Raw genomic sequence first — 144,179 nt, forward strand, 5'->3', positions numbered from 1 at the left:
TTGTACAAATTTACACCCACAAAGCCCGCATGAGAATTCCAGTTGCTCCACATCCTTCTCAACATTTTAGCCATTGTAGTGAGTATGCAGGGATACTTCATTGTGCTTATAGTGATTTCTTAATGCCTAAGAGGTTGAGCACATTTTAGTATGTTTATTGGCCATTTGGATATGATTTTATGTCAAGTTCATGTTCTAGTCTATTATCGATTTAAATATCTCTCGCGTTGGAAAGCTGCTTTCCACACCCACAGCCAGCCTCTTTGATCGACTCTGACATCAGCGTTCTCACTGGTCTCTGTCACTGTGCCCTTTCTCCCTCCCAGAATCTCAACAGCCGGAGGGACTGCTGGGTCAGAGTATGTGACTGCAGGAGCTTGGCAGTAGTAGTGCCAGACTTTTCCCAAAACAGCAGCACCAGTTTATACCTTTACCAGAAATATATGCGAGATCCCATAGATGTGTAACCTCTCTGGCCCTTGGTGTGGTCAGACTTATTATTATTTGCTAGTGTGTAGAGTGATATCTGGTTGGTATCTTGCACTTCCTGAACACGAATGTTGCACGTGGCTTTATTCATAGGAGTTTCCTCTTCTGTGAAAAGCTCATTCTTAATTTTCTTCCATTCCTCTACAGTGTTTTTTGTGGTTTTTGTCTAAATTTGAAGTTTTTTATGCACTCATGTTACTAACCTTTGAGGTTGCACATATTGCGAATCTCTTCTCCCAATTTTTAGCTTGTGTTTTAAGGTGTTACTGGATGAACAAACATTTTACATTTTAATATATTCATATTCATCAGCCTTTTGTTAAATAGTCATTGCCTGGTCTGATTCAGGAAATCTTTTCCTACTTATATTTACCATTAAGAATTTAAAATTTGGGACTTCCCTGGTGGCACAGTTCTTAACAATCCGCCTGCCAATGCAGGGGACACGGGTTCAAACCCTGGTCCAGGAAGATCCCACATGCCACGGAGTAACTAAGCCCGTGCGCCACAACTACTGAACCTGTGCTCTACAGCCCGCAAGCCACAACTACTGAGCCCACGTGATGCAACTACTGAAGCCCGCGCACCCTAGAGCCCATGCTCAGCAACAAGAGAAGCCACCGCAATGAGAAGCCCGTGCACTGCAATGAAGAGTAGCTCCCACTCGCCGCAACCAGAGAAAGCCCATGCACAGCAATGAAGACCCAAAGCAGCCAAAAAATAAATTAATTAATCAAAAAAAATTTTTAAGTTTGTTGTTTGTTTTTCATATGTAAGTCCTTACTGCATCTGGATGTTTATACAGTATGAGTTAGGTTCCAACTGTATCTTTAACATATGAGAACCATTCTGTGCAGTCCCATTTGTTCACCCCCCCTGCTCCCTTCCCCAATGAGGTAATGTGCCACCTCTGTCATACAATAGATTTCTACACATTTGTGGCCTGTGTCAGGCTTTTATTCTCTTTTATTGTCTGTTTATCTATCTCTGCCAGTGCCACACCATCTTAATTATTTACTTAGCTCTAATATCTAGGAGGGCAAGCCTCCTTGCTCTTCTGTCTTACAATTGTCCAGGCTATGATTCACACTTACTCTTCCATATACATTTTAGAATCATCTCAACAATTCCCAAAATTCTCTCTTGGAATGTTGGAATTCATAAAATGTTGAATCACAGTTCATCTTGAAGAAACACACATGTGAATAAAAATGAAAGAAAGAATAAATGAATTAAATTCCTACATCATAATATCTATCAAAAGAGCAACAGGGCTTCCCTGGTGGCGCAGTGGTTGAGAATCTGCCTGCCAATGCAGGGGACACGGGTTCGAGCCCTGGTCTGGGACGATCCCACATGCCGCGGAGCAACTAGGCCCGTGAGCCACAATTACTGAGCCTGCGCGTCTGGAGCCTGTGCTCCGCAACAAGAGAGGCCGCGATAGTGAGAGGCCCGCGCACCGCGATGAAGAGTGGCCCCCGCTTGCCGCAACTGGAGAAAGCCCTCGCACAGAAACAAAGACCCAACACAGCCATAAGTAAATAAATAAATTAATTAAATTAAAAAAAAAAAGCAACAAAGAAACCACAGGAAGAAAATAATAATGATAAAAGCAGAAATTAATGAGAGGTTAGAAAAAGAATAGCTCTAATGAATAAATTTTTAGTTTTCTAAAAAGAACTAATGAAAAAAACATACTACTAGCTAATGTAATCAAGAATAAAAGGGACAAACCACACATACACAAAGGAAGAAAGGATAGTGGAGATATAATTGATATAGAAGAAATTTAAAAAATCAAACGAGGGAGTTCCCTGGGGCCTAGTGATTAGGATTCGGCGCTGTCACTGCCATGGCCGGGGTTCGATCCCTGGAACTGAGATCCCAGAAGCTGTGTGGAGTGGACAAAATAAAATAATAAAATAAAATAAATAAATAAAAATCAAAATAAACTACTCTGTAAACTTTAATGCAAAAACATTTGCATGTTTAGACACAACTGACTGTTTCCAAGGGAAATACGATTTACCAAACTGAGCCAATTAATGATAGAAAACCTAAGCAGATGAATTTCCATAGAAGAAACAGAGAATATTACCAAGGAATTTCCCCACAAAAAAGCACCAGTCCCAGACAGTTCCATAGGAGAATTTTGCCGAATCTGTAAAGACTAAAGAGCCCCAATGCTCCATAAATTGTTTCAAATCTTTTAAAATGAAGAAAAACTTGCAATTTCTTTCTTAGGTAGCAAGTATTACATTGATATTTAAACTCAATTTTTCAGAAAGCAGCACAAAAAAGAGAACTATAGACTGATTATTACTTATGAATATTAAAGCAAAACATCTAAATAAAATATTAGAAATATTATAGTAGAAAATTTCAGGAAACAGTCCAACATCACATCATATACCATGAACAGGTAGGATTAGGGAAACCATTACTATAGTACATCAGATTAATAGATTTAAGAAGAGAATCACATGGTTATTTCAATAGATGCTGAAAAAGCTCTTGACCAAACTCACCACAGAGTGAAATTGATGAGTGGTTTCCTTATATTGTAAAATATATATACTTTGTTCCTAAAGCTAGAATCCAAATTAATGGGGAAATACTAAAGGCATTTCCATAAGATCAGCAATAAACCAAAGAGGCCCTCTACTATTCAACATTGTACTGGACACATTAGGCAAACCAGTGAGAGAAGAGAAATCAATAAGAGGCATAAGCATTGGGGAGAAAAGGAGTAAATCTATCCCTTGCAGGTGATATGATTGTGTACCTGGAAAGCCCTAAAAGTATTTTGGATTTGTCTCCATTATTACCATTTCTGGAGTTGTTCATTTCTTGGTGTAAACCCAGGTTTGTATCTTGTATTGTATACCTTCTGCCTGAAAAACTTCCCTTAATGTTTCTTATAGCACAAGCCTACTGGGAATTAATTCTGTTGGCTTTTGTTTGTCTAAAAACATCTGTATTTTTGCCTTAATGTTTGAAAGATATTTTCACTGAGTAAAGACTTTTGAGTTGACAATATTTTTTCTTTCAGCTCTTTAAAGATGCAATTTTTTGTTCCTCTGAATATATTGTATCTTTTTCTCTGGCTGCCTTCAAGATTTTCACTTTACATCTGGTTTTCAGCAGTTTTAATATAATGTGTCTAGATTTAAAAAACAAAACAAAAAAATCAACTATCCTGTTGAGAGTCTCTGTGTTCTTGGATCTATGGTTTCATCTCTTTCATTATTTTTGGAACATGTTCAGCCTATCTCTTTAAATATTTCTTCTGCTCTGTTATCTCTTCTCCTTCTAGGATTTCAGTTACATGGATGTTAGACTGTTCAATATTGTACCACAACACTTTAGGGCTCTATTCTGTTTATTTGTTTTCCTTCCTTTTTCTCTTTGTGTTTCAATGTAGGTAATTTTTATTGACCTATCTTCAAGTTCAGTGATCCTTTCTTTGGATGTGTTGAGCCTACTGGTGAGCCCTGAGAAGTTCTTCATTGGTTTTTTAAAATTTTAGTATTTCCATTGGACTCTTTCTTATTATTTCCAGCTCTCTGCTAATTTTAACACTAGGTTCTCAGCACAGCAGGCTGCCTATCTTTGAGACATGCACTTCCTTGGTCCTGTGTTCTCCTATGCTCCTCATCAACCACTACCTCCCTTCTGGGTCTCAAGGGTTGGCTGCATAGATCCTGTCAGGTGACCTTCTCCGTCTCGCCATTCCTCCCAGGCTCCAGTGATAGCTTCTCCCCTTGTCCTTTCAAGCCTATAACGGGCAAGACCTCCCTGATCTGGCACATAATAGACACTCAAATATTTATTGGATGAATGAATGAAAGTATCTGGAGCATAAAGTGTTGGGAGAATGGAGGGAGACAAGCATGGAATTAAGAACTCAATTATAACTAATTGGTAAAAGGCCTTGACTTCTTTGAGCTCCCAGCAAGCAGGCTGAACTGTCCAACTAGAAATAACCAAATGGACCTGAGTCCAAAGCCAAGTGCAGCAGGTGGGTGCTGTGCAGAGGACTCCATCAGCTGCTGGGTGCTGAGCCCCCAGGCATGTGGGCAAGGTCCTGTCTGCTCTGCCATCCAGGTGGCCTCCTGCATTTAGCAAAAGAAGGAGGGAACCCTCTTTGACAGTTTGACCCTAAGAGCCCAGGATTTCTGTCTTTGCTGCTGGCTTTATGCTGGGCACAAAAGAAAGGTATTGACTGGTCCCTGCTCTGCTTCTCATTCTCTAGGTGACCTTGAGGTCACTAATTTACACACATGAAAACTGTCATCTCACATAATCCTCACAACAACTCTCCAACGTAGCTGTTGGTCCCATCACAGCTCTGAGAGGCACAGTGACCTACCTGAGAGCTCTCAGTTCACAGGAGGCAGAAGTGAGGTTCCGTTTGGGTCTTTCTGGCTCCAGAGCCTTCTTTCCGCTACATCACACTCTCCATTCCATGATTATGACTGGTTTCCTTTCTTGAACAGTCCATGAAATCTTCAAGCTCAGGAATCCTATGTCCCCAGTATGAGAGACAGAGTCTAGCCCAGAGAAGATGAGAGAAAAGTTTTGATTAAAAAAATACAGAAAAGAGGGAGGCCGGCGCGTCCGGCAGAGCGGCCAAAGCGGCGGGCGCTGCTCCTGGCCGGGCGGCTGGCTGGCGGGTCCCCGCCGCACGAACCCGCGGGTGGGGCCTCGCGCCGGCTCTGCGCTGCCGGGTTAGCGCGGGCGTCGGCGCCGCGTGCAGCCCTCCCGCCCTTCCACTGGTGGGCGCTCGGCGGAGACGTGAGCTTCTGCGGCTTCACGCAGAGCGTGGAGGTGGACTTCCTCCTGAAAGATGCGAACAGCAGGAAGCGGGCAGAGCACAAGACGGAAGATGGGAAGAAGGACAAGTACTTCCTCTTCTGCGACTGGAAGACGGTGTCCCGAAGGTGAGCCTGGCGCTCAAGAACCCCAAGAAGCGGCTGGAACACCAGGGCATCAGGGTCGAGTTCCTCGGGCAAATTGGTGAGTGTGGGGCCCGCGCCCGCCCCGCCGGACCCCTGCCTCCGACCCCCCTGCCCTCCACCCTGACCCGGACCTCGAGCCCCTGGCCCTTGACCCGATGCCCATTTCTGCCGCCCCTCTACCTTTGCCCCCAACCCCTGCCCCCGCCCCTGTCCCTAGGCCAGCAGCCTGGTTGCCGGCCAGGGTCTGGGCGCCGTGCTCCTGTCCAGCCTTCGGTGCTGCTGGGCCCGCCCGCAGGTTGCATACGCCACGCCGAGTCTCGTGGCGCGTCCACCCCTTTCTAGAACCTGTGGCTCACCCGCCTCTCACATCCCACCTTCGCTCAGAGCGGTTTGCGAAAGCAGCCCTGCGGGCTCCAGCCTCAGCCCCTCTGTCTGTCCACTTAGCCTGTATTCCTAAAATTTCTGGATTAGAACGGAGTCTTCAGTGGAGCCATCTTCTCCTTAAAGACAAAGAAATGATGCTCCAAGACCCAGACTAAATGGTCAAAATTTCTCAAGGCTCTAACAAGTCTTCAAACAGGATTATTAGTAATTACAACTAGACTATAAAAGGCAGTAACAATACAGAAGATTTGGGAGCTGTCCAAATTCTATTTGGACTCTTGTGTTTATTAAAACTCGCAGATACTTCTGAAATTAAAACAAAAAACAAAACAACAACAACAACAACAAAGCCGAAAGGGGGAAAGCGAGTAAAGGGAAAGGGAGGGCAAGGAGGTGGGAGAGTTTTAGGGTGGAGGGAAAGAGGAGAGAGCCAGCCTGTGCCAGCTGTGAGGAGGCGCTCCCTCTGGTGGCCATTCTGAGAATCTGCAAGCAGGATGGACTGCCTTTGTAGGGCAGGGCTGGCAAGCGGGGAGGAGCCTGGATAACAGGCAAAGCTGTGAGGGGAACTTGCTCACAGAGATGGCTAAGGGGACTATTTCTGCTGCGTTTGGCTGCAGAAGAGCTAAGTCTGTCCCTTTTCCAGCTTTGTCAGGATGGGGAATTCTAAGCCCTCTTAGGGCTGTCTCCCCTCTTGAGCCCCTACTTGTGTGTCTGGTGCTTCGAAGTATGGTCCTAGGAGGAGGAATTCTTCTCATTTTACAGAGGAAGAAGCAAACCCACAGGGGTTAAACAGATTTCTCCAGATCATCACACTAATATGACCTTTTTGTTTACTTGTTTTTTGTTTTGTTTGTTTTTAAGACTACCTTTGTGTTTGTTTTTATTGAAATAGAGTTGATTTACAATGTGTTAATTTCAGGTGTACAGCAAAGTGATTCAGTTATATATATATATTGTTTTTCAGATTCCTTTCCATTATAAGTTATTACAAGACATTGAATATAGTTCCCTGTGCTATACAGTAAGACCTTGTTGTTTATTTTATATATAGTAGTGTGTATCTGTTAATCCCAAACTCCTAATTTATCCCTCCCCCCCTTCCCCTTTGGTAACCATAAGTTTGTTTTCTATGTCTGTGAGTCTGTTTCTGTTTTGCAAATAAGTTCATTTGTATCTTTTATTTAGATCCCACAAGTAAGTGATATCATATGATATTTGTCTTTCTCTGTCTGACTTACTACACTTAGGATGATAATCTCTAGGTCCATTCATGTTGCTGCAAATGGCATTATTTCATTCTTTTTATGGCTGAGTAATATTCCATTGTATATATGTACCACATCTTCTTTATCCATTCATTTGTTGATGGACACTTAGTTTTCCTCCATGTCTTGGCTATTGTAAAAAATGCTGCTATGAACATTGGGGTGCATGTATCTTTTTGAATTAGAGCTTTCATCTTTTTTGTATATATGCCCAGGAGTGGGATTGCTGGATCATGTGGAAACTCTATTTTTAGTTTTTTAAGGAACCTCCATACTGTTCTCCATAGTGGCTGTATCAATTTACATTCCCACCAACAGTGCAAGAGGGTTCCCTTTTCTCCACACCCTCTCCAGCATTTATTGTTGGTAGATTTTTTGATGATGGCCATTCTGACTGGTGTGAGGTGATACCTCATTGTTGTTTTGATTTGCATTTCTCTAATAATTAGAGATGTTGAGCATCTTTTCATGTGCCTCTTGGCCATCTGTATGTCTTCCTTGGAGAAATGTCTGTTTAGGTCTTCTGCCCGTTTTTTGATTGGGTTGTTGCTGTTGGGTTTTTTTTTTGAGATAGAACTGCATGAGCTGTTTGTATATTTTGGAAATTAAGCCGTTGTTGGTCACCTCATTTGCAAATATTTTCCCCCATTCAGTAGGTTGTCTTTTCATTTTGATTATGGTTTCCTTTGCTGTGCAAAAGCTTATAAGTTTGATTAGGTCCCATTTGTTTATTTTTGCTTTTGTTTCTATTGCCTTGGGAGACCGACCTAAGGAAACATTGCTACGATTTATGTTGGAGAATGTTTTGCCTATGTTCTCCTTTAGGAGTTTTATGGTGTCATATCTTATATTTAAGTCTTTAAGCCATTTTGAGTTTCTTTCTGTGTATGGTGTAAGGGAGCGTTCTAACTTCATTGATTTACACGCAGCTGTCTGTCTTTCCCAACACCACTTGCTGAAAAGACTGTCTTCTCTCCATTGTATATTCTTGGCTCCTTTGTTGAAGATTGATTGACCGTAGGTGTGTGGGTTCATTTCTGGGCTCTCTAATCTGTTCCATTGATCCATATATCTGTTTTTGTGCCAATACCATGCTGTTTTGATTACTGTAGCTTTATAGTGTTGTCTGAACTTAAGACCACCATTTTGAATCCACCTAAGTCCTGGCCATCTTCTCCCTTCAGTCCCACTCTCAACCTGGGCAATCTTTTTTTTTTTTTTTTTTTTAATTATTTATTTATTTATTTATGGCTGTGCTGGGTCTTCGTTTCTGTGCGAGGGCTTTCTCTAGTTGCGGCAAGTGGGGGCCACTCTTCATCGCGGTGCGCGGGCCTCTCACTATCGCGGCCTCTCCTGTTGCGGAGCACAGGCTCCAGACGCGCAGGCTCAGTAATTGTGGCTCACGGGCCTAGTTGCTCCGCGGCATGTGGGATCTTCCCAGACCAGGGCTTGAACCCGTGTCCCCTGCATTGGCAGGCAGATTCTCAACCACTGCGCCACCAGGGAAGCCCCTCAACCTGGGCAATCTTGATCATGACATGGTTTTTTTTTTTTTTTAACATCTTTATTAGAGTATAATTGCTTTACAATGGTGTGTCAGTTTCTGCTTTATAACAAAGTGAATCAGTTATACATATACATATGTCCCCATATCTCTTCCCTCTTGCATCTCCCTCCCTCCCACCCTCCCTATCCCACCACTCTAGGTGGTCACAAAGCATCGAGCTGATCTCCCTGTGCTATGCGGCTGCTTCCCACTAGCTATCTATTTTACGTTTGGCAGTGTATATATGTCCATGCCACTCTCTCACTTTGTCCCAGCTTCCCCTTCCCCCTCCCCGTGTCCTCAAGTCCATTCTCTACGTCTGCGTCTTTATTCCTGTCCTGCCCCAGCAATCCCACTACTGGGCATATACCCTGAGAAAACCATAATTCAAAAAGAGTCATGTACCAAAATGTTCATTGCAGCTCTATTTACAATAGCCAGGACATGGAAGCAACCTAAGTGTCCATTGACAGATGAATGGATAAAGAAGATGTGGCACATATATACAATGGAATATTACTCAGCCATAAAAAGAAACGAAGTTGAGTTATTTGTATTGAGGTAGATGGACCTAGAGACTGTCATACAGAGTGAAGTAAGTCAGAAAGAGAAAAACAAATACCATATGCTAACACATATATATGGAATCTAAAAAAAAGACATGGTTTTAATACCCATCTGTGTATGATGACTTCCACGTTTATAAATCCACACTTTACCTCTCCTCCAGACTGCCATCTTGATATCTGCACTTGTATATCTCAAAGGCATCTCAGGGCTAACATGTGCAAGAGTGGACTCTTGGTTTTCTTTTTCACTCCCACTCCCAATATCCCTTAACCTCTCCCAATCTTCCCCTTCACAGAAAATGGCACCATCATCTACCCAGGAGTTTGAGACAGAAACCCAGGAGACAGTCTAGATTCCTCCCTTACCACTCCCTTTACCCTCAACCCATCAGCAACACCTGTCACTTCTAGTTCCAAAATACATCTTGAATGCCCCCACATCTTCCCATATCCATTGTCCTTCACCTGCAGGGACTACCACAACAGCCTCTGTTTTAAGGGTCCTACTTCTCTTACTGACTTATTCACTCAACCAATAGTTGTTAAATGAGCACGTCCTATTTGCCAGGCACCGCTCTGGACACTGGGAACACAGTAGGAGCAAGACTTACCCTCTGGCTTCTTACAGTCTATTCTCCAAACAATGTTGCCATTGTGTTGTTATTGTTTTGTTTTTTTTTTAATTATGCAACTTCCCTGCTTAACAATTACACGACGATTTCCAAACTCTTCACCTTGGCCCACAAGTGCCCATGTGATCTGGCCTCTCTGGTAGTTTCTCCTGCCAACCTTCTCCTCTTCTCCACCCATGTTCATGTGCTGTAGCCACACTGCCCTCCTTTCATCCTTTCAGTTCCGTAAATATGTACACACCCTCCCACCTCAGGGCCTTTACTCATGCTGTCCTCTCTGCCTGGAGTGTTCTTGCTCCAGCCTTTGGATTGCTGTCTCCTTCTCCTTCAGGTTCTAGTTTAAATGACACCTTTGAACACCCTGTTATTCCCTCTCCTTCCATCCTGGACATTTCCTCCACAGCCCTTATCTCAAGGGGTAGTGTTGAAATCAATCATTTTTACTTTTATCCATTACATAGTTTGTAAGCTCCTTTAGGGCAAGAAACACGATTATACAACTCACCAATATATACCCAGCACCTAGAAGGTGCATTTATTGAGTAAAGAAATGTGGGACTAAGGCTTTCCCCTTCCCACTCTCCTCTTTCTCAGAGCTGAAGGAAACACCTCCTCCCCTGAGGTTTTTTCCCCTTCAGGCTAAAGAGTCAACGCAGTAGCCTGGTCTATGCAGCACTGCCTAGACTGTGTTCAGTGGAGCGCTGCTATCTCAAAAAGGTTTCATGATGAGTTAAGTTTTGAGAGTCAAAGTACACAGTATGCTGAAGTCCTGTTGTAAAGAGCCTGTTTAGCCCTGTTCCATTTCTCTGTTCCCCACCTACCTCGTTTACCTAAATATTGCAGTACAACTTAATTAGAAACTAGGCACTCTCTGAGCTCAGGGGCAGTGGCCAGATTCCACACAGAATTTCTGCAGTCAGCCTGGAGTAGAAACTGAAAGGCAGGGCCTTGGACCAGACAGGCTCCTCAGGGCCTGAGTGTGCTCTCCATACCCTGGGGATGATGAATGTGCTGGGCACCTATGGTAGGCTGAGTAATGGCCCCCAAAGATGACCACATCCTAACCCCCAGAAACTGTGAATGCTACCTTACATAGCAAAAGGGACGTTGCCAACGTGATTAAAGTAAGGAGTGTGCCATTATCCTGGATTAATCTGTATTATCCAGGTGGGCCTGATATAATCACAACAGTCCTTATAAAAGAGATGCAGGTGGGTGAGAGTCACAGGAGAAGGCGATGTGATGATGGAAGCAGAGGCTGGAGTGACGAACTTGGAACACGGAGGAAGGGGCCTCAAGCCAAGGAATACAGAAGCTGAAAAAGGCTAAGGAACAGATGCTCCCCTCAGAGCCTCCAGGAAGAATCGGCCTTGCTGATACCCTGACTTTAGCCCAGTGAGACCGATTTCAGACTTCCGACTTCTAGAAGTGTAAGAGAATAGCTTTGTGTTGTTTTAAATTTGCGGTAATTTGTTACAGTAGCGATAGGAAACTAATACAGCACCTTGTAGAGGTTCAGTAAGTCTTAATTCAGAACTTTTTCTTTTCTTTTCCAATCCCAAACAGCCATGGCAAAACCCTTAGCCAGTAATCTGTGCTCCGTGAGCTAGCCTGCTCTTCTCTCTGCCCAGAGTAACTTTCTCTCGTACGTACCCAACCCAACCTCCCAGAACCAGTTCAATACCTCCTCCTCCACGAGGCCTGCTATGACCCCGCCACACCCAACGGATAAAGCGGAGACCACAGCATTCACAGTGGGGGGGCCCTGTCCACCCCGCAGCACAGCTGCCCTCATTCACGTCTCGTTCCCCACCAGACTGTGAACATCGGAAGAGGTTTCGTGGATGGAGCGAATGAATGGTGTATGAGGTGAAAGCCCAGGGTGGAAGAGGGCTCTGCCCTATGGTCCTTCAGTGAAATCAACATGCTCTGCCTGACCCATGTGTGTGCCCTCATCTGTGTCCGCACCTTGGGCCCACCTTGTGAAGCCAGTACGTCAGTTTGCATCCTGGACAGTTTTCTTTGGACATCCCATAAGCCCCTCAAGCCTACTAGGTTTGCATGATGCCAACTGACATCGGCATGTACCAAACACTGCTCTCCTGCATCCCCTGCTGCTGTCAGCACCACCATGCATCCCCTCCTCCAATCCAGGCCTCTTCCTCCTCTCACTCTCCACATTCAGTTATTTAGAAAGTCCTGCTGTTTCTGTCTTATGCACATCTCTCAAACCCATCTTCTTTCCTCCGTCTCCACTGCCCCTCCTGCAGGCCACACCACCATCACCTCTTCACTGGACCCTGCTACAGTCTCCTCCCTGGATTTTCTGCTCCGACCAGCCCCTTCTCCACACAGCAGCAGCCAGAGGGAGCTGCTAAAACCCACATCTGAGCATGTTGCTCTCCTGGCCCAGGCAGAGCAGATGACAGTTGGGTGTTTTGGTCTCCTATGTGTAGCCAATCAGCTGCCTCGCTCCTTGTCCTCCTCCAGTGTTTCCTAGGAGACCACAACTGCTGATGGCAGATGGCCTCCAGCTATGTCCCTGTCTACTGAATTGTGATACCCAGTTCTACAAGGAAACCAGCTGCAGCTTCCTTCCTCTGTGGCCACTGCTGTGAACCAAAGGGACCCCACCCTGCAAGACCAGCAGAGGCCTTCTAAGGCCTTCATAGGCTGGCAAGCATAATAAACTTGCTGTGACAAGCATTATAAACGGATCCTGCATCAAATACCATTTACTTCAGTAAAAGTTTTGCAAAGGATTTTTATAATTTTGAGTTTTGTGAAGAGTGAATTATTCATTTTGCTTTGTAACTTGTACTTAACTTTATTCTAACTAAGAATTAGTTTGGGATGCCTGTGACTAGTCGGCATAATACTGCATTTGTAGTCATTTAGTTAAACATTTATTAATTTTGATGTTGCTGTTTATCTGCTCATGTTTTAGAGCCAGTATAGTTTTCTTCTCAGGGCTTAAATATTTGTGTAAGATCCTGGAAAGCTCATGGGCCCCAAGCCATGAGGCCACGAGACTGTTAAGAGGTCCCTGGGTCTCTGCAGAGGCCTGGCTCCCCAAAGAGCTTAGGGCTGAACTCACACCAGAGCAGGGTGGCTCCCGGCCTGCACTGTGCCCTGGAGGATCTGGGGATGAGAAATGGTGGAGAGAGGCTTTGGGTAGGAGGAGATCCTGGAAATTCTGAGCACCCCCTCCCACCTTCCCCTCGTACCTTCCTGCTTCCCATGCTCCCTCCCCCCATGTGCTGCCAGCTCAGACCTAGGTCTTTTGAAGTTTGGCTTCTCCAAGAACTTAACGCCCTGAGATAAGTGGGGAGAGATCAGAGCTGTTGGCTGTCCCACACCTCACACTCCTTTCCGATACTCCATTTTTCATACCCCATGTCCCCAGCATTCCAACCTCACAGGGGTATATAATGGAAAGAGTGGAGACTTTGGGGTCAGAAAGGCCTGGACTCACATGCTGGCTCAACCTTGAATTAGTTTGATGATTTGGAGCAAGTCACTTCCCTTCTCTGAGACCTGATTTCCTCATTTGCAAAATGAGTTGATAATACTAACTCCTGGCTATGGTAAGGATCAAACATGAAGCCCCTAGCACAATGCTGGGCAGTCTGAAGGCACTTGCTAAAGAGCAGTCTCCTTCCCTCCAGCCATTTCGGAACCCACAATCTCACCAGTCACTGAGTTTGCCTCTCATGTCCTGGCTTCCTGCCCTTTTTAGGTGGTCCTTGCCAATAGGGCACCAGGATGCCAAGCCTATGTGAGGGAGGGGATGAGAGGTCTATTTGGTTTTTGTGTTATTTTTGGCCACACTGCGTGGCATGTGGGATCTTAGTTCCCCGACCAGGGATTGAACCCACTCCTCCTGCAGTGGAAGCGTGGAGTCTTAACCGCTGGACCGCCAGGGAAGTCCCTGAGACGTCTATTTGCCACATAGCTGATGGGTGCTGGGCACAGTGGTGGGTGCTTTAAGCAGGTGACACTATCAATCACCCTTTAAGGCCTGCCTGACAGAAATAGTTATCTTTTTCCAACAGGCTCTGCTCCCCCTTCCCACTCTCAGTATCCCCGGTGCTTCTCCACTCTGCAGAGCTGCAGAAGGCAAAATGCGGATCCTCTTGGCAAAGTTAGAAGCCACAGTCCCCCATATTCATCAAGAGAAAATTAATTCTAACTAAAAACCAGTTCCCCTGACCATCGTACTTGACCCTACTATCTAAGCCCAGCAGGAAGGCATATCTTTTAAAATAGAAAAAAATATAATCACTTAATTTCAGCGCTCATCATAAAAAATTTTGAGTCAGCAAAGCAGCTTAATGGATTGTAGCTAATGCATTTTCCTTGCAGAAAGCGGATGGCCTGTGTCCAGCTTCCACCAAAAGTACAGTCATCCTGCAAAAGATGGCAGCACAAACTTGGCCCACCCTTCTACTGTCCACCAAAACTTCATGCAGCTTTCTCCTAACAAGGGGCAACGCCTCAAGAAATCCAAGTCAAATACTGAGCAACAAGCAAGAAGTAAGGTCTCTAAATCAGCGGTCCCCAACCTTTATGGCACCAGGGACCGGTTTTGTGGAAGACAATTTTTTCCACGGACGGGGTTGGGGGAAGGGGGGAGGATGGTTCAGGCGGTAATGCAAGTGATGGGAAGCGGCAGAGGAAGCTCCGCTCGCCTGCCCACCGCTCACCTCCTGTTATGCGGCCCAGTTCCTAACAGGCGGTGGAGCGCTATCAGTCTGAGGCTCCGGGGGTTGGGGACCCCTGATCTAAATTGTCTTCCAGTTACCATCATCACCATCTTCAACACTATCACCACCACCACCATCACTACCATCACCACCACCATCACTACCATCACCACCACCATCACTGTCATCATCACCACCATTACTGCTATCGTCACCATCACCACTATTATCATCATCATCCAACCACCATCATGAGCATCTACTATGTATCAGGCAGGATATACCCTACAACATTGCTATGAGGGTAGCACTATTACCTCTATTTTCCAGGGAGAAAACTGAGGCGCAGAGAGAATAAATCACTTCTCCAAATTTACCCAGCTGGTAAGAAGCAGGGCTAGGATTCAAAGTGTGGTCATTCTGACTCTAAAGCCCAAGTTTTTTCTACTGTGATATAATTTCTTTCCCATGTCTCCTTTTATCACCATGAACCACCTCTTCCTTTGATTGTCAGCTCTCATAAGCTCCTCCTCTCCACTGCTCGCTAATTTCTGGCATACCCTCAAGATTAAATTCTTTATTTTATCTGTATATTTTCAACTATTCTCTGTATTATGCACTTGTACCTACCTCATAGCAGTGCTTACTAGAGTCTGTTATTACTTATGTCCCCTATTCTCCCATCCCTTTCAGACTTATACTCCTTGAGGGCAGAGACTATCTATTGGTCAATGTAACCCTGGTGCCCAGGGCTTGGCTCATGGTTTACTCACAGTTTATTCAAAAGTTTGTGGCCTGAATCCATGAATGAATATATCAATGCATGGACAGATGAATGAAGAGACAGATGGATTAATGGATGAGTAGGCAGGTAATTAAGTGCATTAACAGATGGTTAAGGATAACTCTCAAATCGACATTTCAATTCACTACATTCTTACATCTCCAAATGCCTATCAGAACTTTCCACCTGGCTCTTTTGCTGTCACCTAAACCTGTACAAACCTGAGCTCCACCCTAGGTGATTCCTTCTTACCTGTTTTCTGACAACGGTGGTCCCTTCACTGGTCCTCTGATTAATTCATTCAGTCAACAATATTTTTTATTCATTTGTTTGTTTGGCTGTCTGCTATGTGCCAAACAGAGTTCTAGAGAATGGAAACAGAGTACCTAAGACAGGTAAGTTTCCAGGGAACTCAAAGGGGTTCATAGTCGACAGTGGGATAGACGGTGTTGTAGCAAACAATAAGCAAGTAAAAAGTTAGCAAGATAATAACAGAGCATGATGAGTGATACATTAAGGAAATAAACAGAATGATGAGAGAGAAGTAAAGGACCTCACAGCAGATAAGATGGTGAGGGAGGGCTTGTCTGAGATGTGACATTAAGTGAGACCTGAAGGATGAGAATAAGCCATGCAATATAAGTGCTAAAAGGAGAACATTCCAGGCAGAGGAACCAGCAAATGCAAAGCCTCCGGGGCTGGAAAGAGCCTGGTGTGTTTCAGGATCAGAAAAGGGACCAGTGGAGCTGGAGTGCAGTGAACAGCAAGCAGGAGACTGTATGAAAGGAGGTTGTTAACAGATCTGGGCCAGTCCTGCAAGGCTGGAAGGCCGTGGCTAGGAGTCAGATTTTATTCTAAGGGCACTGGGAAGCCATTGAAGAGTCTCAAATAAGGGAATGACATGATCCCTCTGGCAGGTGGCAAGGAGCTGCCCCCCAAAAGCCCCAGATGCAGATGCTTCACAGGTAAGTTATCTCAAGTCCTTAGGAAAGGGATAACTCCAGTTCCGTTTAAACTGTTAGCACAGAAAAGGAAAGTATCCAAATGCTTTTTGTAAAGTTATCGTAACACTGTTGGCCACTGTGACAAAAAAAGTGCAGCAAAAAGAAAACAGTCCAGGGACTTCCCTGGCGGTCCAGTGGTTAGAACTCTGCACTTCCATAGCAGGGGGCTTGGGTTCAATCCCTGGTCAGGGAACTAAGATCCTGCGTGCCACGTGGTGCAGCCAAAAAAAAAAAAAAGAACTTATAAACAAGCTTGGACTGCTTCCTTTTTCTTTTCTCTCTCTCTCTCTCTTTTTTCTTTTTTTTTTTTTTTGCCTCACCATACAGCAATATTAGTAATCTAAATTATAATTAAATATGTTGAAAGATAAAGGTGGAAAAGATGTGACCCTCTCTGAAGAGACTGTGAAGACATTTGATAAATTCACCATATATTCTTGATGTTTTAAAAAAATTCTTAGTAAAATTGGAGTAGATGAATGGATTCTAAATATCTCGTGCCAAAAATCAACATCATGCTTAATGGTGAGGTAGTGGAAACATTTGCATTAAAGATGAGAATAATAATTCTAGGGGTACATTAGGGACAATTGGATAAGAGAAAGAAGAGAAGTATAAGTAAGAAGAAAGGAGGCAAAATAGTCATTTTTGTGAACAATAAGTTCAATATCATCTAGAAACTATTAAAACTGATTAAAGAGTTTAGTATGGCTGCTGAGTAGAGATCAGTATATGCCAAAATTCAATAATCTTTTTTATAAGTACAGTGAAAGATGTAATTTTAAATATGTCATCTCAAAGAAGCACATGAAAATATGTTCAACATCACTAGCCTCTAGGGAAATGCAAATTAAAATGATGAGATACCACTACACACCCATGGCTAAAATGAAAAATACTGATAGCACCAAACAGTAACAAAACTGAATCTCTCATCCACCACTGATGCGAATGAAAAATGGTGCAGCCACTCTGGAAACAGATGGTAGTTTCTTAAAAAATTAAACATACACTTACCATACAACCTGTAAATGCACTCTTGAGCACTTATCCTAAAGAAATGAAAACATGTTCACAGAAAAACTTGTACAAGCATGTTCATAGCAGCTTTGTTTGTAATCTCCTCAAACTGGAAACAACCCAAGTGTCCTTCCATGAGTGAATGGTTAAACAAAAGGAGTAATACTCAGCAATAAAAAGGAACAAACTAATGACATATACAACTTGGGTGGATCTTAATGGAACTCTGCTGAGTGAAAAAAGCAGTCTCAAAATATTATATGCTACATATTACATCTAGATAACATTCTCAAGCACCAAAAATTTAGAGATGGAGAACAGACCAGTGGTTGCCACCCCTCCTCTCTGGGCATTTTCCACCAGGAAAATCAGGGAAAGGTGTGACTATGAAGAGGTAGCAGGAGAGAGAGATGCTTTGTGGTGATAGAACAGTCCTGTATCTTGACTGTGGTTCTATTTATACAAATCTATACATGTGATAAAATGTCATAGACTATACACAAGAGATATTTTTAAAAAATGAGTGCATGCAGGGGCTTCCCTGGTGGCACAGTGGTTAAGAATCCACATGCCACTGCAGGGGACATGGGTTTGAGCCCTGGTCCAGGAATATCCCACATGCCGCGGAGCAACTAAGCTCATGCACCACAACTACTGAGCCTGCGCTCTACAGCCTGCGAGCCACAACTACATGTGCCACAACTACTGAAGCTCGCGTGTCTAGAGCCTGTGCTCCGCAACAAGAGAAGCCACTACAATGAGAAGCCCGTGCACCACAATGAAGAGAAACCCCCGCTTGCCACAACTAGAGAAAGCCCGCGAGCAGCAATGAAGACCCAATGTGCCAAAAATAAATAAATAATTTTAAAAAACTGAGTATATGCAAAAACTGCTAAAATCCAAGTGAGGTCTATATGTAGACTATTTAATTGTATGGTGTTACACCTGACATGGTCCTGCCCACCAGAAAGACAGGATCCAGCCTCATCCACCAGAACACAGGCACGAGTCTGCTCCACCAGGAAGCCTACACAACCCACTGAACCAACCTTAGCCGCTGGGGGAGGACACCAAAAACAATGGGAACTACAAACCTGCAGCCTGCAAAAAGGAGACCCCAAACACAGTAAGTTAAGCAAAATGAGAAGACAGAGAAACACACAGCAGATGAAGGAGCAAGGTAAAAACCCACCACACCAAACAAATGAAGAGGAAATAGACAGTCTACCTGAAAAAGAACTCAGGGTAATGATAGTAAAAAAGATCCAAAATCTTGGAAATAGAATAGAGAAAATACAAGAAACGTTTAACAAGGACCTAGAAGAACTAAAGAGCAAACAAACAATGATGAACACACAATAAATGAAATTAAAAATTCTCTAGAAGGAATCAATAGAATAACTGAGGCAGAAGAATGGATAAGTGACCTGGAAGATAAAATAGTGGAAATAACTACTGCAGAGCAGAATAAAGAAAAAAGAATGAAAAGAATTGAGGAGAGTCTCAGAGACCTCTGGGACAACATTAAGTGCACCAACATTCGAATTATAGGGGTTCCAGAAGAAGAAGAGAAAAAGAAAAGGACTGAGAAAATATTTGAAGAGATTATAGTTGAAAACTTCCATAATATGGGAAAGGAAATAGTTAATCAAGTCCAGGAAGTGCAGAGAGTCCCATACAGGATAAATCCAAGGAGAAACACACCAAGACACATATTAATCACAACAACTAAATACAAAGAAAAAATATTAAAAGCAAGGGAAAAACAAGAAATAACATACAAGGGAATCCCCATAAGGTTAACAGCTGATCTTTCAGCAGAAACTCTGCAAGCCAGAAGGGACTGGCAGGACATATTTAAAGTGATGAAAGGGAAAAACCTATAACCAATATTACTCTACCCAGCAAGGATCTCATTCAGATTCAACAGAAAAATTAAAACCTTTACAGATAAGCAAAAGCTAAGAGAATTCAGCACTACCAAACCAGCTTTACAACAAATGCTAAAGGAACTTCTCTAAGCAGGAAACACAAGAGAAGGAAAAGACCTACAATAACAAACCCAAAACAAGAAAATGGTAATAGGAACATACATATCAATAATTACCTTAAATGTAAATGGATTAAATGCTCCCACCAAAAGACATAGAATGGCTGAATGGATACAAAAACAAGACCTATATATATGCTGTCTACAAGAGACCCACTTCAGACCTAGGGACACATACAGACTGAAAGTGGGGGGATGGAAAAAGATATTCCATGCAAATGGAAATCAAAAGAAAGCTGGAGTAGCAATTCTCATATCAGACAAAATAGACTTTAAAATAAAGACTATCACAAGAGACAAAGAAGGACGCTACATAATGATCAAGGGATCAATCCAAGAAGAAAATATAACAATTGTAAATATTTATGCACCCAACATAGCACCTCAATACATAAAGCAAATGCTAACAGCTGTCGACAGTAACACAATCATAGTAGGGGACTTTAACACCCCACTTTCACCAACGGACAGATCATCCAAAATGAAATAAATAAGGAAACACAAGCTTTAAATGACACATTAAACAAGATGGACTAAATTCATATTTATAGGACATTCCATCCAAAAGCAACAGAATACACTTTCTTCTCACATGCTCATGGAACATTCTCCAGGATAGATCGTATCTTGGGTCACAAATCAAGCCTTGGTAAATTTAAGAAAATTAAAATTGTATCAAGTATCTTTTCTGACCACAACGCTATGAGACTAGATATCAATTACAGGAAAAAAACTGTAAAAAATACAAATACATGGAGGCTAAACAATACACTACTTAATAACCAAGAGATCACTGAAGAAATCAAAGTGGAAATAAAAAAATACCTAGAAACAAATGACAATGAAAACACGACAACCCAAAACCTATGGGATGCAGCAAAAGCAGTTCTAAGAGGGAACTTTATAGCAATGCAATCCTACCTTAAGAAACAAGAAACATCTCAAATAAACAACCTAACCTTACACCTAAAGCAATTAGAGAAGAAGAATTAAAAAACCCTAAAGTTAGCAGAAGGAAAGAAATCATAAAGATCAGATCAGAAATGAGTGAAAAAGAAATGAAGGAAACAATAGCAAAGATCAATAAAACTAAAAGCTGGTTCTTTGAGAAGATAAACAAAATTGATACACCATTAGCCAGACTCATCAAGTAAAAAAGGGAGAAGACTCAAATCAATAGAATTAGAAATGGAAAAGGAGAAGTAACAACTGGCACTGCAGAAATACAAAGGATCATGAGTGATTACTACAAGCAACTCTATGCCAATAAAATGGACAACCTGGAAGAAATGGACAGATTCTTAGAAAAGCACAACCTTCCAAGACTGAACCAGGAAGAAATAGGAAATATAAACAGACCAATCACAAGCACTGAAATTGAGACTGTGATTAAAAATCTTCCAACAAACAAAAGCCCAGGACCAGATGGCTTCACAGGCGAATTCTATCAAACATTTAGAGAAGAGCTAACACCTATCCTTCTCAAACTCTTCCAAAATATAGCAGAGGGAGGAACACTCCCAAACTCATTCCACGAGGCCACCATCACTCTGATACCAAAACCAGACAAAGATGTCACAAAGAAAGAAAACTACAGGCCAATATCACTGATGAACATAGCTGCAAAAATCCTCAACAAAATACTAGCAAACAGAATCCAAGAGCACATTAAAAGGATCATACACCACAATCAAGTGGGGTTTATCCCAGGAATGCAAGGATTCTTCAATATACGCAAATCAATCCATGTGATACACCATATTAACAAATTGAAGAATAAAAACCATATGATCATCTCAGTAGATGCAGAAAAAGCTTTCAACAAAATTCAACACCCATTTATGACAAAACCCTCCAGAAAATAAGCATAGAGGGAACTTACCTCAACATAATAAAGGCCATATATGACAAACCCACAGCCAACGTCGTCCTCAATGGTGAAAAACTGAAACCATTTCCACTAAGATCAGGAGCAAGACAAGGTTGCCCACTCTCACCACTATTATTCAACATTGTTTTGGAAGTTTTAGCCACAGCAATCAGAGAAAAAAAAAGAAATAAAAGGAATCCAAATCAGAAGAGAAGAAGTAAATCTGTCACTGTTTGTTGATGACACGATACTATACATAGAGAATCCTAAAGATGCTACCAGAAAACTACTAGAGCTAATCAATGAATTTGGTAAAGTAGCAGGATACAAAATTAATGCACAGAAATCTCTTGCATTCCTATACACTAATGATGAAAAATCTGAAAGAGAAATTAAGGAAACGCTCCCATTTACCATTGCAACAAAAAGAATAAAATACCTAGGACTAAACCTACCTAGGGAGACAAAAGACCTCTATGCAGAAACCTATAAGACACTGATGAAAGAAATTAAAGATGATACAAACAGATGGAGAGATATACCATGTTCTTGGATTGGAAGAATCAACATTGTGAAAATGACTCTACTACCCAAAGCAATCTACAGATTCAGTGCAATCCCTATCAAACTACTACTGACATTTTTCACAGAACTAGAACAAAAAATTTCACAATTTGTGTGAAAACACAGAAGACCCCAAATAGCCAAAGCAATCTTGAGAAAGAAAAACGGAGCTGGAGGAATCAGGCTCCCTGACTGCAGACTATACTACAAAGCTACAGTAATCAAGACAGTATGGTACTGGCACAAAAACAGATATATGATCAATGGAACAGGATAGAAAGCCCAGAGATAAACCCATGCACATATGGTCACCTTATTTTTGATAAAGGAGGCAAGAATATACAATGGAGAAATGACAGCCTCTTCAATAAGTGGTGCTGGGAAAACTGGACAGCTACATGTAAAAGAATGAAATTAGAACATTCCATAACACCATACACAAAAATAAACTCAAAATGGATAAAGAGCTAAATGTAAGGCCAGACACTATAAAACTCTAGGAGGAAAACATAGGCATAACACTATATGACATGAACCACAGCAAGATGCTTTTTGACCCACCTCCTAGAGAAACGGAAATAAAAACAAAAATAAACAAATGGGACCTAATGAAACTTAAAAGCTTTTGCACAGCAAAGGAAACCATAAACAAGACGTAAAGACAACCCTCAGAATGGGAGAAAATATTTGCAAATGAAGCAACTGACAAAGGATTAATCTCCAAAATTTACAAGCAGCTCATGCAGCTCAATATCAAAAAAACAAACAACCCAATCCAAACATGGGCACAAGACCTAAATAGACATTTCTCCAAAGAAGATATACAGATTGCTAACAAACACATGAAAGATTGCTCAACATCACTAATCATTAGAGAAATGCAAATCAAAACTACAATGAGGTATCACCTCACACCAGTCAGAATGGCCGTCATCAAAAAATCTACCAACAATAAATGCTGGAGAGGGTGTGGAGAAAAGGGAACCCTCTTGCACTGTTGGTGGGAATGTAAATTGATGCAGCCACTATGGAGAACAGTATGGAGGTTCCTTAAAAAACTAAAAATAGAGCTACCATACGACCCAGCAATCCCACTACTGGGCATATACCCCGAGAAAACCATAATTCAAAAAGAGTCATGTACCACACTGTTCATTGCAGCTCTATTTACAATAGCCAGGACATGGAAGCAACCTAAGTGTCCATCAACAGATGAATGGATAAAGAAGATGTGGCACACATATACAATGGAATATTACTCAGCCATAAAAAGAAACGAAATTGAGTTATTTGTAGTGAGGTGGATGGACCTAGAGTCTGTCATACTAAGTGAAGTAAGTCAGAAAGAGAAAACAAATACCATATGCTAACACATATATATGGAATATAAAAAAAGTGGTTATGAAGAACCTAGGGGCAGGACGGGAATAAAGACGCAGACCTACTAGAGAATGGACTTGAGGACACAGAGAGGGGGAAGGGTAAGCTGTGACAAAGTGAGAGAGTGGCATGGACATATATACACTACCAAATGTAAAATAGATAGCTAGTGGGAAGCAGCCGCATAGCACAGGGAGATCAGCCCGGTGCTTTGTGACCACCTAGAGGGGTAGGATAGGGAGGGTGGGAGGGAGAGAGACACAAGAGGGAAGAGATATGGGGATATATGTATATGTATAGCTGATTCACTTTGTTATAAAGCAGAAACTAACACACCATTGTAAAGCAATTATTCTCCAATAAAGATGTTAAAAAAATAATAATTGTATGGTGTTAATGTCAATTTCCTTCTGGTAATGTACTATAGTTATTTGAGATGTTACCATCAGGAGATGATAGGTGATGGGTACAGGGTCCTCTGTGCAGTATTTTTGCAACTTCTTGTAAGCAGTCTTCTGCTTATACCTCATTGGGCAGAATCAGGTCGCATGACCACTTCTGGCTGTAAGGAAGTCAGAAAGGGAAGGAAGTACACTGTTAATGGGAACTGAAATAAGTTGGGGTATGGTAAACAAGGAAGAATGGGTGTCTGCCACACACCCTCACATCACACACAGAGGATAGATTAAAAATATAAAGACAAAACCTTTTAAAGACAATATAAGAGATTATCTTTAACATCAGAGTAGCTGAGAGTTCTTAAAGATGCAAAAATTACAACCCACAAAGTTGGATAAACTTTGATTTCACTGATACATTTGACTATGTTAAAAATTTAAACCTCTGTATGCCAAAATACACTATAAACAAGGTTAAAAGATAAGCTACACACTGGGAGAAGATATTTGCAATACATACAAGCCATAGTAATTAATATGCAGGATGTATAAAGAACTCATAAAATAATTCTTTAAAGTTAACCTAATAGACAAACAGGTAATGCACAGAAACTCCAACAGGAAATAAGCACATGAAAATATGATTAACCTCCCTAGTATTCAAATTTAAACACCCCTAATATAACATTTCACAGCCTTCACACTGGCAAAAGTTTAAAAGTCTTGTAATACCAAATATTGGTGAGGATACTGAGAAACAGGAACTCTCACATGTCACAGGTGGGAGTGTAAATTGGTAAAACCACTTTGGAGAGCAAGTTGTTCCTTCTATATTAAAAGAAGCATATAGTATGACCAAGAAATTTTACTTCTGGATTGTCAGCCCTGGAGAAATGCTCTCATACCGTCAATGGAGACAGACATAAGGAAAAATACCCTGTACCAATTGTAACAACTAAAAAATGGAAACATCCTAACTGTTCATCAATGGAGATGTAGATTTTTTTAAGTTGTTTATCATGCAACAGACTACTAGAGAGCAGTTGAAATGGCCTAACTAAATCTAGCTGTATCAGCATGGATGACTCTCAAATTCCTATTGATTAGGGAAAAGGCACATTGAAAAGGCTTCATTAAGTATGATACCACTCAGGAAAAAATACCACATTTATTGTAGGTACATGTGTATGTAATCCATGTACAAAAACATGCATCTATACCATCTTCTTCTGGAGGTAACTTTGGAGAAAGGAAGGCAGGGAGTGTGTTCACTATGGAACTTAAGATGTGTCTGTATCATTTATTCAAATGGAGCTGCAGAGTCATACCAAGGGGCTCCTGCTGTGAAAATCTGGAGTAGTTTGAGGATCAGAATAAAAAGTGATAGTAATAAACTAAACCCACTGGAAAAAAAAAAAGAGTTCACGAATCCATACATGTATAAACAATGATGTCAACTAATAAACGTATAAGGAATAATGGAGTTAGAAAATCGCTATTTGGCAAACAACATAATAATAGTTATTTCAGGCAAGAGCCATCAATAGTTGTTAAAACAGTGGGTGAAAGTTTGATGAGTAACAGGAGATCTATAGAGTATCAAAGTATCCGGCTTTTAGTATAATATTTGGATATGATAATAAGTGAAAGAATTAGGAATATTTACCCTGAGAAGAGAAGATTAGGGGATATAACTGTTGTTTTTGAATATGACTTTAAAATGCTGCCATGGGTGGTCTCAAGGAAAGAAAGAAATTGCAAGAATTCCTATTTTGGCTCAATAAAGGAAGAATTTCTTAGCCTGCAACAAGTAAATAAATAAATAAATAGTTTAGAAGAATATTCAGTTATTCCCAGATTCTAGGAATTTAACATTCGTTTTTCTAGGATTCTAGGACTGTATCATTCTATTATTATGAGATTTAGGACTCTAAATAAATATTTTATGATTCTAAGATTCTATCCTTCTTTTATTCTGATTCCAGGATTCAAAGATTTCACAATTTTGGTGTAATTCCTGTTTCTGAGGTCATACCAGCTATAGCAAAAGCACTGAGGTATTTGACTCCAGTCCTTACCTAGCGTCAGAACTGGAAATCCAAAACCACCAGACTCTCTCAGCCAACCCTAACGACTGGGATCAGCTCTCCCTGGTTGTGTTCCTGAAGACGGAGGGAAGGCTTCCAATATTTCACTGTAACGTGTACTATTTCTGGTAGGTTATTGGTAGATATCCTTTGACATATTAGAACGTTCTAGCTTGCTAAGTGTTTTAAAAAATTAATTAGTGGGTGTCAACTTTTATCATGTTTTTCAAAATACTACATCTATTTGAGATGGTTGTGTGATGTTTCTCTTTAATCTAGAAGCGTTTAGCATTATATCTACAGATTTTCTGTTATTAAAACAGTGTTCATTCTTGGGATTAAACACTAATATTGAAATTTTAGTAATTTTATGTAGAATTTTGAATTGTTTGCTGTCATTTCAGTTAGGATTTTTACAGCTATGATTGGCCTAGGCCTATAATTTTTTCTTCCTCATATTATCCTTGTCTAGTTTGGTACAACGATTATATTGGCTTTCTAAACTGGGATGGGAAGTTCTCCCTTGTTTTTCTGTTTTATGGAATAATTTACATAGCATAAGGATTGTTTTATGAAAGTTTTGTGAGAATCACCTGTAAGGTCAGTGTATCAGGTATTTTATCTTGTCTTGTTTTGTTTTCCTTTGTGGGTAGATTTTTAACTACTGATTCAACTTATTGAATTATTCAAGTTTTCTATTCCTTCTAAAATCAGTTTTAGTAAGATATATTTTTTTCCTAAGAAAACTTTCTATTTCTCCTGGGTGGGTTAGTTGTATTGCTGCATAAAAAATTACCCTAAAACTTCAACACAGTCCCAGTCAAAATCCCAGCAAACTATTTTGTGGATATCAATAAACTGATTCTAAAGTTTGTATGGCAAGACAAAGACCCAGAACAGCTGCCACAATATTGAAAAAGGAAGAACAAAGATGGAGGATTGACACTACCTGACTACAAGACTTATTGTAAAGCTACAGTAATCAAGACAGCGTAGTATTGGCAAAATAAGAGACAAATAGATCAATGGAACACAATAGAGATCCCCAATATAGCCCATGTAGGTATAGTTAACTGATCTTTGACAAAGGAACAAAGGCAATACAATGGAGAAAAGATCGTCTTTTCAACAAATGGTGCTGGAACAACTGGACATCTACACACAAAAAAATGAATATAGACACAAACTTTACACCCTTCGCAAAAATTAACTCAAAATGGATCATAGACCTACATGTAAAATGCAAAACCATAAAACTCCTTGAAAATAGCATAGGAGGACATGAAATAAAGAATTGATACGATGGACTTCATTAAATTAAATACTTCTGCTTTTCAAATGACACTGTCAAGAGAATGAGAAGATAAGGCATAGACCTGGAGAAAATATTTACAAAAGGCATATCTGAAAAAGGACTGTTATCCAAAATGTACAAAGAACTCTTAACACTCAACAATAAGAAAATGAACGACCTGATTAAAAAATAGGCAGAATATCTGAGCAAACACCTCCCCAGAGCAGATGTATAGATGGCAAATAAGCACATAGAAAGATGTTCCACATCATATCTCATTAGGGGAATGCAAATTAGGACAATGAAATACCACTGCACACCTATTAGAAAGGCCATAATCCAGAACATTGACATCACCAGCCTTAGGCAGGCAGCCTCCCCCAGTGATGGCAAAGATGGTCACTAACAACAGTAGCCTCATGGTCTCCCATGTAGCAATTCAGTAAAAAAGAGAGTGGCTCTTTACAGATAGTTTCAGCTAAAGTCTAGGATTTCCTCCAATTGGTCCAATGTGGATCACATGTCAATCAGTAAACTATCACTTTGGCCAGCATGATGCAGTGACTGGCAAACAGGTGTGGGTCACATAGTCACATCTGGAAGTGGACTGAGTAGGGTTAACCCCACCCAAATCATATGGACTGAAATTAGAAAAGGAGCAGTCTCCAAAATCAAATAAGGAGGTGTTATTATCTTCAGAATTGATGCTAAGCAAGCCACGTAACAGACAACCATTAGACTTGACTATCCCACTGAGCCATTGTATGGTTCAGGAAAGTTGTATGATTGAACGTGTTTAGAAAATCCAAATGAATGAATGTGGGAGGTGATATTGATGATGAAGTTGCCTGGAGCACTCTTACTTACACTTCTGCTAGGAGAGTTCCTACTCATCTGTCGTTAGTCATTCATTCAGCACCTTGTGAATGAACCTCTCTTATGCTGACCATACTATTTGCTAATTATTTATTTATGTATCTATCTCCCAGTCCTTTCATAATGCACCCCTGTAATTGAGGGCTCCCCCAGAGCTAGAATTCATCTGTGTTCCACAGTGCCCAAGGCACAGAGTGGGCATCTAAATTAAGGAAGGGTAAAGTCTCAATGACACTTAATGACCTCCAACTCCAATTGCTAGTCCATCTTTTTACCTTTGGAAATAGTTATTGGAAAGACAGAAGCCAAATCCCAGGGAGTTCTGCAGAACTGGGGAGAGGAAGGGTGAGACCAGATTATTTAGTTTATAGAAATATATCTCCTTATGACTGAAAACAGTGCCAGGCATCATTTTATTTGTGGAACTCAAATCAAATCACCAAGAGGCCAAGACCCAAGTAGGAGGAAGTTCAGCAGACAATTGACTAATTAGAGCTGTCTTCTCATCCTGTTTGATTCTAAGGTTTAAAAAAAAAGCTGTATTTTGCAATCAATTCCCAATCTAAACACATAAATGACTTTTTCCCTCATAGATACCAATGCCCCCAGCTTAACTGAGGCTGAAAACTCTGTCTGTATTGGAGAGAAACAGAGCTGTAGGCCAGTGAATGTAGCTAGGGGTAGGGAATGGGAAACAGTGCAAGGAGATACCAAAAGGAGATACTCAGAAGAACAAGAGGTCTTCCTGGAGAAGGTGTCCAAGTGCCTGGCCTGCTTGGGAAGCTCCACCTATGGGTTTCCCAGGGTGGGTCCTGTGAATACTAATAGCTACCATTTATTGAGCCATTGGTATATTCCAGATATTGTGGTAAGCACTTTTAGTGATTATCTCATTTTAATTCTCGGAACAACCTTGTGAGTTGAGAGCTGGCACCCCCATTCAAAGATGAAACTAAATGTCAGAAAGTTGCAGTGATGTGCCCATGGCCATGAGCTAAGTCATGCAAAAGCCAGGATTTGAATCCTCTGGGATCTGATTTGACTCACAGCTTCTGCTCTGAGTCCTTAGCTATCTTCACAAAACCACTTTGAGGTAGCTATTATTTCCTCCATTCTATAGGTGAGGAGACTGAAGTTCAGGGATGACCCAACTTGTCCAAGTGACACAGGTAGGAAGTATCAGAGCCAAAGCAGGAACATCTGACTCCAAAATTTTTCTGCCTCCCAGGTAGAAGAAAAGCAAAGGCTAGGGGTCAGGAATATGGCAGAAAGCCACTGCATGTCAGGCCTACCCTTTCCCAGGACACGATCTCGCTGTTTCCCACCCTCCCCGACCTCCCCACTTAGGCCCCTTTCAAGAATTTACTTCTCACTGTCTCCCCTCCACTGTGGCCCCTGGGCTGAACAGGGATTGGATGGTTCTTGGGAAGCTCTAAGAAAATTCCTTCCCCCAAGGGTCCCCTAGGAAGGGAACAGCTAAGGTACCATCAGTCTGCAGGTTCCTGTTTCCACATCTGAGCAAGGTCTGTGGATAAGACTGACAAGTGCTTGGATCAGAAGCCAGCCAAAGGGGTTCAAATCCAGGCCAGAGACTTTGGCCAATAACAGGAGCTTCCTTTTTAAAAAATCTATATTCTGGGACAGACATTTCACTAGGGGTTTCCTCCGTATTTTTAAATTGAATCCCCCCCACCCTTCCCACATGTTTGACCCTATTTCACAGAAGAGGAGCCTGAGGCGCCCAGTTGGGAAGCAACCAGTGTAAGGACAGTAAGTCATAAGGAGCCTGGTACTTGAACCTACCTAGGCCCCAGATCCTGTTGTTGCCTAGGAACTGAAGAGGGAGGAGCTGCCAGATCAGAGGGAGGAGAAAAAAGAGAGAGGGCGAGTTCCCAGCAGCGCGCGCTGACGACAGCAGGTGATTTTTTTTCTGCATCGCGCTTTCTCTCAGCATCTTTCCTGGATTCCCCCCACCACCACCACCACCCCTCTGCTGACCGGCAGAAAAGGGTGGGGCCGCTTCCCCGCAGCAGAGACAGCAGCGGCGGCAGCGGCGGCGGCGGCTGCAGCATCATTGGGAGCAGCGGTGGCGGCAGCAATGCTCGGTCTCCTCGAGACGTGATATCCTCTGAGCCCTGCTAGGTGGCCGGCTGCGACTGGACGCCGGCGGGAAGGAGAAGATAGAGCTTTGTCCGCGGCCCCTGCGGCCACACTGCCCGGCCGTCCCTCTGCGCCATGGCTTAAGCCTGCAACCACCTTGCCTCGCGTTGCCTTGTTGGCAGGGGTCTGAGCGCCGCAGCAGCCGCAGGGAGGGGCGCGTCCCAGACGCCCTCGCCCGGGGACCCGGGACGCGGTGTCTCACGCTGCGGTGCCCACAGCAGACCGCGCTCTGGAGACCTGGGCGGCGGCTCCCGGAGGCGTTTACAGCCGGGCATCGAGGGACTTTACGGACTTTCTCAGTGATAGCTCTGCCCACCCAACCTTCCCGGGTGCTCTCTGAGGTAGGAGGGCGCGGTAGCTCAGGCCACCAAGGAAAACACGGTGAGAACCAGATTGGCCGGACGAGGGCCAGGGGACTGAGGAAGATTAGGGACTTGCTTTAGAATAGAGCAAGAAGAGGGAGGACTAGCTCTGCGGCGAGCACCATGGCGTGGCCGTGCATCACGCGCGCCTGCTGCATCGCCCGCTTCTGGAACCAGCTGGACAAGGCAGACATCGCCGTGCCGCTGGTTTTCACCAAGTACTCGGAGGCTACCGAGCACCCGGGCGCCCAGCCGCCGCCCCAGCAGCCGGCGCAGCCTGCGCAGCCGGCGCCCGCGCCCCCCTCGGCGCGCGCGGTCGCCATAGAAACGCAGCCGGCCCAAGGCGAAGGGGATGCGGTTGCCCGGGCAACAGGGCCGGCGCCGGGGCCTAGCGGCGAACGCGAGGCTGGGGCCACCTCTGGCCGGAGCGGCCCGGGCCCGGGCTCGGGCTCTGGCTCCGGCTCCACCTCCAGCGCGGGCCCCGCGGACTCGGTGATGCGGCAGGACTACCGCGCGTGGAAGGTGCAGCGGCCGGAGCCGAGCTGCCGGCCGCGCAGCGAGTACCAGCCTTCGGACGCGCCCTTTGAGCGCGAGACCCAGTACCAGAAGGACTTCCGCGCCTGGCCGCTGCCGCGACGCGGGGACCACCCGTGGATTCCCAAGCCAGTGCATATCCCCACGTCCTCCCAGGCGGCGGCGCCTGTGCTCGGGGCGCCCCAGCGCCGGCCGCAGAGCCAGGAGCGCTGGCCGGTGCAGGCCGCCGCCGAGGCCCAGGAGCAGGAGGCGGCCCCTGGAGGAGCAGGTGGCCTTGCGGCTGGAAGGGCGACCAGTGAGGAAGACCGCGACACACGCAAGAAGCCTGGGCCCGCCTGGATGTTGCGTCGCGCCGAGGGCCAGGGGCACGAGCAGACGCTGCTGCCCGCAGCCCAGGCCACGGCTCCCGAAGGGGGCAAGGGGCGTGCGGCGGCCGACGCCCTCAACAGGCAAATCCGCGAGGAGGTGGCGAGCGCGGTGAGCAGCTCTTACAGGTGAGACGCGGCCCGCAGCTCAGGCCACGGGGCTGGTCATCCTTACCCTCTCCCACAGATTCTCTGCATCGCAGGCCTCCCTGTCAGCCTCCCCCTCCAGCCCAGAACACACCCCCTCCCCCTCCCCAGCCCTGGCCGACTGCTCTTTGGCTCTTTCTTTGGTGAAAGCTGTTAGTATTATCCATCCCATCTTGCCAAAGTCTTTCACTTAACCACTTCAGCCATCTTTTCCCCATCTCTGCCCCACCCCGAGTCCTTGCCTGCCCAACAGAGACCTTTGCAGTTTCTTCACTGGCTGTGCTTCCATTCTGCCCCACCCAACTCACCCGCTGCATTAGCCCGGATGCTGCCCCTTGCTGGCTCAGCTGCCGCCCAGGGGCCTCGGTGCCTTGCTGCAGGGCCAATCCTCCCCAAAGAAGAGTGACCTCTCCCCCTTCCTTTCCTCCCTAGCCCGGTTCACTGGGCCCTTCATTCTTACCCCCTCTATCTCAATCCCTGGGAGACGACCAAGCACCACACCCTTTTCTAGATTCCCTGCCGGTCCCTTATAGAGCACCTTCCTCCTTCAGCCACTTAGGCTGAAGGCAGATTCCTTACACCTCTAGCTGTGACTCGCTGGGCAAGTTTCTTAACATTGCTTGGCCTAGGGTTCTTATCTGCAAGACGTGATGATAATAGATTCTTCTCTTAGATTGTTTGCTCATGTATTGATTTAATATTAAATACTCAGCATATTTTTGAGCACCTACTATATGCTAAGCACTGTGCTAGACATTTTGAAGATTAAATGAGATGATTCAGGAGGAGAATTATGCCTGGCACATGGTAGGTAATTAGTACATCTTGGTTCCATTCCAGCCTTCTGCATGATGCCTCATTATTTTGATTTCCACTTCCCAGACACTTCCAGCCTTCTCCCCTATTGATGCACCTCCTTTCCTTTCATGTTTGCCAAATGTGGTTCTCATTCTGTTACCACCAAGAACCCCCTCTTCAGCACATTTAAATTCCCTTTAAATGAATGCCTTCAAACAAGAGCATATTTATTCATTCATTCATTCTCTCTCTCCTTCTCTCTCTCTTTTTCTAGAATTCTCCCTCTGCTGCAGCCTCAGTCCTTCCAGTCTGCTTTCTCACCCTTCATTCATTTAATATGTATTTCTGAATGCTTAGCTTTCAGTCCTGCCCTTATGTTTCAAATGGAAACAATTAGCTAACAGATCACTGTTGACTCTGAATATGTGGCATTGGGTTTGGGGTCTCTGGGGAAGCGGATGTACACGATGAGTAATTGAGCTAGAGGTGTTCAAACTGTGGCTTATGGGGTCCTTCATCAATGCCACAGCCAGTTGCCTCCTTCCTGCAGGAGGGTGTGGACAGGAGGACTGCAGAGTTAGTGTCTTTTGCCGTGACCTTATATGTAGCCTCATCAGACTGATGTCCTTCTCCATTAAATATGACAAACACTCCCTCTTATGCTGAGGAAGAATAGCATTGATAGACATCCTCTCTTGTTAAGACAGAATCTGCCCCCCACTCAGGTATTACCTCTGGAAAGCATTTCCCAATGAAAAGGGGCAGTTAATCAATTGGCCCCTATTCCTTCTTCCCGAATTCCACCTCCCACCTGGCATTTGTCTCTTGGTGTCTTGTTATCATGACCACACTGGTCCCCCAGGAATACACCACTTCCTTTTAAAGCTCTGGGTCAGGCAAGGACATGGATCCTTTCCTTGGTTCTAGCTATGAGAAGGTGGAATTTTCACAAAATCTTTATGCTGTTCCCAAGGAGGATCAAAAAGAAAAGAAAGGAAACAAATAAGCAAGGGGAATAAAAAAACAAAGCCAAGATACAATTTTATGACTCTGTCATGGCTTTGTTGTTTACAAGGCCCTACCTTTGTTCCCTAAGAACCCTAAGGTTGGCCTAACATCACAGATTTCTGGACTGGCCTCTTCATCATCCTACTCCCAGTCTACCACCCTACGGCAGGTGGAACCTTACCACCTACCAGACAGAATCTACCTCTCCTCACCTCAATATAGTCAATGCCAATCAAGAGAGATCCAGATTCTCAAATCTCATTTGATGATCCTACTCAGTTTATGTTTCCAGGCTGGTAGGACTTGCTTTGTTCATAAATGATGGTTCAGACAGTCAGGGCGTAAACCACCCTTCAGACACAACTCACTCCAAATATTTTGGGTTGTACCTTTGTTCTGTGTAGCCTCTTTCCTCCCAAACAACACCTTAACTGTGCAGTAAGCATGTCATGCTTTACAGTTAGAAATACACACATCCTGCAAGTGATTTGATTGAATAGGGGCAGGCTATGCTCTTGCAGCTGGTAAGAATGATTATTTTTCATAGCTATCAGAATTTCACCAACCTGTCAAGAAAAATCTCTGTGTACCTCAAAAAGCATTTTTTTCTAATTTGAGTCTTCTGTAAAATTTAATTATGCATATGACTTTGGGATCAGCAGTTCCATTTTGCTGTATCATCAGAAGGGTTTTGAAGCATTAAGAGAATAAGTATTGCTAAGAAACATCAATTTCTTTAATGGACAATTTAAGTACTTGACAAATTTGATGTGAAATTTAACATTATTTTTTCTTCCAGAAGAAAAATTAACTAATAATAGGGAAATGCACTTTGGATGAAAGTAGATATGAAGAAATAAGATAATCAATTAATTAAGTATACTATAAAGAAAAAAATGCCTGGAAATTATAGGCTTATCTGGAACATTGATTTTTCCCCCCCTATTCTCTCACATCCTTTTCCTTGCTAGGATTCTAAATATCTCCTGAATTTAAGTATGTTCCATGTCTTCTGTAGATGAGCCTTACATCACCTTAGAAGCCAAGCTGGGCTACATTTCACTGATAATTTGATTGGCAAATCCTTTTCTTCTGCCACTCTACATAAATCATGGTGGTTTACACCATGGTGACTGGTTCATCCCATGGGCTTTACAAATGACATCTGTCACGTAACATCAGTGTGTGCAGTTTGCTTAAATAGAGAAAGGATATACAATCCATCAGCTTGATATATTGGTACATAATGTAAAATATATATTCAGCATCCAGAGTCATATACATGCTATTTGGTTTTCTCCTGCAATGTACAATCAGTAGATAACATCAAATGTCCTTTGACACTATGGTTTTGAGAAACCTTCCCTGTTCAACAGTTCATTTAATTCATAACCTATCCACACTAGCCTGAGACTTTTTGCATTCAAGTGGTATCTGAGGTATCTTTAGAATTATTCTCAATCATGAAGTTGATTTTCAATACATTCATATTACATAAATGATATTATAAAATTGAGAAACATGTCTTCGTTATTTTTAATGTTAAGGATGGATTTTATTGCACAGCTATTTGTGACTTTAGACCTAGCATTCTCAGGAAATAGATGAGTCATAGGAGGGGATTAAAATTCCTCTCTCAGCCAACCCCATTGCCCCAGCCATCGGTTAAGAGTGATAGATGGGGTAGCAGGTGCTCCCCATAGAAATGCTAATGAGCAACTTTTCCTGGAAGAAATCAGCTGGGGCACCAGGAGGTAGAATTAATAAACCAGAGGCAAAATAGTACTTGAAAAATGAGAGCGGTAACAAGGAAATCAGAAAGAAAAAGAGCCTTTCCTATCTACCCTGCAGTCTTCCATAAAGGTTAGAGAAAGGCCCATCTGACTTGGCTTATGCTATACAGAACTGCCCTGTGCCTACAGGGCAACTGCCCGTTTCCCTAGGATCTTCCTGACTAAATCCCAGCAATACTTCAAGGCCAATCTCAGATACTAGTCTTCAACAACGCCTTCCAGGTCCTGCCACGCAGGACTAATTTTTCTCTTATTCCCTTTTCGTATTCTGTACACTTCTCATTGTCTGCTTGATTGTAAGATACTTTTGTCTCTATCTGCCTCCCCTACCAGATAGGAACACTTGAAGGGAAAGGCTGTATTTTGTTCATCTCTATCTCTCACAGTGTAACATTGTGCCTAACTATCATATAGGTTTGTTGAATCCAGTGAAATTTTTAAAGTTAGATGAAAAATTTATTCGCCTACATATTGATTCATTTCATTCAGTTTCATTTAGCTGAATTAATTTTGGAAAATGACCACCAAGCCCCTGCAATGTATCAGACAGGATACTGGAGATACCAAAAAGTGATAACCCTATGTAAAGAAATTGTGTTTTCCTTAATCAAAATAAAGGGGTATTCCTACTTGGTTAGCACTAGAAGTGAATGTTCAAATGGGGAAGGGCAGCAAACCTTACAGACCTGACTCTAGGTGCACCTTCACCCAGGGCAGTGGTCCCCAACCTTGGCTGTATAATGGAATCACTGGAGAACTTTAAAAATGCTGTTACATAGCTGCCTTGCCCAGAGATTCTGATTTAATTGGTCTGGGGTATAGCCTGCGCATGTGAATCTTTTCAAACTGCCCCAGATAATTCTCATGTGCAATTCAGGTTATGACCTCTTCCCTTAAGACAGAGGTTCTCAAAATTTAGTACACAAAAAAATCATCTGGAGAGCTTTCTAAAATGCAGATTCCCGGGCCTCATCCTCAGACATGCTGATTCAGTACTTTTAAAATGGAGCCTAAGAATCTATATTTTAAGAAGCACTCTAGGTAATTTTTATGCAGGTGAACTTCAGACTTACTGGCGAAAACACCACTTGGGAAGGTTTGCTATCTTTAAGGTATTGAGTTTTCCCATATACAAACGTGGTATTGCTTGCCATTTATTTGTCTTTTTGTCCTTCACTTACATTTTGTAATTTTCTCCACAAAAGTCACACACACACACACACACACACACACACACACACAATAGTTTTTAAGTTTTATTTTTCTATATTTAAGCCTCTAATAATATAATTGGATTTAGCTTTATGTATGGAATGAGACAGGGATCTGATTTTCCTTTTTCCCATATGGAAAGTCATTTATCCCAATAACCTTTTTAACAGTTCAACTTTTCCCCATTAATATCCCCACTGATATCTCTTCTATCACATAAGGGTTGCGTATGCTTGAATATATTTCTGAGATCTCTGTTGTATTCCATTAATCTGAGCTAATGCCATACTATCATCTTTTTTTTCTGAGCTATTTAAAATTAGTTTTCCTATTTTCAAGCATATATCTTATTACATTTTCTAATTTGTTATTGCTCATATGTATTAATTTTTATATGTTTTTATTGTATTCAACAACTTTACCACACTCTCTAATTTTGTTTGTAGATTCTCTTGGACTGTCTGTGGAGATAATGTATACTTTTAGCAAATACCAGTTTATTGTCTTCATTCTGATATTCATATATTTTTGTGTGTATGTATATTGCTACACTGGTGAGGATATCTATATAGTTTTTTTTTAATGCTTTTTCTTTCTTTCTTTCTTTCTTTCTTTTTGGCTGCATTGGGTCTTCGTTGCTGCATGGGCTTTCTCTAGTTGCTGAGAGCGGGGGCTACTCTTCATTGGGGTGCGTGGGTTTCTCATTGTGGTGGCTTCTCTTGTTACAGAGCACGGGCTCTAGTTCAGTAGTTGTGGCATGCGGGCTCAGCAGTTGTGGCTCGCGGGCTCTAGAGCACAGGCTCACTACCTGTTTGTAGTGTTGATTTGCATTTCCTGCACGGCTTTTGTTGCTCCGCGGCATGTGGGATCTTCCCGGACCAGGGCTCGAACCCGTGTCCCCTGCATTGGCAGGCAGATTCTTAACCACTGCACCACCAGGGAATTCCCTCCATATAGTTTTGATAATAGGCTTTTGTCTTGAGACATGGGAATGCTTCTTAAGTTTCATCATTAAGTATGAGGATTGCTCTGTGTCATTATAATATAGTGTCATATCAGGTTAAGAAACTTGTCTTTATACTAGTTTACTAGGGGTTTCTAAAAATGTGGATTGGTATTGAATTTTTTTTTGAATCTTTGAATTCCATTTTATTTTTTTTTTATACAGCAGGTTCTTATTAGTTGGTATTGAATTTTATTAAATGATTTTTTTGGCATCAACTGAGAAAGTCTTATGGTTTTTATTTTTAATCTGCTAATAGATTTTTCTGATACTGAACCATCTTTCCATTCCTGGGATAAATCTTACTTAAATAAAAATATAGTTTGTGATGCTGAATTCTTTTGCTACTTTTTATTTGAAATGTTTGCATATATATTCATAAGTGAAATTAGTCTAAAATCTTTTCCTTTTTTATATCAGTCTGGTACAGTATTGGAATCATGATTATGTCTATAAAGTTAGATAGTTAGATTTTTCTCCTTTTCAGTTATTTGGAACAATTCTTATAACAAGTACTCCTCCTCAAATATCTGATAAGAGTCTCCTGTAAAGCTCTCTGTACCTGGTGTCTTTTTCATGAATAGACTATTTTTTTACTACCAGTTTGATGTCTTTAATAGTTATTCATTTATTCAGCTTTTGTATTTCTTCTTGAGCCAATTTTAGTAATTTATATTTTTCTAGGAAATGTTATAATTTTTTTTATTTTTTAAATTTATTGACATAAGAGTCACCATAGCACTATCTTGTGGATTTTAAAATCATCTCTACTTATCTGCAGTTACATCCCCTTTCATACTTAATATTAATTGGTGCCTTCTCTCTTTTTTTTCATAATTGTCTTATTGAGGTTTGCTTAGTCTTTTCAAAGAATCAAATTTTGGTTTTGTTGATCATCTCCCTTTTCAGTAAGTTTTGCTCTTATTTTTACTATTCCTTTACCTTTTATGCTCTGAGAGGTAGGCATAGGTCATGTTAGGAACAGTTTTATATCCCTGGCTGAGGAGTTTGGATTTTTTTTTTTTTAAAGAAATGAGTCACTGAAGGAATCTAGGTAGAGGAACTACATGATAGTTTAATATGATTTAAATTTTATTAATGTCCCACTGACCGGTGACCAGGGGAGGTTAGAGAAAGGGTGACCTTTCAATAACGAGCCTATTGGAATAATCCAGGGACAATGATAAAGCCTGAACTGAGGCTGTGGGACTGGAGATTTATAACATAGTACATACAGTTACTGAAAAACAGATCTTAATGACCAATTGAGATGCAAGGAAGAGGGTAAATCCAGGATAACTTTTTTCTGGCTTGGGTAACTGGTAGTGGTCCTAGTCATTGGAACAGAGGGGTGGGATAGGGAGGGTGGGAGGGAGGCTCAAGAGGGAGGGGATATGGGGATATATGTATACATATAGCCGATTCACTTTGTTGTACAGCAGAAACTAACACAACGTTGTAAAGCAATTATACTCCAATAAAGATATTTTTTAAAAAAAGGAACAGACTTTTATTTAGAATTCTATGATGAATGTAGAGGAGAAAAAAGTCAGGAGTGGAAGTTGAGCTTATTTTTAGTATCTAGAATTTGAGTTGTCTATGAGATATCTGACAAGAAGTTTCAAGGGGCAGCTGAATAAATGGATCTGAAGTGTAGAGAGAGATCGGGCTGTGATTTGAAACATCCTGTGGATATTATTAAAGCCATGGGAGGAGGTGAAATCATCCCTAGAGAGGAAGTAGAGAAAATTAGCCATCAGAGAATGGAGCCCTGAGGGATACATGTATTTGGGGTACTGACAGCAGAAGGGATAACCATGAAAAAGACAAAAGAGTGATCAGAAGGGAGGGAAGAAAAGCAGGAGAGAGACTAATCATGGAAACCACATTGGGCACCTAACTCAGCAAAGCCTTATGCTGCCCTGGAAATTTTTACTGAGGAATTACTGTGTGCAAAGCATTTTTCTAGATCATTGGTTGACCTTGCGCAGTTAGATATAATGTTACTGAAACTAACCCACAAAGAGGAGAGGAGATAAGATACGCACAATTAATGCTTGGTTGTTGTCCTAGAAAAAAATGGCATCTAATGCATCTATGAACTTTCAAAAAAAGTCAAGCCAGTGATAGTTCTAAATCTATAATCACAAAGAATCACTGTGTCCAGGATATAAAACTAAAATAATCCAGCAATGTCCACTAGGATTAAAGAGCCATCTCTGTAATCAATGCAGCTTTGGCTTTTCAAATTAGGTCAGTTGTAGACATCTAAACAGGTGAGCTTCTAATTCTCCACCAAATGAAGAAAACTGCAAATGGATTGCGACCAGCAAACTAAAAATTCTCTCGATGTTCACTAAAGATGCTAGTTTTCACCATTAGAAACAATAGTAGTAGTTAATCAAGTGCCTCCTATGTGCCTGGCAGGCTGCTAGAAACTTTAGACGCATTTTAGCCTCTAATCTTTATAGTAGCTCTGCAGAAGTGGTACTGTTACTTCCCTGTTAGAGCTGAGGACCCACAAGGCCTCTTGTCTGTCTTTAGGTTTTAAAACTGTTGAAGGCACAGACTCTGTCTAACACTAATCTTTCTCTCCACAGGGCACTTCCTCCACGTCATATTAACATGTATTGTCTCAAACCATTTTCAATCCACTGAATATTGATTAGTGTCTGCTCTATATCTGGCTAATTCCTAGGAAGACAAAGTAGTCCTTGCTCTTGGAAGACTTATGTTTATTAGGCAGAGACAGGTGAGCTGAAAAGTTATAGGTGCCCTAACAAAAAGTCTATGCAGGGTTTGGTGGGGCACAGAGGAGAGAGAGGTTAAGTCTACTTGATTTGAGGGTTATCAGGGAAAGGGTTCAGTAGAGAAGGGACTACTAGGCTGAATCTTCAAAGATGAATGGGCATTAAATGGGGAAGGGATCAGTCTGAGTAAAAGTACAGAAGAGAAATTGTCAGCAGTTCTGAGCAGGTAGAACTTAGAGGTCTCATTGGATGAGGATAGAATGGTGAGAGGTGTACCAGGTAGGTAGGCTGGGCCAGCTCCTTTATCTTATGAGCAAATGAAGAAGGAGGATTAGGTTTTGGATTTTAGCAAAGGTGACTTTGGCAGCAGTGGGAAGGATGGATTGGAGGGGATTAGACTGCGGGCAGGGAATCCAGAAAGGAAGCTGTGGTCTAGGTGAGAGATGATGAAGACCTCCAGCCAGGAAAGGATGTAAACAAGCACTGATGGTACAGAATAACATAAGGCTAATTGAAAGTCTGCAGAAAGGGAGAGGGAAGAGGCTAGGATGTTTCCTTTGGATGCTTTGGATGTGTGGGGAAACAATCATTCACTGAGCTAGATAGCATAGTTTTGGATAAGTTGAATTTGAGGTGTCTTTAGAAAGACTACATGGAGGTGTTCAATAGAAAATGAAAATAGAAACCCACACTGCTGGTAAAGGGTGTAAATTGCTACAATCACCTTATAAAACTCTACAGCATTATCTATTCAAGTTAAACATATGTTTACTCTATGACCCAGCAATTGCACTCTTGAGTATATACCTAGCAAAAATGAGTGCAGAAGCCTTGTACAAGAATGTTTAGCAGCTTTATTAATAATAGCTAAAAAGTAAAATCAACCCAAATGTCCATCCACAATAGGAAAAATACACTGTGGTATATTCATACAGTGGACCAGCACCTGGTAGGGTGTGGTGGAAAGAATCATGGTCCCCTTCCCCCACCCCAGAATGTCCACATCCTAATTCCTGGAACCTGTGACTATGTTATGTTACAAAGCAAAAGGGACTTTGCAGATGTCATTAAGTTAAGGCTCTTGAGGTGGGATGAGTATCCTGGATTATCCAGATGGGCCCATTGTAATCACAGGGACCCTTATAAGTGAAAGAGGCAGTGTCACAGTGATGCAGTGTGATAAAGACTTGGCCAGCCATTGTTGGCTTTGAAGACAGAAGTGGGACATGCACCAAGGAATGCACCAGCTTCTCAGAAGCTGGAAAAGGCAAGGAAATGGATTCTTCCTAGAGCCTTCAGAAGGAACACTTTGCTTCTGCTGACACCATAATTCTAGCCAGTGAGACCCATTTCTGACTCTTAACTACAGAACTATAAGGGAATACATTCATGTGGGTTTTTTTTTTTTAATATATTTATTTATTTATTTATTTATTTTTATTTATGGCTGTGTTGGGTCTTCGTTTCTGTGCGAGGGCTTTCTCTATTTGCGGCAAGTGGGGGCCACTCTTCATCGCCATGCACGGGCCTCTCATTATCGCGGCCTCTCTTGTTGCGGAGCACAGGCTCCAGACGCGCAGGCTCAGTAATTGTGGCTCACGGGCCTAGTTGCTCCGCGGCATGTGGGATCTTCCCAGACCAGGGCTCGAACCCGTGTCCCCTGCATTGGCAGGCAGACTCTCAACCACTGCGCCACCAGGGAAGCCCCATTCATGTGGTTTTAAGCCAGCCAGTTTGTGGTAATTTGTTAGAGCAGCTATAGCAAACGAATGCACAGGGTTTCTCAATCTCGGCACTACTGACATTTTGGACCAGATAATTCTTTGTTGTGCGGAGCTGTCTTGTGTACTGTAGGATGTTTGGCATCATCCCTGGCCTCTTTCCACGCCTTGCCGGTAGCGTTCCCCACATTATCCCCCTCCAAGTTGTGACAATCAAAAATCTTTCCAGACATTGCCAAAAGCCCTCTGGGTGTGCCAAAATTGCCACTGGTTGAGATCCACGGTTACATAGCAGAAAAAGAAAGTTACTGCAATACTCACTAATATGGATAGATCTTACAGACATAATGATGAGTGAATGAAACCAGATATAAGTGTACTTACTGAATGATTCCATTTATATGAAATTTCAAAAACAGGCAAAGGTAAGTGATGGTGATGGATGTCAGAATAGTGATAATCTCTGGGGGTGGGGTGGGTAATTGACCAAGATGTTGGAAATGTTCTATATCTTGATCTGGATGGTGGTCATGTGGGTCTATACATATGAACCATTAAGATTTATGGGCTTTATTCTGTTTGTTATAACTCAACAAAAAGTAAGAAACAAATTACAAACTAAGTAAACGGAGATATAAGTTTGATGCTCAGGAGAAAAGGCAGAACGGAAAAGAAATATCTGGATATTGAGCTGTCAGTGAGGATCTAACCCGTAGCGGTCAGGGAGGGTGGGAAGAAAGAGAGTGAGAAGAAAAACATGCTGCGGCCAGAGCCCAGCCTCCCCGACATATCAGGGATGAGCAGAAGAAGAGTCAGGCAAGGAAGGAGCACGTGTGTCTGTGCTGTTCCCATCCGAGAGCGAGAGCATAGGCCCACCATCGTCCCACAAAAGCTACCCACACATGTATAACCTAATAGTAGTCTTCTCCGTCCTCCCTATCCCGGCATAGTCTATTGTCAGTGTGTGTTCCTTTTCAAATTGAACGAAGAGGCTTTGCAGGAACAAGCCTGATGGAACCTCTTTCGGTAGGAAAATAGGACCCAAGCCCCAAACCACAAAAGCCACCGTAAGTGCCTCCACTGTGCTGTTGCTTGTGGTCACTGTCTACTTTGTGCAATGACTTCAAAAAGCTGGCCCACATTGTGGCATATCCTAGAGTGCCTTTTTGCAATCTTCTTGGCCCCTAAGAATCGTTCTCTATTAAACCGTAATAATGGGTGAAAGATAGACAATGGCAGAAAGCAAAAGAGCAGAATGTTAGAACAGAGACGTAATTGAGTTTCAACCTCATTTACTGAGTGCACAATGCCAATTGCTTTAAAGTATTTTTTTATTTAGACTTTATCATGACCTTTTAAGGTAAACGTCTCTCTCTTTAAAGATGAAGAATAGAGTCAGGGAGGTCTGGGGACTGAGGTCACACAACCAGTCAGTGACTGGGCTGGCTCAGGAGCCTGGTTCTCCTCATTCCGGCCTCCAGCTGTGTCTTACTCGTGGGCTCAGGCAGACCCCTGCCATGTCCCCGCAGTTCAACATGCCATTCCTGGGAGGGCTGCTACCTGCCCCCCAACTCCCACTCTCCTAAGCCCACGCCATCCTCCTTCACCACCTGGTTCTGCAGGGGGAGAGGGATGGATGGTTTCACTATTCCTTGTCCTGAACTCTCCATGGATCCCCTTCCCTTCCAGGGCAAGGCCTTGGCAGCTCAGCCTGCGGTCAAGGCTTTCCAGGATCTGACCTATCTGGTGCATCCAGCATTTTTGCCCACTGCTCCCTTCACAACACCTGATGCTTTTTCCTGCAGATTCTCAGTTCTGGTTGTACCTTAAAATCTCAGGGTCCCCAGTGGGTGATCTAGCCAAATCACAGGCTGAGCTGAGCCTTGACAAGCTCCACACGTAACCATTGCTGGATTTTGCTCACAATTTCCCCTCCTGCCCGCCTTCCATCTTCCTTCTAAATCCTTCCTATCCTTCAGGGCTTTTAGTCCATTGTGAAAGAGGCTTATACTATAAAAGCAGGGAATTAGGTTGGATTTATTTGATCATAATATCATAATAATAATGTAGTGGGCTTAATATCATTTTTATTTCAAGTTCAATGCATCATCTTAAGAGCATGCAACGGCTGGGGCTATGGGCTATGAGGATCCAAGGTGCAGAGCACACGCTCCCCCATACAGTAGCTTGCCGTCTGGTGGGGGAGGTAACATGGATGCAAGTATCATAAGTACCAGGCAGGGCCTGGTGAGGTTTAATCAGGGCCAGAGTTCTCAAGGGCCACAGCAAGGGCTGGTTAATTCTGTTGCAAGATTCATGGAAGAGATGGTTGTATGAGTCCTGGGCGGTGTCCTGGTGTCCAGTAAAGGATTTGGTAACCACTAAAACTGGGTTTGAATCATCTCTCTCTAACTAAAAATCTGTGTGACCTTAGAAAGCCTTTATATTTCTCATCAATAAAAGGAGATAATTACAGTAGTGAATTCACAGAGTCATGATGGAGGTGGAGGGAGATAATGCTTTTATGAGTGCATGCCCATCAGTAAGTGCTGCCCACTTCTGTTATCACTGAGAGAACAGAACAGAGTGGGTTACCAATAAAAGTCTTTCACTGATTCATTCACTTAACATCTGCCACATCTTGTATCAGGCACTATGCTAGAACCTGGGGATTTAGAAATGAATTACATAGTACCTGTCCTAAAAGAGTTCTTGGTCTAGTGTGAGAAACATATTAAGAAAAGTATAGTAATGGTAGCAAGTACAATAATAGAAATATGCACAAGGTATTGAGGGGATATAGAGGAAAGGGGGGGTCTGATTCATTCTGAATCAAGGACCACTTCCTGAGGAGGTGTTGACCTGTGCAGTGTGTCAAAAGCGTGGAGTTAGTTCCACTGGGAAGACAAAGATTAGGAACTATATATTCCTTCCTAGAGGTCTTTACCAATGAGATAAGAATGAAGAAGGCCTTTTAAGAATACAATACTTAATAGTAATTCCAGCCCCTCCCAGATATCTAGCTTTATTTGGAGCTTTGCGTTCAAATCCTGCTTACCATTTATTAACTGTATGTCTTTGGTCAAGTTGCTTAACCTCTCTTCTCTGATTTTGTTTCCTGGTTGACAATGACACCTACCTTGCAAGGTTGTTGAAAGACTTAACATTTCATTAAGTCTGTGACTCTCTTACCTGTCATACTTACCACTGCACCCCGAGCACCAAGCTTAGTGCATGGTCTTTAGGAGATGCTTAATAGATTTTAATTGAACAAATGAATGAATGATGTATGTGCAGTACTTAGCATAATGCTTAGCCCATAGTGAGTGCTCAGTAAACAACAACTATCCTCATCATCCATCTCCCCAGTGGGTTCAAGTACCACTTGGCTAATATGAAGAGGTAATTTTGCCCTTCTGTGTGCACACATTCTGTATTTCTGGGAACAGAACCATGAACTGCTCAGATAAAAGATTTTCTGTGAGTGTTTTTAGTCTGACTTGAAGGATCAGGGAAGACCTCAGAGAGGAGGGTATCATCTGAGCTGAACTTTGAAGGATCAGCCGATTACAGTAGACAAAACGATCAGTGGGCAGGGAGGTGACACACTGCAGGCAGAAGGGATAGCTGAAGCATGTGGAGCTAGATGTGCATTTGGAGACCACAGCTATTCAGATATGACAAATGTTCCCAGTGTGAGGAATGATACAGCAGGAGGCAAGTCTGAAAAGGTCTAGACCAGTGATCGGAAAATTTTCTGTAAAGGGATAGATAGTAAATATCTTAGGCTTTGCTGGCCCTTATATAACCAGAAAGAACAAATTTCCAAAAAAGTTTTATTGATGAAATTCAAAATATAATAATAATAATAGAATATAATCTTTGGCAATATGGGTCTACTAATGAGAAGAATGGATTTTTTAGGGGAATAACATTTGCTGAAATCGGGTTCAAAATTAGTGATCTTTTTCATCATATTGATTGCAAACATTTATCTACAAAAACCATTCTTAGCTCCTGGCTGAACAAAAGCAGGTTGAGGGCCAAATTTGGTCCGTGGACCATAGTTTGCCAATCTCTGATCTATATCACTGAGGACGGAATACTGTGCTACCAAGGTTCAGACTCTGTATTTAAGTAGCAAATCACCTCCTGAACAGAGTGCCTGAGAATACTTGGTTTGACCATGCCTTATTAAGCACATCATTTATTCTTCCCAAGTGACATAGTCACTCTCTTGTTTCCTTACGACTGAAAAGCAACAGGGCACTGATGTACGAGTGAGAGTCTCTTTGTCTTTATATATAATGGGTAACCAACCCATCTCTCATAGCAACCAAGGATACAAGGTACAGGAGTCTCCATTGTGAAATATTATTAGTCTCTGGCTGCTATGACCATCCATTTAGGGTTTCCCCAGGTGCTGGAACAGACTTTAAAAGAAATAGACAAGGAAATAGTGGTATTAAAAGTTGTGGAGGGACATAATCCACTTGCCTAGGACTCAGCATCCAAGAAAAGTATGGAAGAGAGCTCTACCATGAGAGTTTTGTTCTGACTCCTCAAAGAAGCCCCTGATCCAGCATGCCCCCAGAGTCAGCCAAAGGCTGGCTATGAATTGGAGAGAGGTTTGGTGATTCTAGCTGCTAAGAATCTAATCTAACACCATTCTCTGGGGAGCCTTTTTAGCACATCCTGATAGTCCTAATTCAAACAACATTTGTGAGAAGGTGACACTTTATAAGTGCTACCTTAATCTCTACCTAGATGGAGGAATTTTGGTAGAGAGTATTACTTTGTGAATGAATGGATTCAATTCAATTCATATTCAATTCATTCGTTCAGTTTAATTCAATTTCTATTTGTTGAGTACTTCCTATGTATAAGACACTGAGCTCAGCTCTGGGGATATGACTGTGAGGTCCACAGTTTGAGACATCCTGATTTACTCTGTGTCTGTTCCTACTTCAGTAGCAGGGAGATACATGAGGAGGAGGAAGATGGTGATGATGATGATAGAAAAGGAGGAAAAGGCAGAAGATCTTGCACTGGCAGAAGCATGAGTGCTTTTAACCAAAAGGGTGTTTAGGGCTGGGGGCAATAGAAGAGGGAAGAGTTCTGAAGAAATTGTGAGGAATGTAAGGGAGATTAATAATCACTGATAGATGAATGGATAAAGAAGATGTGGCACATATGTACAATGGAATATTACTCAGCCATAAAGAGAAACGAAATTGAGTTATTTGTAGTGAGGTGGATGGACCTAGAGTCTGTCATACAGGGTGAAGTAAGTCAGAAAGAGAAAAACAAACACCGTATGCTAACACATATATATGGAATCTAAAAGAAAAAAAATGGTTCTGAAGAACCTAGGGGCAGGACAGGAATAAAGACACAGACATAGAGAATGGACTTGAGGACACAGGGAGTGGGGAGGGTAAGCTGGGACAAAGTGAGAGAGTGGCATGGACATATATACACTACCAAATGTAAAATAGATAGCTAGTGGGAAGCAGCCACATAGCACAGGGAGATCAGCCCGGTGCTTTGTGACTACCTAGAGGGGTGGGATAGGGAGGGTGGGAGGGAGGGAGATGCAAGAGGGAGGGGATATGGGGATATATGCATACATATAGCTGATTCACTTTGTTATACAGCAGAAACTAACACAACATTATAAAGCAATTATACTCCAATAAAGATGTTAAAAAAATAATAATAATCACTGATACTGATCTGGTAGCCATGGTGCAGTGGATCAACCAAATGTCTTGGCATCAGATAAACCTCAGTTCAAATCCCAGCCTTTCCATTTACTATTTATGTAAACTTGGTGAAGTTATTTCAAGTCTCTGAGCTTCAATTTCCTCCTGCAGAAAATGGGCAGTATTATATGTCATAGGCTGTGTGGATGTGAACATGTTTTGTAAACCATTAGGTCCTGCAGTTTTAAATATTTATACTCAGAAATGAGCATGGAATCTAAATGCTCAGCACTTTAGAGGCCAGGAGAGCAGTCACTTCAGGGATCAGACTCTGCATTTAAGTTCCTGGATTACCGCTATGAGCAAGACAGATGCAGTTCATCGTGGGTGAGCAGTACAACAATAGATACGGTGTTAAGCATGCATTCTGATAACTAATATTAAACACAGCTGTGAGGAATTTTAGGCAAGGAAAGTACAAGGTGCTAACAGAGCACTTAATGAGAGCTGACAGGCCTAACCTAGACCAGGAGTTGGAGCTGTCATCTGAGGAAGTAACATTTGAGCCGAGCCCTGAAGGATGAAGATGAGCCTTGACGTCTGCCTTCCCGTGTGACCCTGAACAAGCCTCTCCTCTGGCTTCATTTTCCTCGCCTGTCACTAGAAGTCTGGCCCAGTCCCCTCTCAAGTCCTTCCCAGTGCTAAAGGACCAGACTCAAAGACCCCAATGCATGGTACCAGAGAGCCCTTGTCATTGGCTTGCAGTAGACAACACAGGGTAGAGGAGGGAGCACGACCGTGACTGGAAAATCCAATGACATTGAAGAGGGAGCTTGTGGCTAAGGATTTGGTTTCATGCATTTGATACTGCTCTTATTCCCTGCTAAATAGCTGATGCTATCTTGTCCGAGAAATCTTCAAAGCACTTTCTCTTTTCTTTCTTTTTTAGAACTTTAAAAAATACTCTACAAAGAATAGTATAACACCCATATTTCTACTACCCAGAATTTTAAAAATTATTATATTTACTTCCAGTCTTTTTTGTGTTAAAACATTTTGTCTTTCATAGTAAAGGTCTTTTTGCCCACCTGGCCAAAAGACCCATTCTGTTCCTCGCCCTGCTCCCCAGGAGGTCACCACTTTTGGTGTACACACCTCTTTATCCATAAACTATGTAAGGCATTGCTGTATGTGTGTGTGTGTTTACTTAAATGACCTCCAACGCTATGTATCATTTTGTGACTTTGTTTTTTTCACTCAACATTATATATCTTGAAAAAATACAAACATGCATATGTAAACACCCACTCATATAGTTCCTTCTTTTTAATGGCTGTATAATCTACCAGCATATGAATATATTTACATATTATTACTTATCTTTATTTATATTTAGGTTTTCCTAATTTTTTTTCCTAATTTTTAACTATCGCAAATAATATTGCAATGAATTTTCTTATGTCTCTCTGTGAATATATTTATGAGTTAAACATGAAACTGTTGGATCTTGGGTTGTACACATTTTACTAGATATTGGAAAATTACTGGGTTCATTTATACTTCAATGAATAGTGTATAAAGATACCCCTTTTTCTTCTAATGTCAGAATTTAAAATTTTTGCCAATTTCATAGTGTGGAAATGGTATATTGTTTATTTCATATTTCCCTAATTTTCAGTGAAATTAAGAAGCTTTTCATGTGTTTATTGGCCATGTGCATTCCTCTTCTGTGGACTGAATATTCATACCCTATGGCTGTTGTCCTATTAGGAGGTTATCTTTTTTTTTAATTGATCTACATTGATTCTGATTATTATCCTTTTTTCCTGTGTCTTGTCTTTTACCTTTATTTACAGAGTCTCTTGTCACACAGAAATTTTTCATTTTAATGTATTCAGTGTATTTAGTCCTTGCCTTTATGGTTTATGTTTTTATTCCTAAGTGAAGAAATACTTCACTATCCCAAAGAGAGAGATGCATTCTTTTATATTTTCTCCTGATAATTTCAAGGTTTATTTTCACACATTGAGGGTTGTAATACATCTGGAATTAGTTTTTCTGTATAGTGTGAGATAGGGATATGTTTCACATTCTTCTGTGTAGAAGGCCAGTGATCCAAATCCACTTGTTTAAAGGGTCATTTTCCTCCCGATTTAAAAAGTTCCCTCTGTCTCATAGCAAGTTCCCTCATTGGTGTGGATCTGCTATGGGCTCTTTATTTTGTTCAATGACCTACTTCTCTGTTCTTCACAAACACCACACTTACTATTATAGCCTTGCAATGTGTTTTGATTTTTAACAGGGAAGTCTCCCTCTGGTTGTTTTTTGTTTTTTTCAGAATTGTCTTCATCTTTCTTAGGCATTTACCCTTTCATAATTATTTTGGACTCAGTTTTCAGCCACCACAAACGTTACTGTTGAGATTTTGATTGGACTTGGGTTAAAGTTATAGATTAATCTGAAAATTGATCTTGAATAATACTGAATACTTCTATGTGTAAACAAGATTCTGCAGATGCAGAGCCTAGGCATACGGAGGACAGACTGGACTGCACCATTTTATCTAAAGGACTTGAGCGTCCTCAGATTTTGGTATTCGTGGAGGTCCTGGAACCAATCCCCTGCGGATACCGAGGGATGACTGTATGTCATTACATCTACACAGGTTTTCTTTTATATACTTCAAAAAGCTCCTTTTCTCTTTGTTTTTCCTAGATGTTTTCTAGATTTTGTTGCCATAGTGAATGAGATTTTTTTCCCGTTATCTTTTCTAATTGGTTGTTGGTGATGCATAGGAACAATTTGATTGCTGTATACTTACCTTGTGCCTATAAACTTGCTGTATTCTCCCATTAATTCTAATATTTTCTCTTCTGATTGTCTTAGGTTTTCTATTTGCCATGATTTCCTTTGCTCCTGCTTTGATCCATTCCTGCCTTTTATTGAATTGATTAAACTTTTCTGTATTTCCTTCTGTGTAGAAGTTATACATTCTATTTCTGTTTTTTATTGTTGTTGGGTAGTTTTTTGGTGGCTATCCTTATTTTTTCAATCTGTATATCTCAGTTTCCAATTAGTCAAACTTTACCTCTGATCACCCCTCCCAACCTGCATGTTCTTGTTGTCTTATATTTTAGCTCATCTTTGCTTTATAAGACATTTCATATAGAAATAATCAATAATACATTTTAAAAATTTTATTTATTTTATTTATTTATTTTTGGCTGCGTTGGGTCTTCGTTGCTGCGCGCGGGCGTTCTCTAGTTGCAGCGAGTGGGGGCTACTCTTCGTTGTGGCGTGAGGGCTTCTCAATGCAGTGGCTTCTCTTGTTGCGGAGCACAGGCTCTAAGTGCATGGGCTTCAGTAGTTGTGGCTCGTGGGCTCTAGAGCACAGGTTCGATAGTTGTGGCACATGGGCTTAGTTGCTCCGCGGCATGTGGGATCTTCCCGGACCAGGGTTCGAACCCGTGTCCCCTGCGTTGGCAGGCGGATTCTTAACCACTGTGCCACCAGGGAAGCCCTAATCATACATTTTTATATTCAATTCTTATTTAGATTTGCCTTAATATTCAGCAATATCTTGCTCACCATTGCTTTTTGACTATCACTCTTGCCTTCTGGAGTATGTCCTTTGTCTGAAATATCTTTATCGCACTTCATGCTTTAGTGATAGTTAGCAGAGTGAAGAATCTAGGTAGACAAGAGTTTTCTCTAGCTCTTTGAAGACTTCATTCCACTGTCTGCTGGGTTCTGTCATTACCTGTGAGGAGTCTGCCATAACTCTAACAGTCATTCGTTTCTGTGTGATCTTTCTTCCTTGTTTTTATTTAAACGTTGTTCTCTTTGTCTTTGCTGTTCTACCCTTTACTATAATGCATCTAGGCATGGATTTATTTTTATGCTTGAGACTCACTGTTTTCCTGAGTTTGAAGATGCATTACTTCTTCAGTTCCATGAATTTCTCAGGCTGTATCTCTGAATAATGCCTCTCTCCTTTTTCTCTGTTCTCTCGCCTAGAACTTACATATGCTGTTTCTTCTCATATATCCTCCTTGTCTTTGAAAATCCTTCTTCTTTTCATATGTCTTATCTCTTTGTGCTTAATTCTGGATAATTTTCTCAATTTGTCACTAATTTTCACATATATGATTTTACCTCATCCACTGAGTTTTTCATGTCTATGGTATTTCATTCTAGAAGTTCTATTTGATTTTTTCAAATATGCTATTCTTTTTTTCATAGTGCCCTATTGTCTCATTATGATTTCTTTTTCTTTGTGTCATTAAACATTTATTAAATAGTCTCTTTCAGGTCATGATGTTATTTCAAGTTCTTAGGACACTAATCATCATGGCAAACCATTTCCTCATATGCTTTTAAAGTTTTTATTGTGGGTTGTAAAAGTGGCTTCCTAGAGCAATTATGCACAATTAGGGACTCCACACCCATGCTGAGCAGATTGATTGGTTGTGACAGACTTCCCCACCCCTGCCATCACCCCCACCTAGACCCTTAGCAGAAAGGGGCTTCCTTGCTACTTCTCTAGGCCATCAACTCCCTTACACAGCAGGAGTGCCTCTGTGGCCCTGCTTCATTCTGGAGTTTCAGTTTCCACTCCCCAGACTCCAGAGGCCTGGTCTCCTCCCACTGCCTTACCATTAGAGCTGATACCGGGGTCCAAGGGTTCCCCTCGGCCATAGCGGTGTCACTTCTCAGGCTTACTGCTCTGATGTGGGGATGCCTTTGTTTTTGGCATCTGAGCTTTCCCATTTATTTCTTTTGAGCTCATCTCTGAATGTAAAAAAGATTTTTGTTATATTTTATTATAATTTATCCAGCATTTCTATGTGTTTTAAGGGGGGGAGGAGAACTTAGCTTACTCAACCAAATTTCCATTCTTGGATGATCATATTATCTGCAATTAATGACAGTATTTTCTCTGTCTTCACAATCTTCCTCCCTCTTATATATTCAGTTTTATCTTATATCACTGTCTAGGAACACCAGTACACCATTGCAAAGCTTCTCCATAGACTAGTATAGAGGCGGAGGAAGTATAATATAGTGGTTAATTTTTGTATCTAGCAAGTCTAGATTGAATTCAAGCTCTGTGACTTAATACCTCTGGTTTTGTGCGGGTTGCTAACTTATTTAAACCTAGTTTTCTCATTTATAAAATGGGATAATAATGGTATTTACCTTGAAGAATTATTTTTAGAATTAAACTAGTTACTATACGTAAACCACTTGGATTAGTACCTGACATAATACAAGTATCATAAATATTAACTATCAGCAGTAGTAGTTGTAGTAGTAGAAATAATAGTAAAAGTTTAGTATACATTATAGCTAGTCTTCCCAAATCTGTTGTAGAGGTTTGTTATCTGAGACTCAGAGAGGTTGAATACCTTCCCCAGTGTCTCATAGCTAATAATGGGAAGCATAATTTACACCCCAGAACAGGTCTTCTGAAGCTGTATCTTCCCCTCCCTAGATCATCCTGCCCCCATTGGAGTAGTGGTTTGTACAGTTGCAGAATCAGGCCCTGGGCAGAGTACTTGCCAGGCCATCTGTGGGAAACTGGCTGACAAGGGTCCTGGTACCTTGCTCAGCACTTCCAGAGCAAACAGGGAGAAAAGCTCAGGGCCAGGCAGGCTTCTTGAGAGGAACCTCAAAGAAAGAAATGAGCTTATAGCCACGCGCCTCTAAGAATAAGAATTCCTGTTTTCCAGTGTGTTGAAAACGTAAACTATAATATATAGAATCAGGAGCTACCTAGGAGAGGGGCTGCTTTGCAAATCATCCGTCCGTCCATCCATCCATCCATCCATCCACTCATTTCTGGATGCCTAAAGCCAGATGACCTGGGTTCTAATCCTGGCTCTGCTCCTTAACCTTGGACATGCTTTTTGACTTCACTAGACCTCACATTCTTCATCTATAAAATGAGAATAATCATAACAGCACCTACCTCATGGGGTGGGGATTAAATGAGTTAATGCATGTAAAGCACTTAGAGAAGCACTTGGCACATAACATCTGCAGGAAATGTCAGGTTTTATTATTATTACTTGGTTCTGCATACAGTCAAAGGCCTACTCTGAGCTCCATCTCTAGGACCGCCAGGAAGGACGTGTGAGACGTGTGGAAATTGCTGTAGGTGCACAGAATTGGCTGGTTCTGTCAAGTGTGGGTTTCAAGAAAGACTTGATAGATGAAGTCAGATTTGCCTTCAGCACCTACCAATGTCCTCCTTTGTGCCAAGAACCTTATTAATCAGCGGGTTTGTGAAGATAGAAAGTTCAAGGTCCCTGCTGTCAAGGAGTCTTCATACTGGGTGAAGAAACAAATATGTAAATCAGGGATTTTATAGACTGTGGGCTCAGAAGTATTTTTTAAAAGGCAAGATTGGGCTGCTGTAAGAAAACAGAGCAGGGGCATCTGCAGTGTTGTGCTGGAAAATGGTTAACAACCAGGTCCCCAAGGAAAAACATACATTCTATACTATTGACATAAAGGATGTGAACACACTTGACAAATAATAATAAAATACACAATATTCTTATTGAAAACTCCAAACACCTGTAACTTCAGTATGACTGTATATTTCTTAGCAAAATTCCACCGTCAGTTTTTACAATTCCACCACCAACAAATAGGTCACAGACCAGACTGACTATGTGCTTCATCACTATCTGACTTTACAAAGAAGGCACTGATGTTACTGACACACGAGTGTAGGTCTGACAAACGTTGATTGCTACTCTTGTTTATATTAAGGAGGAGGTGAAAGGGAAGCAATGAAGATGTAAAGACGTATCAGAACTTCACTCATTAGTCAGTGCTGTGAGCGTCTTTGCTCAGATAATAGTTTTGAATACTGGAAAAATATTTCCTCAATTTTTTGTGCTGTTCACAATGGAACAGCCACAGATATAGCACACTCTTAAGTTTAATCTGCTTTATTAACATTTACCCTATCACTTCCTTAAGTCTGGACAATCAGCAAAACAAGAAAGCTAGTGCTGATTTGTAGCATTTGCTGATTTCCACGGTGTCAACATCCCCCCACATCCCACCACGGCTAATTTCAGGCTGCCCACGTGACATCACCTGCTACAGGGTGGGCAGGAGCACACCGGTGTGCAGCCTTTCCATCCAATGCATACAGTAGATCTAAATCATCCCCAGAGCAGAGACAACAGTAAAATGTGGTAAAATAACTAGAAAGTTGTGCGTTTTGAGCATTTGTTACCTTTATTTTTAATATAATTTATTTAATCATATGTTTATATAATTACATTTCTATAATGGCTGTGCTTAACAACTAGCTCAGAAAATCTAGCAGTTGGCTCTCTCCTGATGGTATGAGCTGGCTGCAGCACATCACTGACATCTGAAATAGACATGGAAATCAGAGAAAGCTTCTGAAGGACTGATGTTTGAGCAGGGTTCTGAGGGTTGAATAGAAGTCTGCTGGGTAGAGGGAGGCATCTCAGGCAGAGGGAACAGAATGAGGGAAGCTCATTCCCAGGCTTCTGAGGAACAGAGTGGGAAGTCGAAGAAGACCAGAGAAGAAGGGCAGAGGTAATTCATGAAGGGTCTTGTGGACCCCTTATCCCCAGAATTCTAGGGAACCATTGAAGAATATTAAACAAGAGAGTGAGTGACTGGATTTGCATTCTCAGGAGACCTGTCTGGGAGCTGTGTGGTGAGAGGTTTGGGAGAGGGCCAAGGCTGGATGCAGGGTGTGCCATGATGCTGTGGGGCAGTCAGCAAGGTGCCAGGTAACGGAGGTCACGTAGTAAGGGAAGTGCACCCCAAACAGCATGTGCAAAGGCTTGAGGCGTGAGAAACCAAGCACAGGAAAGGGGATAGTATGGGAGGCCTGGGCATAGACTTCCTGCTGGGGAAGAGCAGGGACGTGACTGGAAACCTGGGCACTGTTGGCGCAGTGCCGAGGACTCTCGTGCCGGTGGATGTGTTGGATACAGTCCTGCTCTTGGTCTGCACTGGCAGGAAGTGGGGTCAGTGTTCTGCACTCTCTCTGAACCATACTACTGAATAATTGCTAAGTCCAATGGTTTACCTAATTGGGCTGTTGGCAGGTAAGTGCTGCATGTACCAGCCTCTGGAAGACTGACCGTTTAGTTTCTTGTTACTCAAAGTGTGTTCCAGTGACTTGCAGCATCAGCCTCACCTGGAAGCTAATCAGAAATGCAGAAATTCAGGGACCACCTTGGACATCCTGAGTCAGACTGCATTTTAACAGACCCCACGGGTACTCTAAAGTCTGAGCATCCCTGAGCTAGGGCAGGCTTTCTCTCAAGTGGTCCAGACCACCTGCATTGGAATCACTTGGGCCCCCTCCCAGACTCCTGGGTCCTACGCCTGACCTTCTGAATCTGAATTTCTAAGTTTGGGCCCAGGAACCTGAAATTTCAGTATGCTTCTGAGATTATTCCTAGGCATGTCAACAGTCACATTAATCCCCAAAAGACTTGGTCCAAACAGTCATGTTTGAATTGGGTCAGAAAAACTGAACTGCTTAAACTGTTTTGGTAAATTATTTCTTTTGCTTCATATGCAAAGCACTTCGTAAGTCAATGACTGGCAGATGGTTGGTGCTCAGTAAATGTTAGCATTGTTGTTGTAGTGTTTGTGATACTTGAAACATCATGAGTTCCTTGTCAAGGCCAGAACCAAGCAGGATCTAGGGAAAGATGTGTGTGTGTGTGTGTGTGTGTGTGTGTGTGTGTGTGTGTGTCCGTGTGCAGTGCGTTGGGAGGGGGGGAACAGAAGAATGCAGGGTGCTGGATAACTCCCATGTCCCCCAGTCTGTGCCTCACCCAGAGCCGGCGGCCATCTGCTCTGAGCAGCCGCCTGTCTGGGAGCTGAGAGTATCCATGGGAACCAGTATGGAGGTTGCCAGGAGGGCTTCAGGGCCACCAGCCAGAGGGGAGAGTGGAAATCAAGTGGAACTGAAAGCGACAGACTCATGTGTGTTCAATGGAGTGGGAGGCCGTCAGCTGTGAGAGCAAGGGTGAGGCATGAGCGTAGCCAACCCAGCATCTGGCCCCGGAAGGAAACCTCCAGACAGCACTGTGACTTGCACAGCTGCGCCCAGGAGGATCTCTTGAGGCAATTTGAATGTTAGCATTTCTTTCCCTCTCTCTTCCTCCCTCCCTCCTTCCTTCTCTCCCTCCCTCCTTTAATAGGAAATTTAGTTTTTTTTAAAAAAAGTACAACTTAGTAGAAAAGTAAAACATGGAATTTTTAATTGCCTCAAATCCCACCACTCATAATCGGGTGCCTTAATTTTGGTGTTAGTTTGCCTTTTTCTCTATGCATATTTTTGTAAGGTTGAAATCATGCATTTTCAGTTCTGTATTCTGCTTTCTTAAAGGTTCTTTTGAGTCAGGCATTTAGCTTCAAGAAAAACAAAAACAAAAACATGGGATGTGTAGTGAGACGTCCCTCTGCATTCGCATCGCAGATCTGCCGGTTGAAAATGAATGGCTGAGGCCAGAAGGACAAATTGATGCAAAATGGATATTCCTAAGTGATGGCTCTTGTGCCATCTGAGCCAGTGGTGCCCATTTTAGTCGTTTCACCAGTTTTTGAATTGGGTATTTCTTGTGTGTTTAAGCAACTTTGATAAAGCCTGTGCATAAAGAAAAGCAACTTCCAAAGGGAGAAGAGAATGGAGACTGTTTTGCTGAGATATTTTTGAAAAGAGCATTGAGATTTAAATGCTGTATGGCACATAGAATGTGGCATAGTGGGTAAGAACTGTGTATCTGGATCATTTCTCCTGAATTTCCTGATACAACCAAGCCCAATCATTCCTGTTACCCCAAGAGCACTTACACCACATGGCGGGTGCTGCGTCCTCAAGTGACCCGTCATATTTGAGGGAAAGTGGCATCACCAACTGAAATATGCAAACTGCTGGTGAGACCAAGATGCCATTTGAAACAGAGTGTTTCTCAGATTGATTCGTTGTTGACACCAGCTCTTTTCTCATGGGTTCACTCAGTTCTGTGTGACCGTGAGCAAGACACTCCACAGGGGTGATAGCAGCCACCGCGAGAGCTGTAATAAGGGCTATCGGGGATGAGTGAGGAGAGTGTGATCAAATAAGGGCTAATAAGGGCTACCTTAGTATCCTCAAATTTTCCTGAAGCATTAAACTCCTTATTTACATCATTTAAATGATTGCACACTATTCCATCACATGGGCATAGTACCTTTTATTTAACCATTCTTCTATTACTGCACATTTCACCTGCTTTCACTTTTTTACCGCTGTTAATTCATAACATCATGATGGACGTCATTTTTCCTGCTGCACCTCTTCTATCCCTCCCTCCCTCCCTTCCTTCCTACTTTCCTTCCTTCCTTTCTTCTTTCTTTCAGAAGAACTACATTTCAAGGCCTTAATTTTTATCCACTGGCAGGTTGGTGACTGGAAGTAGTTTTAAAAGTAATTTGTCTGAACTCCCATTTTACAGATGTGGCAGCTGAGGCTGACATCTGGGTTTGTGATTCGCCCAGTGACACACACAGATGGGTTCAGAGTAGGGAATCAAATCTAAGTCTTTTTGGACTCCTGGTCCAGTGCTCTCTTTTCTCTCACCAAGCAACCTGCAGCTCCATCTTTTTATTTTGCTCGCTCACGTATTTCTCATCCCATTGCACAGAAGTACTCCCAACTTAGCCCACTGGAGACTCTATAAAATAGCTGAGTTTATTTTATTGGATATGTTTCTGCCCTTTTAAATATTTCTGTCCTTTTACATGTTTATTAATGAGTCAAAACTGTCTGTTTTCATGGCAAACTAGAAAGCAGGAAATGTGTCTTTTTCAACTCAGTGTCAGTAAATACTGTCCTTGCATGACTGAAGGGAGCCTGTGATAATGTTACCAAACTAGGTTCATTTTCCCCTATGCTCAGCAAGCCAAAACACTGCGGCATCAAGGTTTGCTGCAAAGAGGGTTTATTCACAAGGCAGAGAAACGAAGAGACGGGAGAAAAAGTCTCAGATCTGCCTCCCCAAAGGCAAGGGGCTTAGGGTATTTATGGGGTAAAGAATAATGAAGCAGGGCGGTCTGAGGCTTGGGGAGCATAGGAAAGGTGATTGGGAAAAGGTGCGACAACTGTCTTCTGCGCAGGCAAAACTAAGCTTCAGCCCTCTGCACATTCAAAAGGTTACCGAGGGGAGAGTGGACATTCACGCATGCTCAGTTGAATGGTCAGTGGTCCTATCCAGCCTTGATCAACTCAGCTCGAAAAAGACACAGCTGACTCCAAGCTCCTGGAAAACAACTCAGGCAGACATCTTATTGTTTAGGCTAAGTGCTGCTTGGAGGACTTCCCTGGTGGTGCAGTGGTTAACAATCCACCTGCCAATGCAGGGGACACGGGTTCGAGCCCTGGTCCAGGAAGATCCCACATGCTGTGGAACACCTAAGCCTATGCGCCACAACTACTGAAGCCCGTGTGCCTAGAGCCCGTGCTCTGCAACAGAGAAGCCATGGCAATGAGAAGCCCATGCACCGCAAGGAACCGTAGCCCCTGCTCGCCACAACTAGAGAAAGCCCATGCACAGCAACAAGACCCAACGCAGCCATAAATAAATAAATAAATAAATAATAAATAAAATGACCTTGATTAGTGAAGGCAGATGAATTGGATTTGAGCCACAGTTTCAATAACCCAACCATCATATGACCATATGTTGTTCACTTGTACACTCCTGCTTGAGAGAAACAATGTAAGTTTGGGAGCAGCTTCAAATTTTACTTCAAATTCTAACCCCCAAAATGAACAGTCACTGAAGCTTCATTTAAGCTTCTCGATTAAATTTTAGAATCAATTCAACAAATATATTTTGAACACCTATAGTGAACAAGACACTGAGTTAGTCTAATAGCTGTTCGGAGAGAGACAGAATTTGTCCTCCAGTTGCTTCTAGTTTACTATGGGACACTGCTAGAAAATGTAGGCTTTATTGTTATTCAGGTGTGATAAGCCAACACATCAGGAGAGGACTGCCATTGAAAAGACAGTTTGTTCTCAAGAGGAGGGGCAGACCACACATGCACTGCAGGGCCATGTGGGGAGGCACAGGGGTTGGTCAGGAGGCAGAAGGAGTGAGGGAAAGCTTGGGCAGGAGCCTTTGTTGTGGGTTTCACAAGAAGGAATGGGTGAGGCAGAGTAAGCAGGCTGAGCAGGGTCAGGATTGGATAGTTTCAATAATTCCAGTGGCTCTGGGGCATAGAGGTGGTCCATGGTTATCTGGTGCCTTGGCCCTGGGGTAGTTAGGGCAGGAGGGTAGTGGCCCAGGAATAAGAGCCCAGTAACGGAGGTGGTGGATGTGAGCACTGGATGTGGGTGGTTTGCACGTGAAAGGCCTGTCTGCTCTCTAGGAACAGCTAGCCCTGGGGTGGAGGTGGGAGCAGTCTCCCCAGGGTCAGCAAGTCCCCAGATACCAAAACACCAGAATAAAAAGACATGCTTAACGCAGAGACAGGGCAGGTGCCTATTCTAGCATTGTATTGTACAAGGAGGAAAGCTATAAGTAGTAAAAAAAAGAAGCACACTTGCGGTGTTAAGAGGAAAAGATTATTTCAAGAATACTTGTTCTGACAAAGGCTAATGGAAGAAATTGGTTTTCAGCAGGGCAGGGTGAGGGGAGGGAATCCCAGCTCTGCATTCACTGGCCAGTTGCCCACCCTGGGCAAATCACTTAAACCCTCTGACCGAAGTTTATTCTGTTTATATCTTGTGTATATCTGTGTATATTTTGTTTATATCAAAGTTGTGCAGAACAAGTGAATACCTCAGTTGTTTCTCTCCCTGTGACCTGCATCAGAACTGCATGGTGGGCTTCCCTGGTGGCGCAGTGGTTAAGAATCCGCCTGCCAATGCAGGGGACACGGGTTCGAGCCCTGGTCCAAGAAGATCCCACATGCCGCGGAGCAACTAAGCCCGTGTGCCACAACTACTGAGCCTGCGCTCTAGAGCCCGCGAGCCACAACTACTGAAGCCCGTGCACCTAGAGCCCGTGCTCTGCAACAAGAGAAGCCACCGCAATGAGAAGCCCGCGCACGGCAACAAAGAGTAGCCCCCCACTCACTGCAACTAGAGAAAGCCCATGCGCAGCAACGAAGACCCAACACAGTCAAAAAAAAAAAAAAAAAAAAATTAAAAAAAGAAAGAACTGCATGGAAGGTCTGTTTAAAATGCAGCTTCCTGGGACTCCGAATCAGACTATGAGGATGGCGCCCAGGAGTCTGCATGTTAAAAAGCCCCTCATTCCCACCCTAGCTGATCCTCAGGAACACTGAAGTTGGAGACCAGCCTAGGGAAAACAAGCTAGGTGCATTCTAGAATCTAAAGAGTAAAATACTATACATATGTAAAGAAATCTTAGGTACTTATTCCAACCATGACCTTCACTGTGCTTCAGTATCTTCTACATGTCAGCTCTTAAACAAGAATTATGTTTGGGTTGCCTGCCTCATGTAGCATCTGCTGAGCTAGGTGTTAAAAAACACAGGACGACAGAGATAGAGCTCCGGTCCTGCCTCCTCTGCGCTGGCTGTCTGAGGCTGGCTGCTGGGGAAGGCTGATGCTACAGGTGCTCTGATGGCCTCAGGAGGGAACACAGCCAGGGAACCAAGTCCCCTCAGAAGGCCAGCAGGCTCCACACCCAGCTTGGCCTCCAGTGCAGCTGTGCGATCTTTCAAATTCCATGTTTATCCCCGGTATTTCTATTTTTAGCTCAGATTTTTTTTTAAAAATATGAACTGACAGACTAACTGAAAGTGATAGGGGCACTTTCAAGGGAAACTACGTGGGTAAGAATTATGAATAATGCTGAGTCCTCTGGCCTTGCCTAACTGGGGTCTCGGCAGATGGTGCTGTGGCAACCGGTGGTGACTGGGAAGGTTGAGAGGAAGGCGTAGTAAGCCGCACTAGTTTGGCCTTGGGGTCGCTGTGTTAATCCTCCCGGAAGACCTCCAAGGTGCATTTCCCCCTGTGTCTCTAGTACAGCGAGGCTCTGGTGGATTCAGGTGCTTGTGCAGGATTCATGGAAAGAAGGGGTGGAGGGGATTCCAGGCAGCTGTTTGATTACAGACGCCCCTTGCTTTCCCAGCCAGGCTGCCTCAAGAAGATACTGGAACCCCGGGGGCTGGGGTTAAAAGGCATGCTTCTAACTAATTACTTTATAAAACCCTGGTGATGTAGCTCTCACTTTATGAACTGAAAAACTTTCAGTTACTGCCTTTCACAGAAACCATGCTTATCGGGTCTCTGACAGAACAACCCAAACCCTGGCTGCTGCTTTTGTTCTGCGTTTTCCTTCCACTCCCCTAGTAATCATGCAGTAATTATCGTGTTGGTAATTACCTCATTAGTAATTTGGTGTGAGAAAGCTCTGGGAAAGAATAATAAAAGGGGCGTCTCTTTATAGCGAAAAGATTACAAATGACAATTGCAGTTTTCATAGCCCTTAAACCCTTACTAAAAGAAAAGGGAGAATTTTTCCTGCACAGTGTTTTGAAAAGTGTCAGCATATCTCTTTTTAAATTTTTTTTAACATCTTTATTGGAGTATAATTGCTGTACAATGGTGTGTTAGTTTCTGCTGTATATTCAAGTGAATCAGCTATATGTATACATATATCCCCATATCCCCTCCCTCTTGCATCTCCCTCTCACCCTCTAGGTGGTCCCAAAGCACCGAACTGATCTCCCTGTGCTATGCGCCTGCTTCCCACTAGCTATTTTACATTTGGTAGTGTATATATGTCCATGCCACTCTCTCACTTCGTCCCAGCTTACCCTTCCCCCTCCCCATGTCCTCAAGTCCATTCTCTAGTAGGTCTGTGTCTTTATTCCCGTCTTGCCACTAGGTTCTTCATGACCTTTTTTTTTGTTTGTTTTCCTTAGAGTCCATATATATGTGTTAGCATACTGTATTTGTTTTTCTCCTTCTGACTTACTTCACTCTGTATGACAGACTCTAACTCAATACATGTTTCTCTAAGTTTCCCTTGTGCTCCGAAGAACCCATTCCTGAGTGAGTGAAGGCCCTCTGAAAGTTCTAGAAAAGAAGAGCAGCAGCAACAATGACGATCAGCCTCCTGTGCCCCACTGCCCCTCGTAAAGCTGAGAGAGACACACCCGACAAGGGAACTAGTATCCTGGCCATTGGTCTCCGGCGCCAGCCCCTCAAAGTCCATTCTGCTGAAACCAGGTTGGAAGCCCCTGGAGGCCAAGCCTTTGTCCTGCCTGGGCCTACCCGGCGTGGCTTTTGGCCTGAGGAGTGGAGGGATGTGAGTGGGCTCTCGGCACAGTGGCTCCCCACCGTGTGGTCATTGACTGCCACGCGCCCCTGTGCTCCCTGCCCTCAGGACTCTGACCACGGGGGTCTTTGTGAATTTGCTTTCACCATTTTGACCTTGAAAAGCCCTATGTTCTGCATCTTTGGTGAATTCTTAATCATCAAGCTTCAGCTGTGACTTCTTTGACATTTCTGCCCCCTCTCCGGTAAAGTGGAATAAACCTTCTCATTTATTTGCCCTTAGCACTTTTTACATACTTCCTGTGTGAGATTACGCATTCATTCAGCACCTATCTCTACTCAGAGTGTCATCTGCCTGGCCTGGAGATGTGGACACAGCTACTGCAGCCCACTCACCTGTAATCTCTCACGGGGACTGTTGAAGTAGCCGCTCCCTGGCCTCCCTGCTTCCTCCTTGCATAAGTAGTGGCTGTTCTTAACCTCCTAAAATGACCAGTGAATCGTGGTGCTCAGCACTAGATGGGGTCTCCTCGCATCCTGCGGTGACTCCTGACTCACACAGGATAAAATCATATCCCTCGCTCGTATGTGCAAGGCCTACCCATCTGCCTGTCCTTTTCTGCTCCCGTCTCCCTTGACCTTGGTCCCTCACACACCTCTTGCCTCAGCATCTTAGCATCGTGCTGGAGCACTCTTCCCCACACATTCACAAGGCTCACCTCATCAGGTCTCTGCCAAATGTCCCTTCATCAGAGAGGTTGTCCGTGACCCTAGGTAATGCAGCACAAACTGACACAGGCACGTGTGACTCTCTGTTCACCTTTATTAGTCTTGTTAGAACGTACCACCACCTGACTTACTATATAACTGCTTATTGGTTTATTGCCCATCTCCCCTCACTGGAATGTATGTCACTCTCTCCAAGACAGCAGGGACTTGGTCTCTTGTGGCCTCTGTTGTATCCCAATCTCCTGTCCACAGAATCTAGGTTAATATATGTTGAATAAATGAATGAGTGAATTACTGAGCATCACTCAGCGATCCCTCAGTAGTTACTGATGGAAAATCCTGTGTGCTCAGGTTATCTGCCCAAGGAGGGAGATTTAATTTCAAGTCATATGAGGATTAACCTAAAGAACAATAGGCAGGTGGACCTGTTGGAAAGATCATTTGCCTTCACAAGTCCTGCGGGATAGGGATTTATGAGCAAACACCAAGGAACTTGAAGAACACAATGGGATGATTTCTAATGCCCTCTAAATGGTAACTCAAGTGAAATACTTACATAAAGGTACGTTGCAAACTGTTAGGTTTTACGCAGATGGTATCTCTTGTTTTTAATGACAACATATATTAGCAACTTTAAAACAATGTCTATTCTGGTGGGGAAAAAAAAAAACAGACTAGGACTTGAGAGACTTGAGCGCTGGTTCCCTCTCTGCCACTAGTTTTTATGTGACTCCATGGAGTTACTTTCCCTCTCTCCACTTCATTTTCCCAATTTGTAAGATTAATATACTGGATTAAATCATCTCCAGAATCTACCAGCTCTAAAATTCCACCACATTTCCCCAGTATTAACTCTCCTGGTTGGTTCTAGTTTCTTCTTTCTACTCTTTCCTAGTCCAGAAGATCCCTATTCTTTACTTGAAAATTTTTTATGTATACCCCTGAGGTCCTTATGACTTTTTTGACTAGTAGACAGTTAGAAAACAGTAGATTATAGAATAGTAAAAAGCAGAAGTGATGGTAACTGAAGCATATTTATTCTGTGAGAAAGGAAGGAAGAAGAGGGATAAATATACTGACTTACTTCCAAGAATTGGGGGAGAAGATAAAGTTCATGGGGCCTGCTTTACTTGTTACTGTCTGTTTTTGAGAGTCATTTCTTTACACACTTTTGCACAAGAATTACACATTGACTCTTCCCTCTGGCAAATTATAATCCCAGATAGCTGAATATGGAATGACCCAGAAGAACATGTGAAGGAGATCTTGCCCACCTAACTTGGTGTCCTTGGGCAAATGCCCAGAATTGCAGTGGATGAGAACACAGAGGAGCCTGCCCAGTTTCAGTCCGCCACTCACTTTCTAGGTGACCTTGGGTAAGGCACCCCCTACACCTCATTTTCTTGGAAATAGAATAGAGTTAATAGGGTTGAAGTGAGAATTCAATAAAAAGGCTCAGTGAAGTAAAGTAACATGCCTCCAAGGTCACAGAGCTAATCATTTGGACCCCAGGGCTCTCGTAGGAAGTGGATATAAAAGGAATCAAAAGAGACTCATAGTTTTAGACTATCTGTTGATTAACAGATTTAAAGTAAGAAATATCTATATGGTGCCCGCCGAGGTAATTTCACCATCGCTAGAGATTTACTCACTCACACACTTGGTGTCCATTGCAGCAAAATATGCCAGAAATGCCTTGGCAGGTGGTATTTGCTGGATGGAATTGTATGATCCCATCTAAGTAACATAATCGGATACTCAGTGCCTATCTCCTGGGACAGCAGAAATGATCACTTTACATTGATCTGCTTTCAGATCTGACCTTGGTATTCCTTCCTGTCTCCCCCTAAAAATATCAAAGCACCAAGGACATAAGCGTTTTCTCCTTCAGTTGAGTTTCACTGCTCTCATGCTGAGGTTTGTGTTCAGAAGCAAGCCTGTGATCTTCTGGTCACCAGCCTTTGAGTCTGCCTCTTTTTCCCCCTTTTCATGTTTGAGTTTTGTTAGCTCAGGGAGTCAGCCACCTGACAGTCATCCATAGTCAGAGTTGTGAAAGTGCATCTGTGCCGTGTCCTGCTGGCTCTGTGTTAAATGGTCTCATCTGGAGGAGGGACAGGGGAGGGGGTTAGCAAAGGGAAAAGGTCAGGTAAGAAAATACTTTTACTGTATTTCATTAAATCATCACACTATCAGAGCAAGGTAGATGACATTACCACCATTTTACAGATGAGGAAACTGAGGCTTAGAAAGGGCAGGTGACTTTCTCGGTTACACAGCTGGTCAATGGCATGTTTGGGATTCAAACCCAAGCTCTTTCTGATAGGCCAGGCTTTGCTGGGAATGAATGGAGATTGTGAAAGAGTGACCCCAAATACTTGGATATGGCCTACAAGCCTGCCAACAATTAACTTTTTACCCAGGTGCAACCCTCTTGGAGGTAATTCAGCTGGCACTTAAACTAGTCACACTGGCCCCTCAGCATGTGCCTTGAGCCTGGGGCTGTGCCTGGCCCTTTCCAGACACGGTTTCTTTATTCATCACCTTCCATCCACACGGTCATGGTAACTTTAAAGTGATGTTTCCCAAAATGAGTTCCTCTGGCCAGCTGTATTAGAATCACCCAAGGAGCCTGTTAAAATACAGATTCCAGGACTTTATCCCAGGGGTGCGAACAGTGGAATTTTCACTATTAACAAATTCTCTGGTAATGTTTGCCACTCAAAGTTGGAGGACAGTTGTTTTTAAAAGGTAATAAATTCTTGTGATTAATGCAACACTGAAAATCACTGCTTTTTTTGAAGGCTTTCTGAGCTAAGCATTTTGTATTTGAAGTGCAGTTATAGGTTCTTCTAGTGAACAGTGAGTGAGTGTAGGAAAGAGAAAGGAGGAAGCTGGAACTCATTACAGGCTGAGGCAAGTGAATATTTCTGGGCAGTCAGAGGAATTTGAGGGAGTTTATTTTTAGGACTGATTGTAGGTCACAACTATAAAATTCAAGTCCTGGTATAAATAGTTTGGAAAATGGCCTCCATTCTGGACTTGTGTAATATTCTATGATGTATCAAGTAACCTCTTACATATTTAAGTAAAATCTTCTAAATTTTATAAGATGCAAAATTATAGAAACAGATTCATTTCTTCAATATCCCTTTTTTAAGTTAAAAAGTTTTTATAGAGGTATAGTTGATGTACAATATTATATGTTTCAGGTGTACAACATAGTTATTCTCAATTTTTAAAGACTGTACTCCATTCATAGTTATTATGAAATATTGGCTGTATTCCTTGTGCTGTACAATATACCCTTGTAGCTTGTTTATTTTATACATAGTAGCTTGTACCTCTTAATCCCTTGTCCCTATTTTGCCCCTCCCTCTTCTGTCTCTCCACTAGTTTTTTCTTTGTTTTTCAATATCCTTTAATGAACATCAATTCTGTGCCAGGTGCAATGGGTTACCAAAAATAACTAAATACATAAGCTGGTGAATTCTACCAAATGTTCAAAAAGAATTAATACCAATGCTTCACAAACTCGTCCAAAAAATAGTAGAGGAGAGAGCGCTTCACAACTCATTCTATAAAGCCAGTGTTACCTGTTACCAAAACCAGACAAAGGCATGAGATTCACCTGCAAAGGTGGGAGGTGTGAGCCCGAGTCACCTGCTCGTTCTCTGACTCTGGCAGGCAGATTTCAGGGAGCGGGTGAGACAGAAAGATCAGCTGTGATGAAAACAATGACAAGATGGTGGTAGTGATTATAATTACAACAGGGCGGGCACACTCACACACACAGACCGAAATTCAGCCATGTGTTTTTGTGAGGCATCTTCTCTAAGGTAGATCCTGGTCTTTGCCTTTCTCTAGATAGCTCCTTTCTGTGGATAATTATAATGTATTAACAGAAGATATTAAAATTAAATATTTATCTTATGAGCAAGAATCTGGACTCTTGCTCCTGTGTCAGCGAGATTTACTCTCCCTGACTTCTCTTCTCTCCCCTCAGCCGTCGTTTCCCTCCTATTCTCTCCTGTCCTATAATAAGAGCTCGCTCCACAGAACCCAAGCACACCCCTGCCAGTATAGCTCCAGCCTTGTTTCACAACTTGAATGCAGATGCAGATCCAGCCTCTCTCATTGTTTTACTTGATTATGACTCCTGCCGTTTATGGTAATCCTTTGACAGCCAGTCAGGTGATGGCGTCTTCAGAATAAACTGTTTCCTTTCCAATCCCTTTGGTCTCAAAATTTTAAAATACACTTGAGTCACTTAAAAGCCTTTTATCCTTTGTAGTGAAGTCTTTATTGAGTGAGAGCAGAACTAATGCAGAATAAATGTACTTGTGATTCAGAATGTCAAAGAAGCTCCCATCCCAAATTTCTTTGGCTCAGGTTGAGCTGCCGGCGTCCGGAGCAAAGACATGGGAGAAAGATCCTGGGGTGGAGTCACTGTGAGTCTGGGCCCCGGCACTGCCACCTGCCAGCTCTGTGACTTTAGATGGGGCACTTTTCTTCTCTGAGCCTCCATGTTCTAATGTGTAAAATAGGAATAGTAACTTCTATCTTGAAGGATTGGTTTGAGATTAAATTAGATCAAGGGTGTGAATCAACTATGAAAGCTTCTGGCACACAGTAGGCTTTCACTAATTGTAACTCATAGGGTAGGACAGAATAGTAAGGCGACTTTATTTTTGCCTCCACTATCCCTTCAAATTTATTCTGGGACAAGTTCTTCCCGTACCCTGGCATGAAATTTTGGGCAAGTCCCATCACTTGTACATCAGATTTCAGTGAATGAAAGTCCTTCAGTCATTAAAAAGTCCAGTCCCATGTTGTAGGAAAAGGGTCAGTCTATTTCAAGTTGAGGCTTTTCCCCTCCTGCAGCTCTGCCTGCTCCAGCGCGCAAGCCTGTGGTGGGACTTATGTCCCACCTGTCCGGCTCCCCTCCTCCAGCATTCCACCTGCCCAGGTTGGTGTTCAGGGAGCAAGAGCCCAGGGAGGGGAGCAGGAGGGTTCTAGCCTGGACTGACGCAGTCGTGGTGACCGCTGCTGTCTGGACCGGCAGGTGTGTGGGGTGGACTCTCTTCTGGGGGCGCCGTGCGGGGTTCTCTGGAGGCCCCCACTCATCGCGCGGATGCCAGCCTGCAGGTCCCTTGATAAAGGACCTCCAGCAGCTCCACTTATTGCTAGCCAAGGTCGTGACACTTAACACCCTCAGCTCCTGTTTCCTCATCTGTGAAACGAGAACGATAACAAGAGTGCTAGCCCCATAGGTCCTCTGTGACCTATGAGAGAACGCACACAATGAGCTTCCTACAGTCCCTGGCACTGAGAAGCTTCTCTGTGATGTGAGCTGCCTGCACTGCCATCACCATTATCATGATCAATCTCAAAGCAAATCAGTCTCTAAGTGGGAAAATTCCTCATTTTCATGTCCTTTTGTGGCCAACCCTCCCTCCTCTTACTGTTTGGCCGGAGCGTACACACACACACACACACACACACACACACACACATAGGAACACAAATGGGACATGCAGGCACGGCCACATGTGCAGAGTAGTGGCCGTTTGCGGTGTCTCAGTTCCTGACCCCCTTTGATGCTGGCTCTCCTGCAGAAGCACCCTAGGTGCCCTGTCCCCCACCACCCCGACTTGTGTCTCTCTTACACTGTCCCTCACTAATTAAGTGGTGGGCCTGTGTGAGGCCATCCGCTGCTGGATTGTCAGCCATCTCTCTCCCACGATCCCTGGGACTCCGCTAATGGCCCCGGAGTTTCCTGCAGCAGAAAGACAGGGCTCATCCCATTGCTGGGAAATCACACGCAGGAGCCTCTGTGTTAAATGTTTATAAGCGTGAAGATGATTTTTGAATCTCATGCAGTGATGCTCTGCATACTTTTCCTTCTGCTTTTAGTTGTTTCTTTTTAGGTTTTGCATAGCCTGGTTTTGCTCCAAAAAAAAAGACAAGTACTAATAGGATGATGGCCTGTTTCCAACTTGTGATGCATTTCTCCTGTCACCCGTCACAATAAGACTTCATCCGTCACCCCCTAAGAGTGATTAGAGCCCTGCTGTGGCCTCCCAGCCCCTGTGTTTCTTGGTTACAGCACCTCTCATACCACAGGTCTCAAGGCTGCTTATCTTTCTCCTCCGCCCTCACTCGACAGGGAGCGCCTTATTCTCTCTCCCCAGGGGCTGACACGGTGCCTGGCCCCCAGGCTCTCTGAGGCCTTAGACACTCACTTTACCTCTCTGAGCGTCCTGTCCTCACCCTTAAAATGGAAGGTAATCACGTCCATCTGAAAAGGTAGTTCTGAGGATTAAATGAGTGCAAAGCATCTGGCACACTGCAGGCCCTCAACAGAGGAAAACCATCTTATAACTGCTGTAGGCACTAAGTGGGGAATTCAATAATTTGTTAGCAGAGTTGACACTAAGTTTGTAATGCTGTCATCATTAACTAAAACGTACCTGAATCTGCAGCTTCAGTCCCTCCATATCCCCAACCCCTCATTGTCCCCAGGTGGCCTGAGTCACCCCACCAAAGTACCTCCCAGGCCACATCATCACATCACTCCCCCACTCCCAAGTCTCTAGTGACTCCTGCTGCCTCCAGAGTCAAGTCCAAGTCCAGTACGCGTTCCCACCTCACCTCTCCACCTTCTTTGCCTCCACTGCCCCTCATGTAATCCTCTGCTGTAAAATAAGGTGAGAGTCTCCAGGTGCCTGTCTGGCTCTGCTGCTCTGTGATTCTCATGCAGTTGTGTTCACCCAACAAGCCTTTTCTGAGTGTCTGCTCTGTGCCTGGCCCTGGGCTTAGCTCTGGGGACGCAGCTCCTTCCCTCAAGAACCTCCAGTTAGAGGAGGATGCAGGCTTGTCGAGAGACGAAGGCAGCAGAGACGATGTGCTGTGGGGCTGGGGTGGGAGTCCTCTGCCTGCCTGGGGATTTAGGTGAGAGCGTGTTTTTGTGAAGCACGTGGCTCACTGTGGACCCGACACATCCCTTCTCTTCTCTCCCCCTCAGTCGCCGGCCTGATGCCCTGCTCGGTGTGTCAGATAGAGAAGGCAGGGCACTGATCTGAAGGAGGCTGCCTATGAAATATTAATTGCTTCCCCCAAAGACTAGGTGTTCTGAAGGGCTTTGCTTGCCCAGCTGGAAGCTTGTGACCTTACCAGCTAGAACCTACCCTTCCAGGCTGCTGGGGGAGGGTGCTGCTAAGACGGCTCTGTGCATAGACAATGTCCATGAGTTTATGGACGGGATCTCCTTCCTATCAACAGCCCTGGAAAGCTCAGAGGGGGAAAGGATTGCAGGAATTTCAATGCTTCTTCCAGAAATGTCAGTGCCTCCCCTTCTCTGAAAACCCCTACTCACCTTCTGAACCCCCTCAGATTCCTCTGTGGGACCTTCAGCTCCAGAGCACTTGCCCTCCTCAGGCCCTGCCATTCACCTTTGCTTTCTTGTGTTGGTGGGGCTTCTGCCCCATGGGGCAGAAAGTTCCTGAAAGGCAAGTTCATACTTCACCTTACTCAGGGATGCTTCATGCGTGCCTATTGAACAGAGAGCTAGCAGAGGCTCAGAGGCATGAAACAGGACTTGAAATATTGTTTGGGGGCCTGCTGTGTGTGAGGTGCTGGGTTCAATCACGTTTGCTGACCAGGATGTGGCCAGGGGTCAGGCAGGATCTAGTCCCAGCCCAACACGTGCCCGTCTCAGGAATGCAGACCTTTTCCTGACCTCTTTTGGGGCCTGTATTTGAGTTGCATCTTGACACAGCGGTTTCCCCAGTCAAAAGGGGGAAGAAAAAAATTCCAGGTAAGGACAGGCCTGCGTAACACACAGAGTAATGGGAGTGTTTCAGGTTTCACGGGGAGATTATGGAGTTGAAATGTGGAGCTGAACAGACCTGGGCTCAAATCTGGCCCTGACTGACAGACACACCCCAAGTAAATTGTTGCCCCAATCTGAGACTCAGGGAACCTCCAGCCTTAAGGGCTGCACTGATGGTTGAAGAGCGAACGTGTAAATTCCTCCTGCCCCTGGAACAGAGACGAAGAAGGACGTAATGCAGCCCTAGCCCTTCTCTGGCCCCTTAGCAACCAGCCTCTGAAGGCGCCTGCCACACCAAATCACTGTCACGCTGGTCCCTGACCCAGGCAAGCGACAAACAAGACTTGAGTTCTACACTGCAGCTTCATGAAGCAATTCTCGACCCCAGTGTTGAGGAAGCCCCTCCAGATTGTGTGGCCTGAAACAGGCTCACGTTTTCTCAGACTCTGATGCCTCTGAGATGTCTCTTGCTTCCTCGGACCTAGCAGGCTGCTGAAAGACTCCTGCAAGTAAATTTACCGTGTAAAAAGAAAGAATGATATTGAAGCCATAAAGTTTAGTCTGCCTGGGTAAATGAAGTCCTTAATTCACTCACCCGACTGCCCACCCCTTTCCTGCCAGGCTGCTCTTTCCCTGATACATCCCAGAGTTCCCCTGACCTCAGACAAGATGGAGCGTAGGCAGTCAAAGGCAGAATTTAAGGGGTACCGCTTCCAAGGAATCATTAGCAACAAGAAACACACTGACATTAAATGCACGAAAAATGGCATCATGGAGATCACTTATTTAATTTTGTTAGGCTAAATATTATTTAATAATTTCTGAGATTTAGCTGTGCTCCAGCACTGTCAGACTTGGAATGCATTCGTATTTCCAAACAGAGGAGTGATTTGCAGCCTTCACATATGATAATCCAGAGTTTGTGATACTTGAAAAAAATACTTTCTTGTCCAGTTGTCTCTTTATGGCAAGTTCTAGAAATGGAATTGCTAGATCAAAGGATAGCAATTTTAGGGGCTTCCCTGGTGGCGCAGTGGTTAAGAATCTGCCTGCCAGTGCAGGAGACACGGGTTCAAGCCCTGGTCTCGGAAGATCCTACATGACGCGGAGCAACTAAGCCTGTGTGCCACGCCTACTGAGCCCCTGTGCCACAACTACTGAAGCCCGTGAGCCTAGGGCCTGTGCTCCGCAACAAGAGAAGCCACCACAATAAGCATGCGCACCGCAACGAAGAGTAGCCCACACTCTCCACAACTAGAGAAGGCCCGCGTGCACCAACGAAGACCCAACGCAGCCAAAAATAAATAAAATAAATAAATAATTTTAAAAAGGATAGCAATTTTAAAGGCCTCATTCACTAATTCACAAATTCAACAAATACTTATGTTGTTCCAGACCCTCTGCTGGGCCCTGCAGTTACTGTAGTGCCCCGCTGCACTGGGCCAGGCTACACTTTCCCCACATCCTTGACAATAGTGGGTACTGTGATTCTTTCTCTGTTTTGGCAGTCTACATGAAAATAGTAATATATTCCCAATGGCTTAAGATTTAAAGGTAAAAAATAAATACATAAGAAACTATAGGTAAATATTTATATGATTATGGCATAGAGAAGGGTTTTTAAAGGTTTTTAACCTCAAGAGTAAAAGGATAAAGGAAAAGATTGCTAGAATAGGCCATGTGCAAATTTAAAGCTTATATGTGGACGTAGCCACAAGTGAGGAAGTCATGCTGACTCTTGTCCCTCCTCAGGCCTTAAGTACACAGCTTTCCAGTGATTCCCAGGGGACTGCTGTGGAACACTGGGGTCTCTCATCATGCACTTGTCCAAACACCCTGAGGCCCCGAGCAGCCGGGCTCTAGTCCAAACAGGGGGCCATGGTAGGTCACTGTTATGTAAACCGGGATTTGCATAGACATAGATAGAGCCATAGAGAGGTAGGCAAAAGACAAGCTGGGAAACACAGTGGCAAAGAAATATTATGTCTTATTTGTATCTCTAATACTTATAGAGATTCATACCAATTAATAGGAAAAAGAATAGTAGACAACTAATTGTAACTGCTACGTGTTACTTTTACAATTAAAAAAGTAAAGACAAGGGTGTTTATCTACGTGTTCAGCAACACTGACTGGGCGAATGATCAAACGTTCCAGCCTCCAAACCAGGCACCTGGGACACAGAGAGGGCTTGGAAGCCCTGGCTGTCCTCCCGGGCCTCCCAGGTGGGCTTGGAAACAACCAAGAATGCAGTGTGAGCAACCAGACAAAGAAGCTGGTACAGGGAAGTCCCAGGGCACTAAAGGAGGCAGGGATCAGCTCCCTGCAAGGAGACGGACGTCAGGAAAGAAGACAAGACAGCTGGATGTTTTAACAGCTTTATTGAGGTATAGTTTACATAACATAAAATTAACCCCTTTTAAGTACAGTTTGACGAGATTTAGTACATTTATTCATCGGGGCAACCATCCCTGAAAGATGGTATTAGAATATTGTCATCTGTCCCGCTCATTTACAATCAATCCTCCCTCCCACTCCCAGGCCTAGGCAACCACTGATCTTTCTGTTTCTATAATTTGCCTTTTCTATCAATTTCATATAAACAAAATCATATATGTCATATCTTCTGTCTGGCTATTTCATTTAGCATGATTCTTTTGAGATTCACCCATGTTAGTTCATTCCTTATTATTGCTGAGTGTTATTCCGTTGTGTGGATTTACCATTTTCTTTATTCATTTATTGGTTGATGAATATTTGGGTTGTTTCTAGCTTTTGGGCTACCATGAATAATACTGTTATTAACATTTGTGTATCAATTGTTTGTAGATGTATATTTTCATTTCTCCTTGGTACTTAGGAATAGAATTGCTGAGACATGTTGTAAGTGTACGGTTAATTTAAAAACATTTTTTTTTCCAAAGTAGCTGTACCATTTTACATTCCCATCAGCAATGTATGAGAGATCCAGTTGCTCCACCTTCTTGCCAACATTTAGTGTAGTCAGTGATCTTTATTTTAGCCATTTTAGTGAGTTTGGTGGTATTTCATTGTGATTTTAATTTGTATTTCCCTTTAAAATGTGGTGTTGACCATCTTTTCATGTACTTATTTGCCATTTGTATATCTTCTTTAGTAAAGTGTCTATCAGTAGTTTTCCCATTTTAAAATTGGGTTGATTGTCTTTTATTATTGAGTTTTAAGAGATCTTTATATATTCTGGATACAAATTTTTAATCAGATATATGTTTTGCAAATATTTTCTTTTAGACTATGATTTGTCTTTTCCTTGCCTTAATGGTATCTTTTGAAGACTAAAAATGTTATTTTTGATGAATTGAATTTATCATTTTTTAAATTTTATTGTTTTTGCCTTCTGTGTCATATCTGAGAAATCTTGGCCTACTCCAAGGTCACAAAGATTTTCTTCCATGTCTTCTTTATGAAGTTGTATCATTTTCAGGTTTACATTTAGTTTAGGTCTATAGTTCATTTCTAATTAATTTTTGTGTGTAGTGTAAAGTAATGGTTGAGATTACTTTTCTTTCCATATGGATATCCAGTTTTCCCAGCACCATTTGTTGAAAAGACTATCCTTTCCTCCATTGAATTACCTTAGCACCTTGGTCAAAAATAAATTGACCATATATGTGAGCAATGGTATGATGGTAAATGTTTAACAACTAACTCTCTGGGAAAAAGAAGGGGCTTAGTTTGTAGTGTTGGCCAATTTCTTGGTATGAATACTCTTACATGGCTCATTTCAAGCTACCAATAGTTTAACAATCAGCTCACCAAATTCCTGAAAATTTGACAGTCAGCTCTGTAAGCCAGAATAGGCCAGCTTCAACACACTACCGTATACAAAGATCAATTTCTGAACTCTCTATTTTGTTCATAGATCTATGTGTCTACTTTTATGCCAGTAACATACTTGATTACTATAGCTTCATAACAAGTTTTGAAATAAGGAAATATAAATACTCAGACTTTGTTTCTCTTTCTCAAAAAAATTGTATCAATTCTAGATCTCCTGTATTTCCATATAAATTTTAAAATCAGCTTGTCATTTTCTACAAAAAGTCCTGCTGAGATCTTGATAATATTTGCTTTGAAATTTATAGATCAATTTCTAGATTTGCCATCTTAGCAATATTAAATCCTCCAATTTATGAACATTGTATATGACTTCATTTGTTTAGGTCTTCAATTTCTCTCAGCAATATTATGTAGTTTTCAGTGTTCAGGCATTGCACTTCTTTTGTTAAACTTATTCCACAGCATTTTATTCTTTCTGATGCTGTTGTGAATGGATTTTTAAATTTTTTATTTTCTTGTTGTCTGAGACTAGTCTATAGAAATATAATTAATTTTTGTATATTCATTGTGTATCCAGTAACCTTGCTAAACTCACTCATTTGTTCTAGAACTTTTTGTAGATTCCTGACGATTTTCTAAATGCAAGATCATGTTATATGCAAATAATGACAGTTTTACTCTCCTTTTCTAATCTGTATGCCTTTAATTTATTTATCTTGCTTTATTATACTGGCTATGGCCTCCACTACAATGTTGAATAAAAGTGATAACAGTGGACATCCTTGCCTTATTCCTGATCTTAAGGGGAAAGCATTAAGTCTTTCACCATAGAGTATGATGGTAGTTGTAGGGTTTTTGTAGATGTCCTCTATTAGGTTGAGGAAGTTCCCTTCTATTCGTAGTTTACTGAGTTTTTTTAATCATGAAAAGGTGTTAGATTTTGTCCAACATTTTTTCTGTATCTGTTAAGATGATCATATGGTTTCTGTTCTTTATTCTATGAAAATGGCATATTACATTAATTTTTTTTTTTTTTTTTTTTGTATCTTAAACCAAGCTTGCATTCCTAGGATAAACATCACTTGTTAAACCTTCTTATATGTTGCTGGATTTGATTTGCTAATCTTTTGTTAAAGGTTTTAATATCTATATTCATGAATAATATTGGCCTGTAGTTTTCTTAAAATGTGTTTGACTGGCTTGGTATCAGGGTAATACGTGATTTTACCCATCTTAAAATGAGTTAGGAAGTGTTCTCTCGTCCTCTATTTTGAAAAGAGATTGTTAGGCTGGGTGTTTATTTTTTCCTTAATGTTTGATAGAATTCAACAATGTGAATTTTAATTCTAATGCTTGATAGAAGATCACCAGGGGCTGGATTTTCTTTGTGGAAAGATTTCAAATGACTAATTCAGTTTCTTTACTTGATATACATTTATTCAGATTTCCTATTTCTTTTTTGAGTAAGCTTTTGTGATTTGCATCTTTCTAAGAATTTGTCCATTTCATCTATATTGTCAAGTTTAATGACATGAAGTTGTTCCTAGTATTTCCTTGTAATGGAGCTACACTTTAAAGAGTAAATTAGCATAGGTCTCAAGAAGTCATAAAATGATATTATCTTCAGCACCAGCTTTATTTGTTAAAAAAATATTTATCAAGTCCCTCCTATACACAGAGCAAAGAATGAGGAAACCTGGATTTATTGAGCACTTCACTGGATGTATCATACAATGTCCTTGGCACTTTTTATAGATCATCTCATAGGAGTGTCCTCCCAGAATTCTAGGTTTACCCAGAAGGAGGCAGCACTCTTTCCCCCCTTTCAGGGCAACTCTCAAGGTTCCCATTTCCTGTCTTAGGAACCATCTTTCTGCAAGTAATGGACACAGATCCTTGGGGACCCAACCATCCAGAAGAGAGCAGCCTCAACCAGATAACTGTGGCCTTGTAGCGCAACAACCCCTGCATTCCTGCGAATAATAAACGCAGACAATAATGCGAAAGTGGGGGTTGGCAAGCAAGGAAGGGGAACTGTAATTTTCTTATAACCTCTCATCTAGCTCTTACTCGTTTCTACGTGAGGTGTATTTGTATGTGTACTTACTTTAACTACCACGTTCCCCCACTCTTATCCTCTACCTCTGCCAACTGTACGTTTCTTATTTTGGACCCTTTTTCTTCCCGACAGTTCCTAGCGTAGTGCCTGCTAGATACTGAAACCTAAATTAATTTGTGTAGAATCAAACTGACTCCTATTTTGAGCAGTTTTCATTTTTAACTATCTGTACTCATAATTCATATATATCATACTCATATATATCGTGCACATGGCTTTCTCTGTGTGAGGCACTGTTTCCCAGGTGCACGGGGGCCTGTGAGCCCCACGCAGCCCGTGACAGACTGAGACAGCAGTTACCTGCAGAATGAGCCATTTACCTAATGAGGCGAACCCATGTCCCGACACTTGTCATTGCCAACTGGTGCCCATGCTAGATCTTTCCATGGAAGGGAAAGGAGGATTCTTTTCCTCTCATTCTCCGTTCACATTAGATAAACTTCGAACTTTATATACTGACAATTTTTTTGCCCACTGTGTGCTTTCCTCATTTCAAAAAAATCTCACACATGGTGTGCATGTGTTTATTGGGTTTTAATGGATAAGAAGAGCAATCCTAAATGATTAGAATGTTGGCATTCTCTATAAGATTCCCTTTCACACAAAAGAAGCTGCAAGATGCATGCAGTACATACACACGCATAGATCATAAAGCTCCTTTCTTGACCCAGTCATCTCTGGCGGGAAGAAGCAATCATCCACTCCCCCTAGAAGGAGGGAGAAGCCTCTCTAAGCCCCCTGCACCCCACCAGGCTCAGGGATGTTCTTTTCTTTTCAATCTACAAATACTACTTCCTTTAACCAACTCCTGACAATAGCTTGGCAACCGACAGCATTCACTGACTGCTTCCACCTGAGTTCAAGAAGGAGCCTGCTTCCCTTCTTCTAGAACACTTTAATATAACAAGTGTGGACACGATTTTTGAACAAAGACAATGTTTCCATGGCAACATAAATTACTGATGAAAATCTGCAGGAAGGTTTTAAACCATTAAGATTTAAAAGTGTGGTTTTCTTCCTTCATAAAGCAGTTGAGGAATGTTGTTGAAAATTTCGTTGTCAAGAGAATTGGGAAAGAAGTATCTTTCCCAAGGACTTACACACATAATAAATATGTCTGGGGCTTATGGGCAGAGAAGTAGAATTTATATATGATTGTAGTTGGCAATAATCTATTATTCTAAGACTCCACTTCTGTCAAGAGGTGATTTGTACTAATTAACACATGTAGATATTCTTCACAGCAGTAAAATTGTCCTTCTATACTTCTGTTTCATTGTTTCTTGTAAATGTCAGGCTTTTCCAAATGAGAAATGAAGGACCAGCCTCTATTCTCTTCTTTTACAACACCGTCTCTCCAAGGCCAAACCCTCTCTGCATTCTCCTGATGCCTCCCCCCTTCCTCTTCTGGGACCTGGCTTCATCAATCACCCAGCTCTCGCCTGTCTTCAGTCTCTCCCTCTGTAACTGCTCTTTCAATATCTCCCCTTGAGTCACTGTAAGAAAATGTGCTTAAGTGGGACAAGGCCTTAAGGAGTGAACATCTGCTTATAGTGGGCCCTCAGTATTGGAGATTCAATTAATCAGGCATTCATTGAACACTACTTTGTTCAAGTCTAAATTGAAATGCATTCAGAAATGAACCTGCCACTGGAAGCTTCTGTCCAAATTTTGTCCACATTGGGCACGAAACTGTTGACTGCAGTGGTCAGAAAAAACAATAGCTGGACAGATATTTGATGTCTGTGTAATTGTTTAGACCTTCCCACTAACTGCAAGGTCAGTGAGGCTGGAGCAGCATCTGGCTTTCACACTGCATTTCCAGCTTCGTGACTGCAATGAAGAAGACGTTCAGTCATTCTTCTTGAGCACGTGACTCTGTAATGAAAACCAAACACATTATGATACAGTTATCCACCATAGACTTGGTAATTCTGATGTTCAGGTCTTCTGCAACTAATACGTTCTCATTTAGCCCCACATCAATCCTGTGAAACAGGCCTTGAGCAAATCCTTTCCAAATGAGCTCACTGAAGTTCAGAGCAAGTGAGGGACTGACTGGAGGGTTAGAGCCAAGATGGCACCCAGGTTTATTTTATTCCAGAGCCTGTGTTCTTGCCAGGGAACCACCGTCTCTCTTCTGGCCCAGGTTCTATGCTTGTTCCCACCTCCCTGCCCTCGGCCTGTGCTTCCCTGAGCCCTGGCATGTGCTGTGTGCGCTGAGGCATCATTTTCTCCTGTGAGGGCCTGAGTTTCTTTGTTTCTGCTTGTGACCAGGCCCCCAGGCACGTATTTCTTAACCAGCTTTGCTGCATAGGAGGCTTTGCTACCTCTAGTGAAGGCTGCAAAATGTTCCCGCTCAGGTCCTTACAACCCGAGGATGACCATCTCTATTCACTTGATGCCACAGCTCTGCTGGGAACTTGAACTTCCTGGGCTCTGCTCACACGAGTGCTCTCTGCCTTGCTGACCTGAACCCTGAGTTTTTAAAACTCCTTTCGATGGGAAGAATAATTTCTGATTGGGGTCTGTATTAGAATTTATTGCTATGTAACAGATTACTCCAAAATTTAGCGGCTTAAGCCAACAAACGTTAATGATCTCAGACAGCTGAGGGTCAGAAATCCAGGAACAGCTTAGCTGGGGAGTTCTAGCTCAGGGTCTCTCATGAGGTCCCCTGAACGCTTGCCTGGGGCTGAGGGTCCACTTCCAGGATGGCTCACTCATATGGCTTTTAGCAGGAGGCTCGGTTCCTTGCCACATGGACCTCTCCATAGGGGCTATTTGAGTGTCCTCGTGACGTGACAGCGTGCTGTCCCCAGGCTGAGTGATCTAAGAGAAGGAGAGCAAGGAGGAGGCTACAATGGCTTTGTGGTACAGTCTCAGGAGCTACATACCATCACTTCCACCGTATTCTGTTTGTTGGAAGCAAGTCACTTGAGTCCAATCACATTCAAGGGGCGGGGAATTAAACTCCACCTAAGGGAAGAATGTCAAGGAATTTGTGGACATACTGTGAGAAGTGGTATATATGCCATGAGATGCTCGTGTATCAACTTGATGCCCCCTCCCTGGCTGGGGCAGCCCAGGGACTTCCTGTTTAGCTGTTCACAGGGGTGAGGCGGAGGCTGCATTCTGAATCCCTCTCCAGGGCACAGTGAGGAGTACACAGATGCAGAAAGACAGTCCTGACCTTCAACAAGGGCACAGCCTGGGAGGGAAGCAAGGTATCTACACAGGTGGCCTAGGACAAGCTGGAGGACAGTGAGTGCTACCAAGAGATGAAGGTCAGGGGAGGAAGGCCTGATTCAGCAGTGGGCCTGGGGACTCGCTGGAGGGGAGAGCACTGGATCCTGGCACGGAAGGTCATGTAATGCTTCAGCAACTGGAGGTGTGGAGGGAATAGCGTGCCAGGAAGGGGAACAGCACAGCAGGAAAGTGCAGCCTGTGTCTGGGGAAGGGCAGCGTGGAGTCCTCCTGGGCAGAGTCGGTGACGGTACCCGTGGCACAGTGTCGTTGTGAGGACAGCATAAGACAACGCAGTCAAAGAGCCTGGCACGCAGAAAACACTCACTCAGTGATGATGTGGACGACTGATGAAGATAGAGAAATGAGGCTGGAATGGTCACTTGGGGCCAAGTCACAGGGCTCTGCCTATCATCCTAAGGAATCGTGACATGTGGCAACTAGAAGGGACCTTCGCTGGGACTTGGTCCTTTAGGACACTGGGAACTGCTAAGGTGTTCCCATAGGGGAGAGTGTGCTCACAGCCGAGCAGATTTATCCTGCAGCATGTCTTGGGTGGGTCCAAGTGAGGAGATGTGGACCAGGATCCTGATGCCATGGTCCAGGGAGAGGAGGTGTTGAGGGCCCAGGTGAGGTGGGCACAGGGGCTGAACAGGAGGAGGTGAAGGTAGAGCATTTGTTGACTCCTTTAAAAACTCTGCCTGGTCAGCACAATCCAAAAGCTCTACTTCAGCAGCTGCTCTAAGCGTGACTATGCTGTGATTTGAAGGTCCCGAGGGAGCAGCCCAGGAACATCTTGTCCACCAAGTCCCCACACACCGAGATGGCTCACATCGGGCCTGCCTCCGCCATCCCTGGCTGGGGCCCGGGGGCCGGCCCAGGCTCCCCTCCATAGGTTTCCCCAGCACACAGGGGCCATCAGCGGAGTCCTGTAAGGAGTCCTTATGCCCAGACCTGAACGTAGCAGTGGAGCCACTTCTCTGTGCAGTTGACTCACCCACAGAGGGACATCATAGTCCCAAACCCATTCTCTGCCCCTGCAGGGATTATTAGGACATCAGTGATGCCCTAAGCCTCAAGTGATGGGGTCCATCTAGGGGACAGTGGGGACTTGGCAATGTGGTTGGATCATCCCATCCCCATGACTTCCTTACATCCTGATACAGGAGAAGCCTTGGCATGAGGAACATCTCTGGGAGGCCAGCGCAGCAGCCTGCAGACGTGGATCCTCCCAGTTTGCCCAGAGCCTCACTGTGGTGTGTACCAGACAGGCTGAAGGGCAGTGCTTTTTTGTGTTTGCTGCCAGGATCCAGAGTCGCTATGAGCTTGAGGTGGGTTACACACCCACCCCCAAGTGTGGAGAAGCAGACAGAACAAGGCCTTTGAGTCAGGCAGACTGCGGTCCAGTAACTGCCTCACCACGTACTGGCTTGTACTGGCTTGGCTTGGTGTCCCTTCACTTCTCCGTGCTCAGTTCCTCACACACAGCATGGGGTGAATAACAGTGACCACACAGGGTGTTCAAAGGCTAAAGTAGGGTTAGATTCTTAAAGGGCTCAGCCTTTTAACAAGTAGGTGCTGGGCAAGTTTTTGTTAAGTTTTCCTCTCCTTCCCTGTCCTGATTCTCTGTGCTCCCGCTGCCCCCAGCCAGCCCCTTTCCCACCTGAGGCAGCTTCGCTCAGCAGGGGCGCTAGGTGCCTCCTGTCAATCTAGGGAGGATGGATTCTGTGGAAACTTGGGTGACTTGGCATGTTTACTTTCATAAGGGAAACTCTTCCCGACACGGGCTTAAGACTTGCAGCTCATGGGTTTTAGGGGGGTGGTTTAAGCAATAATAGAAGCCCCACGTGTGAGCAGCCTTCACAGGTCTCTGTAGTAGAACAGAACCCTTGATTTTCTTTGATTCTCCAAATGTTTCTTGGATGTTTTGCTCTATGCTATTCAGGGCAGCAGGGAAACACAGATAAACAGAGCTCAGTTCCTGGTGAAAAGGGCCTCTGGCTAAGGCAGGAGACAAGTTTGTGAGACCATCATCATTCCAGCATGATGGGCACCGGATAGAAGCATAAGATGTTCTCTTGCCTCCAAGGAGCAAGCGCTGCACCATCTGGGCAGGCAGGAAGGGCTCAGGAGGAGGGCCAGTTGCTGACCAGAAAGGAAATCAAATAACAGCTGTTTCTAGTAAATGCCTACTGAATGCCAAACCCTTCAATCCTGAGAGGAATGTAGGAAAGATATGGAGTGTGGCTCTGAATGATGGCCCAGGGGGAGGGAAGGGCCCTGGCGGGCAGGTGGGGACTGAGGTCCTCGCCCAGCCAGGCCCCTAACCTGTAGTCTGACACAGGGTAAGTTAAAGGATATCCCTCTGCAGCCACGCAAATGAGATTGGACTTGAAGGAGAGTTCTGTCATGAATTTTCTGTTATATATCTTATCCCTCGAGAGAGACAAACGGACTCATGAAAGAATTAAAGAATGTGAAACTGCTAGGTAACCACAAAGTTGGATAGTACAGTAGAGGGTCCAGGAGCCAAGAACTGGGAGACTTTGGGCTGAGTAATCCAGGAGGGCTTCCTGGAAGAGGAGAGCCCTGAGCTGGGCCTTGAAGAATAACTAAAATTGGGACAGTCTGAGAGGAGGAGGGCACCGTCAGTGGAGGAATAGGAATAGAGCTGCCTCACTCAGAAGTGTTCAGCGGCTCCCCAGGCCTCCCACTAGCATCCAGGCATGGCATTCCAGGCTCTGTACAGCCTGCTCCTAGCTCCTGCCCACCCGGTCACCTTGCCATCCCTCCAAGAGCCCCACCCTCCAGCTCCCTGAGCGGTTCAGCTGCTCTGTGAACTTGCCCCAAATACCTCACCGCTGCCTGATTCCCCCCACCCACTTCTCTATCTGCATCCTTCAGTGCCGCCTTCCCCACTTCACCCCTCAGAATAAAGCATCCTTTCCCCTCTATCCTTCTGAGCTCTGTCCCATTTGCTTCATTCTGCCTTTTCTTAGGGTCACACATGGACAGACCCTGACTCACTAAACTGTAGAGACCTCAACCTTGGCTTCCTCCTCTCTGTGGGCCACATGCCATGGCCATGGCTGGAGTTTGGCAAATGCCAAACAAATGAATGAATGAATGATCAAGCTGAAATCTGATTGCACAGAAAGGGGAGTTGATGGTTACAGGGGACCATGAACTCATGGCAAAAGGAACTGGACATGACTGACCTGAGAGTGTGGTCCATACTGCTCTGGGAGGAGCATCTCAGGGCTGGGGAGCTCAGGTATTCTCTGTCCAGTCTGTGTCATATAAACCCTCCACAGCATTGCAGACAGCAGGCCAGAGCTTGCACAAGCACCTCCGGTGAGGGCCGCCAGCACGCTGCAGCTCCAGCACGTTGTCCAAGTGCAGTGGGAAGGATGTGGGCTGTGGAGCCTGACTGACCTGGGCTGAGAATCAGCTCTGCTCTTTGCCAGCTGCGTGGCCTTATGCAAGCCGCTTAACCTCTCTGAGCCTTGGTGACCCTCTTTCATAAAAGGGAAATAATACTGCTTCCTTTCAAAGTTGTTGTAAGGATTATAGAGAATATACAAAACAAAAACAACCTTCCAGCTTATAAGAGGTGACTAATGAATGGTACATAATTTTTTTATGACATATGATTAATTGTTCCATGTGGCTGGGGAAGGTTTTGTGGAGAGTTCAAATAAAGTTCTAGGTAATAGAATTTGGGTTTAAACCTAACAGCCTGTTATAAGTACAGTGAACTTATTATGGGACTCATTAACACATCCCACGTGAAGATGATGTACCAAAGTTGTTCAAGACCAGGGTGACCAAACTGTCCCCACATGGACACGTCCCATGGATAATGCTCACAGAGAGACACTTGCCAGCCCAGAAGGGCCACTGCAGAGAGAGAGAGAAAGCTGCAGAAGCTGGCCTGGGAGAAACGACCCAGAATCAGTGCTTAGGGCCAGTGTATACCTATCTCAGCCCTCATTCTGCAAGCAGGCAGGCAGGCAGGGGTGGGAGCAGAGAATCCAGGTTTCTGCCATCGTATTTTGGGAGGCAGGTTGTTACTGCTTTGGCTACTGGGAGATGCAGGCCAAGTATCAGGGCCTGAGGGTGGGAGGAAGGAAGGGAGTCCTGGCGCCTCAGGCAGGTAATGTGGCCCGAGCCCCAGAGGCAACCCAGGCCAGTACTGGGTCTGTGTGTAGAGCAAAAATGGCTCAGAAGTCGGGTCATGGTAACTGGTTGAGGCTACAGAGGCGAAGCCGGGGGCGGTGGTGGGGGGGTGAGGAGGGGAGGAGAGGATCAAAAAGCAGCCTTGAAGCCGAGTGGGTGGCTGCCATTAACGGAATCAGGAGGGTCTCAACCCTCCTCCCAAACCCCCTCTCTTCCCAGGTTCCCCGGCTCAGGGGGTAGTGTCCCCACCCACAAACCCAAATATCTCTCCAAGCCTGGCCTCCCTCAGCTCAGCCATGTTCGAGTCCCGCCCATTTCCCTCGACTCAGTGCCGTGTTCCGTCCCCACTGCCACGATCCTGGTTCAGGCCTCCGCTTTCCTCCCGGCTCACTGCACATCCCTTCTGGCCTCCCACTCCACCCCTCCCCCTCTGTCCCCATTCACACTGCTACCAAAGTTCTCTTCCCCAGGAAGAATCTGGCCACATGCATCCATGGCAACTCCTTGTTACACTCCAGACCATCCCCTTGGTGTGGCTGGCAGGACCTTCATGACCTGCCCAGCCTCTCCTGTCCTTCCCCACCAAGCTTCAACCCAGCCGCCCGAGCTGCCCGCAGGTCCTCCTGGGGGGCCGGACCTCTCGTGAGCCTCTTTGTATGTCCCCCATTCTGCCTGGAAACCCGCCCTGCCACGTTCGGCCAGCCCCCTGTCAACCTCCGTGACTCCTTCCAGAACCCACCCCCCAACTCCTGGGCTGGTGCAGGAGCTCCTCCCCTGTGCTCCCCACTCCCTCCTCCTTCATGGAGCCTATCTTATAGTCCTGGAGTAAACTCCAGTCCCTCCCTCTCCCACACCTTGAGTTCATCCTGCCAGGCAGACCTTAAGCACTCAGTAAATGTTTTATAAACGAATGAATAAATGAATGAATGAATGAGTGCAATGGAGCAGTGAGGGAATCCAAGAGGAGAAGACAACTTGGCAGGGGAGACAAGATGATTTGGTTCTAGGGATGCTGAGTTTGAGTTGGTGGGGCATTTAGAAGGAGGTCCAACTGCACTGGAAAGGCAAGTCTAAAGCTTCGGGAGGATCTCTTAAGAAACTGTGGTCAGTCTGCTCACACATGAGCCAGTGCCCCTCAGGAGCTCAAATGACCAGGATATGGCTCAGTGTTACCAAACCAGCTTTATCAACCCAGAGACCCTCAGAGCCTGAAGGACATTATAAGGACATTGTCTGGTCAATTCTTTTTTTGACAGATGAGGAAACTAAGGCTCAGAGAGGGGAGAGACCTGTTCAGCATCTACTTAGAGGCAGAGCTAGGGCTAGAATTCGTGTGTCTCCTTGGCAGCCTGAGCTCTCTCTACCGTCCTCTGTGGCCTGTTGTTTGTGGTACTCATGTCTGAGCCCTGAAGGAGGGAGTTACCATGAGGATGAGAGAGGGTGCTGGAGAGCCTAACTCCACAGATATTCGTACACTGGCTCTTCCTTTCCCACAACACAGCTTCTCATGGCCCCAAATGAGGGGAGACCTGATAAAGACCTCAGAGCCACAGAGCTTATGTATTGAATGTCTTGCACTCAACAAACAGGATGGACCCTGTGGCCTACATCAGCAGCAATATTTATTTTACCCTGTTTTGAACACTGTCACCATCTACTCTCCAGTCCTGTAACAGATCAGATATGGCTGATTGGAAACCAGGAGCGAGATTGCTATGAACAAGCAAACTGACACACTGACTCAAAAAACACCAAATAGGGATCATTTAGGGTAAGGACCAATAGCCATTCACACCAAGCCCACCAAGACTCTCTTACACATCATGTATCCCAACACAAGTCCCCATGGTGACATCCAGTTGTGTTCAGTACATTTTGCTTATTTATGATCTGCAGGCATTTAGACATTTCATAAGGATTTTCATCTAAAGTGATTGAGATTGTTAAGGTTCAGGTAGCACAAGAAGCAAGCCCTCTGCTATTGAAGAGAAGTATTAACTTTAAAGATTCAGGGTTACAAAGCATCTTCATCATGACAAAGGAAGGAACAGAACTGGCATTTATTTTTTTTTTGATGGTTAGTTGTTGTGTTTTTTTGTAGAGTTCTTTTTTTTTTTTAACATCTTTATCGGAGTATATTTGCTTTATAGTGGTGTGTTAGTTTCTGCTGTATAACAAAGTGAATCAGTTATACATATACATATATCCCCATATCTCCTCCCTCTTGCGTCTCCCTCCCACCCTCCCTATCCCACCCCTCTAGGTGGTCACAAAGCACCGAGCTGATCTCCCTGTGCTATGCAGCTGCTTCCCACTAGCTATCTATTTTACATTTGGTAGTGTATATATGTCCATGCTACTCTCTCACTTCGTCCCAGCTTACCCTTCCCCCTCCCCATGTCCTCAAGTCCATTCTCTACGTCTGTGTCTTTATTCCTGTCCTGCCCCTAGGTTCTTCAGAACCTTTTTTTTTTTTTTAGATTCCATATATATGTGTTAGCATATGGTATTGGTTTTTCTCTTTCTGACTTACTTCACCCTATATGACAGTCTCTAGGTCCATCCACCTCACTACAAATAACTCAATCAGAACTGGCACTTTTTCGTTTGGCCACAACGTACCAGGCACAACGTCCAACACATTGTCTCATTTAACAGTCACAGCTCTCTAACCGCACACACAGCAGCATTCGGTCATACGTGTTGAACTCATAAATGACTGAATGGGTTGAGTTTTTTCAGCCTCATTTTAGGTATTGTGAAAATGAGGCCTAAAGATGAGAACTGCCTGTCCATGGTCACACAGTGGGAGCTGGGAGCCCGCGCTCTTTCTCTGAAGTACTGCTGCTGTTGTCACAACCTGCCTTGACCAGGCAGGAAGGAACACTTACCCTTACGCAGGAGGAGAGTGAGTTCACTCTTCAGCCACACATCAGTCAGCACGACAAGCACTAACTGAGAACCTGCTGTGCTGGCCGCCCTGTGCGAGAGCACTGCTTCTGGATATACGATGTATCGTATCACTTAGGCTTTCTTTGATTTGCAGGAATGAATTCAGAGCATGGACTGACATCAAGCCTGTGAAACCCATAAAAGCCAAGCCCCAGTACAAGCCGCCAGATGATAAGATGGCTCATGAGACCAGCTACAGCTCCCAGTTCAAAGGGGAGGCCAATAAGCCAACCCCAGCTGACAATAAGTTCATTGATCGCAGAAGAATACGCAGCCTCTACAGTGAGCCCTTCAAGGAACCGCCAAAGGTGAGACTGAACTTCTGGGGACCCATCAGCACTGTCCGGCATGGAGGGGTTAACTGCAGCAGAGATTGGGGGGCGGGGAAGGGGGTACTGCCAACTCTGGCCCCGCCCCCAAGGGCTTCTTTAAAGCCCCTCCTTTCCTTCACAGCACACAGAGACAGAGGGGCTTCTTACCCGGGACCTTTGCTAAATTCAAAGTGAATTTTTAAAGGAACATTACCTAAAATGAAAACAGCTTAAAGACTGGTAGGTTTCCAGAGAACTAGCTTCTGATTTTGAGAAACCCTCCCCAAAAATCGCAGAAAATCTCACATGAGCCCTAAATCCCCTTGTCTTAAAATAACTGTGCTTTTGCCCCTGAAGTGCTGACCCAGCCTTGGAGGTTTCCTTGCCTGACTCCTTTCCCACCCAGCCCCTGCCTCATCCTCAGCTCCAATCACTGGACACTTCTTGACCACCCAAATCCCTAAAAATCACCTGCCTTTTGTTATCCTTTCCCTCCAGCCAGCAACAATTCTCAGTCTGTCACAATACACCTGTCACATCAGCTTCAAGATGTGTTCCAAGTAATTTGGTACTATAATAAACAGTTTGTGAATGATTTTCATTTCTAAGTAAGTTACAATGGATTCAGGGATTTTCCAATGACAACAGAGCTTTGCCTTATTTGCATCGCAATATGCATTCATGAGAGGGAGAATAATGTTGGAGACTCCGCTGCTGGGGCAGGAATCATACATGCCATAGCTTATTCTATGATGTCAAGCCATACGGAATTGTGCAAATATCAGCTCTCCTCTCTATAATAGCAGTAAAAGTCTGAAAACCTAAGAGCCTTTGCTCTGCTTTGCCTTAAAGTCTTGCAGTCAAGTGGAGTCTCCTCTTTGGCCCAGGACTGGTTTACAGGTAAGGCAACTACCCAACCCAGTTTGCCTGGACTACTCCAGACGAAGCGTTGAAAATTCCATATTCCATGAAAGCCCTCAGTCCTGGGCAAACCAGGACGATCGGTTACCTTATTTACAGGTCAGGGGTGACTGAAAACCCCTAGACTTCATTGAGTGGATGACCCAGCCTGTGAGGCCCAACATCATCTCTGCCCACCTTCCACAGATGAAGTGGGACCCAGGACATGGGGTTGACTTTGGACAAGAGAAGATTCAAGTAGAGGAGGGAGGGAAGATTGGGGAAAGTAAATCCAGAGGTGGGTGGGAGGAGGATGGCATATTGAGGGATCATACCCAGTGGCCCAGAGTTCTTGAGAAAGAGAAGGAAAGACCATCTTCCAGGAATGAGGGGGCAGAACTAGCAGGAGGTAGCTTGGGGAGAGTGAAGTGGGCTTGAACAGCAGCTCTGGGGAAGTCCGTGTGGGGAGCCAGCCAGAGGGGAGGAGGGGATGGCTGGACAGTGCTGAAGGCCTCACTGGGCGAGACTGCCCGCCCAAGCCTCTCAGTGAGGACGTTTGTCCACAGGAGCTCAGAAGCAGGAAAGGCCGGCTCCTGCTGCGGTAGTAAACCGCCCAGAATCTCAGTGTCTTCCATCAGCAGAGGTTTATTTCTTACCAGTACGGGTCCACCGTGGGTGGGCTGCAGCTCTCTTCGTCGGCACCTCTTTCGTCTGGAATTCAGGGTGAGGAGCAGCCTCTCTGTGGCAGAGGAAAGGGGCACATTGGGAAGCACAGGCTGTGACTCTTGATCTTCTGTCTGGAGGTGACCCGTCACCTCTGCTCACATTTCATTGCCTAAAGCCACTCACGTGCCTGCCTGAGTTGAGCAGGATGGTGAGGTACAGCCCTCCCGCGGGGAGGGGCAGCAGGGAGCGCCTCAAAAAACACAGCCCACCTGGCGTGGCCCGGGGCGAGGGCTGGCAGCGGGGGCCAGTGTGGCCAGCGAGAGGGCGGCCGGAACGGCTGAGCGGGGGCTTCAGAGTGGAGACGCCGGATGGCCTAGCGTCACTGAAGAGGCTTTACATGCCATGCTCCTCAGAGTCCTGTGCTGTTAACTGTTATCCTTTCACTATAATCACGTCTTCTCTCTAAATTCGCCCTCCTACTCCCTCCCCTTCTGTGTTTCTGTTCGCCGTCTGTCTGTCTGTCTCTCCGTGCAGGTGGAGAAACCTAGTCTCCAGAGTTCCAAACCAAAAAAGACCTCCGCGAGCCATAAGCCCCTGAGGAAGGCCAAAGACAAGCAGGTGGTGTTGGGCCGGGCCACCAAGAAAAAGAGCGCGGAGGGCGCCAGCGCTGCCCCGCCTGCTGACAAGGAGCAGAGCGCAGAGATGAACAATAAGCTGGCTGAGGCTAAAGAGTAATGCACTGCTCTTCCCTTGCTTCTTCTCTCCTTTTTCTTTTTTCTTTTTCACTAACCAACAAAAAAGGCCACAAAATTGATTAGAGGCTTCCCATCTGCCTGGGTCCTGAGTGTCCTAGGAGCTCTTTGGTTTCTTTGAACAGACGGATCCTGTTTCAGAGACTGGGCGGCCTGCCTCCCGTGCAGTTCTAGACCAGGTCTGCACCACGGGCCCCTGGACCAGCCAGAGCCTGTGTGCCCGGCGGTGCCTCCTGGCGGGGGAGAGTATACCCGCCGAGGGAGGCCCGGGGACCACAGGGGAACCGTCCTGGCGGTGCTTAGACATGAATGTAGGGCGTCCTCCTCCTGTTCCTCCCCAGGGTCTGTGCCAGTGATCAATTTTGAACTTTCGGTAAAAGTGTTCTTTTCCAAAATTCATGCGCTCTAGAAGCTTGACCTGGGCTTCGGCAATTGACAAAATTTGTGGAAATATTTAACAAGCAAATAAAAAAATTCTGGCCTTTGTGTCAATAAAATGAGTTGTGTCTGTTAAGTTTAAGTAATTTTTTCATAGACTCTTCTGTTAGAAACACTTGACTGCATTTCGTTTCCTATCAGTGGGCTTTAAATTGTATACCAAGTAAATGATGCGCCACTGATGACCAAAACTAGGCCAGGGCAAAAAGGTTAGATGCTGTAGGTACACTCCAGACATCATAGGAAGATGACAAAAATGAGAAGATTGTTTTCCTGTTAACTCTCCGCCTATCCAGTGCTGTGGATTTTGCAAAGTGACTGGTTACAGAGGAACCAGAAAGAAGGTTCAAGGTGTAAGGATAGTGTATTTAGAATGTGGCTTTCTGGCTTCTGAGAAACACACAGCAGGAAGCAGATGTAGTGGCTACTGTGACAATGTTTACTATTCCTGCCTGGACTCCTCTTGCTCTGTTCCTCGGAGAGGACAGGAGATGCTGAACTTCAGGTTATGGGAAATTTCTATGACTTAGCCTAAGACGAGGAAAGTTCCCTGCTGTGTGATTAGCAAGCATTTTTGACCTCATTTCTGAATAAAAGCAGCTCTCCCTGTATTGTGTGTCTCGTGTCTGTGTGGCCAAAGCTGCCAGTGGCAGTGCCACCTTAGTTGTGCTAGAGTTGTGTTGTAGGCATTAGTCAGGGAGTTATGGAAAGACCCCACATACCTACCAGAAAAATTACATTTGCAAACCCCGTGGCGGCGTGTAGGTTGCTCAATACTCTTTATTTCTCATGTCCCCAGGGTGCTTCCTGTCGCCGGCATTCTGAAATCGCTGGGCTGTTGTGTGACACCAGCCTCTGCTCAGGCGTACTTTCCTTTTGTAATAAAAGTGGTAATGAGTGAAGTCCTCACAGTTCCCTACCTCAAAAGTCCCATTAGGTCCTTCAAGTTGGAGGAAATAGAGCCTCCACAAGCTCTCTCATCTTCTGACCATTCAGGCAGCAAAATCCCCATTTACACCATTTTATTTTGTCACCTTTGGGCTGATTGAGAAGTCTCTTGCAAATTAATTGAGCCTGTGCTATGCAGGCCCTATTTCCTAAGAGGACAGAACCTGCAGAAATGAAGCGCTTGGCCAGCCCTTTCTGCCATCTTCCTTTCTGTCCCAGGGAAGGAACTGTGAGGAAGAAGTACCGAGGAAGGTAGAAAACGTTAGTGAGTTTCAGTGTTTATGAATCACAGATTTTGATGCCTCGCTGGAAAGGGCTAGAGTAGATCTCGGTACTGATTCAGGTATTTGCTAGCTGATCTTAACAATAATCTCATGCTGAGAGCTCGGTCAGCATGACCTTAACTTTGTCCAGAGACTCTGCCAACGTATGTTCGTTCTCTTGAGATCTGGCATTCGTCAGACATGTTGATGTTAGCCACGATTTGGATTTCTCCGTAGAATAGTCGTCTATTTTTTGCAGATCAACTAAATCAAACTTTACGACGCACAGGGGACCATTCACTCAACATTCGCTTATTGGATGCCTGTGTGCCCGACACGGGGCCAGCCGTGGTGGGTAGTGTGTATAAATGTCTCCACCACAGCACAACCAGGATACGTAGGACTTCACCCCTGTGTCTGATTCAAGTTTGTGTTGCCCAAATTGTAGAGTTTCCCACCCACCTTGTGGCCCCAGGCACTGAGTTTCTTCCCTGCCCCACCTGACGCTTTAGATGACCTATAGGATGTCTTTTCAGGCCTTTAGTCTCCCCATCTTTTTAGTGCCTCCAACTGAGAAAACCCTGTTGGTAGTTCGCTTTGACTCTTGAATGTGTCACTTCACTGGCAAGAAACCTCCTTTGATTTCTACTGTTTACAAATAAAACTCAGCCAGTCTCGTTCTGCATCCCAAACACGCTGACTGGAACTGATTTCAGTTTCACAAGCAGTGTTTTAGTGTTGCCTTTCTGAAGGTGGCCAAGCTTCAAATGCCTGTTCGCCCCATTTTTGTACACTTCCCTGTGGTTCCCTGAACTCCCCTGACAAAAGAGCTAGGACTGAAGCTTTCTCACCTTCTGCTTCACTCACCTGCAAAGATGATCCCTAAAGCTGTGCGTTGGGTCCTTAAAGCTTTTTGTTATCCGCTGGTGCTCCCATTATGCCTTTGCCTCTCTCAAGGCAGACCGGAAGCGTCTAATTACGATTTTGTGGCCTGGGTTTTGTTGCGTACCACAGATTGTCTATGTATGTGTAGCGCACACCTCTCTTGGTGCTATTTCATTCCTGCTGTTAGTAAGAAAATGACAAAAATATTCATGTATAGCCAATTGATTGTGACGTGCTTGTGGTCTGTGCTTGCTCAGAAAAACAAACAAACAGTTTTTCCAATTATAAATAAATGCTAAAGACGAACACCACTTTCTTGATCTTATTTCCTTGGTAAGGCCCAGCTGAGTAGGTGAAGGAACCAACTTTTGCCATCTGAGCCGCTCTCCACGAGCTGAGCTGCGCCCTGCAGTTTCTCTGGGGTTCTCCATAACGCAGCTTGACTCTTTTAGATACTTGCCTCTCAGATACTAATGGCAAGCAGTCAGAGCTAAGTGTTGGGAAAGGCGACGATGGACCAGGAGACCCAGTGGCCAACAAGGTAGTGTAACGATCTGATCCCATGTTGCTGGAGGTGAGTGGCCAGCACCACCTCGCCTCAGCGGGAGGCCGGCCCCCGACCTCCACCCTCTTCCCGTCAACCCGCAGGACTGTCTGTTCTGGTTTTTCTCCTCCCAAGAGATGGCAGAGATGCCTTCACTTATTTAATCTGGTCACTGTGGAGGCTCCACGCTCAGGGGCTGGCTCACTGTGTGGGTGATGGCGTGACAGTCGGGTGTGCGCCTAACACCGGGGTGTGGAAGCCGCCGTAAGAGAGTCCAAACAAGGTAACGACAGGCCAGGGAGCTGGGAGCTCAGATGGAAGACAGGATTCTTCCCACCGGGAGTGGGGAATCTGTAGTCTTCACGGGGGGGAACCTTGGAGAGTGGGTGGCATGTGGGTATGCAGGGCACGCAGGGGCAGGCCTACAGGCAGGAGAGCAGAAGGGTGGGCACCTCAGAGCCAGGGCCGAGGGTGCCCACTTTGATATCCTTCTGCTGGAATGGGAGACAAAAGATTCTATACTTTGGGATCCCGCTTCCTTTTGCCAGTGCGTGTTGATTGAATACCTCTCATGGGCCAGGCATTGTGCCTAGAGCAGAGAACCAGGATGGCTGAGACCCCACCTCCAATCACAGTGAAACATGAAGAAGGAGTCTGTTCTAGCAGATTCTGTGGGTCAGGGAGGACCTCAGTGGATGGGCAGGTGGCGACCAAGTGAACAGAGCCGGGGGGCGGCGGCCAGTCATGCCAGGCAGAGGGGCTGCAGGAGCAGAGATGTGGGAGCCCAATGCCAGGTGAGCTCAGTCCTTGGGAGGGTCAGGGTGCCGTGGACGTCCTGGTGCCGTCGGGGGGTGGGGGGAGGTCACTAACCAGGGTCTCCATTCACATCCCCAGCTGTACCCCACCTGCGCATGCTCCTGCCATCGTGCTTCTCACCCTCACCCTCAAGCCGGGCACCAGCCACAGGTCCTCTCTTGCTCTAGGCCAGGAGCTCTAGGCTGGGACTCATTCTGTTGCTGGTTCTCAAAATCTGGGCTTTGAGTAGGAGCCGTGGTAGGAATAATCAAGGATCATGTATGTGGAAAAAAACACTATATATTTGTTTTCCAGATGAACAGAAAGCATTCCACCCACCTGCCTGCTTTTGTATGAGGCAGAAAATGCAAAATACTGTCCAATAATAAAACATACATAAAAGTATATTATTTAGCTCTCTTTTGATCAGTTAAGAATTGCTTGATCAAAACTAGGGATTGAGAGAGATGAAAAGACAGGAGAGGTAGAAAGAGAGGCAAAGAGAGAAGACACACAGAAAACACACATGTATGAAGACACTGAGAATAACCGAGGAGAAGGTGAGACGCACTCAGAATCGAAGGGCAAGAATGGGCAGCGGAGAAGCAGGAAGGTGGGAACCACCCAGTGGTCAGGCTCACCCGGAGCCTCAGCCTCGCGTCCGCTGTGCTCCCTGATGCTGCCCAAGCCCAGGAGGCAAATCTCCACCCATTACTATCATCACGTCCCTGAAACAGCAAACGAAGTTAAAACCAGCCTCTAGTTTTAAAATAGGTCCCCACTGCTACATTCGTTATAAGCGTAGTTTAATCCTTCCATAAAGTTTGTGTTCTTAGTGAAGTTCTTCCCTCATATTTTTTTTCCCACTAGGGTTTAAAAATGCACAGCCTGCTTCCCAAAGATTCAGGGAGTGTCAAGTGCACGCCCTCTGTGTGCGGACTCCCTCTAGGTGTCGTCATGGTTTCAAGGCCCTCTCCCTGCTAAAATGCTTAGAGCAGTTTACATTTTCAGGACCCCAGGTATAAAAAGTTTCTTTCAGGATGTAGACCGTGGACCATCTACAGTTAAGGGGAGACCCTACAGCAGCCCCACCTGAGGCCAACAGGGCGGGGACAGCTGAGCCGAGACAGGAGAGGCAGCTGTTTCAAACCAATGGAACCAACCCTCCTCGGCTTCCCCTCGTGCAGAACCCGGCACGTGATCCAAAGCGCTCCATCCCACTGCCACTGATGCATCGACCCTCATGACACCTAGACCACCCTAGAATAGCTCTAATAACAGAGCTGCCATCCTTACATATTTTCTTCCTTAGCATGTGAATACGGGTTAACAGTGGTGGTGCCCTTAGGCCTTTACCAGGTTCGTGGATGGAAGTCGGTGGCAGCTATGCCAGTCTGTGTCTTTCACTAAACACAGACTGTCCTCCTCTGAAAATGGGGACACTAATACCCACCTCATATGAGAGGAGTGAGGATGAAGTGACTTGATGGCTATAGGGAACCCATAGTGGACACTAAATAGAGCTCATTGCAGGCCCCTCTGCCTTCCCTGTACAGTACTTGAAAGGTCTGTGTTCTCTGTCTTTCTGATAGTTACTCTGACAATATATGAAGCTGATTGAGGCAAACACTGATCAAGAAGAACACTTTTAAAGAATCCCAGCTACTGAATTACCTTGAGTCCACAAACCTAAGCAATAATATTCTAAGAATTTATAACTACCGAATGCTTACGAAGCCTTTCTTTCTGTGCAGTCCCACTGAGCCCTCCTGATGTAGTGGAACAGGTGTTTGCACCAGGTGACAGACAGGAGAGGGAAGCTCAGAGAGGAGGGTGTCTGCCAGCTCCACCTGGGCTGCTTCTCCCCTTCACCCAAGGGAGGGGGCCGGCCTGAAGGGAGTCAGGTTTCAGACAAGTTGGACTCCTAAGCTATATCCTCACCTCGAGGTGCCCTGTCTGCTTGGGCAAACTGCAGGCTAACCTAGGATCCCCTTTAAATCTTGGGAATCAGATACAAATGAGGGGAAGTAAGAGTTGGGTCAGGTTTTCACACACAACTAGCTCAAACATCCTGAATGAATTGACCGATTGTCTCAGCCAAATATATAGGTTTTCTCCTTTGGGTGCTAAATTAACTGACTGGGTTATTGAATACAGAATGATCCAACTGTTTTCATTCATAAGAAATATACTTGGTACTAGAGATACCAAGATAAAACAGGTGCCCAAACCTGACACTGGAGGTGTTGGATCAGAGACCGCCGTCTTGTGCATTTTATTTCAAACAGTGGAACCGAGCTTAACTCTCTGTCCCTTGTCCTCATATAAGTGGCCCTCAGTCTCTTGTTAATTTGGTATTGTATATATCTATTTCAACCCGGACATCTTACCTGGGGCCAAGGGAGCTTCAGATGCTGAGATACACAAATTACTGCCACTGGTACTGGTTTAAGCTGCCAGAGGGATCTTTAGAACACGCAGCTCTGACCATGTCACGCCCTGCTTTAAACCATCCGTGGGTTCCTCTCTCGGCCTGCAGAAGCTTATGTCTGCTCAGCGCGCCATGCTGCTTCTCACCTCCATGCTTTACCCACGCTGCCCCACCTGCTCAGATTGCCCTTCTCCTGCTTCTCCACCTGGCTAACTCATCCTTCAAGACTCCGCTCAGGGGACAGCTCCAGGAAGCCTTTCCCGCACCTCCCAGGCTGGGTAAGATGCTCCCTGTGTGTTCTTCATCGTGGAACTTAGCACACGTACTGTGTCATCTGCTCATATGTGTGTGTGTCCCCCCCCCCCCACTAGCCTATGCTCCCCCAGGGCGAGGACCCTGTCCTTCTGCTCATCTTTGTAGCCCTAGCTTCCAGACCATTGTCTTCCACAGATAATGTCTTCTAACGTGTTTGCTGAATGAACAGTGAGCGAATGAATGAATGATGATATTCACCATCTGTCTCCATAGAGACCACCGAGCCTCCGCAAGGCTTTATTCTGCCTAGTAACTGGCTCTGCTCACAAGACAGGGGTGGTTTCAAGAAAGGTCATGGCAACGGCTGAGCACAGAGGAGTCAACCGCTGCTTTTATAATGGCCAGCCTCTGGGCCAGCCTCCTTTTTACGTCATGTGGCCACTTTTTCTAAACAGTCCTGACTTCATAAAATCATAGACTCGTGGTTAGAGGGTAATCTTAAGAGGCTGGCTGAGCCTAGCCCCTGCCCAGTGCAGAGCTGCTAACTCCATGATGGCAGAGGCACCTCCAGGGGCATATCTTAGCAACAAGGGCTGGGAATTAGAGCCAGCAGGCCTGGTTCTAAATCCAAGCTCTACTAGTTACTAGCTGTGTAACCTTGGCTGAGTTTCTTACTTTCTTTGAGCCTCAAAGAAATAACAAGAATACAAGTATCAACCACTACCCAGATCTATATGACTCCCAAATTCAGAAGGTAGGAGTTTGGTCAGCAAGGAATATAGTGTGACCCGAATCTGTTTGGTTCCAGCGTGTGGGTAGCAGGTGGTAAGAGGTCTGATCACAGAAAATCCTGTTTGTGATTCAGAGGACTATTATGAGGGCCCCCTGAGGATGCATACGAAGGCCTCTGTGAACTGTAAGTGGAACGCCCTTGTCACAGTTCACTTTATGGGTAGTTTGCTGGCCACCACTTCCCAGTTACTTACCACCCTTAGTCCCAACGGAGTGGTGGTGGCTGGAGCTACACATGGCAAAGCCACTCTCTCAGCCACGCAACAGCTTGAGATGATGCTCCTCTAGTACTGGCTCTTGCTGCCCCCTCGCCTTCCCAGCCCTTCCCCAGCCCCTCCTCCCTGAGCACCTTATCAATCAACCTCCTGGTGCAGATTCCATTTCTGCAATTACACGGTCATTTTCATTGATCCCCTCTGGACACTCCAAACCAATTTCTGATTAATGGCTCAAGATCCCATCCTTTGCTTTAGATGGGGTGGGGGGAAGGACAAAGATTGATTTGCAAGTTCCCAGGTAGACAAGAACTGAGCCATTACTGTCTGGCGGCCTTAGACTAGCACTTCACTTTTTTTTTTTTTTAACATCTTTATGGGAGTATAATTGCTTTACAATGGTGTGTTAGTATCTGCTTTATAACAAAGTGAATTAGCTATACATATATATATATATCCCCATATCTTCTCCCTCTTGCGTCTCCCTCCCTCCCACCCTCCCTATCCCACCCCTCTAGATGGTCACAAAGCACCGAGCTGATTTCCCTGTGCTATGCGGCTGCTTCCCACTAACTATCGGTTTTACGTTTGGTAGTGTATATACGTACATGCCATTCTCTCACTTTGTCCCAGCTTACCCTTACCCCTCCCCATGTTCTCAAGTCCATTCTCTAGTAGGTCTGCGTCTTTATTCCCATCCTGCCCCTAGGTTCTTCATGACCGTTTTTGGTTTTTTTATATTCCATATATATGTGTTAGCATATGGTATTTGTTTTTCTCTGACTTACTTCACTCTGTATGACAAACTCTAGGTCCATCCACCTCACTACGAATAACTCAATTTCGTTTCTTTTTATGGCTGAGTAATATTCCATTGTATATGTGTGCCACATCTTCTTTATCCATTCTTCTGTCGATGGCCACTTAGGTTGCTTCCATGTCCTGGCTATTGTAAATAGAGCTGCAATGAACATTGTGGTACATGACTCTTTTTGAATTATGGTTTTCTCAGGGTATTTGCCCAGTAGTGGGATTGCTGGGTCGTATGGTAGTTCTATTTTTAGTTTTTAAAGGAACCTCCATACTGTTCTCCATAGTGGCTGTATCAATTTACATTCCCACCAACAGTGCAAGAGGGTTCCCTTTTCTCCACACCCTCTCCAGCATTTATTGTTTGTAGATTTTTTGATGATGGCCATTCTGACTGGTGGGAGGTGATACCTCATTGTAGTTTTGATTTGCATTTCTCTAATGATTAGTGATGTTGAGCATCCTTTCATGTGTTTGTTGGCAATCTGTATATCTTCTGTGGGGAAATGTCTATTTAGGTCTTCTGCCCATTTTTGGATTGGGTTGTTTGTTTTTTTGATATTGAGCTGCATGAGCTGCTTGTAAAGTTTGGAGATTAATCCTTTGTCAGTTGCTTCATTTACAAATATTTTCTCCCATTCTGAGGGTAGTCTTTTCGTCTTGTTTATGGTTTCCTTTGCTGTGCAAAAGCTTTTAAGTTTCATTAGGTCCCATTTGTTTATTTTTGTTTTTATTTTCATTTCTCTAGGAGGTGGGTCAAAAAACATCTTGCTTTGATTTACGTCATAGAGTGTTATGCCTATGTTTTCCTCTTAGAGTTTTATAGTGTCTGGCCTTACATTTAGGTCTTTGATCCATTTTGAGTTTATTTTTGTGTATGGTGTTAGGGAGTGTTCTAATTTCATTCTTTTACATGTAGCTGTCCAGTTTTCCCAAGCGCCACTTATTGAAGAGGCTGTCATTTCTCCATTGTATATTCTTGCCTCCTTTATCAAAAATAAGGTGACCATATGTGCGTGGGTTTATCTCTGGGCTTTCTATCCTGTTCCATTGATCATATTTCTGTTTTTGTGCCAGTACCATACTGTCTTGATTACTATAGTGTTGTAGTATAGTCTGAAGTCCAGGAGTCTGATTCCTCCAGCTCCGTTTTTCTTTCTCAAGTTTGCTTTGGCTATTTGGGGTCTTTTGTGTTTCCATACAAATTGTGAAATTTTTTGTTCTAGTTCTGTGAAAAATGCCAGTGGTAGTTTGATAGGGATTGCACTGATTCTGTAGATTGCTTTGGGTAGTAGAGTCATTTTCACAATGTTGATTCTTCCAATCCAAGAACATGGTATATCTCTCCATCTGTTTGTATCATCTTTAATTTCTTTCATCAGTGTCTTATAGTTTTCTGCATACAGGTCTTTTGTCTCCTTAAGTAGGTTTATTCCTAGGTATTTTATTCTTTTTGTTGCAATGGTAAATGGGAGTGTTTCCTTAATTTCACTTTCAGATTTTTCATCATTAGTGTATAGGAATGCAAGAGGTTTCTGTGCATTAATTTTGTATCCTACTACTTTACCAAATTCATTGATTAGCTCTAGGAGTTTTCTGGTAGCATCTTTAGGATTCTCTATGTATAGTAACATGTCATCTGCAAACAGTGACAGCTTTACTTCTTCTTTTCCGATTTGGATTCCTTTTATTTCTTTTTCTTCTCCGATTGCTGTGGCTAAAGCTTCCAAAACTATGTTGAATAATAGTGGTGAGAGTGGACAACCTTGTCTTGTTCCTGATTTTAGAGGAAATGATTTCAGTTTTTCACCATTGCGAGCGATGTTGGCTGTGGACTTGTCATATATGACCTTTATTATGTTGAGGTAAGTTCCCTCTATGCCTACTTTCTGGAGGGTGTTTCATCATAAATGGGTGGTGAATTTTGTTGAAAGCTTTTTCTGCATCTATTGAGATGATCATATGGTTTTTCTCCTTCAATTTGTTAATATGGTGTATCACATTGATTGGTTTGTGTGTATTGAAGAATCCTTACAATCCTGGGATAAACCCCACTTGGTCATGGTGTATGATCCTTGTAATGCAGCACTTCACATTTTTAAAAGCGTCATTGGCAGGATTATCAGATTCATGGCAACTCATCGAGACAGTCAACTATGCCCCTGACTTTGCCTTCTTGGTATTAAAACAACCAAGGAAGCTTTTAAAATATTTATTATACAAATGGGAATTTATTTAGTTCTTAGCAGGTTATATCTAGAAAAGGTATTTACCAGCAAAAAGGAAAAAGGAAAAAGCAGGGACTTCCCTGGCGGTCCAGTGGTTAAGACTCCGTGCTTCCACTGCAGGGGGCATGGGTTCGATCCCTGGTCAGGGAACTAAGATCCCACATGCCACGCATGGCGTGGCCAAAAAATAAAGAAAGAAAGTAAAAAAAATTTAAAGAAAGAAAGAAAGAAAAGGCAACAACAACACAGGGCAGAAAACAAAACTATCTAGCTACGTACTGCAACCATCTCCCTGTACTTAGGAGAACACATCTTCCCACAGGGAACCTGGAGTGGTGGAGAAAAATCCAAACTAGGAATCTGCCCCAGCTGTCTGGTGCCACTTTTGTAAAATGCAGAGGTGGCACAACCTAGGGGAAGGGAAGGAGCATTTATTTGACCTTTACACACTTGTTCCCATTTAATCCTCACAATAGGGCTAGAGAGTCTGTTGTAGGCATCATCCCCATTCACAGATAAAGAAGTCAAGTCTAGGTGATTAAATAACAAAGTCACACAACTTGTAAGTGGTGAGCCAGGATTTGGAGCCTGGTTTGGGTGACTGAAACCCATTCCTTGTCCAGTACTTGGGACCATCTCTAGGATTCCTACTGTAAAGAATTCCTGAAAAGGCAGTCTCTTCATCCTCTCTCTTCCTTGCTCCAAAACCTTCAGTGACCCTAAGTATTCTCATCATCTTTGGAAAGTGAGTCAGATGAAGGTCACAGATGCTGAGTTTGATCAGCACAGTTACTACCTCCTACCCACCCCACCCAGAATTAAGGCTTGTGGTGGCAGCCATTTTTCTAGCCATGGTCCTAGCTGCTCTTCCTGTGTGATGAGCCACATCTGGGTGGACTCCCTGTGTAGCCCCGGGCTGGTACACTGACTGGCAGCCATACAGGTAGGGTTTACAGGTGTGGGTGCAGATGGGCACTCTTAGACCAGGAGGCCCCTGTTTTCTGAGACAATCTTCTTTGCCAGGGTCTGCTGAACACCAGGAGGTAAACCAGGGAGGTCCTTGTGTAGTAGATGCGGGAAGGGCTGAGGCAAAGGGGCACTGGTTGTTAGAGTCCCAGAGGGGCAACTCTCAGGAGAAATAGTTGGGAGCTCGGAGCTGGGGACCTGCAGAGGTCAATGGCTCCAGCCTCCTGGACCAGGCAGAACCAGCCAGAGTCATGTCAAGCCAGACCCAGTTCAGACCTCTGCAGACAAATTTGGAATCTCTATAGTTGAAGTCACACCCCTGAGGGATACTGTTGTAGAAAGGAAAGAGCTTGACCAAAAGTCTGTCATCCTCAGTTAAGGTCTTGACATTGCCACCGACTCACTATGTGACCCTTCGGAGCCCCGCTTCCACCTCTGGAAAATGGGGGCACGAGTGACCCCTGTCTGCCTGGGTGACGGGCTGCTGTGAGAATACGATGTGCCATATTGAATGTAAAGTCCTCTTAGAAAACCATAAAGAGAGGTTACAGTTTGGGAGGACAAAAAGGTCCTAAGGCAGTTAAGAATAGGAAAGTATTTGTGTGTCTTGTAAATGCAGTTGTTAGAATTTGATCTTGTGTGAGTTTTTTTTTTTAAGCTTCCCATTTGGGGTGGAGGCCGCCTGTATGTGCCAGCCCTATGCCAGGGCGCTCTGGCTCTCCACTCTCATCAGTAGCCTGGCACTGAGTAGGCATTTATTAAATGTTTGTGGAAAGATGGAGGGAGTAAAGAGGAGGGGAGGGCGCAGGGTGGGGAAGGAGAGCGGGAGGGAGGGAAAGAGAGAGGAAAGAGAATGAAGCAGACATGGTCTCTGCCCTAAAGAGCCCCAGTCTGGAGAGGCAGCTACAGAACGGTTGGCAGCTCATCTGATGGAGGCTGCTGTGATGGGGCGAGGGGATGGGGACAGAGGGGGGCTGTGGGGACACAGGAGAAGGAGTACTCGACCCCTGGAGGTGGAGGGTCAGGGTGATCTCCCTGAGGGAGTAACCCCGGACCTGAACCTTTAGTTGCTGAGGGCGTTACTAGGCAGACGGGCGGTGGTGCTGGGCAACAGCACTGACGTGCCTTAGAGAGAGCAGCCGAGGGCCGTATCAGTAGAGGTGCCAGGACAGAGGCGGCGGGTGCTGCTTCTTGGAGACTGTAACTGCGACATCCCTTTCAGTTCTGGGGGCACACTTTCCAAGGGAGGGAAGCCAACGGAGATGTGCAGTGGGGAGAGCAGTCGGGACGGTGAGGGCTCTGAGCTTTTGGGGGACATGCGTTGCCCAGAGAAGCCAGGAATATCTTCAGGTATCAGTCCTGGGTCAGGCAGCATGGCATTCTCTGGAAGGGTGGCGCCAGAGCACAGAACCCGGATCAGGGCAGGGATACAGGGAGTGGAGCTGACAGAAATACAGGCTCTGCTCAGGGTCCGGGCTACAGAGGGTGGGCTGCCTCACCCGGCTGTGTGGCCCTGACCCACCCCCCCCACCCCCCGCCGGGGCAGCGCGGGCAGAGGCTGGGGCCAGCCAGCGGGAGACAGCAGCACAAGTTCAGGAGACCCGATGACCCCCAGGTCTGTCCTTTCAGCCTGGGCGCCTTTGAAGTGGCTCTGCGGAGATGTGCTTTCAGGGACCAGAGAGAAAGGACTTCTCGAGCAAAGTGACGTCTTCGCACTGAAAGGACTTTCAGGCCTCTCCGGTTGGAGAAACTCAGGCAGGTGAGGGCTTGGGGCCAGGGCTGGTGGTCCTGGTGCACTGTTAACTTTACAGTGTTCGTGGTGTGCACCCCACACGGGGGGCTCCGCAAGTCAGGGCCCCGGGCTCATTCCCGCCTGTTCCCCCAGCAGAGGGCCTAACCCAGAGCGCAGGCTCAGCAGACTTTGTCCAATGAATGGATAAAGGAGAAAAAACATCAAATAGAATAAAGAGAAAAAGCTGTATGCCAGCCACCCAGTACTCCCACAAATAGCTGCCAGGTACCATGAGCCAGACACTAGGTACTCACGATGCAGAGATGAAAAACACACAGCCCACGAGCTAGGGAGAGAGGCAGGTAATTACCAGACACCATGATAATTGCTAAAATAGAGGCCACAGAGTCCCGTGGGAGAGAGGGGCGGGGCGAGAGTTCTTGTTTTGAGAAGGCCTTGTCTCCTGCACTTCTTCATAAGAATAACAAGCCTTAAAAAAAAAAAAAAAAAAAAAAAAGAATAACAAGCCTTTCAAAGACGGTTTCCTTGACACCCCCCCTCGGGTAACTGCATCTCTTATAATGTGTTGGGAGCTTTGTCTGTGTCTAGGAAACGTGGGCGCCTGTCCAGGACCCTTGGAGGCAGACAGGAGAAGACAAAGCCGTGAAATCGCCTGGCCCACTGTCCCCCCCCCTCCTGCAGGGCCCCTGAGGCGCAAGTGGCCTGGCCCCTCTCAGCCCCTCCTGCCCATCTTTGTTTCAAGTGAGTTTGCTCCATCCCTTCTACCCACCCAGTGAGATTTTGAGAGGCCTCTATTTAGTCCTGGACCTGCTATTTCTAGCTGTGTGGCTTTGGGAGAGCTGCTTGCCCACTCTGGGCCTAGTTTCCCATCTGTAGAGTGAGACATTGGACCAGATCACCAAGTCCCTTTCTGGGACTAACATTTAGTTAATACTAAATATCACCTGTATTCCAGGGGTCATGCCATGAGTGTCTCCATAAATGAACCCTCCCTGGAAGGTGGGCACTGTAATCCCCATCTTATAGATTAAGGAAACTGAAACGTTGCAGCCTGGATGCCCATGATGGCGCCCATGGCTAGGATGGAGCTGAGTCAGCCTTCGAACCCAGCTCTTCTGGCCTCGAGCCCCGTCAGTGCACTCTCTCCTCCAGCACTGCTCCTCCAGCAGCCTGCTCTATACCGTCCAAGAAATGACCTAGGTTAAAATACCCAGCACCGAGCCTGGCACATGGTTATTGCTCAGGAAATATGAGTTTCTTTCTTTCTCAGGGCTTTTCTAAGCTGTGGAAGCAGGGGGTTCAAGGACAGGGTCTATAGGTCCCCGATTTCTGAACAGGGCCCTACACCAGGAGCACTGCCCCAGCTCCGGGCTGCTGTGATGGTGCATCAGGAGAGTCTGAGAAGAAAAAAAACCAGGTGGATTATAGGATTAGAATTGTGTGCAATGGCAAGAATCGGCCTTTCTCCAGATAGTCTCGGGCAGTGCTTGGTAATCCTGCTTACAGACTCTAATAAAGCTTGGATCCAAGGTCAGCGTGTGTGTACCCAGGAGGCATTGCCTGTCACCATGGAAACAGGAAGAAGGGAAGAAAATTAAGTTTCTAAGACTTTGGTTGTCTCATGTAACCTTGGAACGCTACATTTTGCAAATAGGACAGAGCCTGGCACAGAAAAGTCTCTCATTTATTCATTCATTCGACAAGTATTTAGTCAGGGCTTTCCCTGGGTCAGGTACTGTTTTAGGTACAATGATTTACAAAACTGACATGGTCCTGCCCTTTGAAGCTTCAGTCTCGTAGGAGAAACATTAATGGAAAAGAATGCAAGTATTTAGCTGTGATAAGGGATCTGAAAGAAAGTGTCAGGGACTGGGAGAGCCTGTAGCAGGGGCCTGGTCACATCTGCTTCCCTGGGAAGGTGAGCTGAGAGATGGAGGATGAGTAGTATTAACAGGAGAAGACGGAGCAAGAGAAGGTCCCAGGAGGAGACAAAAGCATGTGCAAAAGCTGTAAATGGAAAGGAGCAGGGCATGGGAGGCTGGGGCATAGAGAGCTGGAAGACAGTGGGAGCAGGCTGGTCAGCGAGGTGAGGCCATGGAACAGGGTAAAACCTCTTTATTCTCAGCGCAAGGAGAAACCTTGAAGAGTCCTCAGCAGGGGAAGGATTTGCTTTTTTGAAAGGTCATCCTGATTTCTGTATGAAGAAAGGATTGGAGGAGGGGCCAGGGATACCAGTTAGGGGACTGTGACAGTGGTCGACAGAGATGATGGCACAGCTGGTGGGGGAAGGGAGGGAGGGAAAGAAATGTGAATATTCAGGAAATAAATGTTAGGAGCCGGAACAGATGGTTCCTGATGGACTGGGTGAAGGTTTTGAGGGAGTCGAAAGTATCTAGAATGACTCTGAGTTTCTGGCTGGGGCCATAGGATAGATGATGAACCAGGTTTCAGCAACAACAATTTGTAAATTTTTCTGTTTGACCTTCTTTGTTCCAGGTACTGTGCTGAGCATTGGGGCTGCAGGCCAGGTGGATGGCCCCTGCTTTCAGGGAGTTCACAGTCGAATGGGGGAAAACTGACATGCGATTAGGGTATCTATGAATGTGGGTAGAGACTGTAAAATGGTGCTGCAAGGGAGGTACAGACAAAACTAATTTGGAGAGGTGCCTCCAGGAAGACCTTGTAAGAAGGTGGGATCCGAGCCAAGCCATCAGGGACAGACAGGAAAAGTGGGTTAAAGAGGGAAATCCAGGCAGCAGAAACAAAAAGAAACAAAACAGCAGCATGGGGTAGCCAGAGGACAGTGCAGGAGGGTGAGGCTGCAGGGCTGTCCACCACCTTCCCTGCCTTCTTCCAGTGCTGCCAGGAGGCTCCAGTGAGCTAAAGTAATGAGCGCGTGATCATCTGATAAACTCTTACACAGTTATTATGGTTATGGACTTATTCATGTAAGGCACAAAAGCACTCTACAAATGTCACAAATTATCATTTCAGATCCCTGCCCAAAAGGATCATCTGATCCTCTGTCATAATTGTCCCTGACATTTGTATTGCTATCCCCATTTTACAGATGAGGAAACTGAGGTCTATTGTGGTTGAGTAATTGCCCAAGGCCTGGCAGGCAATTAGCACAGAAACCAAGATAAAGCCAGCAGGCCAGTTCTAGTTTCTGAGAGGGTACACAGGCTGGGAGGTGAAAGGAGCCTGTCTCGTATGCTGTCTTGAGAAGATCTGCAGCTGGCTCAAGGCACCAGACTCAGACTCAGTTGTGCAGGTTGGGCTGGGCCCCTGGGCAGCTGGCCTGTGGGCTGAGTGGGGCTGAACCCAGCCCATCTCCACTCACCCACCACGCATCGGCTTCCACCCTGGGGGAGTGGCTCTGTCTCATTCACACAGATGGCACTGTGAGTGGTGGGACATTTTACAGACTATATATGTGCCACATCTTCTTTATCCATTCATCTGTCGATGGACACTTAGGTTGCTTTCATGTCCTGGCTATTGTAAATAGAGCTGCAATGAACATTGTGGTACATGACTCTTTTTGAATTATGGTTTTCTCAGGGTATTTGCCCAGTAGTGGGATTGCTGGGTCGTATGGTAGTTCTATTTTTAGTTTTTAAAGGAACCTCCATACTGTTCTCCATAGTGGCTGTATCAATTTACATTCCCACCAACAGTGCAAGAGGGTTCCCTTTTCTCCACACCCTCTCCAGCATTTATTGTTTGTAAATTTTTTGACATGGCCATTCTGACTGGTGGGAGGTGATACCTCATTGTAGTTTTGATTTGCATTTCTCTAATGATTAATGATGTTGAGCATCCTTTCATGTGTTTGTTGGCAATCTGTATATCTTCTGTGGGGAAATGTCTATTTAGGTCTTCTGCCCATGTTTGGATTGGGTTGTTTGTTTTTTTTTGATATTGAGCTGCATGAGCTGCTTGTAAATTTTGGAGATTAATCCTTTGTCAGTTGCTTCATTTGCAAATATTTTCTCCCATTCTGAGGGTAGCCTTTTCGCCTTGTTTATGGTTTCCTTTGCTGTGCAAAAGCTTTTAAGTTTCATTAGGTCCCATTTGTTTATTTTTGTTTTTATTTCCATTTCTCTAGGAGGTGGGTCAAAAAGGATCTTGCTGTGATTTATGTCATAGAGTGTTAATGCCTATGTTTTCCTCTTAGAATTTTATAGTGTCTGGCCTTACATTTAGGTCTTTGATCCATTTTGAGTTTATTTTTGTGTATGGTGTTAGGGAGTGTTCTAATTTCATTCTTTTACATGTAGCTGTCCACTTTTCCCAAGCACCACTTATTGAAGAGGCTGTCATTTCTCCATTGTATAGTCTTGCCTCCTTTATCAAAAATAAGGTGACCATATGTGCGTGGGTTTATCTCTGGGCTTTCTATCCTGTTCCATTGATCTATATTTCTGTTTTTGTGCCAGTACCATACTGTCTTGATTACTGTAGTTTTGTAGTATAGTCTGAAGTCAGGGAGCCTGACTCCTCCATCTCCATTTTTCATTCTCAAGATTGCTTTGGCTCTTCGGGGTCTTTTGTGTTTCCATACAAATTGTGAAATTTTTTGTTCTAGTTCTGTGAAAAATGCAAGTGGTAGTTTGATAGGGATTGCATTGGATCTGTAGATTGCTTTTGGTAGTATAGTCATTTTCACAATGTTGATTCTTCCAATCCAAGAACATGGTACATCTCTCCATCTGTTTGTATCATCTTTAATTTCTTTCATCAGTGTCTTATAGTTTTCTGCATACAGGTCTTTTGTCTCCTTAAGTAGGTTTATTCCTAGGTATTTTATTCTTTTTGTTGCAGTGGTAAATGGGAGTGTTTCCTTAATTTCTCTTTCAGATTTTTCATCATTAGTGTATAGGAATGCAAGAGATTTCTGTGCATTGATTTTGTATCCTGCTACTTTTCCAAATTCATTGATTAGCTCTAGCAGTTTTCTGGTAGCATCTTTAGGATTCTCTATGTATAGTATCATGTCATCTGCAAACAGTGACAGCTTTACTTCTTCTTTTCCGATTTGGATTCCTTTTATTTCTTTTTCTTCTCTGATTGCTAAAGCTAAAGCTTCCAAAACTATGTTGAATAATAGTGGTGAGGGCTTCCCTGGTGGCGCAGTGTTTGAGAATCTGCCTGCCAATGCAGGGGACACGGGTTTGAGCCCTGGTCTGGGAAGATCCCACATGCCGCGGAGCAACTGGGCCCGTGAGCCACAATTACTGAGCCTGCGCGTCTGGAGCCTGTGCTCCGCAACAAGAGAGGCCACGATAGTGAGAGGCCCGCCCACCGCGATGAAGAGTGGCCCCCGCTTGCCACAACTAGAGAAAGCCCTTGCACAGAAACGAAGACCCAACACAGCCATAAATAAATAAATTTTAAAAAAAAATAGTGGTGAGAGTGGACAACCTTGTCTTGTTCCTGATCTTAGTAGAAATGGTTTCAGTTTTTCACCATTGAGGACGATGTTGGCTGTGGGTTTGTCATATATGGCCTTTATTATGTTCAGGTAAGTTCCCTCTATGCTTATTTTCTGGAGAGGTTTTTTTTTTTCTCATAAATGGGTGTTGAATTTTGTCAAAAGCTTTTTCTGCAACTATTGAGATGATCATATGGTTTTTATTCTTCAATTTGTTAATATGGTTTATCACATTGATTGATTTGTGTATACTGAAGAATCATTGCATTCCTGGGATAAACCCCACTTGATCGTGGTGTATGATCCTTTTAATGTGCTGTTGGATTCTGTTTGCTCGCATTTTGTTGAGGATTTTTGCATCTATGTTCATCAATGATATTGGCCTGTAGTTTTCTTTCTTTGTGACATCTTTGTCTGGTTTTGGTATCAGGGTGATGGTGACCTCGTAGAATGAGTTTGGGAGTGTTCCTCCCTCTGCTATATTTTGGAAGAGTTTGAGAAGGATAGGTGTTAGCTCTTCTCTAAATGTTTGATAGAATTCGCCTGTGAAGCCATCTGGTCCTGGGCTTTTGTTTGTTGGAAGATTTTTAATCACAGTCTCAATTTCAACGCTTGTGATTGGTCTGTTTATATTTTCTATTTCTCCCTGGTTCAGTCTCAGAAGGTTGTGCTTTTCTAAGAATTTGTCCATTTCTTCCAGGTTGTCCATTTTATTGGCATATAGTTGCTTGTAGTAATCTCTCATGATCCTTTGTATTTCTGCAGTGTCAGTTGTTACTTCTCCTTTTTCATTTCTAATTCTATTGATTTGAGTCTTTTCCCTTTTTTTCTTGATGAGTCTGGCTAATGGTGTATCAATTTTGTTTATCTTCTCAAAGAACCAGCTTTTAGTTTTATTGACCTTTGCTATTGTTTCCTTTATTTCTTTTTCATTCATTTCTGATCTGATCTTTATGATTTCTTTCCTTCTGCTAACTTTGGAGTTTTTTTGTTCTTCTTTCTCTAATTGCTTTAGGTGTAAGGTTAGGTTGTTTATTTGAGATGTTTCTTATTTCTTGAGGTAGGATTGTATTGCTATAAACTTCCCTCTTAGAACTGCTTTTGCTGCATCCCATAGGTTTGGGTGGTCGTGTTTTCATTGTCATTTGTTTCTAGGTATTTTTTGATTTCCACTTTGATTTCTTCAGTGATCTGTTGGTTATTTAGTAGCGTATTGTATAGCCTCCATGTGTTTGTCTTTTTTACAGTTTTTTTCCTGTAATTGATATCTAGTCTCATAGCGTTGTGGTCAGAAAAGATACTTGATACAATTTCAATTTTCTTAAATTTACCAAGGCTTCATTTGTGAGCCAAGATATGATCTATCCTGGAGAATGTTCCATGAGCATTTAAGAAAGTGTATTCTGCTGTTTTTGGATGGAATGTCCTATAAATATCAATTAAGTCCATCTTGTTTAATGTATCATTTAAAGCTTGTGTTTCCTTATTTATTTTCATTTTAGATGATCTGTCCATTGGTGAAAGTGGGGTGTTAAAGTCCCCTACTATGATTGTGTTACTGTCGATTTCTCCTTTTACAGCTGTTAGCATTTGCCTTATGTATTGATGTGCTCCTATGTTGGGTGAATAAATATTTACAATTGCTATATCTTCTTCTTCGATTGATCCCTTGATCATTATGTAGTGTCCTTCTTTGTCTCTTGTAATAGTCTTTATTTTAAAGTCTACTTTGTCTGATATGAGACTTGCTATGCCAGCTTTCTTTGGATTTCCATTTACATGGAATATCTTTTTCCCCCCACTTTCAGTCTGTATGTGTCCCTAGGTCTGATGTGGGTCTCTTGTAGACAGTGTATATGTAGGTCTTGTTTTTGTATCCATTCAGCCAGTCTATGTCTTTTGGTGGGAGCATTTAATCCATTTACATTTAAGGTAATTATCTGTATGTATGTTCCTATTACCATTTTCTTAATTGTTTTGGGTTTGTTATTGTAGATCTTTTCCTTTTCTTGTGTTTCCTGCCTAGAGAAGTTCCTTTAGCATTTGTTGTAAAGCTGGTTTGGTGGTGCTGAATTCTCTTAGCTTTTGCTTATCTGTAAAGTTTTAATTTCTCCGTTGAATCTGAATGAGATCTTTGCTGGGTAGAGTAATATTTGTTGTAGGTTTTTCCCTTTCATCAGTTTAAATATGTCCTGCCAATCCCTTCTGGCTTGCAGAGTTTCTGCTAAAAGATCAGCTGTTAACCTTATGGGGATTCCCTTGTATGTTATTTGTTGTTTTTCCCTTGCTGCTTTTAATATTTTGTCTTTGTGTTTAATTGTTGATAGTTTGATTAATATGTGTCTTGGTGTGTTTCTCCTTGGATTTATCCTGTATAGGACTCTCTGTGCTTCTTGGACTTCATTGACTATTTCCTTTTCCATATTAGGGAAGTTTTCAACTATAATCTCTTCAAACATTTTCTCAGTCCTTTTCTATTCTCTTCTTCTTCTGGGACCCCTATAATTTGAATGTCAGTGAGTTTAATGTTGTCCCAGAAATCTCTGAGACTGTCCTCAATTCTTTTCATTCTTTTTTCTTTATTCCGCTCTGCAGTAGTTATTTCCACTATTTTATCTTCCAGGTCACTTATCCGTTCTCTGCCTCAGTTATTCTGCTATTGATTCCTTCTAGAGAATTTTTAATTTCATTTATTGTGTTGTTCATCATTGTTTGTTTGCTCTTTAGTTCTTCTAGGTCCTTGTTAAATGTTTCTTATATTTCTCCATTCTATTTCCAAGATTTTGGATCATCTTTACTATCATTACTCTGAATTCTTTTTCAGGTAGACTGCCTATTTCCTCTTCATTTGTTTGGTCTGATGAGTTTTTACCTTGCTCCTTTATCTGCTGTGTGTTTCTTTGTCTTCTCCTCTTGCTTAACTTACTGTGTTTGGGGTCTCCTTTTCGCAGGCTGCAGGTTCGTAGTTCCCGTTTATTTTTGGTGTCTGCCCCCAGCAGCTAAGTTTGGTTCAGTGGGTTGTGTAGGCTTCCTGGTGGAGGGGACTGGTGCCTGCGTTCTGGTGGATGAGGCTGGATCTTTCTGGTGAGCAGGACTATGTCCGGTGGTGTGTTTTGGGGTGTCTGTGACCTTATTCTGATTTTAGGCAGCCTCTCTGCTAATGGGTGGGGTTGTGTTCCTGTCTTGCTAGTTGTTTGGCATGGGGTGTCCAGCACTGTAGCTTGCTGGTCATTGAGTGGAGCTGGGTCTCAGCGTTGAGATGGAAATCTCTGGGAGAGCTTTTGCCGTTTGATGTTACATGGAGCTGGGAGGTCTCTGGTGAACCAATGTCCTGAACTCGGCTGCCCCACCTCAGAGGCACAGGCCTGACACCCGGCCGGAGCACCAAGACCCTGTCAGCCACACGGCCTTGCCTAAAATTTCCAGTGTATCAACTGGGGTGAGTTGAACGGCTGGGGGTTAGAGCAGCTGGGAGCTGGCTGGGTACCTCTTGCTCTCTCCACATGGCCTTTCCAAGTGGCTTTTCCAAAAGTCCAGACTTGGCTTCTTTACAGTATGAGAGCTTCAGGACAGTTAACTTATATCTTTCAACTTAAAATCAAGTCTAAATTAATTATTAAATTATACCTTTTATATTGGAATCACAAAGCTAATCTGTTAAATATAATATGCCAAATTATTTTAAACATTACAAATACTTTCAAACTAAATCTACACAGATTTTTCCTAAATTTAATACCCAAAAAAGGTAATATATAGATTTGATTTAATTTATCATTTCTAATCTTTTTTCTAAAACTTTCCATGATTAAAGGCACTTACTTACTAAGGAAAGAAGTTTACTAACCAGAGCAACATAGGGGTGTATATCTGAGCAAATTTAGGGTTAGTTCACAGCTGGCTGAGAATGCTCATTAAGCAGAAAAATGAGGCAGGGCGTGGGAGCCAGTGCCACAAACACCCGGGAAAATATACTTTGCACCCCATGCTGTGGGTCTGGCCCTCTTTTAAATCTCCATGCCAGCAGGGGACACTAAATCCATGTCCTGCCAATGGGACACTGAGTCCATGTCCTGCCAATGGAATAGGTTTTGCAACCCAAGCTCCTGAGGTCAAGTTAAGCCCTGGTCACCTCTTTTGTCTCCTGTCTCAGCTTCCTCACCCCTTTCAGGATGACCCTACCCAAGTTGTTCACTCCCAGATACGATTCATCTAATCAGAGTCCTGCTGGATTCTATTCTGAATTAGGTTTTTATTTTTCCTTTCTGGCCAACCACCAGGTATTAGAGGTATTTTAATGCCATCCTTGGATTCTGCATGTTTTTCATGGCCTTGCCTGGCTCCCTCCACAAACACTAAGGTCCTACTGATGGCAGCCAGCTGGGTTCCTGTGGCCAGGGCAGCTGTGCTCTGTGTTGTGCTGAACCAGCGGGCCACCCTGGCCCCTCTCTGTCCACTGTGATGCTCAGAGACATCAAGAGGGACTGGACGGACAGGCTGCCTGTGGCACCGTGTGCTCTGCTGAGAGATGTCAGTTCCTCGGGGCTCAAGATGCTAAATATAGTAAAAAGCTTCTGGATCAGGATGACATGTCAGAATAAAAATAGTCCAGATGTGTGTAACTTAATTCTAAGTAAATAGAAAAATATTTACAGTATTACATAGTAATATGGTACAAGGTGCTCTATGTACATAATTTCTAATCATCATAAATTTCTGAGTAAATATCATTTTACCCAATGAAATAGATGACACACTTGGGGCCCAGAGAGACGAAACCATAATGAGCTAAGAAAGTGTTACCAAGTAGAAGTCTTACTGGACCAGCTTTAAACTATAGGAACTGTTAAAATACTGAAGTGATTTTAAGCATAAAGACTTGATTGCAATGTGTAAAAGGGTAATAATAGCAACCAATATTGAGCACCTACTATGTGGCAGGTGCTATAAGGGAAGGAGCACAGGCTCCAGGAGTGGAAAGACCCAGACTTTACAGTCCATGCAGGTCCCCTCACTTCCCATGTCACTTGCCCACTCGACCTCAGTTTCTTCATCTGTATATCATACAACTAAGGGTAATAAATCCTCCCTTCGAGCTTCACAGGATTGCTGGGTTGCTGAAATGAGCTTTGGAAAGAAGTGATTTGGAAAGTAGAATGTGCTGTAAGTGTGCATAGGCTTGTGACACTGGCTGAGCCCAGCCCGCAGGGCAGGAGGGTGCACTCTCATCTTGACTGGGGTGGTCTGAGTGTGGCAACGTTTGCCCTTGGTGTCAGTGATGTCACTTGCTCTCCATGATGGGGGTGAGCCGAGAGGTGGGGCGGGTGTCCACGGTGAGGCAGGTGGAGAAAACTGTGAGGGTTCTGATGAGAGGCCTGGACTCTTGGTTGCCGGGAAATCAGCCCCAGAGCCTCGGAGTAAGTGAGGGCAAGGGCCCAGGGAGAGTAGAGGGAGCCAGAGTGGGGACGGAGCGAGGGGAGCAGGGCCTCTTCACTGCCTGAATGGGGAGTCCCAGCCAGTCACCTACCAAATGTGATACAGGCAACAATGGGGAGCATTGTTTATAGAGAATTTAAAAGCAATAATAAAACCAATTAAAAGCTGTTCTGCTTTTTATTGTCACCCCGGCCAGCTGGCTGTTGTAAACAATGTCAGTGATAAAATACGTTTTTACGTTTTCCCTTTTAAGGGAGGTGGGGAAGAGGAACATTCCCTCTTCCTTTCATTCATGACTTGGACCCTTTGCCCCTCCCCACTCAGCACCTAACTAGGGGGTTGGGGAGGGAAGGAGTCTGGGAACGCCCTGAGAACAGGAGCACCCTAGCCTGTAGGGTCCTCTGAGAGGATAGCTAAGATGGGCCCCCAGGATGGGCCCAGATATTCTGGAGGAAGGCAGCATGGCCTGGGTGGAGTGTGGGGTGGACAGGCTGCTAGGACGCTCACTGGAGGACTCTGAGTCCCGCTACAGTCCTGCCACCTGGGGGCTGCCCTCCGTGCCACGCGCAGGTTATAATCAATTGGCAAGCACATTGAATGACCAGTTCCCAAGCCCGCTCCTCACCCCACCCCACATTCTGTACTAAGGACGTGGAGATCAGGTTCTCCTCCTGACTCTCCAGCAAGAGCTGCCCTGCCCAGGCCCCACTAGGCCAAGACTTATCGGGCAATCTGTGCTCTGCCCTGTCCCTGGCCTGAGCGCTGGCCCTCACAGTGACCACCTCTCTCTCCTCTGCAGGAACCAGGTCGAACCCACCAGTGATTCACGTAAGAGTCAAGGTCCTGTAACCACAGAGCCAGACAAAGATCAAGGTCCCGTGGGCCCTGGGCCTCTGAAAGATCAAGGTCCTGTGATCCAAAAGCCTTCAAAGGGTGAAGACCCCACAGTCCCAGAGCCTCTGAAGGATCAAGCTTCTGTGGTCCCGGGGTCTCTGAAGGATCTAGGTCCCATAGTCCCTGCATCAGTTAAGGATCAAGATCACGTGGTCCCTGAGCCTTTAAAGAATGAAGGTTCTGTGATCTCAGCACCAGTCAAGGACCAAGATTCCTTGGCCCCAGTGCCTCTAGAGAATCAAAGTCCTATGGTTCCAGCAAGAGTTAAAGATCAAGGTCCCGTGGTACCAGAGCTTCTGAAGGATCAAGGCCCCGTGGCCCCAGCATCTGTCAAGGATCAAGACCCCATGGTCCCTGAACCTGTGGATAAAGGCCCCATGGTCCCAGCACTTGTCAAGGATCAAGGTCCTATGGTCCCAGAGCAACCACAGGATCAAAGTGCCATGGTCATAGCACCTGTGAAGAGTGAAAGTTCTGTGCTCTCTGAGTCTGTAAAGAATCAAGGTTTAGTGGTCCCAGAGCCAGTCAAAGATCAAGGTGGAGGGGCCCCAGAGCTTCTAAAGGATCACGATTCTGTAATTGCAGCACCTGTAAAGAATCAAGGTCCAGAACTAGTCAAGGATCAAGGCCCCGTGGTCCCAGAGCCTCCTAAGAATCAAGGTCCTGTGGTCCCTGAGCCTGTGAAGAATCAAGTTCCTATACCCCCAGTGCCTCTGAAAGATCAAGGTCCTCTGGTGCCACCACCAGCAAAGGACCAAGGTCCTGTGGTCCCTGAGCCTCTGAAGATTCAAGGTCTCAGGAGCCCTCAGCTGCCCACTGTATCACCTCCACCCCCAGTCATGATCCCAACTGTCCCCTATGCAGAATATGTTGAGAGTTCTCCTTGACACTCACCCCTTGACATGCCAAAGAAGGAGCTGGCAATGAAAGTGCTCCCTCTCGGGGCAGCGAAGACACTTATTTAATCTGCATGAAACACGTATTGTATAGTCTTGCTGGAATCTAATAAAACTTGTCCCTCTGGCTCAGCAGTGTCTCTCTCCCTGTCTGGCTTCATTTGAGTGTGTGTGCGCGTGTGTGTGTGTGTGTGTGTGCGCGCCATGCACATTTGAGTGTGGGCATGCAGGGCTCTGCATTCATCCTTCCGAGCCATCTGAGAAATTCCCAGCTCCTGTGAGTTGTCAGCATGAGATGGGAGTGGGTGGCAGTTGCTTGGAGACTGACAACGGGACCCCATCGTGAGGGTGTGGGCGGGACACCGTGTGCTTCCCTTTTACTCTCACACTGTGACCACACTTCACTTCTGACACCAGAGGTGGTGGTGGCGGGGCGGGGGTGGAGGAGGTCCCACACATCAAGCAATTATCTAACACCAACTGGGGGGCCCTACATTGAAACAAATTCTGACGCTATCTACCTAGAGACAGCGTCTGCTCCCACAGGTGAAGGGCTCAGTCCCACAGGACTGTCTCCCCGCCCCCCCCAACTTCAGATGCCAATTGCAAGTCCCAGGCTATCGCTTGTACTTCTGACTGACTTGCTATAAACCAGCATTCCCACAACCCCCTGCTTGGGTTCAGTAATTTGCTAGAATGGCTCACAGAACTCTGGGAAACACATACTTATGTTTACTGATTTATCCTCAAAGGATAAAGAATACCTCCAGATGGAAGAGATGCATAGGGTAAGGTATAGGGGAAGGGGCATGGAGCTTCCCTGCCCTTGCCAAGCACACCACCCTGCCAGTGCCTCCAGCAACCCAGAAGCTCTCCGAACCTCAAACTTTGGGGATTTTTATGAAGGTTTCATCATGCTGGCATAATCAATCATTAACTCAATCTCCAGCCCCTCTCCCCTTCCCAGAGGATGGAAGGTGGGGCTGAAAATTCCAAGCTTCTAATCGTGACTTGGTCTTTCTGGTGACCAGCCCCCATCCTGAAGTGATCCAGAAACCACCAAGAGTCCCCTCATTAAAACAAAAGACACTGCTAGAACCCAGGAAATTTCAAGGGTTTTAAGAGCTCTATTATTTCACAGGTCAGTTTCCATGAAAGCCTAGGTACCAAACAGGTACCAAACTGCAGCAAGCTGAGCCCTGGACTGTTCAGAGTTGAAACCTGCAGAGGAAACAGGAGCAGGGACCCAGCTGGCCCAGGATAATCCTGGATGACAGTTGTTTGCCAAGGGCTCAGTCCTAAAGATCATCCAGAGGTCATGCTTCTTGAGTAAACCAGGCCTCTGATCAGAAGAGTCCCAGGACACTCATGAGGGCAGAACCTAACATTTGCTGGTCCTCATTCAGTATCCAGGACAGCTCAGCCAGGGCTTTTAAAACAATGCCTGAAGTCCCCCACTCATTCATGCCTGCAGCTGACTTGTCCTTAGCACTCACTTTGTGCCTCGCTCAGTGCTGGGCATGAGGTCACTGTGGTACAGAAGTCCCAGTCTTATGACAATAAAAGGTGGCATGGGATGAGGCCCTAGGACAACTAAAGGCCTGGCTTTGAGAGGACAGTGAAGAAAGAAAATCTAGTAGGGGCATCCAGGAAGGCTTCTCAGAGAAAGTGGCTATGAAGTACAGACAGCCCAGGCAGCGGGGGTAGGAAGGGGTATCATGGATGTGGCTGGGAGGGCCAGGGTAAGCCCCCTCTGGATGTCCTTGAATGAAAGAAACCTGATTTTCATGAGGGCCTGACCAAAGGGTGTAGCAGACCTCTGGGGTAGACAACAGAGACCAGGGAGGGGTGACCAGTTTTCTGAACCCCAGGACCTGAGGGAGGGGGTCGGGGGGTCAGTCCTGCAGGCTGTGAGCGTGTTACTGGGAAGAAGGCTGGGGGCTAAGGCTCAGCCTTGCTCAGAGATGGGCCTGCTAGGAGCCCACTGGTGTGGGTCACAGTAGCCTCCCCTTTAAAACCCAGAGCCCTCAGGGGCCTGGGCGTGTGGGGAGAGCTCCACCTGTTGACCCCACCAAAGCTGGCTCCCAAGGAACACTCCTACCCCTTTAAGACCTTTGAGACCCATTATGAACACTAACCCCTTTCAAAGGTCTCTTTTTTAAACGTCTCTTTTTAAAGAAGCTCAGCTTGGTTCTAACAGAGAAATCACAGGAAGTACTGATGGCTTCCAAATGGTGCAGTTTTCTGAGCAACAGGCCCCAGTTCTGCTTCCTCACCCCACTCCCAATAGCACCAGTGTTTTCTGCCCCACAAGCCACCTCTATAAACACACACACAGACACACACACACACACACACACACACACACACACACACACACACACACTATGAGGATTCTTCCTGGCCCACCCAACACAGAGTTTGCTGCCATATGAATTCTAATGGGGCCCTGCAGATAAGAAAAGACCACGCTGAGGCTAAAGAAGTATTGTGTATGGGCACCACGCCCCTCCTTTCAGTTCTCCCTCTGACCCACACACCTGGTCCCATGGCACACACATTCCCACGGGCCAGGCAGATGGTGCTCTCTCTGAGATGGGCAACATCCAGGGGCAAATGTCCAGAAAGCCATTGGCTACCAGGGCATCCCCTCTGAAGAGAGAGCTGCCTGGAAACAAGGGGCGGGGGTCAGCCCCACATGGGGAGGCTGAGCTCCCTCAGGGACAGTGTCAGAATGGAAAGAGAAGTGGGCCCAGCCCAAGGCTCTGGTGACTTTTTAAAGGTAGGAAGAGAAGGGCACAAAGGAAGCTGAGGAAGGGCTCGCCCAAAGCTGTAAGGAGAGACCAGGGCCTGCGGTGCCAGGAGCGATTCAATAAGGAGAGCGATGCCCAGCGTCCAAAGCTGAGGGAGAGGGTGCAGATGACCGAGAGGCGGCGGTGGTGGAAGCAGATCCACCTCCAGCCCAGCGCCAGCCACCTCAGTTTCCTCCAGATGATAAAGTGGCTCTGATGATAAGAGGTGATCCTGAGGCAGAAAACCTCCAGCTCAGGATTGAGCTGCAGGCCACCGCCTCACCTGCATCACGCCCAGCTCTCTACTGCATTGGAAGAAGGCCCAGTGACGGAGGTGGTCGGCTCAGGCCCCCGCCCTGGGCTGGGGCGGCGAAAGGCGGGAAATGAACTAGGTGCTCTTGGCCCTTCTCAGATGCAGACTTCATCCTTGGCCTGGTTCTTCCCAGCTGCAGCCATTTCCCAGCCCCTCCCCAGCACGCATCGTCTCCACCCCTCTCAATCCCTCCCCTCGGCGGCCTGGCGAATCCAGATAAAGGACTCCGGGGGGCCGCGGCCAGTAACCCCACCCGCCCAGACGCGGCTGCCTGAGGGAAGGAGGGGGGGGCGGCGCCCCTTCCCAGCGGAGCGGCCTCGGAAGCGCGCAGGCATCCGAAACTCGGATCCCGAAGATGCCCAGGCTCCACCCAAAAGCCCTTAACCAGGCTGCCGGCTCTGAATCTGACAGCTGGGGATCCGACATGGCCCCCGGGCGGGCGGCGCTGAGGCCCAGTCTCCAGCCGCGGCCGTCCGCGCACGCGCACACCGTCTTGCCCGTGCGGCCAGGTCAGTTTCCCCGTCTGGGCTCCGGGCCCAGTTGCCGGAGCTTCTCGGCGCGGGGTCGGGCCAGGGCCCGGGAGCGGGCTGGCTAGAGAAGCCTGGGGACCCGCGGGCGCGCGCCACCCGAAGGCGGGTCTGGGGGGCCCTCTTGGAGCTGGGCTGAGGCCTCGCTGGAGCCCCTGGTGGCGGATCCAGGGAAAGACTGCGATTTTACTCCTCTAGCGCTGTGATCCCCGCACTGCCTGGGCACTTTTTGGCATTTTTGTGTAGTGAGAAAGCGGTGCGTGCGGTTTCAGGATAGACCATGGGACCAAGTCGTACTGCAGCGGCACCTTCCGTAGTCTTTGTCTTTGTCGCGGCGAGGATGGATCATCTAGAGGAAGGGGATGGGGAATGCACGCCATTCTCAGTCCGAAACCTGGAAATAATTTTTTGCAACAATTTCCAGCCCTCCACTTCCAATCCGTCACTAAGACCTGCGCCCTTTACCAGCTAAATAAATGGTGAATCTGCCTTCTTTTCTCTATCTCTGTGGCCACCCCCTCTTACATCACACATATCACAGTTTGTAATTCTGTATGTGAATTACATGATGGCACTCAGGGTGTAAGAAATGAGGCATTTCTTTATTCTGATAAATCAAATTAAATCAAGTTGGAGCCCCTCCTCTCACTGCCAAGGTGGGCAGGAACTCTAATATTAGTCATTTTCCTGGAGCCTCACCCTGTCCCTAGGTCCAGGAGGCTTAGGCCATCCTGAGAAGACACATAGGTTGTCACTATGGCTGCCCCACCCCACCCCACCCCCGCACCACGTTTGGCTGCGGAGCTCCCAAAGCCTGCCCAGGTTGAGTGGTGTTAATGCCATTCCCCAGATACTCCTGTAGCCATCCACATCTGAGCCCATCCCTCAGAGGCCCCATAATCCAGACCCCCAGCTCCCTGCCCTTTCTACACACCCCCATTCCCAAGTCAGGCCACTCTACCCCCTCATCCATCAAAGCACCTACACTTTTACCCCCTCTCCATCTCAGCCCATCCAGTTTAACATCCTCTGTGAGCTTAGATCTGATTCTTGGGGGGCAAGGGCTGCACCATCTTATATTCTCACCAGCAACATATGAACGTTCTAGTTTCTCCACATTCTTGTCAACACTTGTTCTTGTCCATCATTTTTATTATAGCAGTGATTTCTTTGCCTATTACAGAATCTTCCATTCTTGCCTACACACCCAGTAGATATGTAATAACTATGTGTTGGGTGGATGAATAGGAAAACAGGAAACGGAAGGTTTGGGCAGGAGGATGAACTCAGTTTGGTACATGTTGAGTGGGAGATGCTTTGTATCTAGGAGACTTCTGGATATAGTGGCCTCAACCTGGGACAGGGTCTAGGATGAAGGTAGAGATGGGGACCTCATTAAAATGTGGGCCTCACTAGCCCTGGGAAGTTATGTGAGGCCATAAGAAAGGGTGCATTTACCCAAGGAGAGTGTGGAAAGTGAGAGAAGGATCCAAGACAGAGCTTTGGGAAACACCAACATTTAAGGGACAGGAGAGGAAGGAGGCCCTGAGTGGAGCCTGCCACAGCACAGCAGAGAGGTCAGAAGAGAACTGGAAAAGATTGCCACCTTGGAGAAAGCATCAAGGAGGAACGGGTCAACAGGATCAGAGACATGAGTGCTTCCCTATGAGATGGATTATTAAAAATGTCCATTGAACAAAATGGGTAAAATGTCAATACATATTGAAGTTTTGTGATGGGTACGTGGAAGTTCATTACACTATTCTCTCAACTTTCATGCACATTTGAAATTTTCTGTATTTCCAAAATAATTTTTTAAAGTATCCATTGCACTAACAATGAGGAGATCACTGGTGAACTTGGCATTTGCAGAGTCTCTGGAGTGGAGGGAACAGAAACCCAATTCCAGTAAATGGGGGACTTTAAAAGGGGAGAAATCATGTATTATCATACCTGACGCATGATTCACTAATATTCCAGGAAGCAATCACTGGGCACATATACCCCAAGTATTCCTGAGAAAAGAGAAGATTGTGTGTGACAGGCATTAATTTTTCATAGCTGCTGGTGCCTCCCACACAAGGACCATTCTCAGCAGGCCCAGCAGCCAGCCAAGAGCTCTTCTTCAAAAGGAGGAAAATTGCTTGCCAAGGGGTGCCTGGCTTTGCTCCTAACTCCTAGGTACTCCATTGCGGTTCTTTTCTCGGGGTTTGCCACAGGCTCAGACATCATCCCCATCTGCTGCAGATACCTGAATCACCTTTGGATCTGCTGGGTCATCAGGGCTATGAGCAAGCGCTGCCTGCCCTTCAGCCTGGACACCTGGAAGCCTTCTCTTGCTCTGGGCTCCACTCAAAGCTGGCAGCCTTACTAGTTACTCCATAAATCAGAGCGGAACACCAAAATGTGACATACATTGCCACCAAAATACACAGAAGCCCAACAAGCGTGCTTCTTTCTTACTACTACTAGGGGCAGAAAACAGCAAATTCCTTTCACTTTTCAGGATGTGACAATTTTATGGGTCAACTTGACTGGGCCATTGGATGCCAAGATATTTGGTCAAACATTATTCCAGGTGTGTTTGTAAGGAATGAGATTAACATTGGATCTGTAGACTGAGTAAAGCAGATTGCCCTACCCAGGGGGGGTGGGCCTCATCTAATTTGTTGAAATAGAACAAAAGACTGAGTAAGGGAGAATTTGCTCTCTGCCTGGCTGTCTTCAAGCCAGGACACTGGTCTTCCCCTGCCTTCAGACTGGAACTAAACACCGTCTGCTCTCCTGCTTTTCAGGCCTTCAAACTTGGACTGAATTATACCACTGGCTCTCCTGGGTCTCCAGCTTACAAACAGAAGATCATGGGACTTCTCAGCCTCCATAATCCTGTGAGTCAATTCCTTATAATACATCTCTTTGTGTCTATCTCTATATACATGTATCTATAGCTGTATCTTCTATTGATTCTGTTTCTCTGGAGAACCCTGACTAATATATCTTTCCTGGCACGATCCCGACCACTGAACACCCAGAAACTTCACTCAGGGCGCAGGGCCCTATGTTCTTATGGGATTCATCTCCCATTCTCAGCACATTTGTATCTTATCAATGCATCTAAAGTACCTGCTACTTTCCACTCTCTGTATCCTAGGAACATGATGTAATCAGTGTAGTAGACAAGTATGATGTTGTGTGTTATGGGAGGATGATCAAAATCCCCACAGGTTACATTGTAACAGAGAATCAGAGACTTGGGGAGTTTCAAGACAAGATGAGAAAGCTGTATTGCTGTACCTGCCAAGAAAAAGAAAGCTGCTTCTGGTATTTTCCCCAGAGGAAGTTTAAAAAAAAATTCTTTTTTTAGTTTTTTAAGGAACCTCCATATTGTTCTCCATAGTGGCTGTATCAGTTTACATTCCCACCAACAGTGCAAGAGGGTTCCCTTTTCACCACACCCTCTCCAGCATTTGTTGTTTGTAGATTTTCTGATGATGCCCATTCTAACAGGAGTGAGGTGATACCTCATTGTAGTTTTGATTTGCATTTCTCTAATAATTAGTGATGTTGAGCATCTTTTCATGTGCTTCGTGGCCGTCTGTATGTCTTCTTTGGAGAAATGTCTATTTAGGTCTTCTGCCCATTTTTGGATTGGGGTGTTTGTTTCTTTAATATTGAGCTGAATGAGCTGTTTATATATTTTGGAGATTAATCCTTTGTCCGTTGATTCGTTTGCAAATATTTTCTCCCATTCTGAGGGTTGTCTTTTCGTCTTGTTTATGGTTTCCTTTGCTGTGCAAAAGCTTTGAAGTTTCATTAGGTCCCATTTGTTTATTTTTGTTTTTATTTCCATTACTCTAGGAGGTGGATCAAAAAAGATCTTGCTGTGATTTATGTCAAAGAGTGTTCTTCCTATGTTTTCCTCTAAGAGTTTTATAGTGTCCAGTCTTATATTTACGTCTCTAATCCACTTTGAGTTTATTTTTGTGTATGGTGTTAGGGAGTATTCTAATTTCATTCTTTTACATGTAGCTGTCCAGTTTTCCCAGCACCACTTATTGAAGAGACTGTCTTTTCTCCATTGTATATCTTTGCCTCCTTTGTCATAGATTAGTTGACCATAGGTGCATGGGTTAATCTCTGGGCTTTCTATCTTGTTCCATTGAGAATTACCATATGACCCAGCAATCCCACTACTGGGCATATACCCAGAGAAAACTGTAATTCAAAAAGACACATGCACCCAAATGTTCATTGCAGCACTATTTACAATAGCCAGGTCATGGAAGCAACCTAAATGCCCATCAACAGACGAATGGATAAAGAAGTTGTGGTACATATATACAATGGAATATTACTCAGCCATAAAAAGGAACGAAATTGAGTCATTTGTTGAGAAGTGGATGGATCTAGAGACTGTCATACAGAGTGAAGTAAGTCAGAAAGAGAAAAACAAATATCGTATATTAATGCATGTATGTGGAACCTAGAAAAATGGTACAGATGAGCCGGTTTGCAGGGCAGAAGTTGAGACACAGATGTAGAGAATGGACATATGGCCACCAAGGGGGGAAAACTGCGGTGGGGTGGGGATGGTGGTGTGCTGAATTGGGCGATTGGGATTGACATGTATACACTGATGTGTATAAAATTGATGCCTAATAAGAACCTGCAGTATAAAAAAACAAACAAACAAACAAAAATTCTTTTTCAGATAAATAGTTTCATATTAAGTAACAAAATATATGTATATTTGCTCCCATAAAAAGACCATACCTAGAATAGCAGCTGCTGGAATCATCTGAGTAAGCTTATGATAATTCGCTGTCATTCTCCAAGACCTGTGCCTTCTTCACAGACCAAAGAAGTAAATTAAGTGGGATGTAATAGAAACCAACCTACATCTCTCAAGTTTTGATGAGGGCACAAATTTCTGTGATTCTCCCAGATCTGTACCAGTTTATTGATTGGTAAGAAGAAAAAGTTCCAGAAGCTTCCACTTGGCCCTTTCTACCATAATGGCCCTTATTCCGCAGGTCTAGAGGCTCATGTGTGCTGTAAATTTCAATTATACACCCTGAAACAGAAAATACAATTGTAGGATGAGTCCAGGCACCATGCCTGGACTTGAGTCAAAACTCCAATTGTCACCTGACCCACCTGAGCCTCTACACAGTGGCTTTCTATGTCCTCAGGAATTAGCATTAGATAAACTCAAGGTCTGCTAATCCCTGAAAAGCCTGTGTATTTTCCTTTCACAGAGCACAGTTCTCTGGCAAATGGCCTAGGGCCCTTTGTGGAAGGTAGGCTGCTAAAAGGAAGATTTACAGTATGTATCTGGGGTGCTATTGAAGGGGCCGCTCTGAAGGGTACAGACCTCTCTTCCATTCAAGGGGCTTTGGGTGAGGGACCAAAGTTCTCTTTCATAGTGGGTCAAATCAGGCTTCTGCTACCAGGCCTGGAGGGTTTTGTTTGTTGTTTTGCTTTATTGTTTCTGTTATACATTAAGGAGGACTTAGAGGCTGCCTATCTATTTGGTCCCTTTGGTCCTATTTGGCCCTTAAACAATTAGTCTTTGCTAAAGACATCTGTGGGTTAGACCATTCTGAGTACCACTTGGCGTCTGACGTCCCAGATGGCCAAGTGCTGCTGTCTGTGCTCTGCTCCCCTGGGATCCCATCATTTCCACTAAGATCATGGAGCCTATTTCTGTGGCAGTGCCTTTCGCTAGTATCCCTAGCCTGCAGAGAACAAGTACTACATAATCTTTCAGAGATGCTCCCCTCACTCACATGTTTCTCCATGCCTTCGTGAAGGGAATTTCCCCCAGGCTCCATAAGAGGAAGTCGGGAGTGTGGAACTTGGCTTGGGAGTATGTGAGTGGGTCACACAGGGTAAATCCACATCAACATTGCTCCCTGCCTTAGCACTGGATTCCTTCCTCTATGTTAAAGCAAGGAATTCTGGCATTTCAATATCAATTAAGCACAGGCCTCAGCTGAATCCAGGTTTCAGTCAACCAGCTAAGCAAACAGTGCAAACCACTCCTAGCTGCTCAAACTGGCACACTGACTCTAGAATCTTAGGTAAATGAACCCATATTAATAAATCCAGCCCAGTGAAAATTGTGCTCCTCCCTCCATGTACTAGCACCCACAGAAAACAGTCCCACATGTATTTTCCAGACTTTTTGGTGACATAAATTAACAAAACCTTGCAATTCTTTTGATGTGGCTGCTTCTTCCTCCCCCATCTGACTCTGGAACTAGTCTTCTGAGACAGGAAAGTGTCTAATTCCAGTTTGGGACTGGAGACAATGGGATTGCTGCGTGAAGAGGCTTGGCCTCCCCCTGTGGGGTAGATTGAAATCGTGCCCATGATATATTACTGCTCTTTCCATCCAGACGTGAAGTCTCTTTTTCACCCCTTGAATCTGGGCTGGCCTCGTGACTTGCTTTGACCAACAGGATGTGATGGAAGCGACATGATATAAGCTGCAGAGCCCAGGCCTCAGAGGCTTAGCTCCTGCCTTTATCCTCTCAGAATCCTGAGGCCACCACTGTGCCAGGAAGAAGCCGGGGATGCAGGCCCACATAAGAGAGTGGCTCAGCGCCCAGCCATCCCAGCTGAGCCCAGCATCCAGTGGCTGCAGTCACCCGAGCGAACCCAGACAAGATGAGTAGAAGGACTGCCCAGCCAACCCGCAGAACTGTGAAAAAGAATGAATTGTCATTTTAAGCCACTAAGTGTGGAGTGGCTTGTTTCTCTGCAATAAGCAACTAAAACACTTTGCAGGGTAACTTCCAAGACAAGGTCACTTCAAGGTTTTCAGGCAAGGCAGCTTGTGCTGCACGGGGGTTTACTGGAGCTAGGGGTGCTCTAAATCATCCAAATCCTGCCATATGGCCTCTAATTCCCTCCCTGAGATCAGTGCCCTAAATTTCACCTGAGATCTAGCAGCACTGTGAATTCAGCTGACAAACTGACAATGTAATTTGTTGACTGCAGCATCAAACTCCTGTCTTGATAAGTTATATAACATAGCTTAGCTCTCCCCTCCCGTTGGGCCTCCTCTCGCCTCCCCTCTTGAGTTTGTCATCTCTGGTTTACACCAAGACAGAAGAATGACATGAAAAAAAAAGGAAGTCTGAGAGCTGACCGCTTCTCAGTAGGTGTATTTGAAGTGTCAGAACACTTTCTAATTCTTGCTGGAACAGCCAGGTGGATCAGCTCGTGCCCGGACATGTGGACTCCGTGCTCCCCCCACAAATGAAACACTCGTGGTAGGCGTGTAGGGGAGCTGAGCAGACATGTCCATGTCACAGAGAGAGAGGAAGAAAGGTGACAGCAAGAGGTATGGAAGGACCAAGTCCCCCCAAGAGCACCTGGAGGGGAAATGCGGTGTGTGCTGCCCAGAGATGCTTCCCCAGAGCTCTGGGAGCACAGAGGCAGCTGCACCTCTGACAGGGGCCCAGGAAGGGTCTCTGGAGAGTCGGTAACCTTTGAGATAGGCTTTGAAGGATGAGGAGGGCTCCACTGGCAGAGGTGGGGGGAGACATGATACCAGCAGAAGAGGCCACATGAGCAAAAGGAGAGGGAGGAAAGTCCAGGGGAGGGGATAAGTCAAGCCGGGGCTGTGGGAAAAGGAGGGAAATTGGAGCGGTGGGAGTGGCAAAACCAACTGCTCTGCTCCTGCAGAAACGTTCACTGACCTCGGGGCCTCCCCGTCAGCCGCCTCCTCCCAGCCTCTCTCAGAGCAGTTCAGCCCAGCACCTGGCAGCCAGGCCTCCCTCTATCTCACCCCCACCCTCCCCCGGGCCCCTCGCTGTGTCCCAAGCTCCCGTGGCCCTTCCAGCGGCCGCACCTCTGTTCACGCTGGGCCTCTCTTCCAGAATGCCTCTTCCCCTCTTTCCTACCAACCTCTAGCACCTCTTCTTCCAGGAAGTCTTCCCTGACCACTTCAGCTCTGCCTGACCCCCAGGTTGTATGGCATGATGGAAAGAATCAGGCTTTAAAGTTGTGGAGATCTGGGTTCAAATCCCAGCTCTGCAGTATGATCTTGATTTATTTACCTTCTCTTATTAATAGTTAATATTTCTCGGCCACATATTATTTGCCAGGTACCATGGGTTACCTCATTTCATTCTCACCACAGCTCTATGAGGTACTTACTATTATCATTCCCATCTTACTAGTGAGGAAACTGAAGCTCAGGGAGGTTAAGTATCTGGCCCAAGGCCACACAGCTAGGAGTGTCAGAACAGGGATTCCAGTCTGGTCTGCCAGGCTCCAATGCCTCTGCTGCGAAGCACCAAAGCACCCACTGGACCACTTCCTTTGAATGAGCATTTATTAGGCACCTCCTATGTGCCAGGCATTGTGCTGGGTTTGGGGATGTGGCCAGGGTGTGGGCAGACAAGGGCTACTCTCAAGGAGGTTTTAGCTGCGGGGACTGGAGTAAAGATTATATAGAATCCCATTGGTTACTGACCGCCTCCTATAAACCGTGGAGCACGGAGCTCACGCGTATCGACCACCTCTCTCCTCCACAGCCAGCTGACCTGCGCTCCCATACGTGCCAGGCTCTGTCACTGACCTGCTAGGTGGCCTTGGGCTGGTCACGTTATTCTCTAAACCCCAGTTTTCTCATCTATAACTTGGGATGGTAATAGCTACCCCTGAGGGGAGCTCTAATAATTAAGAGCTTCCCTCAGGGGTACCCGGCAGTGCAGGGCACATAGTCGGTGCTCAGTAAAAGTTAATCCCCATCTCCCCACACTGGCACTCACATCCAGGACCCACACAGTGCAGCAGGTCATCATCGCCCTGAGACTTTTAGCAAGCAGTGGTGGAAATAACAAGGAGGTCCCTTCAATGGCCTCCAGGTGGCAAGAAAGCTCCACACACAGCTGTGATGGGCCATCAAGGGCACTGACATGGCTGGTCCAGCCCCAGCCCAACCTTGACCTATCCACCTCCACCACCTGCCCTTCACACCAGCAACCCCACCCCTCACTGTGAGGTGGGAGCACAGACCTCCCACCACCCTCCCGCCTGTGCCCGGATGGAGGCAGGTGGCCTCAGGGCCCCCTTTGTGTCATCTGGGCAGCCCCACACTCAGCCCTGCCTTCCTTCACTGCCCATGCCCACCTGGTGGGGAAGCTGTTGCAGGCTGAGCTTTGGGTCCGGGAGTCCCAACTTCTAGTCCAGTCTCCCCATCTCTGAACTATACCTGTGTGAGTAGGAAGACTTCCCACCTAACTGGGCTATTGTGGGGATTAAGTGGGACAACGTATATAGACTGTGAGGTTATGCACCTTTCCTATTAAAATCTGGCCAGTTCCTCTCCTGCCCTTTCTGTGTGTCATGGAGTTAGAACAACTCTCCAGCTGGCTAGGAGCATTTCCCAGCTCAGCCCCACTGGCTGTGGAGCCTCAGGCAGGTCACTTAACCTCTCTCAGCCTTGGTTATCTCACCTGTAAAGTGGGAATAATCCCTACCTAGCCAAGCTGTTAGGAGGCTGGGATGAAATGTATATATATCAAGTGACCGACATGGTGTTCGGCACATAGTAGAAGCAAAATACAAAGGAAGGACCAGCTGGTATTATTAAAATCATTATTCTGATCAAGAAATGCCTACTTACCCTTCAAGGCAGCCCACATGTCACTTCCTCCTGGGAGTCTTCCTTGATCTCCCCATGGCAGTCATGGCACCCACCCATGGCACCCTTCTGGATTCCCGTAGCCCTGGTGCCCTTCTAACACAGCTCTTTCACTTAATAAAATATGTTTTGAGTGCCTTATGTGTGTATGACACTGAATTTGAGTGCAGGACATACAGTGATGAACAAGACATGGGGACTTCCCTGGTGGCTCAGTGGTTAAGAATCTGCCTGCCAATTCAGGGGACATGGGTTCGATCCCTGGTCCAGGAAGATCCCACATGCCGCGGGGCAACTAAGCCCATGTGCCACAATTACTGAGCCTGCGCTCTAGAGCCCGTGACCTACAACTACTGAGCCCACATGCCACAACAACTGAAGCCTGCGCACCTAGAGCCCATGCTCCGCAACAAGAGAAGCCACCGCAATGAGAAGCCCGCGCACCGCAACGAAGAGTAGCCCCCGCTCATCGCAACTAGAGAAAGCCTGCCCGCAGCCAAAAATAAATAATTTTTTTTTTAAAAAGTCATCGTCCCTATTCTCATGGAGCTTCCATTCTAGTAGTGGGGACAAACCAAATGTGTCAATAGGTGGATAATTTAGGAGCACTGAGTCAGTAAAACAAGAAAACATAGTAAAGAAACTGATGTTGTGGAGGAGCTGCTTATACTAGGTGGTTAGGGAAGGCCTTGTGGAGTAGATGACATTTAGGCTGAGTTCTGGACGACAAAAAAGCAGTCTTGCAAAGATCTAGAAGAACCACTTGCCAGAAAGAACAGCTAGTGCAAAGGCCCTGAGGCAGGAGAGTAAGTGTGGCCTGTCTGGGAACAGAATGATCCAGGGGACTGGAACACAGTGAGTACCGAGCATACTTGTCACTGTCCCTACGTCTCCACTTCTAGATGAAGCCTCTTGAGGGCAGAGATCTAATTTATTGGGTTCACAGCACAGAACAGACCTAGAGTTCTGAACAGCTGTGTTGCATTATGGTAATAATGGGAGTGAATCAGCTGGCCCTTCTGCAGCCCCATTCACATCTTGGAGGACTCCAACTAGGTTGCCCAGCCAAGCAGGGACTCCCTCCTTGGACCAACAACCCCCAGGGCAGAGTTGTTGGCAAACAGAAGCTGGAGAGGTGCCCAGAGAGAGGTAGTGACCTGCCCAAAGTCACACAGCCAGCAAACAGCAGAGATGGGTCATGAATCCAGTTTCCTCTGTTCCTCTGCCTCCCTGGCCACTGGTCTTCTGTCCCGTGCATCCCACTTGCCCTCTCCCTCCCTGAGCTGTAATGTCAGGAGCCCCAAGGACCATGAAAGGTAACCAATGTGAGGGCTGTATCAGGTCCCTCATCTCCTGCTGCAAACCCAAACACAGAGCAAGGTTCCTACGAGTTCCTTCTTCACAAAGTCCTGCCCAGCTGGGGAGCCTGAGCTTGTGCCCTCTGGCCCTGGATGTGGATGAGGTCAGCTTTAAGTGAAAGCCTAGGGGGGTTTCAGACTGGGACCCTGGGGCCCTGCACAGCAGGACAGCAAAGCTCTGGGCTCCAGGTCCAGCGCTGTCATTCCGGCTCTGCAGCCACCGCCAAAACAATTTCCGATTCAGCACATAGTGGGCCTGCCACACGGTATTATCTGCAGTTATCTGCCAGGATTTCAGGGCCTGACAAGGGCTATTAGTAGCAAACGTGGCTTAACAGAAGGAGCCCTTATCCCCGGGGAAGAATGAGATGGGAATCTCTGATCCAATCCCCTTCCATGCTCTGACAAAATTTCACTGGAAAATTTTATTGAAAAAAACAATTGTACAAATAAGTTCTTTGTTTGACAGCAACAAAGGCTCATTTCCCCCCTTTCCTCCCCATCTTTGAAAATCTGTAAAAGGAAAAAAAAAAGTTCATCCCCATGATGCCTGACTGGAGTCTGCCCAAGAGCTCCCCCTGCCCCCCCATAAGCTATACCCGACCCCCTCATTGGGGTGAGACCCATGGAGTGGGGTGGGTACGTGTCCCAGGGGCTGCAGCACCTAGTTTTATAGTTGAGGGAAGTTAGAAGATTGGGAGGGAGCTGGGGAGGGGCTGAGGTGGTGGTAGTATCAGGAAGAGGGCCCCCATTCCATGAGGGCTTGGCTGAACCCCCAGCTCGATTCCGTCTCACAGATGAGAAAGCACACGGCTATAAATATGAACACTGACGGAGGCAGGCTGGATCCCAGGGCTGAGGGCAGGGCTCCACGACTACTGCCCAGCTCCCACAGGACGTGGGGTCTCTGGGCTCAGCATCCTGACATCTGGGGGCCCGTGTCCAGGCAGACTGAATCCTGGCTGGGAAGGTCTGCTCAGACACAGCCAGTCATCCTGTTTTCCCACCCCCCACCCCGTGGACTATCCAAGGTCAGTACCTCAGCTCCCCACCCCCATAGCACCCATGTGTCTCAGGAGCCTCCCGCTGCCCCCTGCCATCCCACACCCACCCTGGGGCCCTATAACTCGTCTCGCATCTTGTCGCCCTTGGGCCGGACCAGGCGCCCAATGAACAGCAGGGAGCCGCTCTGGGTGTCTCGAACCAGGAAGATGAAGGGGTGGTCGGCGTAGAAGAGCTTGGGGCTGCGCAGCTCCTCACGCCCATAGATGTCCTGGTCGAAGGGGTTGCCGTCTGTGTCCCACTCGAAGGCGGTGGCGTGGAACACACTGGCCAGGTACAGGTCCTTCTTGCCGGACATGCGAGACAGGTCTGCCTTGTTCTTGTCGATGGCCTCAGTCAGACCTAGCCCAGCCAGGTGTTTCTGCAGGACCAGATGAGTGCCGGTGAGGCCACAGTGGGTAAGGCTCCTAGACCCTCACCCTCCACCCACACCGCCTGCTGTCTCCTCCCGTCTCTTCCTCAGAGCAGAGATTACCACTCCCTGCCACCTTCTGTGTGCCAGACATGGCGTAGGCACTGCCAAGCACTGCTTTCCTAATTCTCATGAAAACCCTGCAAGAGCTTCCAATCACCACTTCACAGATGAGGAAACTAAGGCTCAGGGGGAAAAGGCAGAATTTATGCCTGGCCCCGCCGAGCCACCTTGACCTGTGCTTCTCAAACTGTGGGTGGTGGACCGCCAGCATCAGCATGCCCCAGGGGCTTACATGAAGCGCACGTTCCCTGACTCCAGCCCAGAGCCACTGAATCACAATCTCTGGGGGTGGGGCTGGGAACCTTTCTGAACCAACTCTCCAGGTAATTCTTGACACGCTCAAGTTTGAGAAAGACTGTCCTAAGGACAGCTATGACCACATCACTCTGGGGCTTAAAACCTTTCCAGAGTGATATGATGTCTGGGATTTGCTTCAAAATAATCTGATGGGGGGGCTTCCCTGGTGGCGCAGTGGTTGAGAATCCGCCTGCCAATGCAGGGGACACAGGTTCGAGCCCTGGTCTGGGAAGATCCCACATGCCGCGGAGCAACTGGGCCCGTGAGCCACAACTACTGAGCCTGCGCGTCTGGAGCCTGTGCTCCGCAATGAGAGGCCGCGACAGTGAGAGGCCCGCGCACCGCGATGAAGAGTGGCCCCCACTTGCCGCAACTAGAGAAAGCCCTTGCACAGAAACGAAGACCCAACACAGCCAAAAATAAATAAATAAATTAATTAATTAAAAAAATAATAATAATAATCTGATGGGAAAGGAATGGGTGTGTATAAATGAATCCTTATTGGTCATGAGTTGACGATGGTTGATGTTGGGTGATGGATACATGAGGGTTCCTGATACTAATCTCTCTATTTTTTTTTTTTTTTTTTTTTTTTTTTAAATTTTATTTATTTTATTTATTTTTGGCTGTTTTGGGTCTTCATTGCTGCGCGTGGGCTTTCTCTAGTTGTGGCGAGCGGGGGCTACTCTTCGTTGCGGTTCATGGGCTTCTCATTGCGGTGGCTTCTCTTGTTGCGGAGCACGGGCTCTAGGCGCGCGGGCTTCAGGAGTTGTGGCTCGCGGGCTCTAGAGCGCAGGCTCAGTAGTTGTGGCACACGGGCTTAGTTGCTCCGCGGCATGCGGGATCTTCCCAGGCCAGGAATCGAACCCGTATTCCCTGCATTGACAGGCGGATTCTTAACCATTGCTCCACCAGGGAAGCCCCTAATCTCTCTATTTTTAATATATTTTTATACATTTCCATAGTAAAAAGTTAAAACGCACACACACACACACACACACACACACACACACACACAAACACACACACGCCCTCTTCCAAGGCTCTGCACAACCCCTGGAAGCCAAGGACAAGCTCTTTCCTGTGAACTGTGCTTGCATTGCAGCCTTAACCCTCAGCATGTCCCACTCTGCTCTCCACTCAACAGCCTCCCTGAAACTGCATCCTCGATGGCATCTCAGTGGCTACCCTGTCTCTGTAGGGCCCTTTAGACTCCATGTCTTCTGGGAAGGCTTTCCTATCCCACAAGACTGGAGCCGCGCCTCTCTGGGCCGCAGCACCCCTGGCCTCCCTCTGTCTATCAGTGTGTGGTCCTGTCTGTCTCTCGCACCTGGCTCAGAGCTCCCTCAAGGCAGGGCCCATATTCAGGGCTCTCCCTGGCTCTCAGTGCAGAAGAGGTGGCAGTAAAGGACTGTCGGCTGAGTGAACAGCAGCCTTCAGGGCCCAGGCTTCTGCGGGACAGTGCACTTCCCCAGCATGGCCAAACGGGCACGAGACCTAGGGATCTGAGAGTCGGGGTGTCCTGAGACAGGCATTCTAGGCCCAGCTATTCCAGTCCCCATGACTTCGCATCACCCTCTTGGAATTTCCCAACTCAATCTATTGCAGTGTAGCGGGTAGTGTGTCCACCCAGGGTGCCAGAAAAACACGGGAGAAAGAAGGGAAGTCAGATGACAGCAACTGCAGGAGAAGGGGCTGGGGTAGAGTCGGGACAAGCACAAGAAGGAGACGGGTGGCTCCTCTCTGGAAACCCTCAGTGCTGTCTACAGTACAGACCACACAAGCTCCACTAGTCTCTGGTTTGAAGCCTAAGCCCCATCTCGTCTCAAGCTTTCTCTCTCCACGCTCTCTCAGCAGCAAGTCTGAAACAATTCTGTAGGTGAGAGACCTGCCAAGGAATCATTTCTGGAATCCAAGGGAGGAATGAGATGAAAGTTTTCCCTTTTGAGTAGAGGAAAAAATCTTTCTCTCCTGATTGACAAAAAGGCCACCCTGAGTTTTCACCTTGAGAACTAACTGCAGCTCCACTGCTCGCTAGCTAGGGTGACCTTAGCGAGTCACTGCTTCTCTCCGAGCTGCTGCCCACCACCCAGAGTGGTCATGAGGGAGAAATGATGTTCAGCGGGTTTGGTTAAGTTTCCAGCCAAGTGACTCAGAGCCGAAAGCCATTATTAGTCTTATTACTACATGGGGGACAATCCTCCAGCTTGAACAATCTATACACGCATACCCCAGAGATATCGCGGGTTCGGTTCTAGACCACCACAATAAAGTGAATATTGCAATAATGCGAGTCACATGAATTTTTTGGTTTCCCGGTGCATATAAAAGTTATGTTTATACTATACTGTAGTCTATTAACTCTGCAATAGTATTATGTCTTAAAAAATCAATGTACATACCTTAATTAAAAATACTTTATTGCTAAAAAATAAAAATAAAAATTAAAATTAAAAAATAAAAATTAAAAACCATCATCTGAGCCTTCAGGGAGTCAATCTTTTTGCTGGTGGAGGGTTTGAAATACTGCGAGAATTACTGAAACGTGACACGAAGCGAGCAAATGCTGTTGGAAAAGTGGAGCACTTTGGGGCACTTCAGACTCTGAGAGGCAGCACAGCCTAAGATTAAGGGCATGGCTTGGTGCTAGATGTCTGAGTTATTGACAATGTGAATTTGGATATGTTATTTAACTTTTCTGAGCCTCCCTTTCCTCATCTGTAAGATAAGGTTGATAGTCCTACCTAATAAAGTTGTTTTGAGAATTAAGAGTTTAATACATACAAAGTGCTTAGGAAGAGTGCCTAGCATACAGCACGTGCTCAATTATATAGGGTTGGCCAAAAAGTTCGTTTGGGTTTTTCGTACGATGTTACAGAAAAGCCTGAACGAACTTTTTGGCCAACCCAATATTTAGCTATTGATGTTATCACCATCTTCCCAAGGGCAGGGACCATGCCTCCTCCCCCAGCACAGCCCAGTACTGCCTGGACACCCAGAGGGGCTCAGGACAGACCTGCTGAGCTGGTGAATGGGTACCCCATGCACCATGCCCCTCTCCAAGCCCTGCAGGCCCTTGAGTTGGGCCATCTCTCACCTGCAGGTCGTGGGTCACCTCCACCACACCCTTGGGCAGGGAGATGGCAACAGCCTTCTTCTGCATCTTCCCCATCCAGATCTTCAGCTGCTCTTTGGTCAGCAGCTTCTCAAGGCGCTCAAGGGGCTCCACGTGGTGGGGCATGATGATGATGAGGCTGGAGAGCTTGTGCGCCAGGGGCATCTCCACAATTTGCAGCTTCTCCTTCTCGTCATCATAGTAGTTGTAGAGACCTGGGAGAAGAGCAGAAAGGGCGCTGGGCACACTGTGGGGCGGGGGCGGGCCAGGCCCCAAGCACCCTCAAGCCCCCACTTTGCCCCCCCAACCCTGCCCTGCAAGGAACCTACCTGTCCGGTGCATCATGGTGACACCCACGGTATACGAACGGGTCACCATGAAGCCTCGGTTGTCTACCATCTTGTGGTGGAATCTCTCATCCCAGTGTGCTGTAGTGGGAAGTAGAACACAAGGTCAGAAATAGATGCCCCCATCTTGTCAAGACACTCCCCTCAACTGCATACCCTGGATTTTTCCCTGCTCAAGGCCTTTGTTCAAGTCTTCAGGGCTCAACTGCAGCCCACCTCCCCCCGAGCATCCAGCCCACAGAGTACATGTTCCCTGCTTTGGGGTTGTGGGTCTTGGCCCCAGGACATGCTGCCTGAAGATATGGCTCTCTATATTTAGGGCCTACCTGTTTCCGCATGACAGGGGGTGCCTTCAGAAGGAGGACCCTTGCTCAGCGACCACCATGTTCACCTCCGCCCTGACAACTGTCAGGCATTTGCGCAACATGCACTGAGCTAGACTTCCCACCCCACCTGCTAACTGAGGTCTGTGCCCTGGGCAGGGGATGCCCCAAGACCACCCTTAATTCTTGTCTGCCAGCCCTGTCTCTGGGCCCCCAAAAATGACCCAAAAAACCATGAATATGTGACAGAGGCATGAGACCTGCCCTATGTCACATACAGGCCTGTATTCAAATTCAGTCTCAGTCACCAACTGGCTGCAAGACCCTTCACCCCTATCTTGGTCTCTTCATTTGTAAAAGAGGGGTCACCTCATCCTCACAGCATGCCGTGAGAGGAACAGTGCTATCCATACAGGTACTCAAAAATACACATTAAGCCCAAATCGAATCTTCAATTCAAGATGCACCTGGACCTGAGTCCGGGCTCTCTCCTCCTAGCTGAGCCTCAGTTTCCTCACCTGTGAAATGGAGGTAACACCACCTGCCCCCAAAGTCGCTTTGAGGGTTAGTAATGATCACAGATGTGGAGCCTTTCTCCAGCTCATTACTGAGATAGAATTGATTACTAAATTTGATTCCAAGACAAGCAACAACACACTCTGATGTGATGAAACACGGTAGGAGCACATCTTATGGAGTCCTTCGGTGGGGCTTGCATCTCTGTCCCATTCTTTTAGACACAACACTACACCTCTCTGAATCTAGTTTCTCGTATGTAACAAGAGTTCAATAACAGTGCCTCCCTCTGGGTCCACGGGTTGTTAATGAGGCCTGAAGGAGCCCCAGCCTTGGTGCTCAGCACGGGAACACTGATCTGATTTGCCAGGGGCGGGGCTCCGAGGAGAGGAGGCCCCGCCCCACCGCGCCCTGCCCCGCCCGCCCGTCCGGACTCACGCTTGAAGAACATAGCATTGACCAGCAGCGCGCCGTCTGTGCGCTCCACGTCCTTGGTGACCTCGGGCAGCTTGCCGTCGGTGGTCTGCGCCGCCCACTCGTTGATGGACTGCAGGGCGCTGCGCTTGTCGCGGAAGTTGATCTTGGAGTGCTCGCAGTTGTAGTGCTGCTTGCTGCTGCGCACGAAGTCGTCTGCGAAGCTCACCGAGCTGGGCCCATATAGGCGGCTGCCCAGCTTCCAGGTCACGTTGCGCGCCGTGCTGTTGCTGAGCGAGCGCAGCAGCTCGCCCAGGCCCGCGTGCACCTCCTCGTCTCGCAGCTGCTCGGCGCTCAGCACTGCCTTGGCCTGCGACGCCGTGGCCGCCTTGCCGCCCAGCGACACTAGCCCCAGGGACGAGGCCACCACCACGGGCGACAGCAGGATGTTCTCCACCGCCTGGTCCTTGGCCATGGCCTGGTACAGGCTGAAGGCCAGGCCGGCGCTGCGCTCAGCCAACGTGGCCGCCTTGGGGCTCAGCTTCTCCGCCGGGCCGGGAGCTGCTGCGGCCGCGGGTTTCTTCACCTCGGCGGCCAGGGCTCTGGCCAGTAGGCAGAAGGTGCTGATGAGCATGAGGGCACGCATGGCTGGGAGGTGGGTTGTGAGCACCATGGAGGACCTGTGAGGGTGGCAGAGAGAGGGCGGCCCTGAAGCCCTAGTCGTTCCTCCCCAACAACCATCCCTAGCCTTCTGGCTGTCACCAAGTCCCTTGGAGATGGGAGCAAGAGGGCCCAGAGCTCTAGGGAGCCCGGACCTAACTCCGGGTTGCCCAGATTGGGGGTCTCCGTCTGCCCACTCTCTCAGAGGCCTTCTTTGACTCCCTAGCCAAAGCAGGCAAGTCCCCACCTCAGCCCTATTGATTTCTTGCACTGAACTTAACATTTAGACTTATGTTTGTTATGTACTGTTTCCATCCCTAATTAGTCTGACCTCCAGGAGGGTTGGAAACCTAGCCAGTCTGGTTTCCCTCTATATCCCCAGTGCCTGGCACACAACAGGCCTCAGCTGTTCCTGAATGAACAGAAACCAGGGCCACTTGCCCAAACCTGGGGTCTTCAGTTATTAGCTCTGATCTCATACAACCCTGGGGCCCTTTTCCAGTGGGGGGAAAAAAAAAGTGGTAGATGGGCTCAGGGTCTGCATGAAACTCAGGGGCCTGGACAAAGGATGTCATGTGGGGCGGAGGTGTAGGCCTGCTCCTCCCTGAATGCCTTTCCTTCTGCCCTGGGATGTTAATGAGTCACCAGTTGGTTCACTCATTAAATGAGAGAGTCCAGATGCCCTACTCTGCTGCCCCAAGGGTGACCTTGAGTTCGCATGTGTGCATGTGTGTGTGCCCACCCCTCTCTGAACCTCAGGTGCATTTTCCAAGTTGTACGGGTCTAGGTCTCCATGCCCAGGCTTCTGTCTTGGCAGGGACTTGCCTGCCTGTCTGCCCACAGCCCCTGGAGCGGATGTGTGAAATCCCCAGGACAAAAGCTGAGGAGGAGGCAGGGGAGGTTTCCTGAGAGGAAGGATACTAAAGGAGAGGGTAAGTCACAGCTCAAAGGAACAATGACACCGACACCCCTTCACCAGAGGCTGGTGGCCAGATGTGTGTTCATTCTCCCAGGAAGCAGGGCCACCTCAGATTCCATTCTGCCCTCCCATCTGACAGTCATCACCACACATGCCCATCTACTCTGTGGCTTCAAGATTGCCCTCAGGTCCCCTCCTCAAACCACAGCAGTAGCAGTGGCCCCTAGGACAAGCCCCTCTCCCCTCTCTGGGTCCTCCCATCAGGACAGTCTCTCCACATGGACTTATTTCCACACTCCTCCACTTTGAGGTCATTTCCACTTCTCCAGGCAGCACAACAGAAGAGGAGATGACATGGCAAAGGGAAGGTTTGGAAGGAACCGCGGTGATCCCACGGCTCTGGCAGATCCCATCTCGTGGTCCTCAAGAAGATGGAAAACTCAGAATCCTGGTGGACGACCCTCAGGCCTTGAGCCTGCCTGGGGAGCACTGGCTTTCTGCGAAGATTCTACTGCTGCAGCCATCCTGTGAACCAAGCCAAGTCCCCCCTCCCTGGGCTGCCACCTCCTTGGAGGTGCAGTGCAGAGGAGAAGCAAAGGGTACATGGGGAGAGGTGGTGGGAGGAAGGAAGGCCACTGAGCCCCACAGCTGCCTGGGGGAAGGTATCAAAGAGATCTGTAGCCTAGAGTATGGATTGCGGAGGTAAGACAGAGTTTCACCCTAAAGAACGGATTGGGAAGGGAATATCTCAGGGCCCAGGCTGCCTTCCTCCCAGCCCTAGCTACTTCCCCACCAGGCCTGGAACCTCAAAGGCAGAGCGGCCATATAATTATTGTACAAACAAGGACACTTAAGAGAGTAAAATGGGACACTACTAATTATTAGGCCAGGACAACAGGCATATGGTCATCCTATTCAAAGGCTGCCTTTAGTCCAGACAGCTGATGCCAGAGCTTGGACCTCTGCAGAGGCCACCAGCATCCCCTTGAGAGGCAGTCTCGGAGTCTAGTTCTCAGCCTTGCCACGTGGCAGGCACTATCTTGACAGCCCCACCCCCAGCCAACCAGAACCTTAAAGGGCTGGGAGGGGTTTTTTAAGAAAGCTCCAAATGACTAGTTTGGGATTCCTCAGGCAGCCACACAGCTGCGCTCCTGTTCCTGCTCCTGCTCCGGGTGACGTGGCATGCTGGAAATTGAATTATCTCCACCCGCCTGCAGAGGGGGGCTTCCAACCCGGGAAGCAGGAGGCCTGGGTTCAGGTCCCAGGGGGTGCCACGGAGCCTCCCTGGCCCTAGCTTCGAGCCCGCAACGTCACTCTCCGCAGGGAGATGTGCAGCTATGGAGAAGGGCTGCCCTGTTAACCCAGCAGCAGGAACGGAGGAAGGCAAGTCACTGCAAGCAAGCCAGCCTCCCACAGCCCAGCCCCTGTTGCCACAGAGAAATCCTAGCCCTCAGGCCAAGGTTAGAAGATTTATACTCCCACAGAGAAAAATACACGATCCCAGAACCAAGGGCTGTGCCCACAGCTAGCCAGGCCAAGTTGAGACTGGGTTCCAGATTTTTGTAAGTAGAGGGAAGGGAAGCAGATGCTAGGGGGGGACCACCAGAAGGGCTCTCAAACACTTGAGGAGGGCTAAAGTACCTTGAAACTGCCTCAGGGGGAGGTCAATGCCTGCCTTTTTCATTCTGAAAGAAAACAGAAGAGTGAGGAGGATGGGATAGGGCAGAGCTGGCGTGGTGGTGAGGAGGGGGCCTGGTAGGCCCAGCCCCCATACGGAACCCTGTCTACACTGCCCCTGGCAGAAGGAAGACGTAACCAGTCCCAGACCTACAAGGACCTTGGAGGTCATTCACTTCACCAAACAGCGGGAGAAACTGAGGCCACAGAGGGGGCAGGGAGCCACCTCCAGTCCACCAGGGATCAGTGGGGGTCCGGCTTCCTAGCACAGGGCTCCTTCCTCCCAGAAGCACCCACAGAGCCCCTCCGGAGGGCTGGATGTGGTGTCCTGTTACACAGCCCGTGAAAAAACATTTCTGCTGGGAATCCCGGTGACCAGAGACAAAAGGAGGGGAGCCGGAGGCCTCAGGAAGGGGGGATGGGCAGATGAACTGCCTGAGGACAGAAGGGTGTGGTCCCAGCCAGAGACTTCCAGGGAACCAAAGCCCCCTGATTTTCCTCCCTCCTCCATCCGGCCTCCATCCGGGCCCTGCAGACCAGAGGGACCAGCCGGAAGCCCGGGAAGAGGAGGGGCCGGGACTTCTGGCCATGCTGGAAGCGGTTTCATTCTTCTTCCACCACTCCAGCCGCCTCAGGAATGTCCCTAAGCTGGGGGCAGGGAACCCCGGCCTCTTAAGTAGCCTTAACCCTGCAGTTACTCCAGGAACCAGGTGGCGGTGGACAGAATTACAGCGGGTGACTCAAAGCCTTCGAGGGAGCTCCCCGTTCTCCCTTCTGCGGGGGGATGCAGACCTGGTCACCTCCTCACCGCTTTTTGGAGGGAGGTGGGGAGACTGGTGCTGGCTGCCATGACCTACACGTGCAGGCTGCTGATCAGAAATGGAGCCGCGGTCCTCCCAAACCACGGGGACCCCAAGAGCCAAGTAGAAGTCAAGACTATTTCACCTCCTTTTCCTACCACCCTACCTCAGGAGGCTCAGATGCCCCCCAGCAAGCCTGTGAAGAGGTTGGTCCACTGGCCCTTGGGCCTCAACCCCACAACTGGAGGCACCCCGACATGCAAAGCCAGCCTGGCCTCCCTGTCCCTGCTGGAAGGCGTTCCAGACCCCATCTCCTCCCTCCTTGGTCCTGCAGAGGGACGAGCCTCAGCATACCGGCTCCCAGCCCCACTGTTTCCTCTCTGCCACCAGCACCCCTGCCCCACACTTCTGCGGAACCCTGCACTTTCTCCGGGCCCTCTGAGTGCCCCGACTCTCCATCCCGGCTCTGATCTCTGCTCTGGCCCTCGGGCTCGCTCCGCCATCACCACCCAGCCCCGGGTTCTCCATGCCGAACCCTCCAGCTGTCCCCAAAGTGCCAGGGACTCCAGTTTGCGGGCTCTGGAGTGGCCCCTAAACCCTCCCGCGGGCCGCTCTCCCCTCTCGTTTTCTTGAGCACCCCCAAAGCTCCCGCCGCTCCCCCCGGCCGCCCCCGCCCCTGCCCCTCACCTGGCCGGGCTGGGCTGGCGCGGGGACCGCAGTCACAGTGCCGCACTAGAGCCGCGAACGGATTCCACTCTCCGCCGCGCCCCCGCTCTCCAGATCTATATATGGCGTTCCCCCACCCCACCTCCCGCCCGTCCCGAGAAACTTCTGGAAAGTTAGAAAAGCTTCCGGAGGGCGCCCCGGCTCCGCCAAAAAAAGCCAAAGCCCTCCCCCAAACCGCCCCGGCTCCCACCCCTCCCTCTGCGGGCAGTCACCCGGCCCCTGGGTCCTACTGCCCCCCTCATCGGACGGGGTCGCGGCACCCGGGGAGCCCCTGCCTTGAGGCTGGGTGCCCGGGGTTCGCACGACTGCAGAGCGAGCGGGCATCCTTCGATTCAGCTGAGACTCTGCACCTTAGTGGGAGCTCGGAACGCTTAGCTGGAGGGCACATGGGTCTCCAGGGTCCAACTCCCAGGAGAGGAGCCCCCTAACAACCCAAGGCTCTTTGCACAAGCCAGCTACCCCGATTGCTCATTCCTTCCAGCACCCCTTTCCCTGCGCCTCCAAGTGGATCCAGTCCCCCATTTTTGAGCTGAAACTTAATTGGGTTCCTCAGTCAGGGCCCCTCTCCTTCCTCTCAGAGGAGGTGGTCAGAGGTTGGGAGGCAGCACCCTTCTCCATGTGCAGTTTATCCTGAGCACCTTGGAGCTCAACCTCAGTGGCCACCCCGACAGGAAGAGTGGTCGGGCCAGTCCCAGTACCTGACCCTCACCCAGGAAAGTATTGGAAACAACTGGGAAACACCACGTGGTCTGCCTGGGCCTGGGGGGGGGTGCACAGGAAGAAAACCCTGACTGTCCACCAAGTAATATGCTGTGTGACCCTAAAGAAGTTACTCTCCTTTCTGGGCCTCAGTTCCTCTGTGAAATGTCATTCCTTGCTTCCTTTCCTTGTCTGTCTCTGTCTGTCTCTGTCTCTCTGTCCTTGGTCGTTCCTGCCCCCTCCCTGTCTGGGTCCTCTCCCACAGGTCTCACTATCAACTCCTCTTGCCCCACCCTTCCCCAGTTGATAGCCTCTTGAGCTCTGAGCTAAGCTGGGGTATTCATTTCCGTTCCAGGTGCGGAAGACACAGCCAAGAACAGGACAAAGTCCCTGCCCTTAGGATGAACATTCTGAGAGGAGTATGCACATCTTAGTAGGGAACTTGAGAAGGTAGAAGATTATTTAGGACATCCCCCTCCCTCCCCCAAATCTTTAATAGGTAAATCATAGATAACCCATGGGCCCCAGTATGGAGAAGAAGGGACAGACACTTCACTCACTCATTCATTCATTCAATCAACAAACTGTGCTGAACATCTTCTTGCTTCCAGGTGCATCTCTGGATCTTGGGGAGCAAATGAAGCCCAGCACTCAAAAGATGAATCATCCAGGTCCCTGGCAGCAGAGGTGAGGGGAGGGCACTTTCTGGCCACCCCAGCCTGGTGGTAGTGACTAACTTCTCAGTCTGGCTTAGGCTGCTGATGTTCAAAGTCTGATTACAAGGATTGTGGGAAATCTTAGATCCCAAGAGCTTCAGACTCTTCGAATCAGGGTCAAAGAATCAGAGACCACTTGAACCTTAAGGTAGTCATCACAGAATATGATATCCCCATGAAATCTTTGAATTCATCCAAGGAATCTTAGAATGTTAACTCTCAGAGTCAAAGAATCTTAGAATAAAAGTATTGAGGACTCTGGGCTGCAAGGCATCTCAGAGGTCATGGAATCCTGTCTGTAGCCCCTGGCGGAAGTCCTCTCTGAAGTACCCCAAAAAGGCAAGCGCCCAGGTTCCTCCAGGAACAGGGAGCTCACCTCCCTCGGAGGCAGCCCAGTATCCTTTTCTTAGGACAGGTCTGATCGTTGACAAAATCTCTTAGCCTCAGGGCGGTGTCCATCTCTTTGGTGCAGCTGTCCAGGTTTTCATGTACTTCCCTCTGCCTCATCTGTGTATTGCTTTTAAGAATAAGTCCTTGCT

The 144,179-nt window shown here is 45.8% G+C and overlaps 2 protein-coding genes and 1 long non-coding RNA gene across 5 annotated transcripts; 2 read left to right on the forward strand and 1 right to left on the reverse strand.

The window, feature by feature from the left end:
- Positions 1 to 30,258: 30,258 nt before the first annotated feature.
- Positions 30,259 to 116,354, forward strand: MAP6 (microtubule associated protein 6). Its single transcript, XM_059929456.1, has 4 exons — positions 30,259 to 31,429; positions 87,723 to 87,936; positions 90,040 to 90,236; positions 115,253 to 116,354. Exons 1-4 carry the CDS (start codon positions 30,525 to 30,527, stop codon positions 116,232 to 116,234), a joined length of 2,298 nt encoding a protein of 765 aa, XP_059785439.1. The 5' UTR covers positions 30,259 to 30,524; the 3' UTR covers positions 116,235 to 116,354.
- A 3,219-nt stretch (positions 116,355 to 119,573) lies between these two features.
- On the forward strand, positions 119,574 to 130,011 carry LOC132369779 (uncharacterized). 2 transcript variants are annotated; one of them, XR_009504475.1, is made up of 3 exons: positions 119,574 to 119,857; positions 122,671 to 122,763; positions 129,780 to 130,011. It is a non-coding gene; the product is annotated as an uncharacterized LOC132369779 (long non-coding RNA). The 2 variants fall into 2 exon arrangements; XR_009504476.1 differs by lacking the exon at positions 129,780 to 130,011 and adding an exon at positions 126,416 to 126,996.
- A 1,293-nt stretch (positions 130,012 to 131,304) lies between these two features.
- Positions 131,305 to 142,321, reverse strand: SERPINH1 (serpin family H member 1). Of its 2 annotated transcripts, XM_059930783.1 has the most exons (6): positions 142,187 to 142,321; positions 140,664 to 140,707; positions 137,468 to 138,123; positions 136,173 to 136,271; positions 135,826 to 136,058; positions 131,305 to 132,317 (listed from the first exon to the last, which is right to left on the reverse strand). In XM_059930783.1, exons 3-6 carry the CDS (start codon positions 138,114 to 138,116, stop codon positions 132,015 to 132,017), a joined length of 1,284 nt encoding a protein of 427 aa, XP_059786766.1. In that variant the 5' UTR covers positions 138,117 to 138,123; positions 140,664 to 140,707; positions 142,187 to 142,321; the 3' UTR covers positions 131,305 to 132,014. The 2 variants fall into 2 exon arrangements, with proteins under 2 accessions (XP_059786766.1, XP_059786765.1); XM_059930782.1 differs by lacking the exon at positions 140,664 to 140,707.
- Between the last annotated feature and the right edge of the window lie 1,858 nt (positions 142,322 to 144,179).

The sequence above is a fragment of the Balaenoptera ricei genome, chromosome 8 (assembly GCF_028023285.1).
Source record: "Balaenoptera ricei isolate mBalRic1 chromosome 8, mBalRic1.hap2, whole genome shotgun sequence".
Lineage (NCBI taxonomy): Eukaryota > Metazoa > Chordata > Mammalia > Artiodactyla > Balaenopteridae > Balaenoptera > Balaenoptera ricei.

What these genes read in the sequence shown, in the direction of transcription:
- MAP6 (XM_059929456.1), top strand. Translation starts at nt 30,525, where the DNA reads ATGGCGTGGCCGTGCATCACGCGCGCCTGCTGCATCGCCCGCTTCTGG. An exon ending in GCGGTGAGCAGCTCTTACAG is followed by an intron (nt 31,430 to 87,722) that starts GTGAGACGCGGC and finishes TTTGATTTGCAG; the next exon opens with GAATGAATTCAGAGCATGGA. An exon ending in AAGCTGGCTGAGGCTAAAGA is followed by an intron (nt 90,237 to 115,252) that starts GTAATGCACTGC and finishes TCTCCTCTGCAG; the next exon opens with GAACCAGGTCGAACCCACCA.
- SERPINH1 (XM_059930782.1), bottom strand. Translation starts at nt 138,116, where the DNA reads ATGGTGCTCACAACCCACCTCCCAGCCATGCGTGCCCTCATGCTCATC. An exon ending in CAATGCTATGTTCTTCAAGC is followed by an intron (nt 136,272 to 137,467) that starts GTGAGTCCGGAC and finishes TTCCCACTACAG; the next exon opens with CACACTGGGATGAGAGATTC. An exon ending in AGGTGACCCACGACCTGCAG is followed by an intron (nt 132,318 to 135,825) that starts GTGAGAGATGGC and finishes CTGGTCCTGCAG; the next exon opens with AAACACCTGGCTGGGCTAGG.